Source organism: Lacerta agilis, chromosome 1 (assembly GCF_009819535.1).
Source record: "Lacerta agilis isolate rLacAgi1 chromosome 1, rLacAgi1.pri, whole genome shotgun sequence".
Lineage (NCBI taxonomy): Eukaryota > Metazoa > Chordata > Lepidosauria > Squamata > Lacertidae > Lacerta > Lacerta agilis.
This window is the reverse complement of record NC_046312.1, coordinates 45,907,494-46,038,571: the sequence shown is the minus strand read 5'-3', so window position 1 is coordinate 46,038,571 and position 131,078 is coordinate 45,907,494. Positions and strand designations below refer to the sequence as shown.

Below are 131,078 nucleotides of genomic sequence, written 5' to 3'. Positions count from 1 at the left end.
TAAGTCCACAGCCTATCAAGAAATTGGTCATATTCACTGAAGTGCATGCATAATGGATCTTCATCCTATATATGTATCTTTAGAAGTTAAGTCCACTGGTTTCACTCAACTCAGATCAAACTACGGGAGTGTATAACTGTAGCCTGGCAGTGCCTTTTGAAAAAGTAAAGCTGCTTGGAAGATAGGAACACAAGAAACTAACTACCTTATATAAGACTGTCAATCTAACCCAATATTGTTTCCTCTGATACAACAGTGGCTCTCTAGAATAGGGGTGGGGAACTATGTTCCACTCAAGGGTTGCATTCCCTCATGGGGGGGCGGGACGGGGCGCACATGCCAGTAGTAGATGGAGTAGGAGTCAAAAGTGGCCAACTCTTACCTTTGTACAATAGGCTACAATCCTGCCACACAAAAACCACATTGTGGGAATTCTTGCCGATGCCTCCCGTGTAGCCTCACACGGGGCACCGGTTGTTTGGGCAGCCTGCGGACGGGATGGCCGGTAATTCTGGAGCCTGCTCCCACCGTGCCGTGAATGAAGAGATCCGCCGGCTGCAATCTGAAGGTTTGAGTTCTGTGAGTCCGTGAAGATTGCCTCGTAGAAGGTTGCAAGCGTCTGTCTGGTCCAAAAAGCTCTGAAGAGTAAAATAAAGCTAAGAGTGGCCAAAACTAAACGGCCAAATAAAAGGTTTTTAAAGTAAAAGTGAAAATAAAACAACTGAGACTGCAGTCTGGAGGAAAACAGCTTTGCTGCCCTGCGTGGATGGTTTCGCTTTCGCTTTGCCTAGCCTTGTCACGCAACGTTCTTTTCACTGGGCTTTTCCGCGCGTTCTCCACACCACAAACAGGGAGCGACAGCTATTTATTGAGTAAATAACCAACGTCATAATCAATACAACAACCAATCACAACTCTGTTGCTGCCCTAAAAAAGGTGGGAAGCAGATCAACTGACCGTTGCCTAATTTAAAGTTTGGAGCCACTAAAACCCCATGGAGGGATCCCAGCAGTAAATCGCCTGCCGGATCCTGCTGTTACCTTTCCTTCCAGGTGGAAGGATACAGTAAAATTAAGCACAAGTAATTACAAATAAACACAAACAGCCACAGGTGCAAGCGCACCTGCAAGGTATATTCCCACACCACATGATTCTACACACACACACACACAAACCAAACTAAACTCTTCACCAGGGGTCAACAAACCTTTTTAGCAGGGGGCCGGTCCACAGTCCCTCAGACCTTGTGGGGGGCCGGACTATAAATTCCTATGCCCCACAAATAACGCAGAGATGCATTTTAAATAAAAGCACACATTCTACTCATGTAAAAACACCAGGCAGGCCCCATAAATAACCCAGAGATGCATTTTAAATAAAATGACACATTCTACTCATGTAAAAACACGCTGATTCCCTGACCATCCGCGGGCCGCATTTAGAAGGCAATTGGGCCGCATCTGGCCCCCGGGCCTTAGTTTGGGGAACCCTGCTCTTCATTCTCCATGCAGGTAAGCAAGAGGCACTATCACAGCTCAATGACACATTCCAGCAAGGCAAATGCACTTGAGGAGGGTTCAAAGCAGGCCAGTGAGAAGGGTGGCCTGGGAGGGGGCATAGCCTGCTGAATTTCAAGGGCCGGAGAGCCACATTGCACCCCCTGGCTCAGGACCGGCCCAATACATTTTGTCACCTGAGGCAGATCCCAAAATGGACACACACACCCTGCTCCCAACCAAGGAAGAAAGGGTGACAGAAGATCTAAATCAGGAACGAGGGTGAAGAAAGATTGGCATCGGAATCTGCTGCCCAAGTGGATTCTGCCACCTGAGGCAGTCAGCAGCCTTACCCTGGTTTGAGTTTCCCCAACCCTGCTCAAGAGTCTTACAGTCAAATGCTACTAACCATGATGGCTATGCTCTGCCACAATGGTCCAAAGCAACATCCTTCTAGACATCAGTTGCTGGAAACCACAGGAGGGGAGAGTGCTCTTGTGCTCCGGTCCCGCTTGTAGGTTTCCCACAGGCATTAGGTTGGCTACTGTAAGAACAGGACCCAGCAGACTCTTCTTACACCCTTAGATGTCTTTCACATCAGCTTCTAGCTGAACCTCGCACTGGACTTGCAGGGCATTGAATCTGGGACCTTCTGCATGCAAAGCCCAGGCTCTTTTCCTGAGGTAGGGCCGAAAAGCATGTCTGCATTCTCCTCTGGTTTGCAGGGTTGCTAGGGGACAGGGAGGATGTATGATCCTTTGGATCCCAGCCATGCCCCAGCACAAATCAGTAATTATTTTAAAAAGAAACAACTATCAGTGCTCCAAACCTTCCTGGAAATCTCACTGTCTGTTCCTGAAATCCCCTTTCCCCATCCTTAGTTGCACTGAGACTGCTAAACCCCAGCTAAATTCCTGGAACTAGGAAACATTCGATACTAACATTACAATGGGCATGGAAAAAGCTGCAATAGGCATGATAATAATTTACCTAGGGCACTGGAACAAACCTAACACACCTCTGCTCTTGTAATAATTGAACCTGAACAAAATTCTTAACAAGCAGAATGAGTTATGTATCCACAAGAAGAAACATGCACTCTAATTACGACAATATCTACCCACTTCCTCCTTGAAAAACAAGCTGGTTCCTGCAATCTTACCACTTGCAAGTGAGATACATATAAAAGTGTGCTGCTCGCTCACCACACAAAGTGGTGTGGTTTGCCATTGCTCCTTGATAAACATTTGCTCACTTTTCTAGCACCTTTGCTGCTAGGTTTGGGTCAGAGGATTGTCTTGTGCTCCCTAATTATTGAGTTCATCTGCTGCCTGCAAAGGGATAGATATACTTGGCCTTTTAAATGTAACATTGCATCAACTGGAATATTGGAAGAGAACTCTATGATCCCTGACTCAGGGTTTGAAAAAGCTTTGCCAAGTTCTTGGGAAATTACACGTTATGTTGTCTTCCAATATTGTTATGAGTTTGGGGTGAGCGCAGACCCCCACCCCGGCCATCTCTACATTCAGAACAGTGTTTCCCAAAGTTATTTGGCTTACCGCCCCCTTTTCAGGAAAAAAAAACTCAGTGCCCCCCTGGAATCTACCTTCTTTAAGCAAAGGGGCAGGGCCAGCGTCACAGCCTGCCTGCCCTTGGTCAAATAGGCAGGCAACCTGTGATCCACTTCCCAGGCCTGAGTGAAGCTGAAAAGCATTCACCCAAGCATGGGAAAATCCCTTGCCAGATCCAGGGGAGGCGTTGTTGCATCCTGCAACAGCGTCTGACCTGGCAGTAAGCGTCATTACACAACAGATGAAACATGCATTAACAGTTTTCCAATTTCTTCTTCTTTCTTTATGCTTCCACTGCCCCCCTTATTTTTATTTAATGTCCCCTAACTGTACCCGAGGCTACTACTACCGCACCCCTGGACCTTTCCAGCGCTCCCCAGGGGATGGTATTGCCCACTTTGAGAAACACTGGCTAAGAATTTGACCAAACTCATAGATTCATGAATTTAGCAAGGGCTGGAAATAATCACAGGATAGTTTCCTCATGAGGCCACCCTGGCAACTGGGCTCGCTGGGGTCATTGAAGAAACAAAAAGCCGATCGTGGCCTGGTTTGCTTGATAATGGTAAGACATCAGCAAAATCTAAGACTCTCTGCCCAGCAGCTTTTGGGGTAGCGATTACCATTGGTCTGGTGTAAGCAACAATAAAAAGTGCCTTTTGCTGTGGGCTTGGTATGTAAAATATGTGTAAAGAAACCTTATTTCATAAAGACACTGCAGACTCTGCTGTGCCTCATTTTTCCCAAAGGAAACACAAACCTTGGTTAAGTGCCAAAACCCCTGGAATCCTTCGCACTGCTAGGCATCTGCAGCTGAGGTGCAGAGGTATCAGTTCTGCGTACCTCTGGAGGGTGGCAACACGAGAACAAGCCTTTTCTCCCTGTTTGCGGAGTGCTCTCTCCAGGAAGGCTCACCTGGCACCTTTGTTCCATAGCTTTAGGCACAAGGCCTTTGGCTAACCTATGGCCGTTTAAACTGTGGAGGGGATTACTGTTTCTGCTTGTTATTATGCTATGCATTTTTGTGTTTTAATATTGTATGCTGCCCTGCAATCTTTGCATAAAGGGCACTATAGATATTTAACAAACAAACAAACAAAAGTATGAATCTGAAGTACTGTTGTGTTATGAGTCAATACAGTGGTGCCCCGCTAGACGAATGCCTCGCTAGACGAAAAACTCGCTAGATGAAAGGCATTCGCTAGTGGAAGGCTGCCCCGCAAGACGAAAAAGTCTATGGGGCTGCCTCGCAAGATGAATTTTTTGGGGGGGCGCGCGAAAACCTCTGCGATCCATTGCCGCTTCCCTAGACGAAAAATTCGCTCTACGAAGACACTCGTAGAACGAATGATTTTCGTCTAGCGGGGCACCACTGTACTTACTTACTTACTTACTTTTGTATTTTTACTCCCAATAAGAGGCACATTTGGATTTTCTGCCTCAAGTACCAAAATACTGTACATGGCACCCAAGTCTTGAAGTTGTGTAGAATTTAATATTTGGCACCATTGATGGGCGATTCATAGTGAACTGTGTTTTTATAGCCTAGTTGAGAGTTTTCATGCATTATGCTCATAGTAAAGCGGTACATGATGAAGCATCACTTAGTAAAATGTTTAAAAAGGGAGATAATTTGTTAAATAATGCCTGTAGATCAGGGGTAGGGAACATGTGACCCTCCAGATGGTGTTTGACTCCAAGCCCCATTATCTCTAATCATTGGCAATGCTCCCTGGGGCTGATGGGAGTTATAGTTCAACAACTGGTGGAGACCCACAGGTTCCACATCCCTGATCCAGACTTTGCAAATAATATCAGGATTTTTGTTCATTTATTTTTTTTCCTCCACCAGTGCCACTTCTGAATCAAGCCTAACCACTGGTTTTCAGCTGGTGGTTCTTCATCTATTTTTATCCATGGATACCACCACAACAATTTCAATTGTTGTTTAATTAGTTTTTAATAACAGGAAAGAAAGAAGAGAGCTGAGAAAGAGGGAAAAGCCAGAAAGAAGAGAAATAAAAGTAGGTCTCATAGTATAGTTTTGTGTCCAAGGTGGTACATTGCCTATAAAGGTTGAATGACGATCACATCTGCAAAGGATTAAGGATGGTAAGACATTTTGCACATAAGAATTTAAAAGTCTGTTGTTGTTTTAAAAAGTGATTGCCCCCTTTAAGAAATAATTCCATTTTTATCCCTGTTCTGGTAAATTATGTACACTTTTAGTATGTCCTTCAACAACCAGTGTGTGGTGCACTGCTTAAAATATGCCAACAGCACAAAGACATGAAATTATTGAGGTATGTACATGCAGTGGCGGAGCTTCATGCTCCAGCACCAGGGGGCGGAGAGCAGGCAGGGGTGGGGCTGGCGTGCGTCCCAGGGGCGTGGTGCCCAGTGCGGGTGGGGGAGCGGCCACGATGGCACCCCACCAGGATCGCGCTGCCGGGGGCAGTGCGCCCCCCGCACTCCTCTTCCTCCGCCAGTGTGTACATGGCAGCAACAGAGTTGGTGCCAAGGAATGGTGATAATGGTAGGTGTTGAAGAGAAGGCAACCAAAAAAAATCCAAATTGCAGAAGAATTCTTCAAGCCTGTTTATTTTAATAATGTTCAACTATTTCTTTTTCTTACAGTACTTTCAAATAACCAGGTTTTAGAATGTTAAATGCAGTTGTGACCCATTTGCTGTGGGCCATCTAGACACTTTCCCTTCAGGCTCTGCTTCTGTTGCCTCATTTTCTCAAAGGCGTTTGTGATTTTCCACTAGAGAAAATGCCGTTGTTTCCTTAACTAGTGCAGTGATTGCTATTGGGTTGCAGCACAGAATGTGGTTGTGTGAGGCAGGGATGGGCAATCTTTGGTCTTCCAGATGTTGCTGAATCCCAACTCTCTGTGGGGCTTCCCTTGCACGTGAGTCTGGAAACTGTTGTTAGTGCAGAATGCTACAGCTTCATTGCTGACAGGAGTCGGACCCTGAGAGCATATAACACCCCTGCTCAGATTCTGGCACTGGCTGATGATTTGTTACCAGGCCAGACAATCAGTTACAATCTGTACATAAAAGCTTGTATCTGCTTGCTTGCAGGATCACCTAACCAGGTATGTGCCACTTGACCACTTCAATCTGCAGAACTGGCACTTTTACTAGTTCCACAAGTTCATTCTACACTTATAAGGAATCAAGCCTTTAGTGTGACAGCTCCTACACTTTGGAATTCCCTACTCGTTGCTATTAAGCAGGTGTCTTTACCATATTCTTGTTGATGCCCTGCTTGTAGTCTTGCCATTTTTGCTTAGGCAAGACTTTGTTGTTGTTGTTGTTGTTGTTCAGTCGTTCAGTCGTGTCCCCATGGACCAGAGCACGCCAGGCACGCCTATCCTTCACTGCCTCTCGCAGTTTGGCCAAACTCATGTTAGTAGCTTCGAGAACACTGTCCAACCATCTCATCCTCTGTCGTCCCCTTCTCCTTGTGCCCTCCATCTTTCCCAACATCAGGGTCTTTTCTAGGGAGTCTTCTCTTCTCATGAGGTGGCCAAAGTACTGGAGCCTCAACTTCAGGATCTGTCCTTCCAGTGAGTAGGCTACTCAGGGCTGATTTCTTTGAGAATGGATAGGTTTGATCTTCTTGCAATCCATGGGACTCTCAAGAGTCTCCTCCAGCACCGTAATTCAAAAGCATCAATTCTTCGGCGATCAGCCTTCTTTATGGTCCAGCTCTCACTTCCGTACAAGACCACCTAGACATGTAAAACTTATATGTATTTTAAGCTCTAATTTTAGCTTCTAATGTACTTATTTTATAATGCATAAAGCTTATAATGTATGTATATTTGAGAGAGAGTGTGTGTAGTGAACTACTTAAGAGGTTTTATTTACAATTAAGTGGTATGCAAATTCTGTTAAATAAAATAAAGCAAACTCTCATCAGCCCCAAATATGACCAATGGTTAGGGATGGTGGGAGTTAGAGTCAAGAAACATCTGGAAGCTCTCAGGCTCCTCATTGCTGCTATATAGAAATATCACTACAACAATTCGCTATTTCATGTTATGAACTTAACTGCTGTAAACAGCCTAGGGCAGCGCCAGTGGGGGAGAAATATCTTAAAGTGTGCTGGTGCCAGTTTTTTAAAAATAAAATAAAATAAAGCAAGCAGCAAGGGTGCCCTTATAATTCCTTCATGATGATAACTATTTCAGGAAATTGAAAAACTTTTTATAAAAAATATTTGCTGTTTAAAGCCAGTTCTCGATTAGATATCATGCAAGTGGTGCTAGCTAGCGTGAGGTCATTGCCAACATTTTTTCCACTTTTTTCCTCACTGTCCCTTCTTTTGTATTGTTTACTTCATTCTTTCCTTCACCCTCATTCCCTCTAAGGGGTTTCTGCAAACTGTTCTTTGCTAATGATTACTACACACAAAAATGTTTAAGAAAGAGACGGCTGCAAAGAAACAACTCAGATGTAGAAAGAGTCAGAACTAATATTTTATGTACGCTATTAACCATCTCATCTGTCCCCCTACTTTACTTACAGGAATCGATGTCAGGAACCATGAAGCGCTACCAGGACCAGGATGCTGGGAAATAACTGGTGAATACCAATTATTCCTGAAGTTCCACATTTGTCTGCAGCTCACCATCTGAATTTAAAAAAGGGGGGGGGCTTCACTCACTCCTTAGCCAAAACAGCCCCCAGTAGAGCTTAAAACACAAATCTATGCAGTGTTTACAAAGTGCGGGAAATATAAGTTGTTAAACCTTTAAATATCCCAGAGTTAAGTGCTTACAGTTTTCCCCTGCCTCTACCCTTCTCAGAGTGAAGACCACAAACTTTCCTAAGTTTCAATGCTTGACTTACAGTAATCACAGGCCTCACTCAAGCATTGCTCAACACAGCAGAAACATCACAGGTAAAAAGCCTCTTCAGTACAAAATACAAAAAGTACTGTATCTTCAAGCATGGAGTCTGAGCTAGGGAGCTCCAGCCTCATGCATGTGGTCAGTTACAGTACATAGTTCAAACAGAAGAGTGAGAGAGGAACAGGAAACAGACAGTACTTCTTCCATCCCCAAAGGTGAGGGGGCGTGGCCTAGCCATTTCTTCTCTCTAGCATTTTACAGCTCTGTGGCCCTTAACCCTTTCATTTACTAACTAGCATAAATATGCATTGTTAGGTTTGACAGCAAAAAATCTCCCACATAGGATTGAGTCAGCAGCCCCAAGGCAGGAGGAGGAAGAAAAAAACAGAGGAGAGGCTGATTGGGGGGAACTGGAGTTGGAGCGGGGCTCTGCCCGCTGTGCCTCAACTACGGTATGTGGAAACTGTTGGGACCCCTTTGATGCTTCTGTCCAGTTCTGAATGCCTTGCTTGATTCCCGGATTGTGACTCTTGAACTCTTATGTCTGCTGCCAAATCCTGTACTGTTACTTGCATGCATAAAGATGTTTGTCTTATACTTGCACACAAGAGCCTCTATCTGCATGTGCTGGGCATGAGGCAGGACAATCACCTGCAAAATCTCTGGGAGCCACACATCTAGCCTGAAGGTCCTTACCAAAAAAAGGGCATACTGTTTCCCTTTTTCCCCAGCCTCATTTACCAAGCCCCTGCTGGTTTCAGATAAAAGATCAGCAGCAGCATGCTTGTGCAGGTGAAAAGTTGCCCACCAGACATGTATGGTGGCCTGTCAGAGGTTCAGTCAATATTTTTGCAGATAGCCTGAAGCTGCAGGGGGGTGGGGTGGGGAGAGAATCTATATCATATATACCAGATCAAATAAGTATACTGGTTATCAGCCTGTTCGTGGATCAAATGCACATTATTTTGAAACGCTCAGTTTACATGGGGCTGATAGCCCTGGAGACTTGGGTGTGTCTACCTACAGTTTATCTATGAGGGGTGTTTGCTTTGTCATTGCCCTTGTAGTACCTGTTTTGCTTCTTTCCTGATCACTTGATAGTGCACAAGGTGTATATCAGGTAGCAGAGAATCTGCTATTTTGGTCTGAAATGTGCAAGATACACTTAATGCCCAAGAAAAGGAATACCGGTACCTCATATGTGGGATAATGCCTAGCTAAGGGAGGTTATGCTAATAGGCCATCAAGAGGGGGAAAGGGATATATTCCTGCATAATACATACATAACATTTATATAGTGATTTTTGAGAGCTCAGTATCCTTCACATAATTATCTCAGTAATCTACGATAACACTGTAAAATAGACTACCATTATCTCATTGCGGATGGGGGCCTATGAATAAGTTGGTATTTGAGCTAGTCACTATGCTAAAGCTCCCTTCAAAAAATTTCTGTCATGTGATCATAATCAGAATTTAGGGGTTTTGTTATTGTTAGCATCACTTCACACTTACTGTGTTTGCATTTGCCATTTTATTACCTGTTCTCCCTTTTTTGAGAGATCCAGTGGTAAGATTGGTTACCTCCTACAGGACAAACTCCCTCTGTCTTCAGTTGCAAGTATTGGCCACTCCATACACTAAGTACTGGTATGTTGAGCTTGGATTGTGGGCACTCCATTTGTAACTATTGGTGATCTGGAGTAGGAACTGAAGTCATTCATAAGCTATTGCATAGAGGGAAGCAATTTTGGATTACACTCAAAAAGAAGAGGAAGTCTGGATCAGAGTCCTTTTTCTTATTTTGAAAATGATGCACATAGTTGAACTTATTTGTTTCACATTCCAGACTCTGTCTACATAATTCTATAAAGTTTACAGTGGTGAATATTTCAACACTTACTGCTGCTATCTTAATACTTAAGTTTCCCACCTTCTGCAATGTGTGATGTCAGTCTGCTAACCTCTTTGAGCTATATGCTGCAGAAGATGTGAAACTGTAGGCAATGAATCAGCAACAGCACTACCACCCTCTTGCTGGGTATGGTAGATAGGTGCAACTCCCTAATTTTCCTCAGACCATGGATTAGAATATCAGAAGAAGCAGTAGGAAAACTATAGACAACAAGTGTATCATACAACAAATATTATTCCTTAGAAAGCAAGTTCTTTGTTAGTAAAATGACATGGGGAATGAAGTCTGATGTTCCTTTTAATTTGCTGGAGTTATTTTATACACAGATCTTTTTCCAGATGCAAAATTATTTGGTTTTTGAGTCTTATTTTTTAAATGTTGTTTTTTAGCTGTATGGTACAGAACAACTGAAAAAGCTGTGGCTTTTGAGGGTGGGTTGTGTGATTGTTGGGCTAGGGATGGAACTGGTTGGAAGAGTTACTGTAAGTCATCTGTGGAGACTTCTGAGTTCAAGCCCAGCTTAGAATAACAAAACCGGTAAATAGCTTTGACCGATTAACAGTGGTCACATTGAAATGATCATATCTCAGATTAATAAGACACAATATGAACAAGTCTTCTGCCTGTTCACAAAGCCACTTTTGCTCTTCTGTTTACAGTGCAATCAATCAAAAGCAGGAAGTCTGTTCTTAGTCATAGTTTCTCTTTTCATCCAAACTCAGAAACTATAGTTACCAGCTCTGGAAATGAGGTTGCATGCACTAGTGAAAACAGGGCCTTTTTTTCAGCCGGAACTCACCGGAACTCCATTCCAGCCCCTCTCAGGTGGGCACCATTGCCATTATAAGAGAACAAGGGAAGCGTTCATGGTGAGTTCCGGCACCTCTTTTTCTGGAAAAATAGGACTGAGCAAAAGAATCATGGTCATCTGTACCTGGCCAATATCCAAATGGAAGGCAAAATGGACTGCTGAATCTGATTAGCATAAGATGGATGATGTCAATTCTTCTCCCCAAGGAACACTGGAAATTGTAGTTCTGTGAAGGGAATAGGGCTGTTCTAACAACTATCAGCACCCTTAACAATCTACAGTTCCCAGGATTCTTTTTTTTGGGGGGGAGCCATGACTTTAATATGATACTGCTTTACATGTACGGTCCAGATGGGGCCTTACAAAGCTTAAGCAGAGCTTTGAACTGATTGCAATGACAAGCCAAATATACAAAGGACAGTTCAGTTATGAGGAACTTCAATTATTACATGGTGATCTTGAAAAGCTGAATAGGTCTACTATTTGAGTCAATAAGTAGCGACTTCATCTGATTCCAAGGATGCCAGCATCAGTGCACAGGGCTGGACCAAGACATTTTGCTGTCTGACGTACCCCTTTTACAAATCAAGCTGTATAGTTACCTAAGCAAACTAAGTTGTTTTGGTACTGAGGCAGAAACTCGTGCAAATCCCTCATCCTGGAAGGAAGAACACAGTCATTAAAAATTAAATCACTAACAATTCGCCATACTTTTATGGCACTCAAAGTCAGCGGTCAGAAGTGGTTGCCTCACTCTACCAATAGTAGAGCCAGCCCTGATTATTACAAGGTACATACCATTGCGAAGGGCACAGACATTGTCTTTGGACAAGGGATTAGTTAATTTACTGCTAAGTATTGCTATAAGGAGGGAAGCGCACATTTCTAGGTCATCTTAACCTAGTTACAATTTTCCTACAACCAAAGTTGCAATTAACTATAATAAACTTTGCATAATATATTCTTTTTCTCCTCGGGCTAAATAATTGTTTTCTTTCCCTTTTCCATAAAACAACATTGCACAACTGGGAATTTCTCTCCTGGAAGCCAACAGCCTTATTCCCATAGGCTGCTACTAGGGTAACGCAATGGGCTACAGGGACTTTGAGTTTGGCCTGGCATGCCTCTTATCAGTAAAGTTTTGTACTGGGACAGCTGCAGCTTGGGTTAGAAGCAGGGGAAACAACAGTAGTTTTGTGTGTGTGTGTGTGTGTGTGTGTGTGCGCGCGCGCGCGCACTGAAGCAGCACTCTGCCTGAAGTGGTGTGTTTAGTCAGTGCCACAAACCCCACGCTCTCATCCACCAGTCAAGCCTCAGCTCCAGTATAGGAACAAAATAAACCAATAAGAGGAAGTGCGTGGTTAAAAACACCCAGGAGAACATACAGTTCTCTGTGGCTTTATGAGGGGGGGCCTTCTGATTCTGCCTTGCATGGCAAGGAGGGTGAGCTTAACCTGTGGGAACAGGGCATGCTAGAGCAGGCAAATATTTGTGCCATGTGGTGACATGCCCCACCTGGTGTTAATATCCAGGAAACAGATCAGATCCAATATAGATTATGATTGGCTGAATGTAGGACATACTTCTCAGGACTACCACCTTCCACCTTCCCACCTCCTCCCATTTTCATATCTCTCTTTCTCACGCCAACCCTTCCTCCTCAGGTCACATTTGCTAGGTAGAAGGCGGCTTCTGCTATATGATTGTCATCAGTATTCAAGACAGACTGGGGGGAAATATGAATACTTGAAACATTAGTCGTGGTTAGGGTAAGGAATATATCTACAAGGTTATATAAAGTCCTTTATCTGTCCTCATAACAAGGGCTGACTCACATATTTGTCATTTGATAGCTCAACACTCAATAAAGAGTCTTGTGGCACCTTAAGGACTAGCAGATTTATTATAGTATAGGCTTTTAAGAACGGTGCCGTTTCTCAGATGTGTGGAGTGTTGGCAGACATATACAGATATGCATAGGGGGGTGGGGTGGACACAAATGGTAAATACTGGGATTAAAAGGCCATGAAATGTAAGGGATAGCAGTTTGTCTGGGCTGTGTCATTTCCATGTGAAACTCAAATGTGCACAACAGGAGTGGGGAACCAGTAGCCCAAGGGCCAGATATAACTTGCTGATCTATCTGCTGCCTCCCCTACATAGCAACTTGGGTTGAAAATAAGCTCATACTGAAGAGAGGTGAGAGTCTACACATTTGTGTACATCTGCAGGCTATGCATGTGTGCCTGTTTTGGCCCTGCCCACAAGCAGTATGCAGCCCCACAGAGAGTTGGCCACAAGGGAAAAGGTGATGAAATGAAAAGGGAGCCCATCCCTGCTGTACCAGAAATGAACAGAGACACCAACTTACAGCAGCAGCCACTGGTTTGAATACTGTCTCTCCATCTATGCAGTGCTGATTGAACACCTATGGTGGTATGGAGAGAAACCCACGTTTCTGATTTAGACTTAACACAATAGAATATGCTATAATTTATAGTTCTGTAATTTCATACTAAATGCTTCTTTGGATGTTGGTTGTCGATGAAGTCTGGTGATTGAGGTGAGCAGCAGTGTGGCCTCTAGTCCACAAAAGCTCATGCCACAATAAACTTGTTAGTCTGTAAGTCACTAAAGGATTCTGTTGCTGCTGCTGCATCAGTCTACTGTGGAATTCATCATCCAAATGACTCATAACTGAATGTGCGAATTACTTCAACTTTTTTTTGTCTGATGTGGTATGAGCATTGCCTTTCTGGTGTTTGGCCAGTGGTAGGTGTTTCACACCTGTAAGAGATTTCTTGATGTCTTGCAGTTGCAGATGCCCTTCAGCAAACAAACCTACCCAGAATCGAACACCCCCTGTGTTACTCTGGGTGATGATGAAAGGCAAGAGAGTCAAAGGGAATGGGGAAATCCGTTTTGATTTTCCTGCTAAGAAGAGAAGGGAGTGTGGTGTGAAATGGCAAGGTTAGTTCTGGGGCAGTAGGAGTGAGGTGCAGTATTTGATTTCCCCACTGCTCAGATTTTTTAGCACTGAGCATAGGAAGTTTGGAAGCTGGAGAGTTCGTGTCCAGTTTGGACTCGCATCTGAATCCAAGCAAGACTTGAACAGACTCCTATGCCGTTCTGAGTTGCAACCATGAACACTTGACAGCGATCTTCTAAACGATGTAGACAAAAAACAATGACACATTTTACACAGGCCTCTGAATGATCTTCATTGCATTGCATTTCCTGGTTAAAATCTTATCTTATATCTATATTAAATTACCCAGACTAGCATTACCTCATTATTCAAAACTGGTTGAGAGGAAACAAAGGAAGAGTAATAAAGTCCATTATCAGAAGGGCAAGCATTTTGCTACACATAAAAGAGGCAGTAAATTATTTGTCATACATATTGAACACTTGTTTCCAGTATTAAGAAATCTGTCAAGAACTTGTCGTCGCAATTCACTGTAAAATCAATTTTATTCCTCTGGCAAGCAGAAGGCCTGGTGGTTCATCCATACCATAAGAACACAACACAGGGCCAAAGGAGAATAATATTTATGTGAAACTGACTATTAGCAGATCCACACCTTTAGAAAAAGTCAGTGGTGCACCATCCTATGATTATGGCTGTGTCTGCACCATACATTTAAAACACATGACTTCCCCCAAAGAATAGGGGGATAACTGTAGTTTACCCCTCACAGTGCTAGAATTATCAGCACCTTTAACAAATTACCAATGTCAGGAGTCTTCGGGGAAAGTCATGTGCTTTGAATACATAGTGTCTGTACAGTCTGTGCCACCTTCAGGATGCCAGTAGGGAGGAAAAATATCATGCCTAGTGAGATTCATGGAGCAGGATCCCATGAATGGGCTTTCTTGGTGGTGGTTCCCTCACCTATGGAATGAGCTTCCCTCTGAGGTGTGTATCCTTTTAGTTTCTTATGCTTCATTTGCACTTGCATTTTAATTGTTTTATTCCTTCTCGTAAACTCCTTTGAGCGTTTGATTAAAGGGAGGCATAAAAATACCCAATAGCCAAAAAATATTATAACAATATGATTATATATTTTCCACTAAGTCCTTCACGTACATTATTTCACCATTTCTTACAACTGCCCTTTTAAAGCAGAGACGAAGAACCTGCCGGCCTTGCAGGTATTTCTGAACTACAGCTCCGAGTACCCATGACCTGGCTGCGGCTGGTGGGAGTTGTGATCCAAAATACCTGGAGAGCACCAGGTTGGCAAAGGCTGGACTAGATTATTTCCAGCATCCCTGTTGCAAAAAATATATATATATATACTGTGGTTTTGTACTGCATTTTAAAGAACCCTATGAAGTGGTGCTACATGGTAGGAGCATGAACAAATCAACATTTGCAGAGCCAGTGTGGTGTAGTGGTTAAGAGCGGTAGACTCGTTATCTGGGGAACCGGGTTCGCGTCTCCACTCCTCCACATGCAGCTGCTGGGTGACCTTGGGCTAGTCACGCTTCTCTGAAGTCTCTCAGCCTCACTCACCTCACAGAGTGTTTGTTGTGGGGGAGGAAGGGAAAGGAGAATGTTAGCCGCTTTGAGACTCCTTCGGGTAGTGAAAAGCGGGATATCAAATCCAAACTCTTCTTCTTCTTCTTCTTCTTCTTCTTCTTCTTCTTCTTCTTCTTCTTCTTCTTCTTCTTCTTCTTCTTCTTCTTCTTCTTCTTCTTTCCTGTGCTCCTGAAACTGTAGCATATAGGAGCTGCTGTTAAACCTGCCAAAGTACTTCTCTGAGATGCAGTCAAGACTATGGTACGCCTCTGTCTTGTTCTTAAAGCCTTTTTTCTGGTTGAAGGGCAAAGCAGACTGTGCGAGAGAAGCAGTGCAACCCAGCAGAGAAAATATTAAGCTTTGACCTGCATTAAATTCCCAGCGGGAAGTAATGGAGATTGCTCTCAGAGCATGGCTAAAGAATGCCGAAGGTGATAGACTGCGGCTCTTTGAAAATTAAAACTGCTATGGAAACAAACAGACAAACCCAAGAATGTGCTCACGTCATAAAGCACTCGCCCCTGTGTCGGTACCACATCATGCTAGTTTTTTTTTATATTAAAAAAGGAATGACTTTACTGCAAGGATGTGAAACATGGCCCTCCAGATGTTAGTGGACTCCAACACCCATCAGCCTCAGTCAGCATGGCCAATGCTTAGGGATGATGGGTAGTTCAGCAGCATCTGGGGGGCTACAGATTTCCCAACGACGGTTTTTCTGGTTCCAATTATTTTAGAAAGTGAGGAAATGCCAATTGCTATGGCACACTTTGATTGCTGTGGGGGTGAAGATGGCAGCCAGATGTTAAGCAGACAGTTGAAAAAAAATCTTAAGACAGTTAAGTGCAGGTTTCACTTCTGTGTATTGAGCAAGAAGGGGTGTGTGGTAGGGGATATAAGATGAAACTATTTTCTAAAAGGCTGATTTGTAGCAGGTATTGAAGGGGCAAGAGCTGTCATGTTCTTCTGAGTGTTCATATGAAGTAGTCGTTTAGAGTGAAACTGCTTCAAGACAGATTGGCAGGTAATAATACTTCCAAGAATCAAGAAGTGGAGGTCGGGGGGTGGAGGAAGGAACCTGAGAACGAAGTGGTGGAATTCAAAAGATCTGCGGTGCAAACAACCCAGCGCAACCCAGACTGCCCCATAAAACAGCAACAGCAAATAGGAGTTCTGTTATACCCATGAGGAAACGTCATAAAACCACATCATGCCTGGCAGCAACCGACCCACAGTCCCGTTTCCTCTGTTGTTATTGCAGAACTGTGTTCAACGCCTTTGGCTCTGTTTAAACGCTGCAGTGGGTTCCTTTAGAACCCCCATGGTTTAGTGGGGGAGGCCATAAATCAACAGCCGTTCTTGCCCTTAGCGTTCAGTCTGAGCACAGCAGGTATTCATTTAGGATGTTTTAAAGACCTATTTAAAACAAAGGTTGTCTAGGGAATAAGTGTAGCCTTTGGTAGAGACCAGACATAGTTTAGTCAACCAAGCGGTTGTAAGATCAAGCCTGTGCTGCTTTACACACTTGCATACCCTCCAACATGCTGCAGAAGAAAATCAGGAAACACAACTTTTGGGGCCACGCTCCCAAGCGGATCATGTAACTCACACGAGAGTGCCCCCCCAAAGTGCATCTTGCACTGAAATGCCTTCTGCACGTGCTCAGATAATACTGTTGCCTATTCCAGTACCCCCTTCCTCTCCCTGACCATGTCTGTAGCTGCACTAAGAGAATAATACAGTAGACTCATAGAAGCACATCTTCCAAGGGCCACCAAGGCCAGAATCTCCAACTCACCTTGGCAGGCAGGTTTCCTTGAGGCTGAGATTGGATACTCTCTCCTTCAAGCCAGCTGCTGGTGGGGAACGCAGCCAGTCAGCAGCAAGGAGGTGTGGAGAGAGCCAGATCTGGATCCTGCCTTCTTCTCTTCCAACGTTGCACAGAGGTAGCAGCTCTCAAGGCAGTGCTGTTGCCACTCGGGGCCTGTGGGCACCCGCTCAGCTCCCAGCCACGACGGGGTGCATGTCACAGCAGAGTGCCATTTGTGCTGCTGGGAAGCATTCCTCTCCACTCACTGCCTCATCCTTGGTGCTTCCTCACCACCATGTTGAGGCGGCTGGCGCACTGAGCTCACAGGGGCGCAGGGGGACATAGGCACCCGGCTGCATCCTGTGGAGTCTGGCGGCTCCTCCCTTCTTCCCTGCCTCACTTGGCACATCTGCAGTGTCCTGCGCACCATGAGGAGGCACACCTGAGTGTGCTGAGGGCAAGGGCTGCTGGGTCAAGGAGCCCTCCTGTGCCCCCGATGCTGCAACTGGCTCTACAAATCCCCCCAAAACGTGCATCTTTGGGGGCTGCAATCTCACAGGAGCCAAAATGGGACCTTCCAGGATCCCATCAGAAGCCAGGGTGGCCTCTGTAAGTCTGGGATGTCCCACTTACAAAGGGACAGTTGAGGGGTATGCTCTTGGGTAATGCAATCCCCTAATGATCTGGTTTAGAGCAGGCCTTTTAAGACACTGAAAGGCAGTGCAAGTAAATACCTTTCTCCATTGCAATCTGCAGCAGCAAACGCCAACAAAGTCCCAGGATCTGCCTTTTTTGTTGTCATGCATGGGGTGAACAGCACTCCTCCTTAATGAAGGGAACAGCACAATCTTAACAGAACTTCTTCTTCCCTCTTACATGGAACCTGCAGCCAGCATTTCAAGTTTGAAGGGAAGAAATGAGAAATGTGTTTCCCCCCAAACAGACTCTCTAACTTATTTCAAGCAAGATTCTCTTGCTAATCCAATTCCTACATATACACCACTAGCTACTTTTGGAAGTTCATGTGCTATGGCTTCTCACATGCAGAGAAATGGTGGCCCCTTCCCTATTTGATCCAAATTGCTTCTAAAAGGCTGCATTTGTTCTATCTTGCCTTGATAGAAAGGACTTATCAGAATCAGCTTTGTCCCCTTTCCTTTTAAGCTTCTTATACATATCAGCTGTAATTTTTGGAAATCCAAGTTTATTGCAGCACACATCCCTTCTTGTATTGGAAGACAACCACAGTGGGAAGATCATCATGTTATGTTATGATACCAGGCAAGTCAAAGGCCCGTTTACTAAAATTTCCTCAAGACACTGGTTTCGCTCGAATTCAACCTAAACCTTTTCACTTACCTTTTAAATGTGAAACACTTTGTATTAGAAGCAGAATACTAGAAGTCTTACTGTTTAGTTCAGCCTATAGGTGAAATCCAGTTCACAGCATCACCTCTCAGTACCTCTCCAAATGTCCCTATTTTCCAGGGACAGTCCTGGAATTACAAAAGCTGTCCCAGTTTCTGATTTGATCCAATAATGTCCTGTTTTCCCTTAGGACAACCCTATTTTCATCGGAAAAACGTTGGAGCGTATAGAGTTAAGCAACCTGAGCCAAGGAGTTAAGTACCAGTAACTATACTACCTTTAGAAGACATCTGAAGGCACTCCTGTATAGGGAAGTGACTGGGGCCACCCAGTCAGATGCGTGGGGAATAATAATAATAATAATAATAATAATAATAATAATAATAATAGACTAGGATGGTCCTCTTTTTCATCAGATAAATGTTGGAGGGCATGTGCTTCTGCTTCCTAAATGCCACCAGGCCACTGTATTGTAGTAACTGTAGAAGTCACAGCTAGCATGTCTCTTCTTGCTATGCAACTCTGCAAAAGTAGCCTGATGTCCCTTGACTCAAAGACCCACAAAGGCCTGTTTGCTTCCTGGACGCTTTCCTCTCTTTAGGCACAATGTAAGCTCTACTTTCTTCAGCTCTGGACATCCATTATCTTTTAATCAGATCTTTACTTTTCAACCTACAGTCCATCTTCTAAATCCTTTCACATTAGTCATTCAGGGAGATTCAGACTCTTTAGCCCATCTACTAATAGCAGCACACATTCTTTGTCCTTTTTAGGTGCGGGGCGGGGGGTCTTGATGTTTCACAGCACCCTTTCTAACAAGCCCTTCTTTTTCATAATCAGCTGTCTTGGTCATCCTTCTCCTCTGGCCCCTTTCGAGCTGGACCATAACTGGGAAGACTCAACTTCAAATCCTTACTTGACCATGAAACTTCCTGGGTGACTAACAGTCAGTCACTTGCCATTACTGTATCACAAAATTGTCAAGAAGCCATGAAATGCAAGAGGTGCGCTTAAGTCTATGACAGGCATGAGTCCTACTGTGCCTCTTAAATTTTTTTACCCTCCCCTAGCCAATAGTGGGCAACACTTCTTGCAACTGAAAAAATGAGCTCTGCATAGCTCAGCTGGTTTTGGTGTGGTGCTGATAATGCCAAGGTTGCAGGTTCGATCTCCATATGGGACAGCTGCATTGCAGGGACTTGGACTAGATGATCCTTAGGGTACATTCCAACTTTACAATTCTGATTCTTATGAAAGCCTGTGCAATTTACCTGTGTTTTTTATGTTGCCACAGTAATATTTTTTTCTGCAAAGATGCAACATTGCTGCCCCCCCTCTAGAAGTTGTTTTGTTTCCTAGTTGAACCAAAATTTTCATGTATCTAGTGGAGTTGGTGCTAATCCACAATACTGTATGCTGTAGGCTCATCTTTACATGCCACAAGACTGTTATTTTTGCAAGATAATAAAGACAATTCAGACAAGCAGCATCTTCTTCCACACCCTACTGTTGAAGGGTTGAGTGCAGGAGCACCATGTTTGGTTTGTGTTCCTGTCACTTTCATGTCCCATTAACATTTTTTGAAGCAGTTCCCACCCTCACCCTGTTCTTTAGTTCTGAATCGTCCCTTTGTTATTGCACAGTGACACTGGGAATTCTAAATCCCAGAGGCTTGCAAGACAAATCCAGCAGTTTGGAAGAATGTGTGTGCACACGTTACAGTAAGAAACCCCTTCTTCTTGCCTGAGACATTTGAGAAATTGTCACAAGGTGCCAATAAGCTTGGTACTCCTATTTAGCAAAATGAACAAATAATGGAGTTGTGTTTGTGTAGAGGTATAGAGGCAGAGGTTCTTAGGGGCTCTTGAACATTTGGCACATAAAGGAAGTGTATGAGGTAAATGACATGCTTTCAACAATTCCTGGAAGCTCAAGATAAAGTACAGATTAGAAGGCAAACCACCCAATGCGTTCACTCTGCTATTTGATGAACTATTTGGCATTTTGACAATACTTTTCTGTTTTCTTCTGGCCAACACAATATGCTCTCAAAGCAGGAGTTAAACATGTTTGAATCCCTGAAGCAGTATTTATTTAATAACTTACTATATATAAATAGATATAGGTGGGTAGCCGTGTTGGTCTGCCGTAGTAGAAACAAAATAAAAAAATTCCTTCCAGTAGCACCTTAGAGACCAACTAAGTTTGTTATTGGTATGAGCTTTCGTGTGTTTGCACACTTCTTAAGATACCACTTCTGAAGAAGTGTGCATGCACACGAAAGCCCATACCAAGAACAAACTTAGTTGGTCTCTAAGGTGCTACTGGAAGGATTTTTTATATATATATATATAAAAATAGCCCATCTAAGAAGAGCAGAAGTGCAAGCCAAAGATAAGATGCATAAATATTAGCCCAGCCTAATCACGTATAGATCATAAGAAAGTCAGGAGTTCTTGTGCAAATTAACTTCTATTCTGGTGCAAGAGGATTTGGCAAGACAGGACCTCGTTCTGAAGAGTTATTGAACTTTTCTGCAAGGAAAACCAATTTCACTATCAAATTCTTGAAAAAACACTTGGGGTTTATTGATTTAAACTGCAAACAGTCGTTACAAAAGATTCTTTAAATAAACTCACACAAAGGAAGAAAGAAAAAAGGCAATGTAGTGAACAGTAATGGGAAAAATTACATTCAATGTGTTCTTTGTGCCAGTAAAGTTTACCTTAAATGAGGAAACACTCCATTCTTGGAATACAGAAATGCAAAAACAAACTGCATTTGGAATGTCTTTTGATAGGCACTTGAAACCAAAGGGTAGACTTTTTTTCCCTTTAAGTACTTACAAAAAAGGAAGCAAGCAGTCTTCCATTTTATCGTCTCACAGCACAGCTTGTGCGCATACATTCTAGAGGCCAGAAGTGAAATTGTGACCCTACCGAAGTCATTGACGAAGCCTTCAATGACAGCAATGTGGTCAGAATTTCATCCCATCCAGGAAAGGCCTTGTTGGGGCATAGAGGCAAAGAAGCACATTAAACTCAATTTGCAGTCTGACACAAAAAGGGGAACGATCTAAAATAAATAATCCAAACACAGCTGTTGCATTTTTTTTAAATTAATTTTTCATTTTTTAAAAATAAAATAACCAAAAAAGTGTAAAGTTACAAAAAATGTCATTGTAGTATAATATATTAAACTGTGGGGAAGGGGGAAAGAAAAAGACTTCACAATCTTAAGATTAATATGGAAGATCATAATTTAAACATAAAAGAATATATTCTATGAATTCATCCAGATAAATATGAACAAAATTAACAAAAAAGCATAGGTTTCAGCAATAAATACGTTTTGATAAGTTAAATAAGCTTTATATTGTTGTGCAGTGACAAGCAAAATTTGCTCTCCAATTTCTGAAAAGTTATACAAAATTAAAAACCCAGGAAAATAAAAATAAAAAGCTTGGCGTGAGTGCTCTATGGATAGGTCTATTGTAATCTAGAGCAAAACCATTAAAGCTATGACTACTGGAACTTTGTTTACACAGAACTTGCATGTGTGGAATGAACACCGTTAGACACCCCCCCTCCCCCATTTATTTTTTTGTTTCGTTTTTGAAGGTGTCACATGTACACACTGGGAACTTGTAGCACCAAAAGCAAGTCTTTCATTGTCCATCTGGCTTCCCTCTCCAGTCACCAAGTCCCATGCATGTGACAGCTACTGTCCATTCTCAGCTGTTCTTCTGGCTGACCTGAGTAGATTCAGGCAAGGTTAGTCTTTAAAAGGTGGTAAGGGTTGGATGTTAACAGGCGTCCACATGCCTTATGTCTACAAAACAATGGCTAGAGAAAGGGGGCGGGAAGAAAAGAAGATTCTGCATCATGGCCAGTGATAAGAGCTGCTGGTTCCGGATATTCCCTGCACATCTGGAAATGCACAGAGCTCTGTGGAGGCTGCTGGTGCCCTCTGCAGCTGGAGAGGTAATATAGTCACAGTGAACATGTTAAAAAAAGGCACTACATTTGTAAACGATTATCACTTTTTGCTGTAATTTTGGCACTTGTGGTTTCAGCCAGTGAGTGGACTTTAGGCAAGTGGACTATCTTTGCATTAACATCTAACCCAGAGATGTTAAGAAGATTTGGGGGTGGGGGCTGAGGTGGGAAGGAGAGATTACAAGCTTAAAAATTGTAAGAAGAGAGGCTAGAAGAGGCCGAGAGGCAACACCAGGTTACTCGTCAGAGATGGAGAGTCTGCTGAAGATGGGAAGGCGTCTCGAGGTGTCCAGGATGGGCGAGTCAGAGCCGCTGTGGCTGCTGCTTGAGCTGCTCAGGTAGCCTTCCTGGTCGGAGAGAGAGTCCTGAGGACTTGGAGGCGAGTCAAACATGTTGGGGGACTCCGACATGGGTCTGAGGAGAAAAGCGGTGGGCGAAACCCCACCAGGCATCTGCACCCCCATGCTGGGAGCAAAGAGATTGGTCAGCTCCTGGCTGGAGAAGGTGAAGGGGTTGCTGGCACAGTCAGGCAGAGTAGGAGAGCCCAGGAGGTCGTCAGCACTCATGATGGGCGGAGGGGTTATGGAAGTAGGGCTGTCCAGCAGCCCATTGGCAGCAATGGCACTTGGGAAGCCTGCGAAGCTGAAGCTGTGCTGGAGGCGGGGTCTTTCAGCCATGGCAGGATCTCGGCCGCTGGCTACAGCGCGGCGCTCCTCAGCATTGTGGATGAAATGGCAGCGAGGCCCGTAAGGACAGAAGCCAATGGTGTGGAAAGTGCGGCAGAGCTCCGTCTTGTACTTGGGGTGGCGCGTCAGGCTTCGCAGCTCGTGGATGCCGTGGGCGAACTGGCACTTGTCTCCGTATTTGCAGGCCCCGTTCTCCTCGAAGGGGCGGCATAGCTCCGTCTTGTAGCGACTCGAGTTGACTTGTCCGCTGGGCTGCTTCTGCTGCAGCAAGCGCTCGCCACCTTCAGAGAAGGAGCGGTCCCGGAAGCGATTCTCCCTGGGCCCAAGAGTTGGGGCTGGCTCCCCCTTGAGGCTGCTGAGAAGATGGGCCTGGTGGAACTTGGAGTTGGGCAAGGTGACCGAGTGCCTCCTGGGGAAACCCCCACCAGCTGGGGTTCCCACTGCCTTTCTGTCCAAGAGACACCCTCCGACACCAGAAGGGCTGTAGTTCAGCATCTTGTTACTCTATATCAGGGGGAAAAGGAGAGGCCAGTCAACAACCCAACTTTCTCAAGAACCTTTCAGCAAGATGCATCCTAAAACCTGGAATCTATACCCCCCCCTCCCAGTTTCCTTATGTGCATAATAGGCTCTCCCCAAACCCCCAGACTCTGTTCTGCGCCACAGTTTGGGTCAAGGAAAATGAAAGGCACAATCCAAAAGATGAGCCTCTTTCTATCAGGGAACGGCTATATGTCAAAATACCTCCAAAGCAGCACAGTAAACAATGCTGCTATACAACAGCTTTTGCTTCAGGTTCATTTGTTCCATCCAAGAATAATGCCACAATGAAATACATGTTGTTTCACTGCCCTTGGCAAAGGCCTAGCCAACTATTCCTTAAGCGGCCACAACCCCCAAGCACGTTCCTTTTCCTAGCTAGGCATGGATTCAATACTTCCACCAGGCAATTTATGCCCAAAGGCCTAACCTAGTTACTCCAAAATTTCTGAGCACATTCTTCAACCCCTACTCCCATGCCCCTTCCAGTATGAAAGGAAAGGATGGAGGAGGAGGGAGAAGCGAAGGCAGGCAAATAAATATAATAATATTAATAATAATAATAATAATAATAATAATAATGCTATATAGAACAGATCCCACTCTGGAGTCCAAAAAAAAATCTGTGGTGGGGGAAGTGTCTATGACTCAAACTAAAAGGAGGCGTGAGACTTTGGGAAACATGCTAGTTACTAATCTAAATTAATCCCATCCCTCTTGCTCCACCTCCTGCACAGGAATTGCATTTCATGTGATCCATGGCAAAATTCACCCATAACCACAAGAGGATTCATTTGCAATTAGCCATTTGGCAGCAAAGAAGAGTCTGCAGCTTCAGTTTTAAACTGCTTAAAAGCATCAGGGAAGGAGACATGCTTGGTAAAAGGCAAGACTCGGGGCTTGGTCCGGTTTATGTTTACTCTATGAGACTTTTTTAAAAAGTCATTGTTGTGCATCCATATTCAACACACTTAATGGTAAGTGGAAAACCAACACCCAGGTTTGCTCCGTTTTGGAAGTTATGAGGGGTCCATGAAAAAGCACAATCAGCTGTGCAACTTCAGAATTTAAACTACTAGTTCCGATGTGACATTGTTCTCAATAAAGTAGTGCTTTAGTTATAGTTGTTAACTTTCCCACAACACTGTGATCTCACCCATCGGCAAGTTCTCCAATTTGGTTATAGAAATGGTAGTAGAAATGCACACAGGCAAACACTTCGGCTATGCAAAGATAAGGCCGCTTGAAAGAGAAAAACGCAGCCGCGTGAGTGGAATGAGAGATAAGACTGGTAAACTGTTGGCTGTAAGAAGCAGCAAACTGCAGAACTAGAGGCGGGAAAGGGCCGGGTGACTTGCCCGCAAACGTTCTTTTGCAGAAGCCCCAGTTCCACATCTCCATCCAGTCACGCGCACACCCGATTCCTCCTTTCCAACCAAGGAGAAGCCAGTAGACGTGAAAAACAGCAACAGATCCCACTTGCGGGGAAAAGTGGCCACAGCCATCCTTCCCCACCCCGAGTAAGCAATTAGACGTGCGGCTGAGCAAGTCATTGCAAGCAATAAACTTTCCAAGACACGCGTTAAGAGTTCCAGTGAACCCCGGAGGTTGGTTTTGCCATCTGAAATGCAATAAGGCCCTTCGGCTCCCTATGCGTAAGTTGCTAAAATTTCACATTCCACAACATGAGCAAAAGCCTAAACTGAACCACGGCACGCCTTAGTTCAAAGTACAGAATCTAGGATGAAGGGCAACTCCCACAAGAAAAGGGGCTGCCGTCTTAAACACACTTTCCGATTCACGAAAATAAGAGGGCCAGTCACTCCTGCACACGTTAAAAACAAGCTTTCATACATTTGAATGGCTTTCAATCTTCAATATGGAATAAGGAGCAGCCGTCGTAAACTTGAGCCGAAGAGGAAGAGGGCAAACTGCATGGCAACCATTTCGGAATGCAATCCCAGCAAGTCACTGAAAACATCTAACAAGTTTCTTCGAGAAGGCACCCAAATTTGAAACTCTTGAAAAAACGGAAGAAAAGCCAGAGAGAGTCCAACAAAGTCAAAAACACGGGAAGCGAAGAAGGCTAGTTTGTGACAGTACTCTAAACAGCATTTTGGCGCAATAACCTACCTTAACTTCTTCCTGGGCAAATCTCCCTAACAAAGCAATCTAAAGTATGCCTACTTAGAAGTAAGCCCAATTAAGTTTAATGAAGCTTACCCCCAGGTAAGCGTGCTCAGGATTGCAGCCTAAATAACTCTTCCAAGGCTCCAGACCAACTCCCAAACAAAACTTTGCGTTGTTTAAAAACACGCAACACCCAACAAAACTTTAGGCTCCTAAAACGCTGAATATTGGGGCAAAAACGGGACGTGGGGGGCTGGTGACAGATGCAGAATGAGAGACCATTCCCTTAAGAAGTTTTAAGAGATAATAGGAGCTACAACTTACTTTGCATAAAACTTCACTCAGCTCGAAGATGGTTGGAGACACGAGGGCTGTAGACATCTTCAGCTACCAAAAGGAGGGGCGAAGACGTGGAATAAGTATATTAGAATAGAAAAATAAAATGAATCACAGTGTTGTAAGGCACAGCCTCCAGTTTCCCTGGGTACTCCTCTAGCCCCCTCCAGCTCCAGCAATTCTCCCTTCTCTCTCCTTCCAGAAGAGTTTTGCGTAAAGCTCAATTTATAAAGTTTCAGACCTTACCCCGTGGGAGGAGCTCCAAATTCATTTAAATGAGGAAGAAGGCGGAGGGAAGATGACTGACGTAAAGTCTGAATCACCCATGCGGTCAAACCTATAAAAACTTTCAAGGAGGGCGAAAAACTTTCAAGAAGGGCGAAAAGGGGGAGGAGGGTCTTTTTAAAGGCGATCTCTGTTATTTTTAAAAGGGGGGTTTTTATTTTTTTTAGAAGTACAGTGTTTGTGCAAGTTACCTCTAATTAGAAAACGGGGGAGGACTCGATAAGACTCTTTTGTCAGGACTTGAATGCAACATGTGACGCTATTCACTTCAACCACTCCGGCCTGCCCTCCCTTCTCCTTCCTTAAAGGCGGGATCAAACTGTTTCCTTGCAAAATTTCCTTGCTCTCAGCCCCATTTCTTTTTGTCTTTCTTTGAAGCAGCTTTCTGGGGCGCCGTTACATTGCCCGTCTTCGCTATTTCATTTCCTCCTCCATGTTGTTTAGAGGGAAACAAAAGCAAAAACTTGGGAGTCAACTTTAGACTTTCTTTTCACACCGAGCGTGCACAAGTGAAGGGAAGTATATTTGATGTCTCGGGCAGTTGAAACCTTATGACTACGTTACTCGGAAGGAAGTCCGAGTGAACTCGAGCAGGGCTCACTTCTGTGTAAGCTGAGTAGGGCAAGGCTGTGTGATCTGAGGCACATTTACTTGGAAGTGAGTTCTGTTAAAATCAAAAGGACTGACTTCCGCGTAAGCGCGCGTAAGACGAGTATAAAATTGAGAACTTGCAAAAGTTGTTCCTTGTGGAGAATGAATTTAAAACTAAAGCATCGGTAAGGGACAGGGAGTGCGCGCCCTACTTCTTTTTACAACACTTGATTTAGAATAGTGAATTAGTGGTATTTGCTCAGCTCAAGAGATTTCTGTTCGACAGAATCCTCGTTTTTGTTCTTTTTACAGACCCGATTGCGGTAGTTTTCAGCTACTGATTTTGATCCCAACACTGGCGAATTGTTTCTGCAAGGGCGACCGGCTTTTCAGAAAGGTCTTATAAAAGGCTCTTTCTGGGTCTTGCACGCTTGAGAAACTACAAATTGGGGGAGGGGATGTTTTGAACGACGGGCCTTTCTACAGTGGTGCCGCTTTCATCTTTCTGCCTTTGTTCCCGCCCCCATTTCTTTTAATTATTTAGCAGATGGTTTCCCAATTCACTCAAATGCTAGTGCCCTCCGTTTTTTTTTTTTTTTTGCGGGATTCCGCTTAGGAAAAAGACACATGCATTGGAACGTGACTCTCAGCCGAACTCTACGATTTGCATCTGCAAAGGAAAGGCGATTAAAGTTTAAATCAGTTCTCTTGCTGCCCTTAAGTTGTGGAACAGAGGGTTAGAGTGAAGTGGAAATACCACTATTTCCTCCCCCCCCTTCCTATTTCCATGTGCTCATGTTACATCGAAGGGTCACCCACACAAGCCCTCAGATGTTTATGGCACCATAGTTCGAAATGCAGGGGCTGTTATGAAAGAGTGCGCCTCCAGTACATTTTCCAGTGCGACGCAACGAGGCCACTTGCTCTCGGAGCGAGACTTTGCAGATCTCCCCCCCCCCTCCGTTTTCCTTCCTCTCTTCTCCCCCCTCCCCCCCAACCTCCCCGGGAACATTTGAAGCTTAGATTGTACGGGCTGTAGCTGCAATTTCTAGCCTTCCAGTGGGCACGCTCGCAGCTGCCTGCTTTTGATTTAAATTGATTGCCTCCATTTTTAACAGCGCCCTGCTGCTGATGCTGCTTCCACCGCCTTTGCATTTTTACAAGCTGAGTCGCTTCGTGTTGACTTGCAGTCCCTCCCTCCCTCCCCGCGTTACTCCTTTTTTCCGTTTTGTGGAAAACTGGCAAGACTCTGCTGTAGGAAATAACCCGCGCTCGCTCTCACATAAATAACTCGAAACGTGTTACTAGTTAGCAAGAGGATGTTTGCTCATTTTGGCGTTTGCGCGCTGCCCCGCTTTCCCCCTAGCGAAACGGGACTCTTTCCGAAACTCTTAACTCCCTCCCAATAACACCCGGTTGCCAGATGACCAGGGAGCGAGGCGGGAAGGAGGAAGAAACTGTGTGGGTGGTGTTAACAATGGCCACTGCTGCATAGCTCCCACCTTTCACCCCCGCGCTTTAAGCCTTTTGTCCAGCAAAGCTCGCAAGCGATGGAAACTGCTCGAATGGGGAGGGAAGGAGACGAGCGGAGAAGGACGCGGAAGTGGCTCCTCCCTTTCGGTGAGCGCAATGGGAAACTCCCTCTCGCCATGGCCGCCTCCGGAAGTGAGGAGGGCCGCCCCCTGTCTTCGGCTCGAGAGGCGGAAGGATCTTTCCACGTGTGGCGCGTAAATCCCGAAAAGAAGAGCAGCCGTTCCCGCGCCTGCAGCTTTCAATGTGAAGCCTACGTGTTCACAGAATCATACAGTTGGAAGGAAGGGATCCCGAAGGGACATCTAGTCCAACCCAGGAAACTCGACTAAAGAATCCATGACAGATGGCCACCCAACTCTGTTTTACAAACTTGCAGCTCTCTCCCCTGTGTTAATGTTTATTTCCAAAATTAAAGCTCAAACCTTAATAAAGTTTACTCAGAAGTAAATCGGAATGAATGCTATGGATTTTCCTTGTGAGTTAGCTCTGGCTTGCAACATGTGCTAAACTTCCAAGAGGCCTCAGTTGCGGTAATTGTACAGATTTGAAATTAAGCAAATAGGGATTCCAACAAATGTGCCTTGGTCAAAATCGACACACACACACACACACACACCTGCCTGCAGTTTATTTTTGCAATTGTTTGTGGTTCCACACAAGGCTTCCTTGGATGCTTCATATTTTCTTGTGGCCCCCATAGGATAAGTAGTAGGGGGAGGGGCTCCCATACTCATAGCTTGGCTGAATTAATGCAGGTGTAAGCAATCAAAGCTGTATAATCACAATACAGTGGTACCTTGGTACTCAAATGGCTTGGCTCTGGAACAAATCAGTTCCCGAACACCGCAAACCCGGAAGTGAGTGTTCTGGTTTGCAAATGTTTTTCAGAAGTCAGGCATCTGACGTGGCTTCCGATTGAGTGCAAGAAGCTCCTGCAGCCTCGGTTTTCAAACAGTTTTGGGAGTCAAACGGACTCCTGGGATGGGTTAAGTTCAAGAAGCAAGGTTCCACTGTATCTGAAAAATTGCTGCCACTGCTGCACAAACAATGGCAGGAACATAGATGCTACTGTTTACATAAACCACAGATGGAGGAACTCTGTGGTTGGATTACAACTCTCATCATCCCTGATCATCGAACGTTGGCTTGGGCTGATGGGAGTTGTAGTCTAACAACATCTAACAGGCCACTGGTCGATCTGACATAAACAGTTACTTATGTGAACACAGCCTTGCACGTTTCTGAAGTGTGCTCACAATCTCCTTCCACTTGTACTACAACCATAGTGGGATTTGGTTGGCCACACTGAAAACAGGATACTGGGCTAGATGGGCCATTGGCCTGACCCAGCAGTCTCCTTTTATGTTCTTATGCCAACTCATGTGAACTGGCATTGGCACTGCACTGCTTACACGAGTAGACAGCCAACATGAGTCACTGTTTGTATATGTATATTCATTGTCGCCTGTGCTACTTCGGAAACACGGCTTGGAACTCATCTTCCCTTTCCCTTAATCTCGCTGATCAACCAAAGATAACCAAAAGATGAGAGAGAGAGCAAAGTATGTAAGCAACACACGTTTCCTGTATTTAAAGAGACAACCAGTTTTCTTCTTGTTTTTTTTTTTTTAAAGTTGCTGTATTCTGTTGCCGAAAGTGGGAGTAAATGGAACAACTGGAGCAGGTTCTCTTCTGCCATTGTTTTGTGGATCTGTGCCCCATGCTTGTTCCTTGGGCTCAGAGCCTTTTAAATATATAATTAAAAGCCATTTTAATCATTAGTTTAGAGCTATCGTTGCAGGGACTTTCCAACAGTTGCTAAATTCAAAGGAGGAAGCTAGAACTGATCATTACTTCACCACTAAAATGATTTGAGCCTGGGTTTTTTATTGGCCTATCTCTGCCTGTGAAGATCAGTTTAGAATAAGAGGGCAGGGCAACAAAAAAGGCAAAGCTGCTTGCTGGCAGAGCTCCCAGAGTCTTGCATCTAGGATGTCCCAGGTTCTTTGCCTTAGGTCTGCAGTTAAAATGATATAAAGTGGCAGAAGATTTGAAAAGACCTCTGCCTGGAAAACCATTGCCAGGACTCTGAGGAGATAATAATAAACTAGATGGACAAATTACCTGACCAGGTATAATGTGGCTGACTAAATCTCACTAAAATGGATATTGTGTGTAAACACAAGAATGACGAACCGGTCACATTTGATCTTAATAGGTTAGTCAAATTGTATTTACTATTTTTAAAACATTACGTATGATTTGCTGCAATGATTTCCCAGGGATACATCTGTAGTTCCACAAGGCTTTGTGTCTAGGTACTAGCAGGCTGATCTGACCAGGCATATCTTAATGGAACAGGAATACAATACACACGAGGGCACAACCCCTCACCATAAGGGACACCCACAGTCAGGATAGTGTGTGTGTGTGTGTGTGTGTGTGTGTGTGTGTGTGTGTGTGTGTGTAACCACTGGAGGGGGAGAAACTGGACTGGGACCACAGTACACTGTTTTCCCAATTAAAATCAACACACCCAGCTGCTGTTTACCCCACAGGTGGAAACATGTGGATACCTTAGTTTAATGCATCACTTGGGCCCAGCATAGTGGCTTTTAATGTATTCTATGTCACAATAGAACTTGTAGGGCTTTTTCAGACCACCTGTTTACTGAGCATTCACCCTGATTTGTTTCCAGGGAGGTTACATGACATGGGGCTCATCTATACATCTGCTTGTCCCACTGCATTCCCCTGGAAAAGCCCACTGTTTACTGCTGAATCGAAACAAATGTCAAGCAGTTTTTCTGCAGATTGACGTTTGTTCCGATTCAGCAGTAAACAGTAGGTTTTTCCCAGGGGAAAGCAGTTGATTGAATGAAAAACTGCTCGGACCCATACCTTGAAAGTATGGGACAAGCGGAAAACCTCTTGGACCCGTACTTTCTAGGCAGGGGACAAGAGGATGTGTGGACAAATCTTTTGTGTCAAGGAAACATTATCCCACACTTTCCAGTGCATTTCCCCTTTACTTTCCTTATTGCAAAAAACTTGATTTTTGTGGGAAGTGAGTTTATTTTGGAAGACCTCCCAACCAACTACAATTGCACAACCTGAATTTGCCAGTATGCAACTGAATCCCACTGTTGATTTAAAATAGCAATGGTCTGGAAGTCCCCTCTTGTTTCCTTTTTGTTTTTCAGGGTTAGGTAAATATTGCTTCATTTATCCCTAGCCAATCAGGTTCCCTCTTTTTTCCATGCCACTACCCATCAACTTTGTAAGGTGGCCAATTGCCTTCAAAAGGGTATGTGCCCTAAAGAAAAACAAACATTGCCTCTTATGTTAGCTGTACTTCCGTTGTGTCACAACAGTATGAATTTACCAGCAGGTACGCATGAGTCAAACTGGAACTCGTTACTTTTTTACATGCACTGTTGGTAAAGCTAGTAGACGTGAAATAAAAGTATTGAAGGAGCAGGGCGGTGGAGGAAAGATTATTGGCAGCTTAGTGCGCAAACAGTTATAGGAGGGAGGGAGGGAGTACCTGTACATATTGTTAGCAGGAAGCCTGAGTAGGCAATAGCATTACTTTGCAGGAATCCTTAGACAGCACCAGACAAGCATTATGAGCTGTAATCTCTTGACTTTATACCTATGAGTAATACAAGAGTAACGAGAATGAGATAAGATTACATAACTTCATAACAAGTTGTGCTCTTGAGCCAGCTGCTTACAAGAGGGTCAAACAGTTTCTCAGAAGCTGTAAGGCCCTAGCTCATATACTTCTATTTAATTTTTTTCTACATTGCTTCTCAGGAATGAAATTCTCCCCAAGAAGGTTCACATAAAGCACAGCAATAAAATAAATATATAACAGTTTAAAACAGTCCCACATTACTCAACCTAGCAATCCGACAGCATAGTAATGTACAGTCACCAAAAACCAGGACACACACACACACACACACAAAACCAGATCCCCTTCTCCAGACTAGGCCATACAACCATATTCTATAATGTAGGCTCTGACTTAGCACAGGGAGCATGAAACTCCTTGTTCTAATCTCGCCTAAATTGTGAAGGCAAGCCACAGTTCCTTCAATCTCAGCACCCACCTCTCCATAGAATGTGAACAATTACACTGGCTTCTCTTACAGGGTTGTTGTAATGATTACAAAGATATTTATCCCAATCTAACAGGAAGTAAAAGGTTTACAAATAAGCAGTGCATGAAAATTTCCTGGACATGAAAGTACTTGGGCAATGCATATGCAGCCCCTGTCACTTTGTCATCCGTAGCATCATTCATTCTACGAAAGAGGGAAGTGAATCTGATTGACTGCTTGTACCTCAAACAGACTGTGTCGACCACAGCAAACTATGGCAAGTTCTTAAAGAAATGGGAGTGCCGGATCACCTCATTTGTCTCCTGAGAAATGTCTATGTGGGACAAGAAGCTACAGTTAGAACTGGATATGGAACAACTGATTGGTTCAAAATTGGGAAAGGAGTACGACAAGGCTGTATATTGTCTCCCTGCTTATTTAACTTATATGCAGAATTCATCAAGCGAAAGGCTGGACTGGATGAATCCCCAACCAGAATTAAGATTGCCAGAAAAAATATCAACAACCTCAGATATGCTGATGATACTACCTTGATGGCAGAAAGTGAGGAAGAATTAAAGAACCTTTTAATGAGGGTGAAAGAAGAGAGCGCAAAATATGGTCTGAAGCTCAACATCAAAAAAACTAAGATCATGGCCACTGGTCCCATCATCTCCTGGCAAATAGAAGGGGAAGAAATGGAGGCAGTGATCCATGATCACTGCAGATGGTGACAGCAGTCATGAAATTAGAAGACACCTGCTTCTTGGGAGAAAAGCAATGACAAACCTAGACAGCATCTTAAAAAGCAAAGACATCACCTTGCCGACAAAGGTCCGTATAGTTAAAGCTATGGTTTTCCCAGTAGTAATGTACGGAAGTGAGAGCTGGACCATAAAGAAGGCTGATCGCCGCAGAATTGATGCTTTTGAATTATGGTGCTGGAGGAGACTCTTGAGAGTCCCATGGACTGCAAGAAGATCAAACCTATCCATTCTCAAAGAAATCAGCCCTGAGTACTCACTAGAAGGACAGATCCTGAAGTTGAGGCTCCAGTACTTTGGCCACCTCATGAGAAGAGAAGACTCCCTAGAAAAGACCCTGATGTTGGGAAAGATGGAGGGCACAAGGAGAAGGGGACGACAGAGGATGAGATGGTTGGACAGTGTTCTCGAAGCTACTAACAAGAGTTTGGCCAAACTGCGAGAGGCAGTGAAGGATAGGCGTGCCTGGCGTGCTCTGGTCCATGGGGTCACGAAGAGTCGGACACGACTGAACGACTGAACAACAACAACAACAACCTCAAACAGATAGTTGATCTCCTTAGCCTGGAAGAAATGACATGTAGCACCAGTTTGTGTCTCCTCCGTCACCTCCTGTTGGATCAAGGCAAATGTAAATGAAGCATTTTGGGTTCAGTTATTTTGTGAAACACTGTGATGGTTGCTGAATACTTTGATTTCCTGGGCAGGGGTAATATAGCAGTATTGTGAAACACACTATGGTGGTGGCAGTTTCAATATAACTGGAAAATACGGCAGTGTCATTTTGACATGCTGTCCTGTACATAAACAGAACGTAAATGGCACGTTAAGGTTTCCACTGGAAATATAAATGCAAGTAATGTGCCTACAGAGTAGGATGTTGAACTAACTTTTCAACTTGTTTTTACCAATAACCACTTCTTTGGCTGCTGAAGAGGAAGTAGGTTGATGTAGCATCAAAGAAGTCTGTTTTGCAGTGCTTACCGTATATACCTTCCACCATCCTCTCTCTTGCAAATAGCACAGAAGAGCCTCTCATTTTCTGTATCAAAATGCTTCCTAAGCCAGTTTTCTTTGGATATTAACTCAATATTTTAACAATCCACACTAATTTCTACAATTCAGTCCCTCAGACCCCACTTCTACTGTGTCTTTCCCATATACCGGTATATCTCCATTAATTCTCACCCTGTTTCTTCAGTTAGCAAATCACTGATGGAAAGTACCTATGAGAACGTTTCCAGTTTCATTTTAGCTTCATCCTGCAAAAGCCAAACCCACAGTAATTACCAGTTAGGCTACTTCTCCTCCTGTAACCAGTGAACTCAACGGATTGCAATACAGTCTTACATCTAACTGCACATGTTGCATCTATCAGTATTTCCCAATGGCATGTGTGTTCCCAAGAGAATGCTGTTTTTATTTCAAAAGGGAGACGCTTAGAGCTTTCCTGTCATCTTGAGAGTCTTGTATCTGGGACCAACTAGAAACTAATAAGAGTTTGGATTTGGATTTGATATCCCGCTTTTCACTACCCGAAGGAGTCTCGGGTTAAGCGGTTAACATTCTCCTTTCCCTTCCTCCCCCACAACAAACACTCTGTGAGGTGAGTGGGGCTGAGAGACTTCAAAGAAGTGTGACTAGCCCAAGGTCATCCAGCAGCTGCATGTGGAGGAGTGGAGATACGAACCCGGTTCCCCAGATTACGAGTCTACCGCTCTTAACCACTACACCACATTTCACACGTTCCACTTAAAGCACATTTTAGTCTCTCTCTCACTTTTGGTATGTATGCATAAAAGGCAGAAATGCTGTTTTAATAACATTTGCATTGATGGATGCTGATGTAGAAAAGTGGATTTATAAGTGCATTTTTTTGTATCACCTGTGAGCAGATGCATTCTGTCTGAAGGACAGTTCTCCACCACTCATTTCTTTCCCATAGATTTCCACACAGTTGGTAGTGGATTCCCCCCTCCTCATTTTACCTTTCTTACCAGATGTTTGGGAGGGAACCCTGTCAGTAACTTGCATGCAAGTTTGCTTCACCCCCCTCCTCAGTTTGAGGAGAAAGTCTAATGGTGGGAAAAAATCCATCCATCAATTCATCCTATTTCGCTGTTGCTATTGCTGCTCTGCGGACACTGTGTGCGTGTCTTGTTTTCAAAGGGACATGTATATGCACAGCATTTTATTTTATTTTTTAAAGAAATGGCATCAGTCTAACCAGAAGGCTTAAATTGCATGGCTAGGGGATGGAGCAGTGCAATCCTATAGTAACTGTTCATGTCACCCCAATCTCTGAGCGGTGTGAGATTCCAGGGCTACCCAGGGTTTGTGTTTCCTTTGGGAAATGAGACACAGTGGAGACTCTGGTGTCTTTATGATATATGGTTTATTTACACATATATACAACCTAAGCCTATGATGGAGGAGTTCACAGCATTAACATCCCCCAAAGGTCTTGTTTCTCCCATAGCCACAGCTTTGGATTCAAGCAGACATCAAACATTGCTCTGTCTCTCTGTCTTCTTTCCAGTTTTCTGCTGTTCACATCACTCTGACTCTCTGCCTTCAACTCTGACTTTTTCTGTTGAGGGAGGAGCATCCCACTCATTTGCCATCTCAATCCCCTGTCACCTAACCAGTAAGATATCTTGGCTATTCCAGGAATTTGAAGGCTTGATTAGTTTTTAACACTTGCTGGATCCAAGGATTAGTGGGGTTTGGCATACAACGTAACACCCCAAGCTCATGATATTACTTTTTGCTGGGTCCAGGGATACACTGCTGCTGTGCTGATGGAATGACCACCAAATCATGTATGGCCTAGGCCTGAGAAGAGAGGGGGGAAGGACATGCATACAGACCAATCCCTCCCACCTGGCTCACATGCCCAAGACATGCAACTGGTCCTATACATTTCTGGTTGCCTTTGTCATATGCACCTTTCACATTTGTCTTCCCGGCTGTCAAAATTAGGCTGTAATTTGGGGTGCAAAGGCCTATCTCTTTCTTTACCTGTGGATTTCTGTGAAGTGTTATATACTAAATAAAGTGTTGCGCTTTCCCAACTCTGAAGTGCTTATGCATTTTTACACCCACTCCATTGAGCATAAGACAGACAATTCCGAGGAATCCTGCTCTGTGCCTCCTGCAGTTCATAAAATTATAGAATTGTAGGGTTGTTGGGACCTCAAGGCTCATGTAGACCAACCCCCTGCAATGCAGGAATCTCAACATGCAGTCTCCCATCCAATTTGAAATCATACCGGACACTGCTGAGCTTTGCAAATGTGTCAGTAGCTGTATAGCTGCGCCACTAGTTCTGATATCTTCATCTCATAGCCGCCCCCTCTCCAGTTCTCTCCTCAAAACACACCCTTTCCCTCTCTGCTAATAATCCTTACACCCTGCTCTGCCAGTGTTGTTGTCCCCATGTGTTATCTTGTGTTTGTCTTGCTCTTACTTAAACCATAAAAACTTCAGGGCAGGGAGCTTGTCTTATCTGTTTGTCAAGCCCTACACAAGTTCACAGGGCTGCGTAAGTGCTTTTGATAATCCACAACAACAATAAAATAGGTCATCTTAGAAAAAGAAACAGATTGAAGGTGTGGCACAAGCTCAGTTCCTCCAGCGCCACCTTCTGTTTTTTGCTTTTCAACAAGTACACTTTGGAGTGTTGAGATCATCTCAGTATGGCGAGTGAGGAGGAATTATTAGGGGACACAGAGCTGTTGTCAATGAACTTACTCTCCTACTTTTGTAGGTCCCACTATGATTCTGCAGCAGGCAGGGTGAGGGGATAAATTCACACTTCCTGAAACAATAAACAAACTAAAAATGCATGTACCTTTTGAAATTTGTGCTTCTCCAGATGTCATAATGCATTCCTCCAGCAGCAACAACAAAAAGTCTTCAGAAAGCATATATTCAGGGCAAGTGTGCATAAAAATGCAAATATTACTGGAAATAAACAATAAAATGAATTATATTGTGCAAAATTGTTTGCAAAAATGTGTTCATTAGGAGAAATATATACTAAAATGCTGATGAACCTTTTTGATTACCCTTTTTAAAACTGCAAACCGATGCAGAAATATAGCAAACTGAACCTACGTTTTGAAAAATGAGAAACTCAGAGGGATGCTGAAAATGACAACTCCATCCATGCTTCACACAGCTGCATGACCATCTGCTTGGGTGTTTTGCCAACATGGCTATACAGCAAGCTATTTGTAGGTTACTCTACAGCTTATGTATGGAAGGGCTCTCACTCAGGTCCCCAAACTCAGTGAAAAATACCAAGCAACACAAGTGTCAGGATAGCCTTTCCAGACGTATGGGGTGGCCTGAGGTCTTACATTAACATCACTTCTGTTTACATCATGGGGACCATATCATATAAAAATTAGCATGTTTTGTTTGGCCTTGAATAGCCCTTGTGTGTTGTGGTAGATGCTTGGAAGGAGCCAGGTCCCAAATTTTCCCTTGTCATCCTGTCAGAACTGGTTCTTTTGAGCCTTTCCAGTGGAAGGAAATCTCTAAATGGGCTGTGGCGAGCAACATGGCAGTTATATCTTTATGTATAAAGGGAGGGTTTAGATTGGTGCCTCATGACAAAAGAACCAGAGTTGGGTTTGAGTTCCGAGGGTAACTAGCAATATTGGAAACAACATTATTAAAAATGCTTTGCCCAAACCCAGAAAGTTTATCATACTCAGGCCCCAAAATTCACTGCAAAACTCCAAGCGAGCTAACAATGTCTGTTAAATCAAGCTGTGCAGTTGTGTTAGAAATAGAAAAGCCAGTAAGAGAGTTGTAGTAATTTTGAGCTCTTCCACTCATTTATCACTTGATGACTCGTTACTCCATGTAATACAACTGAGCATGTAGGCTTCATCCAGTGCAAAAATTATAAAAAGGATGAAGTCGTCATGAGGACGAAATAGGATTATTCCAAATATGCTAACCTGAGTTCCTTGGAGAAGAGGCAGGGTATAAATGTTAGCCTATATTCATAAACCTATAATGCAGCGGTGGCTTTATGGTGCCATAGGACATTCCATCCTGACAAAATTGTATCCTGCTTGTGCCGAAATTTTCCACACTAGATCTCCTTGGCAGCAAGAGGCGTTCTTCAAAACATCAGCAAGAACACTGCAGCAATTTCCAAGAAGGCAAGTGAAAGAACTTGTCAGTTTTGCCAATGTTTAAATATTTTCAAACCATATATATTTTACTAGGTCTAGAACTGCCTCCAGGATTTGGAGCAGGATTTTGATATTTGGCAGTGAGGAAGCTGTGAGGTCAGAAAGGAGCCTTATGAAACCCTGTCCAAATTAAACCAAATTTACTCTGTTTAGAAAGAGAACTACTTGCAGATGCATAGAACTTGGGTTTGTACTACTCCTTCGTAATTTATTTATTGTATGCGTGCCCTCTTCTCAATATGAAACCTTGGTACACTATTTCAAGAGAGACAGATTAAGGAAATGCTTATGGCTTAATAGAGTCTATGCAGTCATTTTCTTCACTGCATGCATGCATGAATGGATGGATGGATGGAGAGTGGCTTAATGGTATCTTTCAATGTGCTATGAGCACAATTCACCCATCATGATCTCTGATGTTTCACCAGGTGTTGCTCACATGCACCGAAACCTGTTTTTGCGGCTTTAAGGATCCTTGAATCATAGAATCGTAGAGTTGGAAGAGACCACAAGGGCCATCCAGTCCAACCCCCTGCCAAGCAGGAAACACCATCAAAGCATTCCTGACAGATGGCTGTCAAGCCTCCGCTTGAAGACCTCCAAAGAAGGAGACTCCACCACACTCCTTGACAGCAAATTCCACTGTCGAACAGCTCTTACTGTCAGGAAGTTCTTCCTAATGTTTAGGTGGAATCTTCTTTCTTGTAGTTTGAATCCATTGCCCCGTGTCCGCTTCTCTTGAGACTCCCTTCTAAATTTTCGTTAATAACAAAAGCCGTAATTCTCAGGATGCTCCATTCTGTACCCACATTTGTGCAATGCCATTACCGAATAGGCACATGGCATGGCCAATGCCCACAAACAAGTTGCTTCATGCCCATTCAATTTACTCGGGGTGAAAATGTCTGCACGCACTGGAAAAAAGCCAATATCTCCATCTCCATCTCCATCTTCTTCTTCTTCTTTTTTTTTACAGCAAGAACCTTTATTGAACTAACAGAACTCCTCCATCTTCATTTTAATATTTGGCTACGGATGGGTTGCCCCGATACCTAGCCCATGTTTATTCTGTTTGTGTAGCCCATGGCACAAGTGGGTGACTAAGCCAGACATAAGCCACATTAAAATGATGGAGACATATGATGTAAGAGATGTGTTATCTGTACCTCTTACTTTAAAGTAGCTGCAACTTTCAAGAGAACACATACAATTAGTCCTGGGACATTGAGAAAGACTCCTAAGTGACTCATGGGAGCTCTGCAAAGCTACTAATGTGTGGGAAAAAAGCTACCTGTACCAGTGCATAATAACAAGGGAGTATGTAATAATAATTATTGTTATTGTAATAAGGGTTGGGTGGCTATATGAGAAAAAGGTGTCTGACAATAACCTTGGCTTGGTTTGTTTCCATCGGAGAGTAAAATAGTACTTATGTACGCAAGGCACTAATACCCACGGCCCAGAACAAAACATTGGCAGTGTACCAGAAATGCACCGTTTTGTGCAGGCGTATGTAGGTTAGGCTAAACAACTCGTGGAAGCTGGCATACGCCCTGGCATTATCCTCTGCTGGTAGCCTGCAGCAGAGTGTGGAATCCAGCACAAGGCCCCCAGAACAGCCACCAGGCCTTCGCTTCAGGATCATTTCCTTCCTCCAAAGCTGGAAAGCAGCCCTGAACCCTACAGCAACAGCATGGCAGCGAGATGCCAGGTCGAAAGCCTTTAAGTGGCACAATAGCATCCCTCAATGGGCTTTTCGGGGTAGAAAGGGGAAGGGGCTTGAGAAGGTGGCAAGGGTGCCTATGACCCTGTCTGACACATAGGAAGGGTCACTGGAGAAGCTGCATGTGACAGACAGAACTCTGTACACTTGATTAGTGGGTACATATCAACAGTTGCTTGCAGTGCACTGACAGCAAAAGCCTAGGTTGTCACTTCCCTGCCTGATGACTACTTAACTCCCAAAAACTGAGCAGAGAGAGGTGGCAACAGAGCTCACACCTGCCCTGGCAATTCATGGTCTGCTTTACATTTTAAGACGCATACGGTAGTTTGAGATGTATAACCTCAAGCATGGTGCACATTAGATACAGGGCATCATGGTATCTGGGTGGGTTAAAATAGGATTTTGTTCTAATGCAAGAACTGGCTTTCAGATTTTACTCAGCCAAACAACCCTATGATTATTATCTGTTGTCACGGTAGATCAGCAAAGAATTGAAAAAGTGTGTAACACACTTTGTAACATATGTAAGAAGATGAACTCCATGATGGCAGTCAAATATTGGCAAACACAAATTATAAGTAATGTTACAGGGAATGTGTGTTATAGGTGTTTTTTTTTTTTTTTAAACACAACTGCTTTTGAATGCTTGTATGTTGTCAGGACCTCTTCATTTGAATGTACATTTGTGATTATTCAGCAAGAATGCTGTAGGCACAGAATTTAGATAAAGAAATGGAAGTAGTTAAGAGTTGTAATACAACATGCTCTATCTAAAGCGATACAATCTGCTGATGTGCTTAAAATGAACGTTCTCATTTTACACCGACAGAGGCCTGTTGTTGTGCAAAAGTGACTGCAAACATTGAGAACATTTTGCATTTTCAGTTTTGCAGTGTAAAATAGATTAACCTGGCTCTGCCTTGCAAGGTAAGGCATACAGAAGAAGATGAAAGGAACTGATGAAAGCCAGAAGAAGAAAAACATTGAAAGAGGAAACGCAAGGCCTGTGATTCAACAATGAGCCAAGGTACTGTGATCTGCCCTTTACTCCTTCTTTGTTTTCACAGTCCCAGGCAGGCAGCAACAGCATGATGTTACTCAAGAGAGTGGGCTGCATTTGGTTTGCTGCATTGCAATGCTGCAGCTTTTACAGAAGCTGTGTCTAGTGGGATTTATTCTTTTTACCCAGCTCATAAAAGCAAAGTAGCCCTCTCGTAGTCTGGCTAGAGAGCAGGTGAGTCTGTTGAAGGTGAATCACCTTTTTCTAAGGCATAATTTTCATGGATCACTTAAGAGAAGCTGGAAGACAGCCTGCCATAGGGTGGCAGCTCGTAAACTGGAGGTCTGGCTTTGGTTTTAAAGATTTCGATGCAGCAGAAGAGGATGCAGCTGCCGTACCACCCCTCCCTGCTGTGAGGTAAAACCAGAGTCGTCCTCGCTCTAGTTGCAGGTAGGAGGATGCGCAGTGGCACTTTGGGAGGGGAAGCTGCAGCTGCATCCTCTTTTTGTGACTGCTGAGTTGTTAAAGAGGCAGGTGGGATTTCTGGGTTGCAACCTTGTAAGCCACAGGCAGGAAGACCAAGCTGTGTGACCGGCCAGCTTGACTTCCTCATCACCAAAAGGTTACAGATTCACCTTCATGTTCAGCCCAGACCATTGGTTTGGCTGACCCCTTGAGGAAGCAGGGGAGTGCCTAAGTGGTGTATCAAGAGAGTTCGGCATTTTCTAAACCAGCTAATTAAAATTATCAGGTGTACTTCAATCCACAGAGAAGTGTTAGTCAGGGAGGGCATATTTTCTTTGCTGGGAAACAGTTGCTAGGTGAGACCACTGATAAGGCATCTTGCAGACCTATGTTAAGAAAGCTGAATCAAGTCAATTAAATGGAGGCTGAACTTCTGGCGGTATAACTGATAACCAGGACAAAATGAGCTCATGATAAGTGAGAGCAGAGAAGATGGTGTGTTATGCTGCTTTCCTTCCCCTTCTTGGTTGTTCATTATTAGATGTTAAGAGTCTTTTGAAGCAGACTAATAAGATTTACAAGAATGACTCACAGATCACATAAGATAGACCAGGTTGGACCTGTTTTGTCTCTTTCTTTATGGCACGCTGAAAACCCAGTGACAAGAGCTCTCTCTTAAAGCTTGAGAAGACGCTGAATGACTTCAGATTCACAGAGTTCATTTCAAATAGTTCACCTGTACAATGGGCAATTGTTTGCAGTGGAGTTTTTGGCTTAGACTTCCTCCTGCAGCCCTGTTTGAGTACGTATTTCCTGCACACATTTGCACAGAAATAAACTCAAGTCCCCTGTGAATAGTAGTACTTTTCAAGTTAAGTTTCCATGTGGGACAGAGACTTTCTCTTCTTGAAACTCAACCATGTGTTTATTGAGAAAGTAACCAAGCTTTCACAGGGATCTGAAGCCATCAAGCTTTTGATTCAATGGTGCAATTTTCTCATCAAGGCCTGAGCAAAACGATGATGAAGAGCTCATTAATTTCTTTATATTTCTTAGAATCGATCTACTCCTCATTCCTTTAGATGTTTCAAAATGTAGGATGAAGAGGGTGGGAAGCACTGGTACCCATAACTGTTATCCAATGTTGTGTGAGTGGACGTCTCCTTCCCCTCCTCTCCTTTGTAGCTCTGCCACCCCCCCAAATCTGCTCTAGAGGATCCCCTAACCCAGGCATAGGGAACCTTCGGCTCTCCAGATGTTTTGGCCTACAACTCCCATGATCCCTAGCTAACAGGACCAGTGGTCAGGGATGATGGGAATTGTAGTCCAAAACATCTGGAGAGCCAAAGGTTCCCTATGCCTGCCCTAACCCGTGACCAGATTTTGTAAATGTGGCGGGGCTAGAGAACCCCCAGAACAGCATGTGGGGTTGGAGCGCAATTCCAATGCTTGCCCCAATGGAATGATCACCTTAACATAATGTTGAATTCCACCCTATATGTTGATATTATTATTGGGTGGTATTCAGCCAAATTTTACTCAGAGTAAAATTAATAGACTTAAATGGAACTACTCTGAGTAAAACTGAGCTGAATCCTGTTCATTGAATGGAATTCAATGTCATGCTAATACAATCAGTGTAAGCATTTATTATATTTGTGGAGTGGGTGGCGCTGTGGTCTAAACCACTAAGCTTCTTGGGCTTGCTAATTGGAAGGTCGGCGGTTCGAATCCACATGGCAGGGTGAGCTCCTGTTGCTCTGTCCCAGCTCCTGCCAACCTAGCAGTTTGAAAGCATGTCAGTGCAAGCAGATAAATAGGTACCGCTGTGGCAGGAAGGTAAATGGTGTTTCTGTGCGCTCTGGCACTCGTCACAGTGTCCCGTTGCACCAGAAGCGGTTTAGTCATGCTGGCCACATGACTCAGAAAGCTGACTGTGGACAAACGCCGTCTCCCTTGGCATGAAGCAAGATGATCGCCGCACCCCATAGTCATCTTTGACTGGACTTAACCGTCCAGGGGTCCTTTACCTTTACTGAACAATTACCACTCTTCTCCCACCCCTAGCTGCTCTTCTGGGGGTTCTCCTGACCCTCCTGAGAATATTATTTGGGGGGGTGCTGGAAGGGGAGGAGAGATGGGGAAGGGAAAGTTTGTTTGTGTTGCTTTCGCTAGTGCAACAACTTAGTTGAATCTGGCCCATGATCAGTTCCTATTCCTGAAGCCACAGCTGCTCAAATGCCAAGCCCAGGAATTAAGTGTCTGTTTCTCTTTTCATCCCTGGCTGAAGGTCTGCATAGGTAGTTGCAACATCCGGAGGTTTGCCATTTGCTACTGACACTGTGGAAGGCCAGTGGTGTGCTGATCCCCCTCTGAGAAGTCTTAAACTGCCAAATTGATTCCCTCCTAAATTGAATGTTGATCTGTATTATCAGTGGAATCACTACTTATGTGCCTTTACTCCACTGTCAGTTTCATTAGAGAATTTAGACATGGAAACCGCTGAGCTACTTTCAGAAAGTGGGCCCTTATATTAAACGCCAGAGAGCTGGCAACTCCTCCGATTTTACCACATGTCAGTTTTCAGAATTTCTTTAAAATATGCAACTGAGTGATTTTTTGGTAAGATATTTAATAACAATAATAATACTGTACTCCTGTTTTTAAACCATTGGCCTATACCCAAGTGTGCTTCTGTGTCATAAAATTCTATACATTCTTGGAGCTCTTATTTACTACCAGCTGGATCTATAGCAACATGTGTTTTGTATATTATAGTGTCTCCTGTGTGTCAATGTGACATATGATTTATGCAAAAAGAACGACGGACCAAGTGAGAAATCGTATTACCTTTCTGTTTAAAACCCTGTGACTCTGGATAAGAAGAACAACCAGGAAGGAGGGATAAGGAATGTCAGTTATTGATGTTGCAAAACTAATAACGCTTGGGTTATGTCAGTGGGAGGTTAATTTTAGAGGGACTTTCACCGGTTATAAACAGCATGACCAGTCAGGATGTGGCTACAACTCTACTCCTCCCATCATAAGCCTGTGTTTTATTTCAAAAGTCTTCACTTCTGTATTTGGTTTCTCTTTTAGGAAGCGAAACCTGAGCTTATGGTGCCATGTTTAAATTTTTCGGTCAGTGTTCATTAAATAGCTTTTTGTGTTTTTCTGCAGGGAGAATGCCTTGGATTATATTACCATATAATATATTCTTGCTTTCAAACACTGTAAAAAGTTTGTCCCAGAATCCCCCTCGGCTCCAGTACTCAGTATAACATGAACATGCCTAATTCATAGAACATAATATGCTTAACTTCGGGCTAGTAACTACAATCAGTTCAGTATGTGGGGATTTGGCAAAGTGGGTTTATTTTTCAAATGCTTATTATGGTTTTTCAATGTGCAGGTATAGTCATGACCAGACATCTGCATATGATGTCTAAGCATGTGCCCCATTCAAATCAGTCCCTAATGGATGTCTTTCCAAGGGGTGACAGTGTGGGGAAACAAATTCAATTCAATTCATATACCTAATCTGTACTTTCCAAAACAATGCACAAACAGAAACACAGCTATTTAAATTCACTTATCCGAATTTTGCAAAGCAGTTCTCTAGCCAAGTAACGTGTCCAAAAATGCACGTACTGGAATGAAGTGTGTATAAAGATGCATAGTGAAAATTGCTTTGCCAAAATGTGTATAGTAGGCAGAATTGCACAAATATGTGTATATGTGTATGTGTGTGTGTATATAGTAATTCACGCTAAAACTCTGAATTTTCATTAGGGCTTATTTCTTACTAAATTTCAAGCTGATGTGGAACTGAACTTAAGAATGGAAAAATGAAAAACTAAGAGAAACCAAATTGACAGATTTGCCCATTCCTATGTGTGGAAGATTCTACCTCGGTTGCTATTGGATGCCAATGAGATAAGAATGTAAAAGAGACAATTCTACCCTGAAGTTTCCATAGTCTCCTGACTACATTGCTATATATATTTGAACCTGTTGTGAGCTCTCATCTAACCAAAACAGCACCTATAGAAACTTGAGTTGGCCTTACTACTCTTTGCAAACAAGCCTAATTTCTACAAGAAAAGTCAGAATAATGGATTCTATAGTTGTCAGAGGAGACACATAGTTGCTTCTGCATCTGCTGGGCGAAGACCACCATGTACTGAACTGGCCTTCTGTTTTAATTTTAAATATATATATTAGATTTAATGAATTGTGAGCAGTGTTCAATGAAACAGTTGTGTGCTTCATTGGTTTACTATTAGTGGAACAGGAAGTTCCTTCTCTTCTCCAGCTGCATACCCACACCCCCAAATCTGCTCTGGAGGGTTGGAGGACCCCTACAAACAGATTTAGGGGGTGAATGGGGGAAGAGAGGTGTGTTTTTATGTTGTGAACCACCCTGTGGTCTTCAGATGAAGGGCAGATGATGATGATAATAATAATAATAATAATAATAATAATAATAATAATAATAATAATGGAGAAAGTTCCATTACGCAAGGAGAAATCTCAGAGATTTAGTGCTATGTTGAACACTATCCACAATATACAAAAGGGTTGATAACAGAATGGGAACTTTGATCCTGCACAGAATCCCATATCAAGCAAAATTAGAAAGTAGCTGGCACCCAGATCTTACAACATTATGACATGGAAGTAAATCCTGTTGATGTAACTGGTACTTGCTGGAGGCAAATGTTGTGTAAAGATGTAAGTAAGCAGGTGAGGTAGCCCAACAAAGAGTTCTGGATATCTTGGAAGCTTAAATGAACAGAAGAGGGACCTACCCTGATATTGCCTTACCTACTTTTAAGATCTTGTTCTCAAGAAACTTAACACAGCAGCCATCTCACGTCTTGTTTAGGCCTAGTGTTTTGTTTTGTTTTTAATTTTTCACACACTAAGTCCTTTTTTATTGATTCAAATAACTTTATTGAACACCTTCTTCACTTTCCCCAGCTCTGTCTGCTTTCTCATTTTGACTCACAGTGTGAGTGAAACAGTTCCATTTTAAGAAGCCATTCTCTTTCATTGTTAGGTTCTCATGTATTTGCTGCTGTAAGCAGATTTCCAACATAGCGGGGAAGTTTTACATACTCTGAAAACACCTCTGGAAATCCATAGTTGTTCTGTTTCAAATATGAGACCCATGTGTTTCTACAGTCATACTTTTAACATGCTTGCGTCTGGTTGATGTATGCAGGCTAGAATCAAAACCCTCCTTGTTATCAGTGAGATAATCAAGTCAGTGTTTGAGAGATGATATTGTGTAGTGGCTTTGAGTGTCAACTGGGAAGTCCCCAGTTCAAATCTAACTTCAGTCATAAAGATATTAGGCAGCTTTGGTCAAGCCACTGTTCTAAGCAGAGATGAGGATGAATTGGCATCCATGAGACCTTTATACCCAGTGCAAATAGCAGGCTCAGGAGGATATTTTTGTTGGTATTTGGTGGCATAAGGAACTTCCATCCACCCCAGCCAACTGTGTTCCCAGTTCAGCTTGCCTCCTGGTTGCTACACCTGTCTGTTTTTGTTTTTTTAAAACCTGCACCTTAAATGATTTTTTAAAAATCTTTTACAGTCATGATTATTACTGACACTTTTATTTTGATTTGGAATGCTATGTTAATTTTCTTTTATGCATATATTTTACTGTTTTGTAAGCCACCTGGAGAACATATGGAACATATTAGGACAGGGGCAGCCACAGTGTTGCCCTCCAGATGTTGTTGGACTACAACTCCTATCATCCCTGACTATTGGCCCTGATGGCTTGGGCTGATGAGATGTGGAGTCCAGCTACAACTAGAAGCTACCACGTTGGCTAGCCAGACTTTCCCTCCCAGCAGCCTCTTGTTTTGGAAGGATCTATGAGACCTGGTGTTGTATTGGTAGTATGGTAAAAAGATAAAGGACTCCTGGATGGTTAAGTCCAGTCAAAGGTGACTACGGGGTTGCGCCGCTCATCTCACTTTCAGGCCGAGGGAGACGGTGTTTGCCCTCAGACAGCTTTCCGAGTCATGTGGCCAGCATGACAAAACTGCTTCTGGCGCAATGGAACACCGTGACGGAGGCCAGAGCGCACAGAAGCGCCATTTACCTTCCCGCCACAGCAGTACCTATTTATCTACTTGCACTGGTATACTTTTGAACTGCTAGGTTGGCAGAAGCTGGGACAGAGCAACGGGAGCTCACCCCGTCGTGGGGATTCAAACCACTGACCTTCTGATCGGCAAGCCCAAGAGGCTCAGTGGGAAAGGTGAGGAGAGAGAATGGTCTAAAGCAGTGTGCAGTGCCTCTAGCTCATCTTCCCTCAATCCCTGCAGTGATTCCTGGAATAAGAAAGGGGAAAGCCAACAAGCTATACAACAGCAACAACAACAAACAACTAGAGTTCTTTCTAAACAGGGAGGAGAAAAGAGGGAAGAAAGTTGTTCCTCTTTACTAAGATGGGTATCTTAAAAGAGGAGGAGACAAGAGTATAATTCTTGAGTGATATGCAAATGAGTGATTTGCAGCACAGTTCTATACATTTATGCTCAAAACTAAGTCACATCTAGTTAAATAGAGCTTAACCCAAATCTGAACCCGAATCCACCCTTATTTTCTCATATCTGGCTCTGGCTTTACAGCCCTGGGCCAGGATGAGCTGTAAGCTTCAGTCTCAGTCATTTCCTTGTCTCTGGAGCTGCTGCATGCATGGCTGTCCACAGCACTTTTTCCAGGGGGTGTGTGCAAAGTGAAAGAATGGGGGGAAGCAGGCTAGTTTATCAGTGTAGTGGTTTAGAGCATCAGCTTAGGAGGCATTTGTGGACTTAAAAAAGAGATAGTGAATACCTCTTGTATTTGACGTTACAAATACATGCAAACTGAACATGCAAACTGTGGCAATTTCCACTCTCATTTCCTTTTCTGACAGAATTAACCCAAATCCTTAATATCCACTGACCAAACACTTCAGACTCAAGGGCCAAAAATGGCTGTATTCCAGGCACCCCACAGGGTTATGTTAGCTAAGCCATAAGGGCTGCTGAAAACACTCCAAAATCTGGAGATGAGAAACTTGGTATTGTTTGTATTTTTGTCTTGTGAGGGACAAGTAAGAAATACAAGTTGAGTACAAGGATCTCCAGAGGAAGGGTCATCAAGCAAGGGGAAGAGGTAGGTTGTATCTCGGTCTCTCTTTGGCAGAGCCAACGCTCTTTCAGGTACTGTGGGCTGTGAAGCAGATACTCTGGTCGGCAACTTTGAGCCAAAGAAACAAAAGAGTATTTGTTGTTGAAGTGAAGTAATGCTTGGCCTCCTAGTTAAAGAGTTACTGGATTTTACCTGCTCTTATCCTCTTGCAGTGCAAGGGGCAAAGGGTTTAATAGGTTACCTGGCTTGTGGCCGATTACAATTAAAGGGGCACATTCAAGAAACAGAAATGACATACTTTTTCTTTTAGATCTCCATCCAAAGTCCGTATCACTCTCTTAACTCTAGCAGGATGCTTCAGTGCTCTTTTAATTAAAACAGAAAACAAACCATAAATCCTTCACAGCCAGACTTGTATCAAAGTTACTACATTTAGCACTGCACGTACAAGCTACTCAGAATAACAAATGTCTGGGTTGTCATTCATGAAGGGCCTTGGCTGTAAAAAGCCATTATTCAAGGAAGGCCCATCGCCATTTCTACTGAGACATAATAAACATGGCATGTGGAGGAGGAAATATGTGGAAATACACCATGAAGTCCAACATTTTAAAACCTCATTTTATATTTTTTTAAAAAGAGGAGATGAATAGCCTATTAGAAAATTGGGGAGGTGGAGGGAATGAAGCAAAATGTGAGTGAGTGAGTGATAAAGACATGCTCCACCAGTTCAAAATCTAGTTTAAAAAAACGAAAGAAACAGAGGGAGACTCCTCTTAAATTCTGCCCAACTAGATTTTTCCTCAGACCCCTATAAAAAAATTTGGTAAGGCAATCCTAGACATGGGAATCATACATCTACTTGTTGATATTTTAACTCCTGAATTCAAACTTCTGAATAGAAACATATTGTTGTGAGTTGGGGACAGGGTAGGCTGTATGCCTGAACGCAACTTCTAATTCCTGGAACCAGCAAGGATTCAATTGCTGGAATAGCCAGGCCAGCCTGGTAATGACCCCCTAAGTATGGGTCCTTAAGGGAACAGTGGCTCTGTGGCAGAGGGGAATGGGTGGGCCTCCCTCCCTCAACTGTCTGTTAGTTAGAAAGAAAGACATAAGGCCAGAGTTGAGAGTCGAGTTGTGTGAGGTAGAAACTGGATGCAAAGACTTCAGGCTGGAAACACAGAGCCAGAGCCACACGGGAGTTAATACTGTGAGCCCCTCCATCACAGGCTCAGTTTGTATACATGTGTAAACAAACCATATACCATAAAGAAACCACAGTCTCTGCTGTGCCTCATTCTGAAGGAAACACGAAGCCTGGGTATGCGCCTGGAACCCCTGGAATCTCATACTGCTCACAGATTGGTGTGGTGTGCGACAATATCACTTCCTTCACTTTGATTGTGATAAGAAAATGCTCTTTTAAAAGATTCTCAAAGGCCCAGGGGGTGGGTGGCTTGCATAATCATCTGAAGCCCCCTTCTTGTTACACCCTGGCCCAGTGTCTCAACTGGCAGGGCTGTCTTAAGCATATCTGGCGTCGTGGTGCAAAGCTCCCTCTGGCGCCCTCCCTGTTCCCAGAGTTTTTTTTAGGGAGGACGGCACTGCCAGCGGGGCTGGAGGGTGGCTCCTCCGGCAGGGAAGAGGTGGAGGCTGGATGCGGCGCCTCCCAGCTCAGCTGGTTGCTTCATGCCACGGTGGCCACAACAGATGGAGGCTCCGGGCACGGCACTGCTTCGGCACAGCATGGCGGAGGCAGGTGAGGGCGGTGAGCTGATGCTGGGAGGCGCTGCGTTCAGCCTCTGCCTCTTCCCTGGCGTCCTCCAGAACTTGGCGCCCCAGTGACCCGCGCCACTAGCCTCTATGGGTAAGACACCTGTCAACTGGAGTGTACTTTCAATGTTGGAATGTTCCACCCTTGAGGGTGCGAGGCCCTGGGTACCATTCCTGCCCCTGCACCCCCAACTCCCAGAACGGGAACCACACAATAAATATATGTTTGTATGCGATGTGGGCTACTCTCGTTCCGCGAAAAGATATTAACTCAATTCTAGGATTTGTTGTTGGCATCTGTCTGTCTCGGGAGACAATGGAAGAGTGTGCCTTCGGGGTTAAAATCAAACCATTGGGAGAGTTACAGCGGTGGAGACCAAATCAGGGAGAGACATGTTTTATTGCAGGTGGGGCAGATGAAGGCGTCCGGTTTTGCTGCTACGGGTGCACCATGGGATTTTTGAGATACAGTGCTGATTATTTTAGCAGATATCTCTAGTTAATGTACTCATCCTCTCTTCCTAAGCAGCAAGTTGGAAGCCAGTTGAACAAAATGCATATTCCTTCCTTGCTACCCTCACTCCCTCTGGTCTTCTCCTGTATCAGATCTTAGATTGTAACCCTCCTTGCGGCACAACCGTAGAGCCTGCCCTGATTACTTAGGAAAGAACCACGCACATTTTTGGCACTACATGAATAATATTAATTGTGATCGTAATCTAACTTTATACTCTGCCCAGGTGATAAAACCAGCATTTTCTACAAGCATCTCCTTTGGATCCTTGCTGTAGTTTCTTTTGTTTGTGTGTGTGTGGAGAGGATATTATGACAGGAGAGGAAGGATTGCATTGTTTGATGAGAACCATTAACAGCCTTTTATTGTATTTTATGGTTCTGGTTTGTAAGGAAGGGTAAGGTATAAAATCCTGCACCTGAGGGCATTTCCAACTTCCAAGCTTTTGAAAGACCTTTCCCCTAAGGAGCCTAGCCCTGCCTGCACAAATCTTTGAAGATGTTGCACTGTGCTCAGCAGCTGTTTCCATATTTTCAGTTCTTAACAGTCACTTTCTTTGCAAGCTGTTGCTCTGGAAGCTTCTGTTCGTGTTCCCCTATTCCCCCTCTGCCCTGCACTCCTGCAAATTCCTTCAGTCCACCCACTCTCCATTGCATTGTCAAGCTCAGGAGGAGGAAGACGCGACTCTCACAAACATCGCAGCAGTTTATAATTATGTCCTGGAAACAAGAGAGACAAAAACGGTTTGATTTTCTCCTTTCTCCTGGCACCCTCCTACATCGGTCTTGACTTACCTTTCACATCTGCTTGGATCGCAGCGGCCATGGATATTATTGACTTTTACTGTGACAAGACGCAAATGGGGAGATCTGAATAAGATCCTTCATGAAGGGGCCTGCTTGTTTGGTTGCTGTACAGACTGGTGCGAAGGAGTTTAATTGCATACCAGGCTACTGCTTGCTTGCCTAAAGATAGTGCATCACTGCCACCACCAGGGGTCCTGTTAACATACAGGCCTCTGAGCCTGCGAGACAGTGATTTCCCCAAAACCACTCACATACCCTCCAACATTCCTCAGATGGAAATAAGGACTTTTGTCATGCACACGTAACTGACCTTCCTTGACCCCCTGTTTTTTTTTGTAAAAAGAAGAAGAAAAAGAGCATTTTCACCAGCACAACACCAATGGAACACACACCTTCCACTGTCCTGAAAAAAACCCATTAATCCATATTCTATTCTATTCTATTCTATTCTATTCTATTCTATTCTATGGTAGATTTACAAAAAGAAAATCACACATTAATAAATACATTTTAGAAAGGGGCAAGATTAGACATGGACACACAAATCATTAAAAAAATCAAGACTACTTGCACTCTCCTCTGCTCCCCCTTTCTTCCCACCCAGGACAGCCCCCTGCCCATGTCTGCATCTTGGAGCCATGTGGGGCTGGGCCTCAGTGGTGGCAGCCTTTTCTTCTTCTCCTCCTCCTCACCCACTCTCCAGCAGCTGCTATGAGCTGCCCAATGGAGGAGGCCGAAACCAAAAACAAGCACCACGACGGCCAATAAAAATGGTGTATATTTTTTATATTGTGTATAATAACAGTAAGACAACTGACAGTGATTATTATTGTTATGCATATATATAGTAGATATATTGATCTCATGGATTACTGTGATACATTTCCATGCAGGTTTTTATTTGTTTGTCTATTTATTTTGCAGTCATATGCTGAAGAAGACGTACACGAAACAGTGTTAATACTGGATTGGTGCTTGTTTTTTGTTTCTGCTTGAAGATTGCATCACAGAGGTTCTTTGGATTTTCTAAGCAATGGAGGCCAGCAGTGGTGGCCATGGAGAAGAAATGGGATGCCCCCTCACAGCTGCCGCTGCTGAGGACAAGCACCCACACATCCACCTCGAGCTCAGCACTGGTGGTGGTGAAATAGGACATTGCAGGATCCAATCAGAAGCCGGGATGCTTTTCATAATTCTGGGACTGTCCCTGGAAAATAGGGACACTTGGAGGGTATGCACTCATGATTTCATATTTGAGTAACAACGTGAACTTTGATTTCTGGGTTCAATGCTAAATTCTTTAGCTACTAATCCACGCTGGCAGTGATACTTCTTTCTAACCAATCTCTAAAGGGTGCTTTTTTCTTTTTTCGTGCATTTCAGTCCATTTGTGGAAAACTTATTGGTTGCAGTGCCAGGATCTGCTGGTTCAGCTCTTCCAACACGTCATTCCATCAGGACACCTGGTGACCTGTTTAATCTCCAGCTCTTCGCTTCTGACTTCTTCTTGTAAATGATTTATCAGCTGGCGTGGATCCCTGTTTGCTTAAGGAGGCGTGTAGTGACCTCTAGCATGGCCTGTGTACAAAGATGCAAACAGCATCTTTGATTGTGAACTTTTGTACAACAAGCAGGAGGCCACCTCATGGTAAGGGCTAGAAGTGAAAGCGGACCTCTAAGGAGCTGTGGGCATTGACTATGTGAAGCCTCAAGTGGTATTAGCACTATAAACAGGGAGTTGTTGTACAACACTAGTCTTTGGAATGACTAGTTCATCATTGACAACATCTCAAATGCACCAAGAAAGAAATAACAAGGAATGGTGGAATGCAACAGTGGGAGTGGGGGGGCTGCAATGGAGAGGACAATCTTTGAACAAAATGGACCTGGACATGTATCACATATTTAAATGTCTGTCTACACCAGGTCAGATTTTAAAAACGTTGATCAGAAAGAGACAGGTTTTAACAACTGGCTCTGCATTAGGTGGGCAGCAAGAGTCACAACTCACCCACGACTGGGATCATGGAGGGGGGGGGCGCGCGACCTCCAAATGTTGTTGGACTACAACTCCCATCAGCCTCCCTTCCAACTTCGTGGATTATATGAACATCAGGAGGGCTTCATGTTGGCTACCCCTGGTTTAAGCTGTGGGCTTGGCTATTTTGTTCTCTAAGCCCAGCTGTGCTCAGTTCACCCCAGGCTATCAAAAGGGCATCCTAAGAGCTGTTTAACACATTTTGAGTGATAATATCAAATAGGCTTACCTTGTCTAATCAGTTTCACATTATCACTCTTTCTTTCCTTGATTCCAACATCACAGAAAGAGAGTGAGAGGCTTGCGAACTCAGAAGCTTATGTGGTATGGCATATACGGGTTGGATGAGGGCACATCCGAAAGAAATATTTGTCACATTAAATTGATGAGGTCAAGCAGTCTCCTCCAATCTCCAAGGACCCTCAGTTCTATAATCATGTTTCCTGGACTAATGGGGTGTTGAAGTCCAAAATGTGTACCGTTTAATCTATACTGTTTTATTTTTGTTTAGAACTCTTTTACTTGTATTTACTTGTGTTTATAATTGTATATTGTTGTAATCTACCCTGGGACCTTGTGGTGAGAGACAAGCAATAAATTTATAAAATTATACACATATATATACATTTATTGGTTTGTTTGTGGCTTGTATAGAATAGTTTGTTTATTAATGTTTGATGTTTTGTTGTATTTTTATATATGTTGTAAGCCGCCTAGAGTGGCTGGGGATACCCAGCTAGATGGGCGGGATATAAATAAAAAAAATATTATTAGAGTATTATGATGAGGAATAACAATATCGCGTTAAGTTTATTGCCTCAAAAAGCAATGTCTGGATGGCCTTGACTAAAAGTAAACCCTTCCCCCAGTTGAACTCTGTTCTGCAGAGCACTTTCTGGCCTCTTTCTTGCATGCTAGAATCAGGGGCAGGGGCGTAGCAAGGGGGGGCGGGGGTGGCCTGCCCCAGGTTCCAGGGGAGAGGGGGTGACACTTTGGCCGCCCCCCCTAACCTGCCCCGCCAGGCAGGCCCCAAATGGGGCCATGCCGCCTTTTCCCCCTTCCAGCGGCTTTTTTTCGACGCAAGGGGCGGGCCAGCGAGGAGGGGGCTTCACGCTTGTCGCTGGCATGACACCCCCTCCTCGCTGGCCCACCCCTCGCGCAGAAAAAAAGCCGCTGGAAGGGAGAAAAGGGGAGGCAAAGCAGGCTTTGCTTCCTTTTTTCTCCCCTTTCGGCCGCTTCTTTCGGCGCTGGCTGGGCTGCGGAGTCGCCGAAAGCGGCCGAAAGCGGCGGAAGGAGGAAGGGGGGGGGAAGCAAAATGGGCACCTGAATACATCCACTTTGCTTCCTTTTTTCTCCCCTTTCGGCTGCTTCTTTCGACGCTGGCTGGGCTGCGCCAAAAGAAGCGGGCGAAAGGGAAAGGGGGGGAGCAAAGCGGGTACGCTCAAGCGCTCACTATGCTTCTCTTTTTTCCCCTGGGGGCGTGGCGTCGTGCTGTGAACATGCGTCATGACATCATGACGCACGCACACGTCCCGATGGCCCGCCCCCAGGGGTGCCTCTTGGCTTCTCGCCCCGGGCAGCCAAGGGACTAGGAATGCCCCTGATCAGGGGTACTTCCATACCTAGTGTAGCAGTGCTTTAATGTAGCTGCAAAGCCAAGGGTGGGATTACTAGATCAACAGATTACTGTATATACATTCCACATCTTCATTTCTGGTTGACCAGCATGGCCATAAACATAGGAAGGAACCCAGTCTGCAAAGCAGGGTACCTTGAGTTTCTTATAAGGGCAGGACTTAAATGTGGTTAGAGAATCCCATTGCTCCGGCCATCAGAGATCATTATGAAACTATAACATTGAGATGGGTTTCCATAGCACAGGGGTTGGCAAGGTTTACCTTGCCTGGGCCAGTTCACTCCAGTGGAGTTTAGCACAGCCCACGGGGACTCACCAAGCGGGCGGCTCGGTTCAGGGGAGGCTCATGGGCAGGTTAAACGACCCCTGTGGGCTGCTTGTGGCCCACGGGCCTTAGGTTGCCTACCCCTGCCATAGCATATACAGTATGTAAAAGTTTTCAATTTTTTCCTGCATTTCTAGCCCAAAGGGAAAGCTGTTTTAATATAGGTTTTCCTTCATTTATATTAATGTGATTTAATTTCAGCAGAAATCACTGCTTTTATGAAAGAGGAAGATTGTACTGATATTACTGTTTACATATACCTTGGTAGACTTGGCTTCCTATTCTGCATTGTTATAATAAAATATGCAAATCAGTTTCCCTGCAGCATGGGCTTATAAACCAAAGATACATGTAAACAAATATGCATTGAGGTAAGGGTAAAGTGCCTTGTAAAGTACAAACAGTAAATTCATTCGTGCTTAGAGTTAAGTTGCTTCAAGCAGTTTGCTGCCTTACTCTAAGAAACAAGCAAGCCCGTTACCTGTTGCAGCGAATCTTCAACAGGAGACTTGAAAGAGAAGACCTATTTGGAAAGCAAGGATAAATATCAAGCTTAATGAATGAACAAGATGATTTGAAGGACTTGGGACTGGGTAGAAATACAACATTTCAGCCAGGACAGAGTCGAGTAATTCAATATATGGCTTGCAGGGTCAGGACAAGGTGAGGCAAGAATTGTATTACGAGTCAACCACAGCAGGAAAAGAGGGAACGCTCCAGAGAAAATGTCAAAGCTCATTGCTGTGGGAACTTATGTTTTTGTTGTGATTTTATTGGTGTTAGCTGCCCTGAGCCCGGTTTGGCGGGGAAGGGCGGGGTATAAATAAATAATAATAATAATAATAATAATAATAATAATAATAATTATTATTATTATTATTATTATGGAACCAAATACACAGAGCTTCTGTGACAGAAAGTTCTAGGGAGTAGGTGAGCTACAGATAGGAAGCTGAGCACAATCAAGAGGATGCCGTATTGAAGAAAGCAACAAGTCCCAGTCATCCTAACATCGCACATGCAGAGCTGGATTAAGAAACTTGTTTCTAATACTCTAGCAAATCCTTTATAACCTAGAACAAACCATCAGACAACAACCTTACACTAACCTATGAGGAGTGAAGGTGTGGCAATTCCACCACTGCAGTTCCCACCACTGAATTTCAGATAAGCAACAGCCTTAATTACATTCAAATTGAAGTGCTTCTCTGAGCATCCAAGAGGCAAGGCTCTGACCCAGATCCCAACAGTGTTGTGAGGAGTGCTTTCGTTTGGGAATTGCATTTACACAATTAACGCCATGTCTAATTTAGGTCCAAGATCACAGTCAAACTACATTACATATGCCTTTCTCACAGCGCGTTAGTTGGAAGGGGGCTCTACTGAACTCAGCAGGACTTGGGTCAAAGTACGTTTGTTAGAATCCTATGCACCTCTTACTTAGAAGCAAGTCCCATTGAACTTGGTTACTGATGAACTTTGGAGTCAACACAAATAGAACCAGGCTGTATGTGCACATGTACAAATATATAGTGCAGCAGTCCAGCCAAAGTTAAGCATGTGGCTAATTCTCCTACTGCTATCCATGGGACTTGTCTTTGGGTCATTTTTTAAAGCGCCTGTAACAGAGCTGAACTTTACAGCCTGCATGCTATTTTTAAAGTTATAGCAATAGTGATCAGTCAGCTGCAGCATGAACGCCATCTAGTGACTGAAATGTGCCTTTAGATTTCACCCCCCAAAAATTGATTTTCACTCAGGCCTTTCATATTAATGGTTTATTTGCCACTTACTCCCAAAACAGCTTTCTATAAAAACAATCCACAATTACTTCTTGCATTTTTACCTCCTACTAAATTTTATATATACATATGAGATGCCATAATTCTAAGTGCTTGATATATAGTGGTACCTCAGGTTACATACGCTTCAGGTTACATACTCCGCTAACTCAGAAATGCTTCAGGTTAATAACTTTGCTTCAGGATAAGAACAGAAATTGTGCTCTGGCGGTGCAGCGGCAGGAGGTCCCATTAGCTAAAGTGGTGCTTCAGGTTAAGAATGGACCTCCAGAACGAATTAAGTTCTTAACCCGAGTTACTACTGTACCTGAAACCTAAACCCAACTCTGGATTTATGTACCTAAATCTGGGCCAAAAGAATGAATTGCCTAGAACAGGGGTGGCCAACTCCCAAGAGACTGTGATCTACTCACAGAGTTAAAAACTGGCAGTGATCTACCCCCTTTTGTGGGGTTCAGGTCAAGGTTGAGCTTTTCTTAGGGAGGAGGAAAGCCCAGTTTTTGTTGAGCTTTTTTTAGGGGAACCAAACTTGTTGAGCTTCTTCGGGGGGGGGGGGAGCCAGTGATCTACCAGTGATCCACCACACCCAGTGATCTGCTGGTAGATCATGATCTACCTGTTGGACTTGCCTGGCTAGAAGAAAAAAAATCAAGAGCATCCCCTAGTGGTGTAAATTGTTCAGCACAGCTTCCCCTCAGTGCAAACCTCCCACTCCTACGGTAGGTGGAAAATCAGCCCTATTGCTGTTTTTTTAACAAAATAAGCTGTCAGCTTTGGTAATTAAAATCCACACAATTGCTTTATTGAAAAGAAGTGCAAGGCCTGCACAGATTTACAAAGCAAGCATTTGAACTAAAAGCTGTAGAAGTTTGAAAAAAGTGTGTGTATCATAGGTATGCTGAAAGACGGCCTCAACTCAAGGAAGTTATCCAAAGGGAGAATAAATCTTCAGTGTTCAATATCCTGGTTATATTTGCACGATCAGAAGAAAGCTACCTTTTAAATTCATAATCCAGCAGGTTCTAGGTTCTAAAAAAGCAAATGATGCAACTATTTCCATCTGATTTGCAAAAGGGGCTAAGTGTGGTTTGAAAAAAACTAGCCACCCTGTTAGATATAAAGCATTTTATGCTTCTCTGGAGGGGGAGACCCTGCGCAACATTCAGATACCTTCTCTCTGGCAGTGATATTATCCACAGATGGACTACATCCTATCCACCCCGGATTACTGGCTGGTGCTGATGGAAGGTAGAGTTCAGTGACTTCTAAAGCAGAGCATTCTAAACTTTTCATGTTGGTGACACACTTTTTATACATACATCATTTCACAACACAGCAATTCCGGTTTAACCAGAAGTTAAACTAACCCCTTTCCAACCCCAGGAGGAGCATGGGGAGCATTCACACCACACCCCAAAACACTGCAGCTGACATACTAACATGTGTGGTGGGCCCAGGCCTTATCCACAAATTGAGTGATATATATGAAGGAGCACACATTTGTGTATGTAGATGCGCCATATGACCAGGATCGCTATTTGTGTTCCTTGCATATGTCCTGCTCAACACATGAAAGGGATGGGGGAAGAGTACATACGTGAAAAAGGCTAGAAGGTATCATTGTTCTGAATTAGAAGTTCACTGGGAACAACAATGAATCCTCAAAATGAAGGTATCAGACATTATGAGCAGCTACCATTATGAGCAGTTTTGCAGGTTGGGAATGGGGTTAAACCACCCCCTTGCTGCTCTTAGCTACAGTGGAGAAAAGAGGTACCCACATCTTTTTCCTGTTAATAGTAAAAGTGTGCATAGAAATTTCCAATAGGAAATGACACCAATGAAAACAGTTAACCCACACACAAAGTACTTTTAAAAGGTAAGAGAGAAGTCACGATGCATTCACTAGCTCATGTGTTACATGCAGAAGTCTATAGCCTTAACTGAGATACTGGTAAAAAAATGTGTTTCCTGTAGTGTGTTTAACAAATGGAGCATATATATATATTTAGTTAATTCTGGAGTGTTATGTATATTAAGGCTGGGACTCAATTCTTATAAGCAAGTATTTTTCTTACACAGATAAACACACCTCCCCTAATCTTTCAAAATTATTTAATCCAAGATAATGGAAATAAACACTGGAGAGGAGTAACTCTGGTAATGAGTTTGAACAATGATCAACAAACTAACATTTTATTATGTATCAATTTTATTGAAAATAAAACTGTTGCTAACAAAGAAAAAGGTTTACAAACTTAGCTTTAATGAGCAACACAGAAAGACCGCTGAAGCTGCAGTAAGCAGGGGAGAAACATTTATTGTATTTACTGTATCACATCAATACATTTAAACATTTTAGGGTTCAGTTTACAAATATTTGAAGCAGATTCCCTCATTTAGGTATGTGGAAGCCAGATAGTTTAGTGATCACAAAGTTGTTAAAGATTAACAGAGTACTACTTACTAACAAAAACAAAATCATGTTTTGTAAACCTAAGGAAAATGCCCTTTTACACTTTAGCATTAATAAATTCACATTACATGAAGCTTGACTGGAAATTTGTTTTGACAGTTTGAAAATAACCTTCCCCTATTAAATTTGACAATTTACTGCTTCTGATACTACATGTACCTGCAGTATTTAAGTGTCACACTCTGGTCGCTCTCTTTGTAATATTAAAATAAAAACTTCAGTAAAACTGGTGTATTTTTATTTCACAAAGGGTATCTCTGTAAAACAATGCCTTTGCAAGACTGCCAGGTTAAATACTCTAAGTTGCTGCATTAAAGTATCCATTATGTTTTGATTTTTTATATCATGAAGTGGATTATGAAACTTTGTACCCTGTCCAGATAAAACTTGGTGTGGAAGATGTACTTCTTGACTAGGCCTTACTCTAAAGTAGCATTAAAAATTTCACAGCAGCATCTGCTTAACCAGATAACACATTAAAACACATTCCCTGGCTTGCTACTTTAAATGTAAATACTCGTTAAGAATAAGGAAAAATTATTCCTTCACAATTCAGATACCCACCTGTGCACTACTAAAGGATAACTGTATATTGGAAAGTTGCATGGTACTTTTCAAAACAGCATGTTAATAGTCAGCTGAACTATCCATGGTGATTTACTCAATGTTAACTAGAAGATATTCTATGGGCAAACAAGAAGCACAGCCAAAGGACTCTGAAAAGTGGCACCACAGTCCATGTCTTAAATTTATCATATTCAACAATATGGACAAAACTCCCATATGTGTACTGCTTGAGTCAGTAAGGCTTCACCTACAGAAGTACATAGTACATGTGGGTAATTATAATTTGCCGATTTAAATTGCTTTTATTATTGGTTACAATTTATCTAACTCTATAAAGAGGGCAAGTTTACATACTCTCTTCAGAGGTCTATGCTCACCTGATGAATTATCCCTCCCCCCCCATTTGCATCTTATTCAGGCTTGTAGAAAATTTGACTTAGAAATGAAATATTTATACACCTCTCAAAATACCTTAACTGCGGCTTTCAGCAGAGCTCGACCTAGAGCGAGACCTTTTCTTGGCTGGGGGAGGAGATGGAGAGGAATTTTGCGGGCCAGAGTGGTGGTTTTTCTCTGAGCCCTTCCTTTCAGGTGTGCGGCTTCGAGAGCCCCTCTTTTCAGGGGTACGGCTTCGAGAACGAGACTTGCTTGTCGACTTGGAAGATCTTGCAGATCTAGACTTGCTGCGAGATCTTGAATAACTTCGTGAACGGGATCTGCTTCTGATAAAGATTGAACAGATCTTATGACAGCCTATATCCAGTATTCATATTCATAATTATTTTTTTGTATCCAGTCTTGCATATTCCCACTACACAAGTGGGTAGTCTTTCAAAATGTCATCTATATTGGTATTTCTCCTCTAATGTTAGAGAAACATGGAACTTTTGACTTCTGTTCATGCAACAGGCAATGTTACAGCCCAAAGTAGCTTTTTCAGCCCCACTCCCTCTCATACTTAAAAGTCTACAAAAAATCTTGAGAATTCCAAGGCACCTTTTTGATCCCTCTCTCAGTATCACTGTACATTAAACAAGCTTGTTTGGTGTAGAAAGCAGGCATAATACAGATCCCTGTCTGTACTCCAATTTTTCCTAATTCTAATTTATCTAACTGCATACACTGGGGTCACCAAGGTGGTGTCCTCCATCTCCCTTTCCTGCCAATTGACCATGCTGGCTGGGGCTTATGGGAGTGGGAGTCTAGCACACCTGGGGAGGGCATCCCTCTGGCTATCTACATGAAGCTATAAAATTTAGAAATTATTTGTTTATACCAAGTTTTGTCACCCTGCATTTTTTGTCACTACCTGTGGTTCCCATCATGGAAATACTTAGGCAGAGATCCAGTTCAAACATACCTTGAGAAGGTTTGAGGCAGCAACATTTTCCTAACATCTTGCTTCCCACCCCCTGCCCTGATTGCCATGTTTCTTGCCAAGTCCATCAGATCTTCATATATGGTGACATACCTGCGCCTTTTGCGATCTTCAATTAGCTTAATTCTGCGCCCATTCAACTCGCTGCCATCCAACTTGTCCAATGCACTCTTCATGTCACTGGATGATGCAAACTCCACCACACTGCACAGCCAAAGCAAAATTGACATTTAAGTTAGTGATACTTTGAATTCAAAAATTATAGCTTATTTTCTACTTAGATTACTGAAGAGCAATGATCCTGCCCTCCTTCAATGCTCATATTCAAATTAAGTCTTATAGTAAACAATGGTGTGAATTCCCAAACCCTTAATTCCAGATTGTGACATAAAGCTCCTTGTACTTTCCTTCAAACTTCCACATGATCACTTATTCCTAGCCAAATAGAATGTGGCATGGTTGCCTAGGCAACCAATCTGGAAACAGAAGTGCACAGGAGTATAGTGCTTCATTTTATTCTACTGATCCTGTGTATGTTGCAACAACACTAACACCACTGTCATTGCGTTTGGAACCAATCAAGCTAACTACCTTGGTTACAAAGTTCACATCTTACCCTTCATTTGGATTGTTTCTGTGTGCATCTACAAAGGTAACTTCTCCGGCCTTTCTCATGAAGTCTTTCAAATCCTGCAGTAAAAGTCACAGTTCAGCTTAGAAAATGATGCATAGAACTCAAGAAATCGTGTTTAAACAGGTCTCCTTGTTATGGCTAACAATTATAGTAAACTCCCATATATTACAGCTATAATGAGCAAAATTAAGCTAATCACATTGCTCAGATATGGCAATATAACATACCATTTAAAGGATTACCACATATATTAACTATGTCACAAATGGTGTTATTAAATGCAAGCATTTGATCATAATTGAAGTCTCAGTTTACTTGTATATTAAAAGATTTGCCTGCAAACATTTTTCCTCTTGTCTATACAAATTAAACACAAATGTCTTTATTAAGTTAATGCTAAGATTCTGTCACAAGCTGTCAAAAAGCAGAAGCACAACTTTCCTGCTTTCATCAGTTTGTGTCACAACCTCAGTGTTATTTTAACAGAGACTTGCATTTAATGTAATTGAGATTGAGTCTATGCTGCAACACTACACAACTAAGTGTTAAAGATATTTTAAAATAAGTTGTTTATGACTTATTTCTTAACCTTTACAAAGTGCCCCAAAGAATAGCTGACATTTTATAGCCATAGGCTACTTACCACAATATACCACAAGTGGTCAGATGATATAAGCAGGTACCTTAAGCAAAGAGTCGCTTGTCCAATAATTGCCTAGCAGACCAAGAGGAACTCCCTTACATGGGAGGGACAGAGGAATGGACCATAGCAATGTGCTTCAGGGAGATGTACCAGAGACCCTGAAAGCACTGGACACAGTCTCCGGAAGCGGCTCTAGAACCTGAGGTTGACCTGTGCTAGCCAATCGAGCTGTGGGCCAACCAAGATCTACATCGCCAAGATAGGTGTGTCATGGGTACCAAAGGGAAAACTCAGAACAGGCCAAGCCCTAGAAATTCAGCCACTAGGAACCCCAACCTCTTGGGTTCTTTCTCCTCCACACAAGAGAAACGAGGGCTAACCCAAAGCAAGGCTGTTAAAAGAGGTTCAAAATGAACTTGGTTAGATATATATTTGTGAAAAAAATACAAACAAAAAGCCTAAAACTGAGCTACAGTTTACAGGATGCCTCAATTAATTTAGTGTTTAATAAAGTTAAATTTAGTTTTTACAAACTAACATGTGAATAAAACAATCTGAAAACCTGAGCCTTTAACCTAACATGAAACAAGTTTAATAGCAGACATTTCATGGCAGGGTTCAATTCTACAACATACTGAGCACTCCAGCCCAAATTCTGCTTCATATTTATGCATGCACACCCTCTAACATGTAAAAACTAGTGATGGTGAAATTTCTAATCACACAAGAGTTTTGCACATGCAAGATCAGGGTACTCAGCATCTGTAGGATTGAACTCTCCCCAATACAAAGTTCACAACATACAGTATGTTCACAATACTTCAAACTGATTATATCCACAGTAAATAGGAGACAAAGCCAAAAAACATTTTCAATAATCCTTATGCAATTCAATTAGCTTTGATAGTACAGGTGAATAAACCTATAAAGGCAGGCATCTAAATTTAAAAATACGATACCATGTATTTGAAATTTGATTTCTTGTCTATTGTAAGATTACTTACACTATAAACAAGCAAAATAGTCTGTACTTAGTTAGAAAAAGCTTAGATTAGAAGACTAAAGTAGCTGTATAGAAACACCTTTCCACAGAAAGCCAAGGGGTCTAGTTTCCTAGCTTTAGGCTTATGGAGAACTTGCAGCCGTTAGGGGAAATCAGCAGTAAAAACTATATGCTATTATAGGTTACTGGGATTTTAGATTTTAGAAGTCATAATCAATAAGGAAGAGATTGTGACACTTTTAAACACCAGAATGTGCCTTCAAAAGAAAATGTATGCACCTCATCTTAAAGCTTGCTTGGTTGCATGCTAGGAACATGAGATGCTAGTTAGCAAGTTTTGAACATCAGGACACAATCCAGCTCAACTTCAACCTTGCCTGTGCTACTGCTCCCACAGTTGTACACTTTTGCCACTTTCCCATCTAAATTTAAAGGGCTAGTAAAAAGACACAGGACAGGCACTTATCTGAGGGCAACTGCTACAGTGAGCAGATGAGTATTAGTTTTCAAAATCCCACTATGGTAGACAAGACAACCACAAACTGATTTCAATAGACCTTGAAAACAGTTAGCTTTTCAGTGATATAGGAAAGGATACATTAAGAAGTGTTTCCTGTTACTATTCAAAGCTTATGGAAATGATGAAGCCAGGCATACATTATGTACTGGTTAGTGAAGGCAAAGAAATAGCCATGGAAGCAGCATGGCAAAAATTTTTTGTTTCTGATCACAACATTTGCCAGGATCTCCTCAGGATAAAGTCATGATGTTTTCAGAAAACATGTTTCTGTAAGCACTAAGTAACCTCTGAGATAAACCAATGCCTGCAATAATTTAGTGTTTCTCATACAAATGGTAATCTCACCTATCACAAAAATATATACAACTTTCCCATAAACCAGCAGGTAGTTTGTATCATGGCAGCAAAACAGATTTGAACAGAAAATGTTGCTTTGTGGTGTAACACCCTCAGGGGCAAAGTGATGATTTTATGCTGTTCAGAACAGAAACATACCTTTCTTTGCTCGCCTTGCCTTAATTTGCTCCAAGGCCTGATTCATTCACTTGGATACAGCACCGTAGATGTTCAAAATAGAACCACACAGAAGTTGCTCCACTCAGCAAAATGTTGTGTGAAGTACCTTACTAAATGGTTCTGGCTATTTTTAATTTCACCTCTGCAGAACCAGGCAAGGTTTGAAGTGCCTTCATAGAAGCTGCTTTTCATAAACAGCAGTCTAAAAGCAGCGATGGAAGTGCTATCACATCAGTGACCATCAGTGAATTTTCCATTAAATTAAGAACAGCACCACACCAACACACACACAAACACCAGGCAGCATCAGTATAGCTGTATTAGACATAGCCCACCAGATCACATACATGCTGGTCTCAAATGAACTGATGAGCTTTCCTAATGGCTGCAAATGATAATACAAGTACAGCATTTACCTACACCAGAAACTGTACTGGGAAATTTTGTGACATGGAAGTCTCAGAATGAAGCATCACAAAAGTGACATGCATTTATAACCAATGACAACTGAAACTTGGCTGGGACCAAATAAATAGAAGACTATTCATAGTAGACAGATGGAACCTTCATGTTTAGAGACAGTATACTTTTGATATTGGGAATAAAACAACAGTCTTTGCCTCTGAGAAATATATAAGCAGGGCATGAAGGTATCTGGCTGGCTGCTGTTGGAAACTGAATACTCAACAAGATGGCCTCTAGATACAATTAAGTAGTTCTTAAAATGAAGTGGCAATGGACTTCTACCCAGGATTTTTCCCAGTGGGCCATTCCACACAGCTACTTGTAAAACAAATGCTACATATTGGGACTCAAGTGTGCTCAACTCTCCTCCCTTTAGTTATTTCTTCGCATGTCTCTCTCATACCTGGTTCAAATTTAGGCACTTTAATAATAAATTGCCAGACATCAGACCCACCCAGTTATTTTATAACTTTTCTAAAATGCAAAAAGGGATCTGTAATGCTGATCTATGGAAAAAGTCTGTGTTGGTATCAAAAGACTTCAGGATCAAAAGTCAAATGACTGAAAAACTGGTTCCCTATGCATCTCAAGTTTTATACTGCTCTGTAGGTTTCCCTGAGCAACTTATTGGAAAGGCAGCAATTTTAATCCTGTCAAATTACACAAGTAGTTCAATGTATGTATTTTGTTCTACAGTGGACTCAACTACTGAGTTCTGTATTTCCACACAAATAGAGAACTCCAAATGTATATGCCAGGATTCCCTTCATCACCCATGTGAACCTCTCCATCCTACACTAAGCTCTTCATTATTCTTACAATTCACTACATCAGCTAACAAAGGCTAACTTGCCTCAGGTTTATTTCCTATATTAGTAAGCCCTGTCTCTTTACTTTCAGCTAAGGTTATTGTGCAGTATGCTAAATAGTTTGCTGCAATTATTCTCTTGACAGCTACCTTGCTCCTGAACTGTACAATTATTTACAACCTGTTCCTACCCTTTCCTTCTTCCTTCGGGTTCCAAAGAAAGCCCTGTTTGACGAACGCATGTTTAGAGCACTGTTAAAAAGCTAGGCATTACCCATGTTGAAATTTACGAATTAAAATGAAGACAAAACTGAGGTTAGGTAAAGTGACAAATCATGCACTGATGACAGTAGTGCTAAGATCAAGGTAATAATTGCCCCTCATTTAAGCACAACAGCAACTAGCCAAAAGGAAATTACAAGAAAACTCAGGACACCAGAATCAGCTTAAAAAAAAAAAAAGTCTTCACTGTGGATGCAACCATTATACCCAGAAGTTATTAGGTGATGTCAGGAAACCCCCCTCCCCAACGCTGGTGGCATCCCAGGATTGTTTGCAGTACAGGGAACCACCCCCTTTGTTCAGCAGTTCGTCATCCCCCTCCTCAGGAGGAAGCAACCATTCCTCCAGTGGGGAGGGGGAGTTGGAGGCAGGAAGTTGGTGCAGGGGCTGTGAAGGGATCGCAGAGCCTGAGCACCAAGGGAGAAGCGGGGAACAGGGACAGTTTCCTGCGCCCCGAGTTCGCAGACAGGAAAGACGTGGAAGGGGGAGGCGGCAGTTTAGAATTCCGCGCCTCTTTTGCTGGACCAAGAACCGGAAGGGTTCATTCCCGGACTCTGCGGAGGGATGAGATAGACGTTTGAACTTTTGCTCCACTGTAAATATCTGCACAATAAAGAACTCAGTTTTTAGAAGTTCTGCGTTCAGCTGTTTTCTCATGAGCAACCATTGAACGTCCTGACAGGTGAAATATTGTTCAGGGCCTGAACAAATGTTAGCATACATGCAAGCCAAAGAGCAGAAAAGAAGGTATTAGGTTGCAGATTCCTCCTTTGTAGGAAGTGATATACATAGATATTATTAAAAATGAAGGCTACCATAACCTAATTTAACAATATGCCACTTGCCTAAACCTAATATAAATAAAACTAATAAAAATACATTCTAAATTTAACACTACTTTAGTGGCTCAATGAAATCTCATTTTTTGTTTCACAACTAAATATTTAGAATGAAAGGTATGTGAAGCAACTGAAGATTCAGTGGCTAATGATAACAGAAGCTGGTGTACTTTGAAGGCTTGCTGCCTTGCTAAAGAGTAGAATCAAAATGAACTTCAGGGATTATTTGGTATAGTAAACCTGCCAGACTAAGTGCCACCTAGCAAATGATAGCAAATTTTTTCCAAGTATACACCTGGTAAAATACTTAAATAATCTTCACACAAGATGGTGTACATAGGCTTCTCCCTACCCAAGCACATTCACACTTGCATGGAAAACATGCCAGAAAGCAGAAATATTGCAAGTGAGAATTCATTTATCCAATTTCAGTATAAATATTTTAAACCTGCATGTGAAATTGGTGTTCTAAGACAAGGGTCCTGTGGGCACCTGAAAAGCAAACTAATTTGTGGCATGAAATTTTCAGGTTTATGTTAGTCATATATCCCTTACAGTTAAGGAAGAGTAAAAAAGCATTGTCTTTGCAAGGAAACCAAAAAGTGAAGTTAAATGTGAACCTTAAATGTGAAGTTAAGTATATGTTGAATGTTATTTAACACACACACTAGCTATGCAATGAAAGCTACAAACCTCTTTTAGAATTAAGTAATACATAAAATTTCCTGCATTATGAACACAAGAGTTCTTTTAACCATGCATTCTGTTCATTCTATTGAAGCCAGATACAAACTACAGAACTTCCCACTGAGACATGCCTTTAATTATGAAGATTATGTTTTAAAATGGATTTTTCACAATTCTTATTAGATGAGGATTATAGTTGTCCAAGAAACACTAATCAGCTCTTCAGTTTTAAAAATAAAAGCATGTTGCTTAAATGCTTATTTTTTGGTATGCAAATCAAAGAACTTTAAGCCTGAGTTTTAATAAAAATGTTCTGACTGCCTTAGCTGCCAAGTTAAATTTTATGGTGTCTCCTTCGGGGGGACGGGACTTGTTTTTATGAAGAAAGTAGTATTTAAGGTCAACACCAACTCACCTGCCAGCTAACACGTGAAGATAGATTCTCAACTATAAGCCTATGTTCAGTACGAAGAGGTGGTCCATACTGGCTACAAGAGAAACACGTTTTTCCATTATTTGATCATTTTTACTTCATACACAAAATGAAAGTGCATTATGCTGGGACAGATTGCTTCACATTGCTCAGTAAACCAGAAAATGTTTTAGAAATTTGACTGTTGTCTATTTAAATGGGGGAAAAGGCTACCGGGCAGTTGCTTATTGTCTGTAATAGGGAAGGCAAGTGGAATATATACACAAACTGCAAGACACATGCTAAATGACTATGGGGCAGTTCACGCAAGTGTGTTCATCAGTCAATGACCTCCATGTGTGCAACAGCCAGCATATCAACAGCTTTCAAAGCTATCACCTAACATAACATTTTTCAAAGTCCCTACATTCTGTAAACACACATCAAATGATGAACATACAGGCATGAATCACCCCAGGAGGATGAGGCTGTGGAGACTGTACGCTTACTACAGCACTATAGAACTTCAATAAGCTGTGGGAGCTGATGCACTATCTACCCAATTTTGTATGAATAAAAGATCTGGCTTACTGTCATCAAACCCCAAAATATTATAAAGTGCTAGTATGAACAATTGGAGAACTGTACATTAGTTTGTTCAGGCTAGCTACCAAAATCCACTCCAAATGATGGCTCTTTTATATAATATGAAATTCAACCAACAACAAGTGCATCTTTTGGAAATTTAAGCAGAGGCAACTCCATTTCATTTGCATACCTCTAAATGCCCCACATTTTCAGAATATCCAGATCTTCAGAGCATTTAAAAGAAGTTCCAGAATCCCCCAACTGGCAGGCCGAGTCCCACTTTTCACTACTGGAAATAGTAGTCTCTTCTTGTCTGGCACCATGTGCCTGATGTCATGAACGTAACTACCATGCAAGATGCCCATGAACGTCAGTCACATATCCTACTTTAGTAAAGTTCACTTTTAGCCTCGACCTTGGATCACTCTTACTGCAGCATCATCACTGCACTAAAGAAAAGAGAATCTAAACAGCATACTTCAATATGCAAAATTAGTAGTTTCCAATGTGTTTGGTTTCTGTTTAGCACGAGAACGGCAAGAAGGCTGCCTCTGAATGAAATGCAAAAATGCAAATTTTATTTCAAAGCAATATTTTATATTATCAATACAGGTGTCTAAACAATTTCATGAACAGATGTCTTAACAGCAGCTTGTAGTAGACACAGTGAAATAGTTTAATGTGAGAGAAACATATTTTAAAGTACTATTTCCCCACATATACTGTCCAACATGCATCAAAGAAATACATTCTATAATGACTGTGTATTTCAAACAAATACTGGCCTTATAGTCTTCTATGTAGACGTCATATTTGCTTTGTTGTAGGTTCTACTGACCTTGGAGCACAACTAACTTATACAAGTGGTTCTTGTCCATAGCCCCCTAGGCTCCCAGCCAACGTTTAAGCAGAGGGGCACAGTCCATTAAGCACTAGTCACACAAAACCCATTCCATTCAGTAAGGCTTGTACAGGACCAAAGTACTACAGGCTGAAACCAAACTATAACAAATTCTGGCTGCTGGCATGAGAGTACACTACTTGTGCATCATAATTATATTAATGGGCATGAAAGCTATCAAGTGCTAACCATACACCCACTAGGCAAGTTGCAGCAATAATTAATGACTTGAACAGCACACACCTCTCCTTCTTATAGTTGAAGGTGGTAGTTGGAATTCAGCAATTTCAATGAAAAGATTGTTAGCATAAGATTCCTCGCATTGGTCTTACTAAAAAGGTAATAAAGGGTAGGGAAAATAACCACAGCTCATTAAGAACACCTTAAAATGTCATGCAGCTACCCCTAGAAATGTGAACTGTTAAGAATCCTGAGTGTATGGAGAATGTTCATAGTCTAATATACCGGTAAACTGTTTAACAAGTGACTTTGCAGTAAAAAGAACATATTTCTTACCTAGATCCACCCCCATAGGATTGGTAATAATTGAACCGTTGTGGGTATCTGCCTCTACCCCCTCTTCGGGCTCTGGCATGTTCAATTGTAACCCTTTAATATTAAATGAAAAATAGACATAGTTTCTTTAGCACACAAATCTTTTTCTACTGGAAACATACATAAAGCAAATAGGCATCTTCCTCCAAGCATTTCCATAAATGAAATGTAGCTATTTTGAGGTACTTGAAATCAGAAGCAAGTATTTTTCTACTCAGATGTGTATAACCAAAAAACATTCTCATTTTTGCCAAATCTTAACTTCCTCACATATCCATCTATTGTACACAATTTAAGATAACTGAATATGAGAGAATCTCATATTTCTTTCAGCTTTTTAATTGCATTAGTTTGGGGGTTGACAGAGGTTAGCAAGGGCAAAGCAATAGCTGTGCTTACCACCAACCCTGCATATACAGGGAGCTGGGGGGGGCAGGTGTTTTTCTCATTTCTGCTGCGGAATAAAAATGGTTAAGAAGCAGCAGGAGACACACCTGATTTTTCTTAGCTTACCAAGTCTTTGCACACACAGGCAAGACTCCAACTCCCTCCCAAACTCTAATGCTTGCCTAGTCTGGAGGGAGAAGACATATTGCACATGAAAATATCCCTATTTCTTACCTTCTCCAACCTGTAGTGCAAATAAGTTTAGGAAGAGTATGCACATGCTTGCACACTTCTGGGCATCCTTGCCAGGGACTCTGGAGAAAGAGTTCCTGGCAAGTGAATTATGGATGCCTGTATTTCTTTAGTTTGCAATGTAGCTTTAATACAAATACTAGAAAACTCAGTAAAAACAGAAAAAGCTTAGAATGACTTTATTTCTGAAATTACAATAGTAATTTTAGTCCAGTTGCTTTTGGGAAATTACACATGACCACCAGGAATATAGTTTCATGGGGGAGACAAAGAAGTTGTGCAAATTAAGGCTTGGCATTTCTAATTGCAAGACTCCTCCCTTTTATCAAGAACTGACTCTAGAGGTTATCTGAAGAAGTGTGTATGCACACGAAAGCTCATACCAAGAACAAACTTAGTTGGTCTCTAAGGTGCTACTGGAAGGAATTTTTTTATTTTTTATTTTGTTTTGACTATGGCAGACCAACACGGCTACCTACCTGTAACTGACTCTAGAAGGTATTTGAAGACTGAGTTAAATGAATGAAGCTGCTGGTAGCTGTCAGCCATAAAACAAACCCAAAGATGTGCAGAGGTCAAACTACAACATATGGAAAACCAGTTCCACTCTTGAGAAGCTGAAAAAAGTATTCTATTGAGTGTAAACTTTCCCTTTGCCTCTCTTGAAAAAATGAATTATATAACCTTTTAGTATCTCAGTAAGGCATAGGAGATGGAAAGGGTAAGTTGCCCCTGACAAAACACTGCATATTTGGTAGGTTTACCAACTACACAAATTAGAATGCTCTGATCAATATAGGGAGTCAAATCTAGGATTAACAGATGTTAGTAATCTGCCAAAAACAAAGGAAGCCCTATTTCTTTTGAGGGCTCTTTTGTTCACAGTAGGCACCAGGTTTTCTGCTTTTCAGTTTCAAAGAAAGCAGTTGAAAAAGTAAGGCGGTAATCCTGCATCCTGATCTGCTAACAGCCTTCTGTGCCCATAAGTAGCACACTAGTTATTTTAAAAAATCAAATGCAGCAGAGCATCCAATTTATTTGCAGCAGACATAACTGCAATTTATCTGCAATTAGTTGTGTGCTTTGCAGGGGATTGGACTAGATGGCCCTCAGGGTCCCTTCCAACCCTACAATTCTATGATAATTAAAGATTACCTTTCATTACACAGTTCTTTACCATTCAGTTCATAAACAGCATCATCTGCATCTCTGTGATCCTCAAATTCCTAAGAAGGAAAGAGTCATGTAGTCAGTTCTTTAAGAGTGAAATCTTACTGCCCTAATAGGGGATTTTTTTCCATTCATTTTTCCAGCTTCTTCATAGTCATGACTCTGTAACACAGAGCACAATTAACAATGCTCCTCCAGATGATCTCAGTGAGTGGGCTAGGTTATACATGCTCAGGGCTTTGTATATCAGCACAAGAGTACGGAGTATGCGAGAAAGTTAACAACAATCGTAAACCCTAACTTGAAACTACTTACTTAAAGAATCATAGAATCATAGAGTGTCATCTCGCCCTAAACCAGCCTGCCCACGCTTTAAGATCCGTGGAGTTCATCTTAAGTGTTCCTCTGGCAGGAGATACTTTTCTGTGGCAACATGGCAATGGGTCTTGTCAGGAATGCCTTCCCCCTTGAGGTACGGAAGCTACTGACTCATTTCAATAACAAATTAAAACTTATCTACTTAACCATTAAACTACTAAAACATCTATTTGCTTAGGCATTTGTGGAACATTAGTTCAGCTAGCCTACATGTGTCTGCTCTATAGTTCAAAAGAAAAAATTAAATAAAGGGAAGGGTAGAAATATTTTAAATAAGAAAAATAATATAACATAAAATAGAAGACCACCAACACCCATTACAGTAGAATGCTCGCCTCTACTGTAACATCTCATACCATTGTACAATGCAAGTTCATTATATAGGAAATCTGCCAAACACAGGTGAAATGATGTGCTATCATGAGAATGGACTCATGATACAAGTTGACTGTATCCAGCAGCATGCACACCTATGCTGTCATGTCATGCTGTCAAATCACACAGGATGAGAAGTGGCTAGGTGATGAATTCCTATCAGTGTTCAGACCAAACAGCCACACAATATACTACAGCTGCCTAAGAGAGTGGTCTGGGACTACAAAAACAGCTGGTATTTACCTATGTTTCCCATTTCATCCACCTATGCTTGAAGTTAATTGGCAAGCTTTGGGGAACTGTGCATTCTGCATAATGGCATGCAGGTTGAATAAAGCATTAGTTCTGCTGTGGTTTAGATTTATGGTCAATAGAAAATATGGGCAAATCTAGTGATGAAGATAGTGTAAGTCAAAAGAAAAATTACCACTCACCTGGGGCAAGTAAGTATTGCCTCCAGGCAAGACAACAATGTCAGTGTTCCCACCACAACAAGCCAGATTTGCTTATGATTCATGGTGAGCAAGCAGTGTGGTGGTACATTAAGCCTGACTGCTTCTCCTGATGCGAGTGGAGAAGGAACCCATGAAGCTGTAGTTAAGCTTGGCTTTCTGTGATATTCAACTAAGGACCTTGGTTTGTAGTTCCAAAATAAGTCAGTGATGCTGGCTTGTTTGGGAACAAATCAGGATCCCATATCTGGAAGTCACAACAACTGCAGCTTCCTGGTTTTTCCTTTCTCTCTCATGTCAGGAGATAAGTGAAGTGGGAGACATCAGGCTGCAGGTATCAGCACAATAAACATTCACAGTATACCATTATAATCCATCAACCCTTGCTTATTGTGATGGGTGAATGCAGCCTATGTGTGCAACCTCCATAAGCAGCATTTGAAACTCCCATTGTTCTAGGCATGTTTTGTGACAGGGAATTTCATTAGTGTGAGCAGTTTCTGAGATCTGGGTGCAGTGCTGCACCTAATATTTAAGATTACAACTGCCACTGCTGGAGCTGAGGGCATGGGAAGAGAAATTCCTCCCTGATGGGCTTCCAAGAGATCATTACAGTCAGGCAAGCTGAGAGGTCTGGCCTTACAGAAAGGCAGTGTTTTGCACTCTGTAGCTTCAGATTGATTTAAATAGGTTTGGTTTAAGTGGTGCATGTTAAAGTGTTATCTACCTCAGACTCTCACAGTGATGCTTAAAATTGAAACCAATTTTCGAGTGGGATCATTGAAGGACAATGAAGTCTTAGGTTTGTGAACTGGACATTCAAGGTGGGTGTTTCTGCCATCAGTTGTATAGGCCTGTAATGTGTGTTGATTGTGGTGCCAAAAAGATATATTTATATGAAGGAAAGGGGGTGTAGGAAGAATCCAGGGCTTGTCTGCAAAGTGGAAAGAAAGGAGGACCTTTTTCTGTCTCCCCACATCCAGCCACTCTCTGAAGACTGGGGAAAAAAGCATGCCTAGACATTCTGTTGTGGCACCTATAACCTTAGGCTTAAGGTGCCATTTAACTCCTAGCTTTCATATCTCAGTTTCTAACACTGTTATAAGCTCTGAAGACCCCATCTGTGGGATTCAACTTCCTGCCTTGCAGAAAAGGGGAAATAACTAGATTTCTGCTCAGTTTACCTATCATTCTGGAGGTGGCACATGGAACTACTTCTCTCCCCTCCTGCATGGGAGAAACAGCTGCAAGCTAGGTTGCCTGTCTCCTGCCTGTTGAGTGGGGGAATAAAGTCACACATGCTGCCCCAAAATGGAACTTTATCATCCTCTGTTTGGTAGGATGTGCACTAGTTGGGTGGACTTTTGTTCCCTATCTATCTCAGAGAGAGGAAGAAAGAATCCAAGTATCCTTTACCCCAGCTAGGCAGATGCAAAGGGGCAAGTTGTCTAGCTTGCCTAGCAAGAGAAGAGAAAATGCAAGTCCACATAGCCCCACTGAGTTTGCTTGGATAGGCAAATACAGAAGAAAAGGCTGCTGCTTTTCCTTCTGTGTTCCTCTCTCCTCTTGCTTGATAGCATGCGTCAGGAAGACGACATGAGTCCCACCAAACCTGTTGTGCTTCCCACCTAAGCAGAACAGGCTGGCTTCTTTCTCTTTGAAAGAAGGGTCACCTAATGGTTGCTGGCATTTTTGAATACTGTACTCAGAATCCCTCAAGATATAAGTAATTTGTGTTCAGAGTATGCTCTCTTGCTTTGTACATGTAACAGAGAATTCTAGTACAAAACAGAACCACACAAACCTGGCTAGTTCACCTCTATTAAGAAAGCTGGCAGTTTCCCCCCTCCCTTCCTAACTTAAAACTTTGAGCGTTAACCAACCATCCTGAGTATTTACCTTAAGTTTAAGTTCCATGTTTTTATTTTTTTTAAGAGTTTGAGGGAGGAAGGAAAATGTAATGGCAGCAGAGAGAAATGTTGGGTTGGAGGGAGAGGCTCAGGTGAGGGAATCATGGCATATACAACCTACAGCTATGATTAATTGCAAAGCTGATTTATTTCATTCTTACCTAAAAAGCAGCCTTCCATTTTACCATATTAGCAATTTCAAAGAGGAAGTTTGCACATATTAAGAGCCATTTACAGAAAGATCTAAAAGGTTAAAGAGAAGATGGAAGTTTAACATTTCTGATATTTTGCCTAATCAGATTTCCTGTGATTTGTATGTTACAATGTAACTGCCTACAGTCATCTAGATTGGGAGAAAAATATTTAAATACTCATATACCTACCACAAAACCAAAGCCGTTTTTCAGATTGATTTCACGTATACGGCCATATCCCTTGAAAAATTTCTCCACATCTCGCTCCCGAGCATGTGGACTTAGACGTCCAACGAAGACACGACAGCCACTCATTTTAGCCTAAGCTGCAAAAAAATAAGTTTCGGCATTCACATTAGGTATTTTATTATATCAGTACTAAAATTCAGTCCCACAGATGTTGGACAGAAGAGACAACTGAGGACAGTGTTTAAAACATGCTTCTTAAAACACTGTATCTTGCCACTATAAATGCAAACAACTTAGAGTCTAGTTTTATCACGAATGTACCCAATGCACACTCTGAAAACACGTAGTCAAACATCCACTGCATAGAAATAAATAATTAAGACTATCTCTCACTTGGCGCCAACTCCCACTGGTGTTGGAGCATAGAAACCCTTCAAGCTGAGCTCTTGTGTAACTCAAAAGCCACTACGCTCCACCAAAAGAAGCTGGTAGTAGATAAGGCAACACCTTAGCAGATAACAAGTTTAGGATTCATGATGTTCCTGCATCAGAGGCCCTTCAGCCTCCTTTTCATGACATACCTACCAAAAAAAACAAGCCCCCCCCCCCGGAATAATAAAGACATTTCGCATGCAGACAGAAATATAAATGTCCAGAGAGGGGGATAGTGGGGGGGGGGGTTAAAAACAACAAAAAATGTGCTCCATTATCGTCCGTCTCAATCATTACCTTCCGAGTGAAAATGGATGAAAAGTTCGGCTGCTGAGATGCGCTTGCAAGGCCTGATCTGGAGGGATGCAAAAGCGGTTCGGGAGCAGAAGGCAGGGAGGGGAAAGGGAAGGGAAAAAGAACGAGAGTATTAACGGCAGAGGCTCGAGAGAAGTGGAGACGAAGACGAAGGGGCGCCTGGGGGGGATGGGGAGAGGGAGTCCTCACCCGGTACCCAATGCAGTGAACAGGCGCCGCGCAGGGCCCAGGCAAGGCGGCGCTTCGGCCTCGCAGCCTGGCTCCGCTCCGTTTACCACAGCAGATAAAACGGAGCCCGCTCTCTCTTATCCCCCGACGCTACGGGCCGCCTCGCTCTCCCACCTGTCCCTGCTCCGGCTCGGCCCCTCTCCCGGGTGAGGAAAACCGCGCACTCGCCGGCGGTGCCAGCGTCCAACTAAACTCGCTTACCTCCCGTGCGCGGACGCGACGCTCGCTTCAGTCCGCCAGAGAAAATGGCGGCGCTACTTCCCTTAGGAGGAGCCGCGGAGAAGGCGGCTGCGGCTGCGCAAAGCCCCCTTTCTCTCCAACCGGCTTGCGGACTGCGACTCCCAGAAGGCAACGCGCCACAGGCCGCGGTTTGAAAGCCTATGCTGGACGCGGATGGAGGGCCAGCTGCCCCGCTTGGGAGTTGTAGGCGGCTGCCGTTCCGAAGGGGCCTCGTGGAGAGCGGGGGTTGGTAGAGAGGCAGGCCGGGAGGTGTTGTCCTTCCGAGGGAGAGAGTTAGGCAACCACCTCTCGCGAATGGCGATCGCGCCATTTCAGGACGTCAGTGTGGGCGGGGATACAAAGCATGCTTCTGTGCCAGGCTAATTCATCCAGAGCAGCTGCTGGGCTCTCCTTGTGCACAGTGTTTACGTATGCAAGCTAAGGTCCTTATCCATCACTGCTGTTGGGTGCTTTCAAGCCATAAAATAAAAATGCACACTTTGAATTATTCCCTGCAGAGGCGTCTTTGCCAAAGTGTGAGCTGCGTGTCTTCCTGAAGTGATACAAGGGGCTTTTGTTTATCATAGCTGTTTTAACTACCAGAGGCATGGCAGATTAATAAATATATTGTTACTTGCCCCTGGCTCTTGGGAAAGGGGTGGGGGGTGGGGTTCTATATAACTATATCCTTTTAAAATGTGGCTCTTTGGGGGGGGGTTATTGGGTTCTTGTTGTTATTTTGATTTTATGTATTGTGCTGGAGGAGACTCTTGAGAGTCCCATGGACTGCAAGAAGATCAAACCTATCCATTCTTAAAGAAATCAGCCCTGAGTGCTCACTGGAAGGACAGATCCTGAAGTTGAGGCTCCAGTACTTTGGTCACCTCATGAGAAGAGAAGACTCCCTAGAAAAGACCCTGATGTTGGGAAAGATGGAGGGCACAAGGGGACGACAGAGGATGAGATGGTTGGACAGTGTTCTCGAAACTACTAACATGAGTTTGGCCAAACTGCGAGAGGCAGTGAAGGATAGGCATGCCTGGCGTGCTCTGGTCCATGGGGTCACAAAGAGTCGGACACGACTGAACAACAGCGAACAACAAAATTGTGATCTTTGGTGAACTGCCTTGAGACCTCCAGGTATAGGATGGTACTGTATATAAATTCAATTAATTAATTAATTGATTATAATATAGAGTTGTGCTCATGTTTTGCTTCCTGGTTGCCAACTGTGAGAACAGGATGCTGGGCTAGATGAGCCATGCTTACTGCTATAAGTTTGTGGGTGCTAGACCTCTTTGATCCCTGGATCCAGCGAGTGTTAAAAACCAATCAAGCCAGGCTAGCCTGGGTGATTAGCCATTTAGAGAACAAAGAAAAGGGGGCTCTGTGCAGATGCTAAAAAGGGATAGGGCCTCTCCTCCAGCTCTTAGGAGCTTGAGTTTTAGGACACAGTTTGCAGAGATGTGACCTAGAGGGGACAGGCTAAAAAGGCACAGAGAAAGCCATGGCTGATTTCTGCTTGAATCCAAGACTGTGGTTATGGGAGAAACAAGACCCTTTTGGGGTGTTGATGCAATACTGCACCAGGGAAGACTACCAAAAGTGGTTTCAAAATACCATGGCTTCATTCAGTGGCTAAAACACTGGAAGGTTGGGCCAAACTAGTTTCTCACTCTACACTTTTATGTTTCTCTATTTCTAGGCGTGGGCAGAGTAGTGCATCCACACACCCCACCCTGTATCTTGGGTTCTAAAAGTCCTAGAGACTTTAAAAAGAAAATAAAAGCTGGGAGTCTAGTGATTGTGGTTCATCCCAGGGAGGAGGGAGTGACTGTCCCCCTTGCAGATGCTCACAGACCAATAGCCTAAATCAAAATAAAGGAACTTCATTCAAATGATTATAAGATGACTTTCTCTCTTTCTATTTTGCATTAATGCTTTGAGGGTGGCGCAGCAAGGCAAATGCACGAGGATTGCCACCTGTCTGATATTTTGATCTGGGCTAAATGTTGTGCAAGAAAGATTACGGGGGGGGGGGGAGTAGAAACAAGATGTGCCTCATTACATATTAATGGACACAGTTGGCACACAAGCTTTTCAACATTTCTACATCACTAAAAGCTAAATATGCAACACAGCATTTCAAAATAGGTCAGAATATGTTTTTGCTTTGTTTTAACACGTCTACTTCAGATCTTTCTGAGGTATGTTGCCTCTGAGGAATGGTTTCCTCAGTTTTGGCACAAGGCAAAGACAGTTTTGTTTTCCCGAGCATTTGGGCAATGTCAGTGATATTGTATGATATTGTTACATCTGTTTTTAAATACATTTTTAAATTTTCATCATTGCACTTTTTTTACTTGTAAATCACTTTGGGATTTTTTTTTAGTGGGGAGCAATATACAAATTTAATAAATCTAAACCTTGGCTTTCCAAAACATACCGCATTTTCCTGTCTATAAAATGCCCCCATGTATAAGATGCCCCCTATTTTGGGGGGCTCAGATTTAAGAAAATGAGGGGGGAGAGATGGCCCTGTGTATAAGACGCCCCCTAATTTTTGACATTAATTTTGAGGGGGGAAACCTAGTCTTATACTTGGAAAAATACGGTAACTGGTTGCTACATACATAGCAGGTTGCTCCATAAAAGGAGCTGTTTGTGTGCATTGACTGCCACTATATTGTTTTTCCCAACCCATTGCATAAGCTGAGGGTGGACAGTGACTTTTCATATCACCACCGTGCCAAATGCATGATAAATAATAATAAAACAGTAATAACTGGTGTGTGGTGTAACATTCACTTGGCCCACATGGGTCCTGCCAGTCACAGACTGTACTAATGCAACTAATGCAATGTGATAGTACAACCACAATTATGGTAAGTGGCTTCTTCTCTGCCAAAGCTTATATCAATTGGCTGTGATAATAATCTCTTGTTGATTCCCTGCACACAAATGGCTTCTTTTCTTTTCACCAACATGTGTGCAGCTAAGTACTCTGTGAGTGACAAAGGTGGCCTTGTTTTTATAGGCATTGGGGGATGACCAGACAGTGCTGCTTGTCATGCAGAAGTTCCCAACCTCCAGGCAGGTCTGGGAAGAAGCCTGTCTGAAACCCTGGGGAGTTGTTGCCCTGATAGAGTAGCCGGTGCGGAACTGGGTGGACCAGTGGTCTAATAAGGCAACTCCAAACATTTCTAGGTCTACATGACAAAGAAGAGAAGAAGAAGAAGAAGAAGAGTTTGGATTTGATATCCCGCTGTGAGGTGAGTGGGGCTGAGAGACTTCAAAGAAGTGTGACTAGCCCAAGGTCACCCAGCAGCTGCATGTGGAGGAGTGGAGACACGAACCCGGTTCCCCAGATTACGAGTCTACCACTCTTAACCACTACACCACACTGGCTCTCCAAATACCACAGAAATCTGTTATGCATTTTCACCTAGTCATAATATTGAGGGCATACTTGGAAGCTTGCTTCTTTACTTCCATGCCCCCAAATGACAGGCTGCAGGTGAGCAGAGCACCAATGTGCTGGGATCTTAAGAGAGGATGTGTGCAGTTTCTCTGGCCTCAGAGATACAGACAGACAAGCACTTTATTTATGCCCCGTTGGAGTAAGTGGCAGTTTTATGTATACTGGGAAATGTAAAGGTTTGCATTCTAGCATTGCCAGTTTTTAAATTACAAAATAGCGGCCTATGATTGGTGCCTGGTAAATCATGGGTTGTAAAGACAGAATCTGGTGGGTCAGGAAAGTGTGGAATGAGGAAAGAAATTGCTGGTTTACATAAGCAGAGCCAGGCACCTGGAGCTCACAGTGTGTGTCTCTCTCCCCCCCCCCCGCCCGGTTCACCAAATTTTCACCCCAACTTTACAGATTGTTTTAAAATTCTGCCCAGATGGTAACACCAACATACCTGGGGACACTGTTGTAATAGTCAGTGGCGGAGGAAGCCGCTTGGTCACCTGGGGCGGTAAATCCGGGGCCCCAGTGGCGGTGCTTGGCAGTGCGCATGCGCAGCATAGCTGCATACGTCGCGCATACCAGGGGTCGTACGTGACACGTGTCGTGCGTACCACACACGGTGCACACGCCACTGTGTACGGCGCATGCGTGCCGCGCTGCTCCATAGCAGTGCTGGTGGGCAGGCCCCGAGCAAGCTGTGGAGCGAGACTGCGAGGCCCTGCGGCCCACCTGCTGCCACCGCTATGGAGCAGTGCGACACACATGTGCAGTGTAACGCATGCGCTGTGCGCCGTATGCAGCGATGCATGTGCAGTGCGTACGACATGCGTCATGTAAGGTGTATGTGTCGCATGCGTGCTGTGCCTCTCCATAGCGGAGCTGGCGGGCGGGCCCCGGGGCAGAGCAGCCTCACTCCGCAGCTTGCTCGCAGGCCACCAAGCAGGGTTGCGAGCAGGCTGTGGGCAAGGCTGCCTCACTCCACGACTTGCTCGGGGCCCACCGGCGGGGCTTGGCTTGGGTGGGGCGGGGCGTGCGCCGAGTGTCACCCCCCCCTCCTCTGGAACCTGGGCCGTCCCGCCCCCATCATGCTATGCCACTGGTAATAGTGGCTACTGCTGCCCTCCGTCCAAGAGGCCCCTTTGACTGATACTGCCTAATCCAGTAAGACTATCTGGACATGGTAGGAAATCTTATATCCTGAGCCTCCTGTTCAGCCTGTCAGCAAAGGTGCAACAGGGTCCTCTGCCTCCTGAGGGGCAAGATGGTGGGAGCAGAGAAAAGCTTAAGGCTCTGCTCTGGGCCTGCAAGTTTGTCTGCTTGGAGAACTGGTGTGTGTGTGTGTATTTTTGTTATGTTGTGTATTTTTATACTGTAAGCATCCTGTGATCTTTGGGTGGAGGGCAGCATATAAATTTTATGACTGATAATTAATAACAACAACTATGGAGTCTCACCAAACTCACCTTTCAAAATGGTAGTGGGATGTTAGCATCCCTGTGCTCATCTTCTCAGGAGGTGGGTAAAAATTACATGGCAGCATATGGCATGCAACAGTGCCCACCCAGATGCTCAGTAGAAACAGCTCAGCTAAGATCCTTCTGGCTCTTCCACTGTTAGTTCTAGCAGACAGGTCTGTACTATTCAGCTACCGGGTCACCCAGCAGGACCACAAGCTGCTGCTACTCCCCATCCTGTCCCATAGCTCCTAGAATTCCCTATCAGCAACATCTCAGCTTCTGCTCCTCCCACATGAATAGGCCTCAAACCAGTTCTGGCTACTACTCCTTTTATCCACCCCTCCCCCTTTCTCTGCGGCTGAGGTTTATTCAGACGAGACTCCCAGTTTCCTCTTCTGATGCTCATCCTTAGGGACTGCCGTTCCCTCATTTCCCCCCATCCCCAATCTGCTCCAGAGGGTCCCCCAACCCTCTGGAGTGGACTTTGAGGATGAACACAGGGTGGGGGGCAGGAGAGGAAGAGGAAACTTTGTTTTGCACACATCTATTGTGCCAGTAGAGCTGCAGCACTGAATATATATTTCCCTCCAAAGGGGCTTTTTGATGCTTAGATTTCATAAGGGACAGGTGAAAAAGAGGAGTGTTTCTGAGACCTGTGGGTATATACTGTATACACATATACATACCTGGGTGAAAAAGAGAATTTCAGCAAGGTGCAGGATTACAGATAATAGGAGATTCTCCAGTACTACTAAAGATGTGTGTTGTGCCTTGGAAGAAATTTATATTCAACCTTATAGGCTGCAGACCAAATGCCAATGAGAGAACAGAGTAGAACACATTTTGTTCACCTGAGATACATATAGTATACAAGTAAGGCATCTGAAGTGGGTATGTGCAGAAAGGCAGTGAATTGTCAAGGAGCTAATTTGTCAAAGATGTTTTAAAAAAGGTCTGCTAGAAGCAAAATATTTCAATTTTATTGCTGCTGCTGTATTTGTATACAATATTGTATAAATAATAAACTGATACTATCACAGCAAGATCTATCCAGTTAAATAATAAACTGATACTATCACAGCAAGATCTAAAAGTGAGGGTACTCTGAAGCAAAGTTCTTATTAACCAGCCTTGGTGCTACTTGGATAACACCACAGACAAATATAGGTGTCCCGTGTGAATTTGCAGATTATTGCTCAATAGGGATCTTGTTCTTGGAACAACAATTAAATTACAGTACTGCAGCAAGAATCCCGATCATTTACACAGGCTCAGATACCTTTGGGGAAAAACTGGCAATGGAGAAAAACATTTGTTCCTAACAAAGATGAGAGAGTGTGTGTGTGTCTTTAAACACACACTTCAGCACAGTGCTGCCAGCTTTTCACAGTAGCCGCCTGTGGCACTTTCTCTTGTAAAATCATCATGTTTCTATTCACCGTCATTCAAAGCTTCCCTTTGCCCCTCACCCCTGTGTTTAAGAATATGTTGATACACCCACAGAGATGTGGATACGAGAACAAAAACATACACAAAAGCTAGAAGAAAATCCCAAGACAAACTAAACACACAAAATTTATTGGTTTGGAAAACAATTGCTTTAAAGCCAATTGTACATTGGGGGCAGGGGAAGATGTGGATTTCATATCTTCCAATGCCTAGGATTGGAAATAATGCAATGGCTCATCAAATAAGATGAGGGTATTTATAAAATTAAGGCTGCAATCCTATGCACACTTAACTAAGAGCAAGACACACTGAATACAGTGTGGCTTAACATTTGAGTAAACTTGCATAGGAACATGCTGTAAGACTGCAGTCCTATACCCACTTAGCTGGGAGTAAGTCCCATTGAACTCCATGGACTTCTGAGTAAGACATGTATAAGGCTGTGTTGTCAGTCACTTAAAAACCTTTTTTAAAACAGTAAAATTGACTGCTAATTATTTCACTGCTGGAAAAAAGCTGCAAGTTCCAGCAATGTGCACACATCATGTTTGGTCCAAGTTTATCTTTCGTTATCTTAAGTTTATCTCCATTTGAAGCAGTAATATCAGCCACATAATAAACTTCAATACAATTCCAAAGCAGAGTGGAGGAGGGGAAATCACTTTGGTGTCTTGCATTTAAGAAAACAGGTTAAAAAAAATGAACATCAGAATAATATACAAAAAACCCTCCAAGCTACCAATGCTGAATAGTGTTGGAAAGCCTTTCTGGTTATAGAGAAACAAGTTAACTAGACAAAAGAATGAAGTCTGGATTTGTTATCACAATAAGTTTTCTTTTTAATATGGTCTGTGACAAGCAATATCAAAGATGCCAACTCTCAAGCGCCATGTTTGGAAACCAGACAACTTTCAGCAACAACACAAAGTAGGCATATTGCAATTTTAATTAAATATGAAAACATGAGCTGTGTACATTATTTTTCCCTAAAAAACACAGCAATTTCAAAAAGTTTTATTGTAAAATATTTTCATGAAACAAGTGAACCAGCAATACATGCACTTGTGTGCCTCCGCCTCTTTAAAATAAATGTGATAAGGAAATAGAGACAGGTGTGGGGGGGGAAAGTGGCGCTGGGCTTGGGGTTGTATCTTAGGATGGGACGCAACACTGAACTCCGTTTCCTATGTCTGAATGGCAAGAAGAAGAAAAACAAACCGCATACATCTTGTGTAATACTTTTAACATTTTCTATTTACGCTTCAATCCTGGAGAAAAAATACTTTTTTTTCTGTAATAAAATACGTTTGCCGATATGTAACTTCTTTTTCTGCAGAAAATAATTTCGTAAACCGTCATCTTTTAGGGGCATGATAAACTGTTTCGTTTCAACATTTCCCCCTCTGCTGCCCCCAACCCCCACCCCAAATGGGATCTGGTATCTCAAGTGGAAACAGGAAGGGCAGAGGGGAGGGGAGAGAAAAGGCAGAGCAGAGCCCGCTTTGCAAACAGAAAGAAAAGTGCTCCTTGGATGGGAGAGGGTAAGGATGTGTGGTGGATAGATAGGTAATAGTTAAAGGTCACTTTCGCCATAGAGAGCTGTAGAGAAAGACATGTAGTCCAGGGCACCAGGTACAGAATCCAGCCCGGTATAAGGTGCCATTCTAGCAATGCAATATTCAGCTTGATCAGGAGGCAGTTCCCGCCGCAATTCATCCACAGTGATATAATTCTGTAAGAGAACAGAGGGTTGTCCTTTTTATTTTAACTAGATGAGGCAGACGTGATTCTATTAATGTAAATTGCATTTCTTTCCGTATTAAATACAGTCGTATCTTGGAAGTTGAACAGAATCCGCTCCGGAAGTCCATTCAACTTCCAAAACCAAATCGCGGCTTCTTATTGGCTGCAGGAAGCTTCAGAAGTCGTGGAAGCCCCGTCAGACGTTTGGGTTCCGAAAGAACATTTGCAAACCGGAACAATCACTTCCGGGTTTGCGGCGTTTGGGAGCCAAAACGTCTGAGTTCCAGGGCGTTTGGGATCCAAGGTACGACTGTAGTGGCTTTATTTCATATGCATTTCCTGTGTTTCTGTTGCTTCCCAATTGGGGTGCAGCATCTTTTATAATTTGTAATATTAGGACAGGGATGAGGAACCTTTTTGGCTCCACAGGCAAGGTCCTTATCCATCAACTAATGTCACAAATTATAATGTCACAAGGTGTAGCTAACAGTAAGTCCCCCCCCCTTCATTTCAAAGGAAAAAATCTTCCTGTTGGCAGGACCTTGCTGTCTGCCATGCGGAAAACCTACCCGAGCAGGTTCAGGTGTGTGTGAGAGAGTTCCCTGCAGAGAGTTCTCACATGCACCCAGACCAGTCAGGATCACCCTGCCATCAGCCAATGTGCATATGGAGTTCTGCTTATTACTGGAGGCTACCTTAAATCACTTTGCAAAAACGGTGTTTGCAAATGCTCCTCCTTTTAGCTTGTGGGCAGGCTGTCTCAGTGGGATGGAAAGGGAGACTCCTCTCCCTTATCCTGCTGCCACCACCCCACTGGAGCAAAAGAAGAAGAAGCGTGAGCTGCTTCAAACAGCACGTTTACAAAGAGCTTTAAACTCCACCCATCAGCTAATGAGTGGGGATTAAAGCCTGCTCCCTTGGCTGTATGATCTTGTTCCCTACTGGGAACAGGGCATACAGCCAAATGCAGAATTAAACCCTGTCTTCTGACCCATCAGCTGACGACACTTGTGTTCAGTGGTTGTGTGGGTTGGAGGGAAATGGCCTTGCAGGCCAAATTGGGCCAAATTACCATAAGCAAAAACAGGTTGTGTTAATGTTTCAGCCAACACATGCCTAAAATCTTTATTTGAAAAACCCAGGTTATATTTTTACATTTCAGCTGTCACATGGAAGCGCTGACATGTAGCACAGCTCAGCGAAGAGCAGAGAGACAAGGTCAGACAGGAAACTTGCAGCTAGCAGTTTTATTAAGAATCAGAACAGAAACATATGGAGACTCATGACATATGCTCCCTCAGCATAAGCTGTTGCTCAGGGTGTCTTCCTGCTCCCCATCTAGTCTATTTTCTATGTGTCATATCCTTCCCTCTGCCTACAGTGAGTCCCGAGGGACCTTCTCTGTGTCTGCCTCATTTTCTGCTCTATTACATGAAGTAAGTGCCTTGTTTTGGGAGTGGGAGAAGGAGCTGGCAAGTTTTCAACTCCAGTATCTCCCAGTTGTTGTTGTTCTCCTCCTCTGGGGTGTGTTTGGTCATCCAACATCAAGATCCTGGGTTTAAATTGTCTTCCTTGGCACTCTCCCTGGGGAGCTCTTGGTCAGGCTGTTTCCACCACTCCTCATCTAGCCAGTCCCTGACATCACCAATCCTAAAACCATGTAGTGCACAAAAGTCTGAACTCACTTTATCTCCAGCCAGGATCTTGAAAGAGGCCATAACTTGGTCAGCTGTGTCGGTATCTGCAGTTTCCCGGGACATGAAATCAATGAAGGCTTGGAACGTTACTACTCCGATGCGGTTGGGGTCTACAATGCTCATAATTCGAGCAAACTCTGCTTCGCCCTGGACAATGATACAAGAGTTAGCAACAATTCAATCTACTGGTGACAGGAAAGGATGAAATAGGCATTTGTTATGGAAACACACCATAGCCTAGAGCAGTCTTTCCCAAACTGGCCACCCCCCAGTGATGTTTTGGACTACAACCCCCATCTTCTTCAACAATTGCTGCTCTGGTTGGGCCTGATGGGAGTTGTAGTCCAAACCATCTGGAGGGCACGAAGTTCAGGAAGCCTGTTCTAGAATGTAGCACTTGAAGAATTAATTGAAGTAGTTTGACTGCATTTGAAGTTATAAGGAAGACAAGCTCATAAATGTTTGGCACCGAGTAGTATTCTCATGACACCCACAGAATGGGGCTGCTACACTTTATCACAGGTCTGATAAGACAGCAACCAATGGAAGCCAATGACATAACTGCTTCAGGTAGAGACATTCCTCAAGCTCCAACCAAACATTGCCCAAGTGCCTTATTATTGTGATGCTGCTGCTGTTGTGTGTGGGCACTGCATGGCACCAAGTCCGCAATAAGCTGTTGGGTAGAAACACCCTTTTTATAGGAAGGGAAACACAATAAAAGTACCCGTGATGGTTTCATGGCTAGGAAACAGGGTTAACAAAAGCTGATCTCACTGGAGATTAAGATTCACCATATTTCACACATTAGAACTGGGTGCTTGAGAACTGTAACATGTTCATTAGCAACTTCCTTTTCCCTCTTTATAATTTTTTTGGCAAGAATAAGCCTAGGGGCTGATTTGCATGTTATTGCTGAATTCCACCCCCTCCTTTTTTCTAGCCCATGCAACTGGGCTATGCACATGAGCAGTGTAACATGTGGGGTAGCAAAATTCACAGAATTCAGTTGCAGCAGCTTGCATGAATGGTGCAAGCTCCAGACCAAAGATTTGAGATCACAGAGTCTGATGAAGATAAACTCAGTGGCCCTGTGACAGCTAAAACTAGTAGTACTGCCAGATATGAGATTATATTACGAGGCATCCTATCTCTGCTCGTTGAAAGAATGGATAACTTTGGAAAATACACTTCTTTGGAAAATAGCACTGCACTCTTAGTACTACTAATTTTAGCTGCCATGGGGCCACTGGGACTTATGGGTGGAATGTAGGCAGTATGGGAAGGCATAGACCACTACCATATCCTGTACCCCTTCAATTGATGGCTACAACTAATTTCCCTTCCAACGACTTCCACCAGCATAGCTTCTGTTCCAGAAAAATGTGAGTATACAGTTGCCCTGTGGGATTGCAGTTCTGTGTACACTTTCCGTGGAATAAGCCCCACTAACTACCATAGGAGTTTCTTCTGAGTAAAGATGGTGTGCCTTACAGGGGCGTAGGAAGGGGGGCAGTGGGGGCGGTCTGCCCCAGGTGTCATCACCGAGGAGGGTGACATTTGGTGTGCCGCCCGCCCACGACTCCCTTTTTACAGCAGACGGACAAGAGCGAAGGGTTGTTGTGTGAGCTGCTCACAATGAATCAGCAACAAATGCATAATTACAATGCAAAAACAAAGCAAAATGGCCATGGGAGGACAAGGCTTATATATTGTTTTGTTCTACTTATTCAGAGGTCAACCAGGAATCAGTTTGGATTATATTCTGATTCCTCTTCCAAAAATAAAGTATCAAGTCAATCTAGTTTGTGAATAAATATGCCACTGATGCCACAGATTTTATTCACAAGTCACGGGGCTGACAAAGCTTTACCTGGTTTCACTAGCAGTATGCCCTTTTCTCGTTTAAGGGTCAAATATACCATTGTGAATAGAAGGGGCAGGTGCTTCTACATTACCATATTGTAACCAATGGAGATAAGGCAGGTGCGGAAATCTTCAGCATCCATCATGCCAGTCTTCTTCTACACAGTCATAAAGGGATGGAAAAATGAAAGGGAAAAGAGAGGAATGGAAAGTAGAGATGAACTCACGGAAGGTGTTAAAAGAATGGATTTGCATGAAGGAAAAATGGAAGATGAGATATATTGAACAACAAAAGAAAATATGAAAATAATTTGAAGGGGGAAAAAAGAGATGGATTCATTCCATTGAAAATAAAGAAGCAGATGAAAGTTTAAGGATTGCCAAGAAGAAGAAAAAGGTACCGATAGGAAGATAATTTTTTTTTAAACGGAGAAGGGAAAGGAAGGCAAGAAGAGTTTTAGGGAATCAAGCAAATGGAATGTGTAACCGAGAAGAGAAAAAATGATTTGACAGTGCATAAAGAAAAGAATGGAATTATGACAGAACATACAATAGTATGCAGAAATATGCACAATAAAATATAAGAACATTGACAAGACGGATTAAAACAAAAAAGAAGAGAAGGGAGAAATATGTTATTCCCTTATGGTTTGATATTTGCCTGAGTTCCTTGCTAGCATTCAGTACCTGTGCATCGTTTCCAATATCGTAACCCAAGCTGATGAGGCAGGCTTTGAATTCCTCAGGGCCAAGTGTGCCGGAGTGGTCCTGGTTAGGCAGTGCGCCAGCCAGCAGGGCATGCAGTGCCAGTGGGGTGGTGGTATAAGATGAAGAAGAGAAGGAGAACAAGAAAGGGGCAAGGAGAGGAGGAGGAGGAGGGGGGTGCACCATGCAGCAGGTGGAGAGAGATTCGGGGGAGAACGGCATGCAGAGAAATAAAACAGGGGAAGAAATAAAAAGTGCACAAGGTTAGATACCGTGTTCACATTTCGTATTGTGCTAATGCTGCCTTTTCTTTTTTTCTCTTGCACTTCTTTCTCACAAAACATGACCATGCCAGGGATAAATGTTTGCTTTGAAGACTGCTCTTCATTAGAAACAATTACATTTTCTTCAACAAGTTTAGAAGCAAAACATTTATTGAGCCACCCGGACTGCAGGGAAGCATTGGGCACATTTGGAATATCCTGTTGTTTGAAGCATCTTTGCGCTTAGAAGAGCCGTGGATTTAGAAGAACATGTGAGTTCATGTAGTTTAGAGTGGCCAGAACTCTGCAGCCATTTTTAGTCCAAAAGTTTACTGCTGCAACAGAACTCGGACCAAGTCTCCTGGTTGATGTTCCCTGCACTGAAAACTAGACCTTTGTCTTTAACTTAGACGTTTACCCAGAGATATGACGCAATATTAACTTGCCTTTGTATTTTCTAAATTGTAAAAAAACAAACAAAAAAACAACAACTCACATAGTGAATATAGGCTACCGGTACATTAAAATGCAAGTGAGATAGAGCACACCTAAAAGCTACACACTATTAGCGCATGAAGTGACTACATTTTTTACAGCCATTCAGTGCAGCCAGCTGTCTTCCTTTGTGCTGTTGCTGACATACAGTGTTTTGTCTGGATTCAGTGGCTTTATCTGAATATTGTTCCATGCAAGGTTAGCCTCGGTCTTTCTGAGGCAAAAACCCTAAGAACAATCCAGAAGGAAGAACGTGAAGCACAGACAGTGTGGACTGAATAAGAGGTGTACTGGCAGTGATACCTGACCTGTGAGCTCACACATGTAGAATATTTGTACTGCAATGAGTTATCACTGTACATTTTCTAATGCATTGATAACATACAAGAGCTTTGCTAGGAAGTGGCATGTAATCAAATTAAACAAACAAACAAACAAACAACCCCACGACCATTAGCTACTCTCACGGAGGCTCATTAGGTTAATGTAGCCATTTCTATTAAATTTGAGAAGGGTTTGAGAATCAAGGAGATACGTTTGTGTTAGCATTTCCTTTGAGCCCCCAAACACTTTAATGTTAATGGATTCTGCCACATTTTTAAATTTTTTACTTGAGCTGTGGTTTCACAAGGAGAATCTGAGCCTTGGTTTCCATTCACTTCTATGGAGAAACTCTCTGAAGTTACAGGCACTACTAATCTCCACCATCCCAACCACTTACCCTGTCAAAGTGGTTGAAGGAGGCGCGGAATTCATTCATCTGCTCCTGGCTGATTCCTTTGGCATCCCGAGTCAGAATCTGGTTTTCCACTTCATTGGTAGTCCTAGCAATTGTTGTGAGGAGCTGCTCCCAGCCCACTCTGATGTGCTGGAGGAGAAAAAACGATTTCCCGCCTACATTTTAAGTTGAGAAGCAGCATCAAAATGCAGTAAAGAGATTGTAGACTTGGAAAATGTGCTGCTCAGTAGGAAGAGGAAGCACATGGTGATGCTGGTTGCAGATAATGGGAGTTGTAGTCCAAAACATCTGGAGGGCTCCAGGTTGGGGAAAGCTGACTTAGGTTTTCATTTAAATCAAGGGTAGGCCTAACCCAGCCCACTAGACCTCTCTATGCAATCCACAGCACTCCCTCAGCTTCTCCAGGTGTGCGCACATTGATGTGAACCATCAGAGAAGTGGGGAGAACATAATTTTCATCCACCGAGTGGTACTATGGGTGGAAGGTTTTCCCTCCACATGGGGATGAAAATTGCCTATTCCTCCTCAGCACTCCAGTCATCTGTTCCTCCTGATCAGGTATCATGGGTAAAGAGGTTTAAACTGCCTGGCACCCTGTGATGGAGAAGAAAACCACCATGTGTGCACTAGCCAAGGAGTTGTAGGGAATTTTCATCTCTATTGCCATGCACTGAAGGTTTAAACCTCCCCACCCAGCCGGCTGCAACGGGGATGAAATTGGACCCTCCATGCTCCTCAGATGGTCTGTGCCAATCAGCTGAGAAGTGAAAAAAGTGATTCTCGTTCCCATCCTGGCACTGCAGTGGGTATGGAAATATCCTCCTTCCTAGCTGATCTACATCGATGAGTTCAGGAGCTGGGGGTGGTGATGAGCTTTCCACTGGAGCAATGTAGCCCCTGGCCCCAGTTCCTACCCCACATTTAGACAATGCTGATAAGAAATTGCTTCTAACACAGAATACCTCTTTTGTTTGATTGATCGATTGATTTAAATTATATACAATCATACCTTGGGTTCCGGCCACTTCAGGTTGTGCGATTTCAGGTTGCGCACCGCGCCGAACCCAGAAGTACCCAGAACCCAGAAGAACGGGTTATTTCCAGGTTCTGGCGCTCACGCATGCACAGAAACGCTCAATTGTGACCCGTGCGTGCGCAGATGCGGTGCTGTGGGTTGTGAACGTGCCTCCCGCACGGATTACGTTCGCAACCTGAGCATCCACTGTACTGCCCTATACCTGGAGGTCTCAGGGCAGTTCACAGAAAAGATCACAATATTTAAAATATATTGTCATTATATCCACTTTAATAGGTAATTATTTCCAATTAAACAGCTGGCAAGCTCCAGCTACTGCCCACTCACACTTGCATGGACTCCTTCGACTTGTCTGCAGTGTTGTTCCTACACGTTTAAGGTTGCTGCCTCAAACCTGTAATCCCTTATGTGCCGGCCAGTCCACATTATGTGAGGACCTTATTCCTCACAGTCATAACATTCTATCTTGGCTGCAAACTATGGGCCTTAGGCAAAGGTGAATCCAGTGGGGTCCCAGACTGTGCTACTGAACGTTAAATCAGTCACCCTCTCTGATTTAATTTGCACAAGTTAAGGCTTTAGCTAGAAGTGTTGTATGTCAATATCTGTTCACATCCTCATGGCTAGTCAGTGCTGCTAGTTTAGCACCCTTTCCACCAACATCAGTTTAATCAAGAGCAGGGTTGGGTGGCTCAGAGTATTACTCCTTGCATGCCTGGGCTATACCAGGACAGACTTCCCCTGGCCTTTACCTCCATAGTGTAGTTGGTGTGCTTGTTGTCAAAGATGAGTGCCTCTTGAATCTGTTGGTGATCTCCCTCCAGCTGATCAATCTTTGGTTTGTAATTCACAATGCTCTTCTCGTATTGCCGCAGGTGATTGAGCTGGTCCTCCAGAGTCCCGTGCATCTCGATGGAGATGCGGCCAATCTCCTGCACGAGCCCAAAGGAAATGAGCAGATGAGTGACAAGTTTCAACATGTAAAGCATTTGTCTGCAACTGTTCCCTAAATGGACTAAAACATGCTTTAACCACAGGCCTTGACATCTCAAGGGGGAAAGAGCTTTGCTTGCAGGTTTTTCAGAGAACAGGTAAACAAAACTGAGTCGCTGGAATAATTCACTGCAGCTCTACCGAGTTAAATATTTAACACCAACTGAAGACCTGCCCAGCTGTGTTAAGGGCTTTCGGAAGATAAATTTGTTTCCTTTTTAGCACAGTTACAAAACTATCCAAATCCCTTGCTCAGTGTTGCTGGTGGAGGGGTGGGTTTAGATGGAGGTGTCCCTCCACTGGCTGGGGCCATTGCACAAATCTTCAATATGGCTAAAGCACAGGCTGTTGGGAAGCTATCATTGGTGGTATAAGGCTCTGAAATGAGGCATTAGAGGTGGGGTGGAGGCAGAGCCTGGGGGGGGGTGTAGGTAGGGATAGATCCATTCCAAAGAGGGGAGATGATCTGGCCCAGGAAGAAAACCTCAAAGTCACCCACTGTGCAAAGAAACGTGGCTCAAAAGGAACTCCGGAGAAGCCCAAAGTTAGGGCTTCATTTATTGGGTACGTATTACAGATCAGTTATACCTGAACCTAGCGGATCATTCTGGAGCTACACATTGTTTTAAAACCATGTGTACTATGGTTGTTAGCAGATGCCCCTGCATGTACCCAGACTGTAGGGAAGTTTAAAAACAACAACAGCCAAACAAATATGCACAGTTGCATGTACAATGTGGTGTGAAGCTTCAGTCAGTTGTGGTGTATGTGTTTTAAAACCAATCTGTAGCTAATTCATATGGAGCAAGTCTGGAACGTGCACATGCAGACGAAAAATACAAAGCACAAAGTATTCCTAAGGCACATCTCAGTTAATTTAGTACCTACTTAATTTAGCATTTTATTATGGAAAGACACCCTCAATAATTTCTTGTATAAGAATGGTTTTTAAATAAGAAGTAACCATTGGCCATTGAGTATCTTAAACAAAGAACATGTGTATTTATGAAGATTAGTAAGGAGAGAGGAAGAAAGGCCACTTTGCAGGTAAAGCTTAGCGCAGATATACTGGCCCAGGGGAGCGGGGGGGAGATTGCAGCCGCTTTGTTCTTCCCCAGTCCTTTAGCTCAGCACAGTGTTGCAGCTAAGCCAAGATCATGGTTACGCTCTCTCCTCCTCAACCACCGTCTGTAGCCAAGGTTTGCTCTGGAAACTAGCATGTTTGCAAAGTCCCCGTAAGTAAACCATGGTTTGGGTTTTCATGCTGTGCAAACCAGGCCAAAGAGAGTGGTGACTCCTCTCAGCACAAATCCTTTTCACTGAAAGGATGAGAAGACAATGCCCAACTAGGAGGCTCTTCAACAGAAAAATGGCGGTTTTAAGTATTAGTTTTTACCTCCATCTTGGTTTGGATCCAGGGCCCAATGACATTGGCCTGAGCCCCAAACTGCTTGCGAAGTCTCTCATTATGCTGCTGGCGTGCATGTTCTTCCATCAAAGCCTGGTCCCGCCTGGGAACTAGTTGTCTCACCTTCAGCAAATATGAAAAAAGCTTAGAAAAATTGAGCTTACTGCTGTTAAGCCTTAATAAACACGAAGCGTTCTGAAGTCAGAGAAGCCAAGTTATGTGCACTGTTAATCAAAAGGATAAATCCAGCCCTCTTCTGAACAAGTAGGTATTAAAATAAAAAAAATTCCATTTACACGGATTAATGTCCACAAAGAAAATTAACACCTCCATATCTATTACTGGTGAGACGTAACATCAGAAATGTCAGCAGATCAACCAAAAGTCAAGATGGAATATTTCTGTAAGTGCTCCAAATAAATTATTTCTACTTGGTGGGAGTGTTGGTGACTTAAGTCATCAGGCCGCTCAATAAATATATATTTCACAGGCGAAAATTATTTCCTACAGCACAAGAATAAAACTGAGTTCAGAATTGCCTTTTATAATCTGCACTGTGGATTACTTGCCTGCAAACCAAGAGTCAAGTGGTGCTTGCACAAAATATTATATTGCACATCTAAGAGAATTTCAACTAAGGCTGCAATCCTATGTACCCTTTGCTTGGGAGAAGGTTCATTGAATTCAGTGGGATTTACTCCCAAGTAAAAACGTCTGGGATTGAGCTGCTTGCCAGAATTCCAAAAGCAGGCTTCCAACCTTGAAGAATAATTGCCAAGCCTAGAAAGCAACTCACGTGGTCCCATTTGCCATTGATTTCCTGTGGGGTGATGGTGGTGTAGGGGTTGGTTCCTGCCATGTTGACATGGTAGGTCTGAACGATTTTTGACACTTCATTGTGGATTCCTAGAATGGCTTGTCGCTCCTTGTCTGCATCTGGCAAGGTAGCTTTGAACTGTTCATGGGCTGTGGTCAATCCCTGAGGAAACAGAAAACACAAAAAACAATTTTTAAAAAGAACAAGCCCATTCCCCATAATGGTGCGTTATAAAACACCAGCACAGGATGGAAGAATCTGTGTGTGCAACAGGACATTGGAATAATTTAAACAGTGCGCTGGATGTCAGTGAAAGATTCTCTTTTCCACAAATGAGAATTATAAAGGCAGGGGACTGCACTGGAGCAGCAGAAAATTAAATTGTGCAGCAAATAAAACTATCTACTGCATGACCACTGAAGGACATGCTGGAAAGATTTTAAGGCAAGAGTGCCAAAAGCACATTTCCTTTTTAGTATTTTTGGAGGCCATTTTCTTACATCAGTTAGGGGTTGGGCTCTAGCATTTCTGGGTTGCAGGCAGGGATGGGGGGAAAGCTCCCCTTTGGTAGTAGATGGTTTAGCATAGGAGAAGATCTATTCAGAAGCAAGCCCTGCTGAGTTCAACAGGGCTTCCTGTTACATATGTTGGTGTCAGACTGCAGGCTTAAGGCATTACTTACTTAAGAATACATGTTTTCCAAAGAGAAAGATGTCTAAACCCCAAGAGATGGCAAACTGTGGCTCTCAAGATGTTGTTGGACTACAACTCCCATCAAGCCTGACCACTGGCCATGTTGGCTGGGGCTGATGGGAGCTGGAGTCCCACAACCCCTGGAGGGCAAAGGTTCCCTACTCCTGCAGTATCTGATCTTCAAAGCCTATTATTTTATTACTTTTTAAAAATATTTATTAAATTTTATAAAAACAACAATCAACAAAAACAAACAAATATTACTTTTATTTTATTAACCCTGAAAAACTGTCTGCGGAAGCAGACAAATACCGGCTCCCTCGGCCTGTAAAGCCCAGAGTCATTTGCGACTGGACTTAATTGTCAGGGGTCCCTTTACCTTCACCTTTAAAGTTGTTGAAGGACGACAGGGCAGTTTCTCAATCCTTAGCATAGGGAATGGCTATGACTAACCAGAAGTGAGAAAAGCACTTTTTATGTGTTCAGGAGGCACTTTTTGCTGCACATTACTAAACATATGCCAGGTGTTGTTGTTGTTGTTTTTTTTTTTGCCATGCTGCAGAAAACAGAATAAGTTGTTGAGACCTGGAATTAACGTAGCCCTGATCACTGAATCAAAAGGGTTAGGTGAGTGTTTATTTTCGGAACAAGACACATACCATAATAGATATAGGCTTGGGAAATGGGACTATATGGGAAATTTTAATTTTTTTGTAATAATTTCCAGAGGCGTAGTTGTGCTATTGCAGCAAAAGTATCGAAGAATCATGTTGCACCTTAAAAACTAACACATTTATTATGGTCCGTGAAAGCTTATTGCCATAATACATTTGTTAGTTTTTAGCCATAAGACTCTTTGCTACTTTTGATTTTTGTGTTTCCTTTTCTCTTTTCCTCACTTCATTTGCTTCGGTTTGTATATCTAACAGGCAGAGGGAACCATCGAATCTTTCCCACCAATTTACAGGCAGTTGCTGTTACCTGCCTGAGCTGTTGAGAGAAGGTGATTTATTTCCATTGCTAGGGTTTGGCAAGAAACATTAGTATCAGCTGATATTTTGTACCCTATGAACAAGAGCCGAAGATGAATATGGCTTATCCAGTGAGAGAGGGTACATACCTGGATCTCCTCAATGGTATGGACTATGAAGGTGTCCTGAAGATCTTCCATGGCCCCCTCCATCCAGTTATTGAAAGGGGCAGCTCTTTTGGCATATTCTAGATACAGCTGGTCAATTGTCTCCAGCAATTTTTCTGTTCTCTAGGAAATCCACCCAGATAAAGAAGTTAGGCACCTTGAATTCCCCCCCCACACACACACACTCCCCCTGTCCTAATGACATTCCCTCTTTTGTTACTCCTCGCAGTCCTTTCTCCTAGTTTTCTTTTTTCTTTTTAAAGAAGAAGCTGTAATTTACGTATGTATTTATTTAATTTATATGCCACCATTCTTCCCAAAGCAATCCAAGCAAAAGACTTAACATTATTGGTGTCTAAAACAGTACACCTGCCCTTTCCCCACAGCCCACAGAACCAGTTAGGAAGCAGTTTCAAGTTACAGGTTTTTTTCTCCAAGCTTTTTTATTATTATCAAAGAATTGTTCGCAAAGCAGTTCCCAACCATCAAAACAACAGGAAAATTGATTTAAAAAATATCATTTGATTTATGATACAGCATTTAAAAGCAATGAATAAACCACTGTAAAACACCATAAAATCTAAAACTAGAACATCATAAAATCTAAAACTAGGCCTTCTTGGTAGTGGTGCCAGGCATAAAACAAATATATTGCATCCTCATGCAGAAAGCAACACTCACCATGGGAACAACAAGAAGGACCCCCTCTGCTAATGTCAAAACCTGGGCAGGTTGGATATTGGGAGTAGGCCTGGGCGATATATCAATATATCGCCCAGGACTGGTATGAGGAGCAGACTGCAATGTCAGCTTCACTCAGCAGTATATTGCTGGTGAAACCGCCACTGCTCCCGAGTCCCTCTGCTAGCAGTGTTCGTGGAAAGGAGTCAAGAGTTCCTTCCTCCATCGGGTGCTGGTAGCAGAGAGACTCGGGAGTGGCGGCAGTTTCACCAGCGATATATTGCTGAGGGAAAACGCCACCCCACTCTGCCCTCATACGACACAGAGGGAGAAACAAGCTGTATATGAAACATATGAAGAAATTTTTACCTCCAGGGCTTCTCGTCGTTTCTGGGTCAGGGCCCCAAGGTTATCCCACTGGTCACATATTTTCTGGCACCTGGCATTGACACTTGGGGAATCATAATAATCCAGCTCACTAGCAAAAAAAAGTTGAAAAAGTAGTTTACCAAACACATTGATAAAAGTTGGTATCTATTCATTTTTTATGTTAAAACTGAATAACCTGCTAATGCTGTTACAAAGATGAAGAATAGAGCCCTGGCTGGATCAGATCAAAGGCCCATCTAGTTCAGTATACTGATTCTAAAAGTGGTCTCCCACACTTGTCCCCCCACACACACCTTGACCTAGCAACTTGTCTTCAGAGGCCTCTGCACATGGATGACAACTCTTACAGGCTCAGGTAAAGCCCCTGTTTGAGCTTGCAGGCAAAATGAACATAGAGATGCAGGTATTTAAATATGCACCAATGAAATCTATGCACATCAGTTGTTTAAACTCCTATCGCATTTTGTTAGGTGTCATAATGAAGAGGTCCCTTTCTCCCCTCACCAACGTACACCCCTCTTTTTGTGCTGTAATCCTTGTCAAGGTTTTCTTTCAAATAAGGGTGTTTCCCTATAGTCTTGCGTCTAAAAAGAACTAGATTTGTCTTTGAGCTCAACAGGTTCCCCAGGCTTGCTGACTGTTGAAAAGGCCACTGTTTGGTTATGTGGTTATGTGTCAAAAGGTGAAGCCCATTCGCTAGGTGAAAGCCATACTTGAGTTCTTGAGCAATAGCAGCAATCTGTTCCACACGGTCCTGATGAGCAGCAAGATCACTTTCAAATGCCTCGTGCTTCTTTAACAGGGCCTTGATCTCTGAGAGGGTGGCAGTTTCATAATCCTTCTGCTGCAACATTGCTTCTTTACCTGAAGGGGGTGCCAAAACACAGGAAAAATGAGCAAAAGACCAACAAGGAAGGAGTTTCGAGGAAGTTTTGACAGGGCAGCATATTCTTTCCCCCTCTTTTCCTTCCTTCCTTTTAAGATAGTTTTATTAACTTCCAATATATAACAATTACAAAAAGGGGGGGGAGAGGAGAATTTCAACTTGCTCTCCTCCCCACTTGAGGAAGGATCAATCTAGTTAAATTTGCCCAAATCCAATCTGTGATTTTGGTAATTGCCATTCTTCAGGGTTCTTGCCAAAGTATTTTATAAAAGGGTGCCATATTTCAACAAAATAGTCTACATCATTTATATTAGTCTTTGTGTTCGTCCTCCATGAGAGGACCGGAGGGTGGCAACATGAGAACGGGCATTTTTTGTGGTAGCTCCCCACTTTTGCAATGCTCTCCCAAGGAAATTTTATAAATAGAAAGTAATAATACTTAATAATAATTTAATCAAGCCCAATCCTCAAGGTAACATGAATAAATTTTACCATTACCAGAGATTTGTTGCAGGCTGCCTTTATTTTGACCCATGGGGAAAGCCTTGGATTAAGAACAGGCAATTTGGGGACTGCATAAATTATCTGAGAATTGTAAGCTTCCATATTTTTGCAAGGATGTTCATTTAAAAAATATCTGTCTGCAATTGGGTGCTGTTTTAGGCATTTGGGCATTGATGTGCACCCTACAATTTAACACATACACAGAAAAGAAACACAGTATGTGCTAGTGGACACAAAATACAGCTGAGAATCTTAGTTTTAATTCTTTAAAAATAAAAACAAAAACAGATCCCTAATGACTAGAAAGACAGGCTTGAAACACCAAGTGAATCTTAGAAGCCTAGAGATCAGCCAAACAAGATTTCCAGGAGTCCCAATATCAGTAACCCACATGGGGAGCAGAAGTGGTTTGCCAGGTGGGTCAGAGGTGCTGTACTAGCTTCCTGGAAGATGGGTTGCTATTGCCTACCAGGAAGGAGAGGGCCAAGGTGGCAGGGAGGTTGATGCAGCGCAAACTCACTGACAGAAACACCAGGTTAGCACTGCTGGTGCATCTGCACCACACCTGCTTCCTGGCTGCCTCAGTCCTTTCCCTCTCCCTCCTCCTGGTAAGCGATAATGATTCCCCTGCAGGGAAGCTAACACAGTGGCTGTGCCACCACTCAGCAAGCTGCTTCTGGTGAGAAGTATTGCTCTTTGGCATAGGCAGATTCCCAGCTTGCAGGTTCTACCTCTCTCTCTCTCTCTCACACACACACACAAGCATTTCTGGTTTCTTTATTCATTGCTATTGAGAAACAACTAAAATTCAGTGCTGCCCAGAGATCTACTCATCATCAATTCTGCCTTCTACCTGCCCCAATAATAAAGTATGGAGAGCATGCTAATTTACTAATATAGATGAGAATTTAGGCTACCTTGGCACGGATCATCATTATAATTGATAATAATGACGATGCGTGAATTTATTGTTACACAGTGCACACAAAGCCCTGGCAATAGGACACATTTAGGATCTGTTTTACCGTCTGTCCAGGATTCATGAATGCAAGCTTTTTGCCGGAACTTCTCAGCCAGGTGATCCAGCCGTTCCAATCTTCGGATTTCGTTCAAAAGCCACTCCTCGTAGCCTTTCTCAGCCTGTTCTAGGCAACCCCATGCATTATTTATATCCTGTAGCGATCAAAGCAGAAGCACAAACACGGTCAACGGAGGATGGGAACGTCCTCAGATAGTTTCCCCAAGCTGGCTTGTGAATAGCCTGTGCTAACTGAAGGTCAGCATCACACCAGAAAGAGACGTGAAAAGGCAGTTCCAAGTGGACAAATAATTTGACAGAATGGCATCTGCTTGGCAGCATGATTACACTAGAGCACAATGGCATTTTAACAGAAAAACCATGCAAACCACTGGACTGTCCACAAGCAATTTAGAAAGCAAGTGTATATACAGAAGCCTGCTACTAATCCATTGAGGGCTAAGGCTCTGGAGCACCAGCAGTCCTGGGCATGGATGGGCTGCAGAGTATGGCAGACTGATAGGCAGACAGTTTCAGAAGCAGGGACAGTAGGAACTAGAGGCAAGGCTTAAGTTAACTAAACAACATCTGGGGAGAGCAGTTGACCTGGACAGTTGCTGCTGCACTGATCTGCCAACTACCAATGGCAGCAATGCCATTGGTAGGTCTGTTTTCTAGTCGCTACCTCCCTGTCCTCAGCTAAAAAGCCACCTCTCTGATACTAAGATGTGCAATCCTGCAAAAGTAGTGTACTTCCTACTGCCTCTGGGACCAGTGGTGAAAGATGTACGGAGTTGAATAAGTTTCGGGATCTGAGAATATCAGCAAGGAAATATGATCAGGAATAGGAGCAAGAAAGCGCAGCCTACTGGGACTCTTCTGCCTCTATCGAAACATGTCAATGACCAACTGAGATGATCAAGTGGAAGGATTTCCACTGCTTTCAGGGTCCTTGATGCCCTAATGTTTCTGTGTTGACGCAAGGGTGAGTGGATCCTGAGCAGCAGCAACATGTGACACCCTTAATAATCATTTTGCATCCATGTTCTATAGTGGTTGACTAGAAAAGAACATGCTGTCAACTTGCAAGAGCTATACCATTCACGAATGGTTATCTCTGTGGACCACAGACTGTGATGAGAAAGTCCATTTAATACCAGGATGGGATATCACTGGCCACTTGAAAGTGTCAGCAGCCATACAGCATGTACCTAGAAAACTTGTATTTTGCACAGAACTCGGCCAAACACACTCACCGATACCATTTTCCCTTCAGAAGGCATGAAGGCGGGCCTGTTGCTAAGTCGCAGCTTAGTCTGCAACGTATTGAAGTTGATTTCCAGTTGGCACTTTTCTTGGACTTTGGGAGGCTTGTGAAGGCGGCGGTAATCTCGGAAATCCTCCAGTTTCTGCTGCATGGCCTGCATGGTGTTCTCTGGAGCCCGATTCTCCAGCCAAGGTATGGTGCGGCGGATCCACTCCAGCAACTGAACAAAGGAAGCAAGTCAAAAAAGAAAGAGGGGTCACTGCTAAGATTAGAAACCCATCAGTGCTGACATTTAACAGGGACAAGGGTTTGACTTTTTTATTTTTTATTTTTGGTTATTTGTGGTTTTAGTCCTACGATCATCTTGCCTTTCATGATTGTAATTTTATTTGCCAGCAAGGTTCAGCAACTGGCAGAAATCTAGTTTAACAGACTTATATGTTTGTGTGTGTTTGAACACTTTGCATCTCTAGACTTTACACTTACAAGCATATTTAAGGACCTGAAACCTCAAGTAAGATAAGCACGCAATCCAGCTTTTAATTTTCAACAGGGCTAATGAGAATTTCTACATCATGCTTTTGAGTTTATTTCCACTGATTTTTGGTGAGGGACCAATTCTGAGGATATTCTTCCCGGGCTGCATATATTCCTAGTCCTTGTGGCATTTGAGTTCATTTTGTAGTGATATTACTACTACTGCTATTACTATTACTACAACTACATTTGGGGTGATTATAGGCTTCCTTTGGCCATTTCTGCAGCAGCATTGGACTTAATTTAACATTTTTGTTTTGCCCATGCCTGCTGCCACCACCTGTAGGCCACTATTCCATTCACATGCCAGGAGTAACTACAAACTATCAGTTAATGCGCTCTTTCCTATAGCCTATGTCATCCGTTTCTTTACCCTTTTAGTGTTTAGTTGCTTGGCTCCAGCATTATACAGTGCTATTTGGGTTTTGAAATAGATAGATGATAGACAGATAAAGATCGTTAAAGGAGCTTTACTTACATGATCTTGAAGGTCATACCAGAATGAATTTAACATGACTATAGACTCCTGCAACTGCATACTTAAAATATATATATTGCTTTGATAGCTGGGATCCAAAACTGAGAAATATATAGGTCCCATAGCAGTCATCCTCAATCTGTTGCCCTCCAGATGTTTTAGACCATAGTGCACATCCCTGACTGGGGTTGATGGGAGTTTATAATCCAAAGCATTTTGAGAACCAGGTTGCAGAAGGATGTTCTATGGAATATCTATCTTTCCATTTCCACTGTCAAGAAATTGAAATCAGGAATACCTACATCACTGGCCAACTTCTCATAGTCTTCCATTAACTGTTCATTCTCTTGATTAACTGCCAGCACCTTGCAGATACGATTGGCTGCTGTTTCCGCCTACCGAAATTTAGAAAGACAGAAAGAAAAATACATTGTTAACAAAGATGTTTCCTTTAGCTTCTTGATGCTTGCACAGTCCGCTCTGTGTCTAAGAGGTCCAAATTTATCTCCACACTATGAAGATTTTGAAGTGCTCCTGCTGTTATTTCTCTTCTGAGAGTTTTGATGTGAATGTACACTTGCAATGCCTAAGAGGTTTTTTACTCTCGACACTTGCCCATATCCATTTAGGTGCACATCCATATCTATGCACATCAATGTATGGTATGAGATAGAATGCATAAAGTGGAAAATTATTCTTGGAACAAGTAAGTGCCTATCCAAACCTTCTCCAAGACCATCCTATAAAACTAAATGAGGTAAAAATCTAACCCCATTTGTCTCGATGGATCAATGTTTTCCATTTTGCTTGTAGAATAACATTCTTCCACCTCAAATGATCAATGTTTTCCATTTTGCTTGTAGTTATTCTTCCACCTCTGTTTTGAGGTGCTACAAGGAATCACTTCTCACCAAAACTAACTTGCTCCTGAAGAAAGTGTGAAGCCACAGGTCTACTGTTGATATCTATTCCATACATATCCAAATGTTCAAAGCTATCAAAGTGCTCTCATATGAAACTGTAGCTCTGCTGTGATCGTCTCACAACCTCAGGTTTTGGAAGAAACATGAACTTCCCTTAATCTTACAAGAGTTCTCATTATTACATATACTGTACTAGATTTTTAAAAATAGAATAACTGATGTATATTTTTAGGAATTACCGCCAAAGGTTGTCTTGGGTTTGAGTAGTCTACAGACTCATCCCACCCTGCCAATTCAGCCTCAAAGTTACATGAGGGCAGAGGGCCTCAATGAAAGAGCAGACTGGAGTCAGCAGGAAGAGAAATGAAGCCTGAAGTACAAAGCTGTACAGTCCTAAGAGGCTACAAAACTGTCCCTTGTATCTTTCACTTGAACTGGGACACCAATGCAACAATATATACCCACTGAATTATTTTTCAGATCTTCAGAGGGTAGTAACATAATTTCATTTTTTTTTTAAAAAAAAAGCTGAGCCATTACTTGTTAAAAGTTTGAAACCCTTTTTTCTATTTTCCTTTTAGACTTCGCTGGAACTAGCAAAAACAAAAACAAAATCAACACTCCAGTTGATTTGGACAAAAACAGGGGAGGGAAACCTTTTTCATCCCAAGGGCTGTTTCTTCTTCTGGAGGCAACATGCCAGCAGTGACAGGGACATTCAAAACTAGGTAGAACAATTTTACCTTTGTACAGTAGACTTAGTTTCTACATCCACTTAACATCCTCCTCTCTGTCTTCCAGCCACGCCAACAAGTCATTATCAGAATCCAACACCATTTCTCAGTCAAGCAAGAACTCTCAAGGAGGTCATGAAGTAAGGCCAAAGAAGTGGTTTGGCCTTGGGAAAGAGGATGTGCTTGAGGAGGGGCGTGTGCCTTGAGGAGAATCCTTTATTTCACCCCCAGGTCTAAAGTTCCTCGCCCCTGGACAATGCTGGCTCTGGGCTTATGGGAGCTATAGTCTAAAACATTTTGAGAGCACCTGGTTAGAGAAGGCCCAACATATATGAGAAGCCATCTCATCCTACATGCCTCATCACAATCCCCCAAGAGGGATGAAACCATCTACCTGCCAACCAACCCAGGACATCTACAGCATGGAGACATTTCCTCCCCCCAAGCAGCTTCCTTGCTGAGTTCTTGTAGTGAAAGTCTTAGTATATTTCAAAATCATTCTAAGAATTCCTTTACTTTGTGAGAGAATTGAGCATTCTGAACATCTTGATATACCGGTAGCTATCTTGGGCAGATTTAGGGATGAAGCAGAATAAAAATATTTATAATAAATAAGTAAATAGCTTTTAAAAAACCCCACTAGGCTATCCCATCTGAAGACAGGGAGCTTCCATATCAAAACTGAGAGGACACCGAAGCAGTTTCCTACAATGCTGATGCTCACATTCAACACTAAGCTTTTGGCTCCAGAGAAGATAAACCAAAATGACAACATTTACCTTTTGTTTTGTTTTGTTTAGGGATGTGTGGTAATCAATTTTTGTATGGCAAGGCAAGCTGAATTCTGAAACATTATGAAAATTAACTGAACGTGCATTAACTTTACTTGCTCATTTTGCATATTCTTTTGTATTGACAAATCACAGAACTAGAAAGGGCACTGAAGCACCATTCTCTAGAAATCCTAAGATTTTGGGCTTGCACAGAATTCTGGAGCAGAAACAACCTGCTTTTTATCCACCATTGAAAGGACTATGCAAGCTTTCAAAACCAAACAGGCCTCTTTTAACAAATGGGGCACTTTTAGCCACTTCCGGTTGGCAGCACTTTAACATTCTCAATATAAATTGTTCTCTTCTGGTGCTGTAATTAAATGTATTATATTATACATGTGAATTGCAGAGGGGAAAGGTTGTATTATGCCACCACTATCTGACATCCCTAAAGTATTGATATTAAAGTACTGGTAAGTTCGCTCTACTAAGAATCTTGCTATTTTCCCTAAAAACTTGCAAGTACAGAGACTTCTAACTTATTTGGGTAACTTGTTCCACTGTCCAGTAACAAAAGGAGTATACTTTCATTAATGGGTCCAAGATGTATCTTGAGCAAATATATGCCCACAGTATTTTCCTACAGGTGACTAGACCGTTAATCCCAGATGCTACCCACAGAACAGGTAAGGCTAGATAGTGCCAATAATGCCTCGCCTCTTTGTCTCAACATTAAGAAATAACAGCATAGATATGGCTCCCTACCTCCCCTGGTGTCTAAATGAATGAGTGTAGGCTTAACATAGTAGGTATATAAAACAATGTGGACATTTGTCTTTTCATCACAGATTAATGATGGGATCCTGAAATGCTACCTATCAAACGGAAGCTTAATCAAAAGACTTGCCTATAATTATTTCCAGGAATCTCCTTTGACAGTGCATTAAAAACACATTATTTAAAACCATCTAGTAATAAAAACACTCATGCAGTTCAGTGTTATTAAAGTTAGAAGCAGTTAGGGTAGGGGGGGGGGAGAAAGCAAATGGACCAAAGCAAGTATATGTGTAGAAATACATAGACACACACACACACACAAAAATCATATGAAGGAAAAGCAGCCAGTCACATACACGTCATGGCAGGCTGGGGCCCCTGTACCTTTAAAGACTCAGTATAAGAGAATGAAAGAAGCAGAAAGTTGATCATGTGACCTCCCCTTCAGGGCTGGTAGCAGTAATGAGAAATCTGAATGAGAAATGGAGCGACATCACAGTAAGTCACCTTGTCAAGTAAGAGGGCAGAGCTTGAAAAGACACTCTGTGCTCCTGGGCCAAGGCCGAAATGCATGCTTGCTAATCACTCTGCAATAGCCCCAGATTTGGACTGCTACAAAGGGAAAGAGACCCTAACTCTTTCCTCCAGGTCATGAATTCATTGTTGGGCTGATTGGCTAGCTGACGGTGCATTCAATTTTTTTTAATTTTTAAAAAATAAAACTTTGGATTCTGCTAAACTCGAGATTATATATTGATCTTCCGACAACTATCCAGATGTTGTGCAACTGATGTTCTCATTTGTATCTTATCAGCCGTTTCAAGGCATCAGGCAATAGGCCCCACCACTGAACAAAGCTCTTGTGCCCCATTCTAGAACACTACAGCACTGAGATCCATAGTCCATGCTGTCTTCTAGATATATATTAAATCCAGAGCAGTGTTACGCAATTTCAGGGTAAAAACAAAACAAAACTGGAAACATGGCCTTTGAGCAAAGTTTGAATGCTCCCTGAAGAAACACTCATGTCCCAGATTTTCTATAAGCTTGTGCTGAAAGGGTAATTAGTGAATTAAATGTATTCTTTAAAAAATACATATTTCGAAGGTCTGCTGTCACTACGTATTTTAAAAACTACAAAATATGTCATTTAGTACTTTCAGAGAAGATGCTTTTAAATATTGGTGACATCTGATGTTGTCTGCCTGCTTAAGCAACAGAAATTTGCTTGTGGAGAAGAGAGGAAAGAGAAGCCCCATAGCACAAGTGGATATCTTTTCACACTATGTTGCATCTCATTCAGTCCCAAGGTGACAAGGGAGCAGGCCACAAAGAAGTCAGTTTTTCAGCAGCTAACATGGCATGTCAGTATCATATGAATTAGGCCCCAGAACGAACATTTTCAACTTGTTGTTGTTGTTTAGTTGTTTGTCGTGTCCGACTCTTTGTGACCCCATGGACCAGAGCACGCCTAGTTTGCAATATTTCAGTTCAGCTTAGAGTTACACCTGTGCCTGAGAACCTCTATGAATCTACCAACAAATATGGGATAGGAAAAAGTTATAATGTGACTGCAGAATGGAGAATAGGGTCCAAGAAAGAGAACTTTGTGGAATGGTTGTCTGGTTCAGTCTGGTCTTGTTACATTATCAGCTATCCTTATCAGTGTTTAATTGCCCAATGTGTGCCCAAGGAGCCTGGACTAAGGTCTGTTTTCCCCTTGGCATCTTTTACTCAGGTATAAATGCACTTTGTCAGTGCCACCGCTGAAAGACACACGTGTGTTTGAATCAAAGCTTTTCCACAATATGCATCTAAGCAGTGATACAGAACCAACAGAAGCCAAATATTTTGCAGACGAGTACAAAATGTCAAGGGAGGAGAAATCCACTGAGAGATGATTACATAGATAAAAAAGCCATAAGGGGACACCATAAATGGTACAAGGAGGGAAAGCACCAGAACTACCGGCAGAGGAAGGACACAGATGGATGGAAGCAAAGAGAAGCAACATGGGGCAGAGAAAAAGTTAAAAGGTGTATGCAGAGACTGTGATAATCAATTCTGGCATCAAAGGCTGGCTGTGTGAAAAACATGTAAGAGAACAGCCATCCCAGCTTACACAAATCACTAGAGTTTGGCCTTGAAACAGTAAGTAAACCGAGCAGGAATTCCATGAGCATGGCATCTACAGAACGAGACCTTCTGAGGTCTCCCATTGGGAGAACACCTGTCAAAGCAGAAGTGGCCATTTATATATATCCACGTAGACATGACCAGATTCCACTGATGGTAAAGCAGCAGCAACAGCAGCAGCAGAGGGTTTTGTTTTTATGGCCACATAAAGGCTGAATGGCAATTTTCTGACTTCACTTGGAAAAGTAGCTGCTCGGAAATTAACGACCACTGTTGGTATACTGCCAATAATAATGGAGACCTCTTGCTTATAAAATAAACCCTGCTGAACAATTGGTTTTAGGTTGCATGAATGGGGAGTAATCTATGCATGATGCTCAATCATGCATAGCTTTTTTTGAACATGTTCTTAAGTAAATCCAGCTGCAGAAATTACAGTCTGGAGCAAAAGATTAGCATGGAGGAAAATATCAGAGAACTTCTGCAACTGAGCATCATGTGGAGTTTTGACCTCAGTCATTTAGCCCTATAGTAATTATTACTGATGGCTAAAAGCTACTCTAGAGCTGGGTCTTTAAAACACTCCCAACAGGCTTAGCATTGCCAATGGTGGACCAGTGTTGTATCAGCCACCAAAAATGACTGAGAACAGAGCACTCTAAGGAAACCAGCACCCAGCTGAAACTAGCAATGCGCTTTCCAATAGGCAGCCATCCGATCTGTCAGCAAAGTACTGAATATATTCTACAATATTAATTTGAACCAGTAGGCTGCAACTTGGGTGTTCTAGGCCAGAAATATTGTCTGGGAAAAAGCAGAGAGACCCACTACATTGAAAAAAAATCCACTGAGTTCTCAACAAAGCTAAAGAGTGTTTTTTTAAAAAATCACCCAAGATGCTAAGGAAGTTGTGACAATATTAGATAGCTCAATATGACAGCCAGCACTGGATTCCATACCTCTAACGGTTTAGGGTATCTTCCTCTAAATTTGGTGGGCAGGAAACAGAAGGAAGAGGAGGGGGTTTGTTAGGAGTAAAGTCTCACCTTCTGCGCACCTGAGAAGGCGTGGTAGTAACATGAAACATAGGTCATAATGGCCTTCTCATCCGGCCTTAGCGTGCCTATAATATCTGTGCAAAGAAGGAGAAGAGGTTGAAAGGATAAAGTAAGAAGCAGCACACAGAATAAAATAAAACAGTCATGGGTGGTAAGAGAGGGGAAAATTTCCCATCATGCATTGCAGGACAGGCCAAACAGATTTCCATGCGGAGAGCTGGGAATTCGGATCAGAACGTGACCGGCAGGGTTGGCTTTGTGGACTCCTGTGGCACTCGTTCCCACCTCCCGTTTTCAGCTTTGGTTTCCAAGCAACCAGCCTAGTCCACATTGCAATGACACAACTCCACAGTCAGTAGGCTCAACTAACTTGCAGATGGGCAAATCTAGCTTTTTCTGGGGGAGTAAAGAGCCAGTTCCGTGTGCCCGTTCTACACAAGCAGTAAAGTAGCTAAATTTGATGAAGACATTATATAGAAATTAAAAAGCATGACAAAACCCAGATGCAAGGCAGAGAAGATTTGTTCTTGCAGTGCCAGTGCTTGACATCTTACTAGGGCTGTCCCATGTGCATTTTCTGAGCATACAGCTCTTCCCCTTATGCTGTGGGCACAGCAACCAGATATTCCATCTATAAAACTGCAGATTAAAAACAGACGATTTTTTTTTTTAACTTCAGCTGTGTGCATTGGAAAAAGATGTGGAGTAACCCCTTGCCTGGTACAGTTGATTTTAAGGTGACTGCATTGTGCAATTGCAGTAAAATGACAGAACGCCAATGGCATGTCACAGGGGAATTCTAGAAATGCAGTTTACATCTGAAGTATTATCATACTGCTCCCTGTTTCACTTTAGAAGACACAGACATACATATCTGTCCATTTAGGCAAGGCTTCAGTATTGAATGGTCTACTTTCTATCAGAACCCTTGTGGCCCACAAAGCAAGAGTGCATGCTCAGGATCTCTTAACAATTAAGGCATAATCTGATAACGCACAATTGTAGGTGGTCCACAACTTCCATCCACCACTGTCTTAAGCTGTAGTTAGTGAAAGGTTAGCATTTAGTCTACTTTAGCATGACATGACTTCTGGATCCACTTTCAAGCTTCGGCCTACTTACACACTTACTTGGGAGAACACCTTACTGAACTGAGTGTCACTTAACTTCTGAGTGAACAAGCACGGACTTGTACTGCACAACCCATTTGCTCTACGATGAGTTCTCAGATACCAAAGAACAGTTGATTCATCAAACTGCAATGCTCTGTGGAAACTTCCTGTTTGGGACATCCTGTCAGTAATGTTTTCAGAGTATTTGGCAAACGGAATGCACATTTTCTGTTCTGTGGCATCCAGGTCTTATTTCTTAAAATTATGCTCTTTTGCAAAGTAAGGAGGCTCAATCGCACAGCACTGTTGCTGCTCAGCAAAGCAATTCATCATGGATTAGCTGGCATGTAGAATGTTATGTTGCTGGATCACTATGCATGACAAATTACTATGCAAAATACTTTCTCTGCCCCCCCTCCCTGAGATTCACCTCAAGAGAGATCTTTGTGTCCTGTGGATAAAAGCAGAGCTCCCGATGCCATGAGAGTGACCTGCTAACTTGCACCCAAGTACAGATCTGCACTACATCACTGACTGTAGGATTGTGTTTGACCCCATCTGCACCCCCAAAATGATAAATACACAGAGAGCCATTTGGAGCCAACAAGCCAACTCTGCCAAAAATAATAATAAAGATGCCCGTAGCTAGATAGGAGAGAGAGAGAAAGAAAAAAAGGTTTGGACATTAGCAAGAGGACCAGGTGCGCTGTGTGGAGGGAGCTTGGAATCCTGCGATACCTTCTGGGCTCCTGAGAAGGCGTGGTAGAAGCTAGAAACATAGGTCATGATGGCCTTCTCGTCAGGACGGGCTGTTCCAACAATGTCTGTCAAAGAAAACCTGAAGTTAAAGAGCATATCAACTCATGGGATGTGAGCAAAGCGAGATGGATCACCAAAAGGTTATGGGTGTGACTATTAGAACCTACACATTCTCTACATATAGGTCTTTTAGATACTTTCTTGGAAGACGATTTCCCCTCTTGGTTAGGGCAATTGTCCCTGTCCTCTTCTCCTTACCACAAAAAAATACATGTTCTTGATGCAAGCGCCCAGTAGGACACAGAAGAATTGTGTGTGCTAAATTGGGAAGATGAAAGACGATTTTAAGCTGCTGTTTCAGTGAATGAAAGCAAATGGCCACCTTCTGCACCGTTCTCAATAGGCTGTTGGTCTGAGTTTTCCAAGCGTCTAAGGAAAGCAGGTGCTCATCACCTTTCAAGCTCAGGCCATGTAATGTTTTCATAGTGTTTCCTTGCTGCTTTGAGGATGATAATGGTGATGGAGAACACAAAAAGAGAACCATATTGCCATGCACCTAACCAGCTGCTTTTCTGTGAGCTTCCATGGGACCTACATCTGTCTCAGTGACCTGTGATAGTTCAGTTTGGTGGCAAATCCCAAAGGATAAGAAATGCTCTTAGTCAAATTCAGAGCCAGCAACTTTGGGACTCCATCTGAGGCTACCCGCTGGGATGAATTAGGTATCATTACCTACGTTAGCTGCATCTAACACCATACTACGCAAATGAAAGAAGTCCTGATAAAGATGATTTTTTTTATTTAAAATATCAGTCGAATACACTAGTCGAATACACTGTCCTCTTTGGTCACAAAAGCTCCCTGGATAGAGGTAATGAGGAATGGACAGAGCATAGCCAGTACAAAATGTTCTCCCAAATTTTAAGGGGAAAAAAAGAAAATGTCACGAAAGGGAACCGAGCAACAAAGGCAACTTGAAAACTGTGGATTTCAGAGCCAGTGTAGATTTTCAAAACGCAAAAGCGACAACATGGCAAAAGGGGAAATTTAACACATGTTTCCAGGAATCTAGCTGCTGAGAACTGAAGGTTATAATGGTCACATGCTAGATCCCTTGATTAACAAGTGTGGTGGCTCAGGAAATAAAATGCCCGGGGAAATATAACTAGTATGTGAGAGACAATGCAGGATGATCTGCTTTTGTTTCCACCTCTCCTTATGTACTGTAGAGATACCATGTCATTTGCTGTTTGTTGAGAATTCAGCTTGTTTGTTCATGGTGGAGTCCCAGCCCAGTCAGAAACAGGTGTCCTATTACTACTGAATTTACAAACGAGCTCCACAAGCTACGGAGCAGTTTTGGGAAGTACAGAGAATTCTAGGGAAATTTGGGAGAAAGTATAAATGCAACCATGCTGTTATTCATCTTAGGCCTGGTTTATACATTTCTGGTGATGCATGGAGACTACTTCATCAAGATCAGATCTCACGTCAGAATTACGTGGCAGATCATGTTAGAAGGTTCCGTTATCCATGCTGCTGCTCCCTAGGGGCCCTGACATAGAACCTTCCATTATCCACACTTCTTGTGCAGTTATTCAAATGTTATCAGGATAGGATCCAGCCAATAGGGAAAAAAATTGCAGTTATTCTAGTCTAGGTACCTGATAAGAAGGGTGGGGAACTTTTGGAAGAACTAGTTAAGTAGAGGTAGAAAGTTTGTGGAACTTCTTGGGTGTGAGTGTGTGTGTGGGGAAATAAATCGAATTTTGATTCTACTTTACCTTCTGCATCCAACATCTTGGGGATATCTAGGTATCTTTCAGCCACATCAAAAGCTGTGTTCAGGTTAGTGAGAGGATCATCCTAGGAAATGAATAGTTTAAGTTAGCAATATGTAAAAACATGGCAGAAGAAACTATTTATATACCATACTAGGCCATTGATAAGTGAGATCATTAGAGTCATATTCTAGACTAACTGATAACTACAACATTAATATGAGTTGCACATGCCACAAAAATATGCATTTAACACTCCCAGGTCGGATTGTTTCTACTAGTGAACTAGGAGGTGGAGTGTTGACATGACCTCCACTTCCCACCACCACAAATGCAGTAAAGGGCAACTATGAGGGCTATGTGCATTTTCCAAAAGGCCTCTCTGTAACATCTTCTTTAAGGACTTTGAAAGGACGCCACAGATTCCGTCATCTCCCCTTTCCACTAGTCTGCCTACTTACTGGACCAGTACTGAGCATGAGAGTTGTCAGCTTAAGACGTTTGTCCTTGATTTGTCTAAGTTGCAACGAGAGAAGGTGCAAAATCTTTTTAATGCCCTGACTTGGTAAGGTGCAGTATGAGAAGCCACCCTCTACACGTATAGAATCTCTACTCTGGGAGCAGGCCAGCTGCAAACCCAATTGAACTGTCTGACTGAAAAACTGTCTATTGAAGCAAATTTATATTTCATAGGGTTTTTGTTCCAGTGGGCTCTCTTGCACTGAATGTTAAACAGGTTAGAGGATGAGGCCCACCCCAGTTTTCCTTTGTCTGTCTTCTCCTATCCAAAATTGTTAGATATATTAGTTGAAATATCTGCCTTTGTTTTGTTGAAATTTGAGGATACAAAAACATTTTTTTCATGACTTGCAGCCTGTTGAACTGAGCTAAATGAGGTCTATACCAAGGTAAGGGTGCAAATAATTGCACCAAAAGGGAGGACAGCTTGAGATTGTCTGTCTGAGACAAGTATACTTGTTGATGTATCTTTCTCAGAGTACCATACAGCATACACTATAGTTATTAGGAAGTTTAGGTATATATAGACCCATGAACACAGAGCCAGGCTGTGCTCAGGTATAGTCACAAGAGAGGTCTCTGTGTGTGGAACCGTAGTTACTATAAGGATCATTTCACTTGCTAACAATATTATCACAAGCATGCTGATTTTGCTGACATAAGAAATGAATGCTAGAGTCTCTTACTGCATCTCGCCTACCTCAGCATAAAAATGCTGACTCGCACAGACATCTTCCCCTCCTAGCAACTTCCTATGATATTGCCATGGCAATAATTACAATGTCACCAATCACCACCTTTCTATCAACAGCGAATCAGCAAAAACTGTTGAAGCAGGGTAGGAGGAACGAGCAACCACTGTTAGCTATGTCTGTCTGGGATGCAAGGAACCTCACCTAGTAAAATATATGGTTTTGGTTACTGTTAAAATAATCAGGGCTGGAGGTGTCAGTCACAAAAAAGATGCTATTTTTACTGACCAAGATGACATGCTTCTTAGGTTACTAGAGAAAAAAATGTTACACTTTTTATCCAGTTTCCTTAATGAACAAGAATATCAGATTCATGGCTTACCATTGGACTATATCAACTTAATAGCTTCTACAAGATAGTGGGAATGAATATCTGATGCCTCTTTGGGCAACCACATTCCCAAATCTGCCCAGCAGCAGAATTTTGTTTTCCTGTTTCCTCTGCCTATCATGGTTTAAGCTGGGCAAGCAAATTTATTTGATCTATGCCCTACCTTATTGCATGGCTCAGAGCAGCTTACAACAGTATTTCTGAAAGTTATAAACCCAAGAGGCTTACAATTGTAGCTTAAAGAAGAGGTAATGTGGACAACCATGCAGTTTTGTACAAACAACAGATGACTCCACTAACTATGCATTCCACTATGGAATTGGAGCCATGCTTTCCACTACAGCTTCCCAAAAGACACTGCTGGGCTTGATAAGCTCAGTCAGCCTAAGAAAATATTAGTCTCTAATATGTCCTGGCTGAATGTGCCAGTCTAACTTTGGGAATTACCTGAGTTGTGTTTCCAAAGTCCAAAGACTTTCTTACCTGCTGCTAGTCTAAATCTCCACCAGGAACTAACAGACAGAAATCAAGTAAACCAAAACATCTGAGCTCTTCAGAGACCTCCTTTCTCTCATCCATTTCTCTCATCTTATGGGCAAGTTAGTTATCCAAGTTTGCCAGCACAGGTTTCCATCCTCCCAAGACATCTGAACTAGGAACATCCCAAAACATAACCAGGTACCTTTCTTAGTTTTCCATAGTCAATGAGTTCTGGACGATGTCTGTGAATCAAGGCACAGAAACCAAGGCCATCCTTCCAGCTGTGAGACAGATAGGACACCATTAACTATACTCATCCAGGAATGGGGTTTGTTTTTTGTCCTATACTCCGTAAGAATCAGAGCATGAGTAAGTTTCACCTCTGCTTCAGTTGAAGCCTTTCCACATTGCCAACTACAAAACGTTTCAGTATGTAAAAAAAGTTCTGAGGTTTCTAGTGCCAAGTGAATAATAAAAATAAATAATATATATTCTTTTACTGATCGCTATTGGATTGACTCAATAAATCATCCTCTGCTAATGACAGGCCAAAGGAGATTATGTGTAGAAGAACAGGATTACATGTCATTACATATTTATACAGCCACAATACATCCCCAGCTTGCTAAACCATCGTTTAGCTGAAACTACAGTTAGCTTAAATGATGGTTCCGCATCTGAACATGGTCTAAAATCCTGGTTAGTAAATCAGCATTAAGCCACCATCCCTTGTTACAGACATCAATGTTTGGTGCATCAATATAGGAATGAGGTGATATGCAGGGGCGGTATATGGGGTGGGGTGGACGGGCAACACTCATTCCTGGCTTGTTAGACTATGGTTTAAGAAGCCAGGAATGCAGTAATGTTTGAACTGGGCTATGTATCCACAAACTTGGAAGTACAAAAGTAAACAGCACAAGCACTTTAATTTACATCAGATAGGAGGATAATAAAGGCATTATTGTGTGCCGAGTATAGTGTGGGAAGAAGCCTTTCCTGGCCTCAGCCCTTTCCCCTGAGTTGGTAGGGCAGCTTTCAGAGTACAATTGCCACACACACACACACACACACACACACACAGCCTTTAATGGACTGTGATGGCAAGTCCACTGCAAATGGTCTTAATATTGCTGCTAAAAACAGTTGAGCTAAGGACCAGGCAGCATTCAAATCCTCTAGACCATGAAAAGATTACAAGTCACAGGCTGCTCCCCATCACCTTTACGTTACCTAATATGGAAGTTTTGGATGTTCACATTTTTGTATGGGGCTGTCTTCCTCTGACACCACAACAAAAGCCCTTCTTTAGCAGATGTCTCTAGGGAACAAAAGATACAAGTATTAGCCAACCTTTGTGAGGCTCTTTCACTAGGGTTTTAAAGCTGCCTCTTCATCCTGACCATTAAAATGTCAGAAGCCACTGAGGAGGATTTGAGCAACTCTTTCCATTTACACTGTAGCACAGGCTGTGCAACTCAAAAAGTCTGGGGGGACCTTTTCTTCCAGTTGTTGATGACCAAGTGCTGCACAGAGTTTAAAAAAACAACAACAACAAAATTTAGGATGACATAGGCTCCAAATCATAGAACTGTAGAGTTGGAAGGGACCCTGAGGATCGTCTAGTCCAATCCCCTGCAATGCAGGAATATGCAGCTGCCCCATACAGGGATCAAACCTGCAACCTTGGCGTCTTCAGCACCATGCTCTAACCAACTGAGCTAAGCAGGCTGCACAGAAAGTCCACACAGGACTTAAGGGATGTGCTGGCATAACATGTTATTCAGCACTAACATTACATTTGCAAAGGGTAAACAGTTCCCTAAAATCCCTATGCTAGAACTATTGCTTTTCAAATCTAGCCCAGAGGGTCGTTTAATCAGTCAAAATAGCTCCTTCCACAAAATAAGTAATTTTGCCCATCAAATTCTGCATTATGTGTGAGGGAAGGGTGTATCAATGCAAAAGAAAATGAGAGGTTTTGCATTGTAGGCTAACAGCAACATAATTATCTCAGTCGTTCTCAGGAACCCCTTGAGCTCAATTCATGACCTCACATTTCTGCCTTCAGGACACTAGTCAATATGGCCTTCCAGATCAGGGAAATGGTCTGCAGTGAACTGAACTCAATGAAATGGAGGACTCTGAGCCCTGGATTTTGTCACTGTAAATATAGTCGGCATCGTAGTAACACCGCCAAGCAAGCAGAAGTACCACCTGCTATTTCCTGGATCATGCTCTGGGGGCAATATTTCCCTTTCCGTAGATGATAGCCAGCTATGACAGGAGTTTTGTATGCTATCTATTTTGGAAATACACAACACACAAAATATTCCACAAGTGCTTTTGTGAGAGATGGTGGCCCGTTAGGATGTACCTTCCACTGAGATATCCTGAATAGCGAAACGGAGGATGATGGTCCAGATCATTCCAAGGGTCATTTTCGCATTCCCATCAACAATTTCTGCAAAAGAGAAATACAGCCTCTCAGCAGCTGCTACCGGAGCTCAAAACATCTTTGGAACTTTGGTAGACAAGAGTCACAAGTGAGCATGTTTCAGAATTAGGAAAACAAGTGGGGCCTGCAAACAAAATGTTGCAGAGTGGACTGCTCCTTTTCCAGGATCCCAGACACTCCATTATAATCCCACTTCCCATTAAGTTTCTATCCCCTCACACACCAAAATAAAAAAATCCATGCCCACTTCTCATTACATTGTTTTGGGAGGTTGCCCATGGCCCCCTGAAAAGTTTTTTCCCCAACAGATTTGTGTGTGTGTGTGTGTGTGTGTGTGTGTGTGTGTGTACTTCTCCAGTTCTTAGGATTTCCTCAGGTCTACTGATAACATTTTCTTATATGTGGTTGGTGCCGATTTAGTTGGATGGGGACCAGCGCTAGGCACATTGAGATGGCTATCAGTATATCCAGGTGGAACCTGCAACAAAATTCTACAATGTGGAGTTTTTCTATTTATAGAGATCCAGCCGCTCCACTCCATATAAACTTCTGAAAACCTCAGGGTTCCCCAGGGTCTGCTTATAACATCCTTGTGCTTTTAGGCGAGACTATTTTGGTTGCTATTTGGATTGGCACTGGGAGAATTGAGACTACTATTGGTTCAGGATAACAATCAAACACAATGATTATTTTTGGCAAGCGTAGCTGGGCAACAGCCATTCCAAAAGTGCCTTCACATTCACAAGAGGACAAGTGCCAGGTATGTGATGCAAGTTAAACCGCAAATAGATAATGCTGTTACACTGAATTACAAACTATAGCAAATACCCTCATTGAGATCAAGATCTGCAATCATTAAGTTGGGAAGGAAAACATCAAAGGGCTCAACTGTATATTACTAGTTCTGTTGCAATGTGGTTCCTTTGTCCATTTGAATTTTCCCCCTCTTTGTGACAGCCTTAATGACTGTTTCCTGTTCTCAGAGCATTAACTGCTAGAAAGACTTTCTACGGTCATTATATATTCTACGGTCATTATATATTTGTACTTGCTGCTTGCTAATTGATGCCATCCCATGCCTCTGTACAAAACTGCACTTAATAAGCAGTTCAGCAGATACTATTAATGAGCTCATTATTGCTTGTGGAAAGCTTTCTGAGGATATTGGGAGAAGTGGAGGCCAGAGAAGGTTGTGTGCACTGTCTTTCCCAATCTGCTACTCAGGGATTCCCACTAGTTCCTGCCCCCTTGAATAAACTCAAGACACCGCCCACCAACCTACTGTCTGTTCAGAGGTGGTCTTCAAATTACCAGTGGCAGCAAATATAATCTGCATTAGCAGCATGATAAAACTTAGCAAGCAATTCTGTGCCAATGCAGCGGGGGGGGGGGGGGGGTTCATGCTAATGATCCCTAAATGCTTCTGGTGTACCTGTTGCCAAAGCCAGCCAATCAGTATCACACCACCATGTGAATTGTTGGGAGAGCAGTATATATAGACCCACACTGCAACCCCTTAAGAAAAGAGGGTCTAGTGTGTTGGGGGAAAGGGGAAGGAGTTTGTTTCTCCTAACAAACATTTGCTAGAGTGCAACCCCTTTCCAATTTAAGTGATATTAGAAGGGGTGGGGTCTAAAACAAAAGCATTCCCCATCCTTCAGAAAGTTCAAGACCCCTATTTACAGGAAAATATATTTTAGTCTTGCCTCAGAAACATATATCTATATATATTTCAATAATCGCTTCTTCGCTAGTAAACCAAGGCTGTTTTTTTTGCAGCACTATTAGCAAGCAGAGATTCTTAGTGAAATGCACATTCAGTGAAGGAGGGAGAGTTGTTTAAAGAAACAGAACAGACACACAGGAAACAAAAAAATTGCTTTGCTCAAGTGAATTTGTTTCCATCCCATTGCTTTTATTACAACTATTCTCTGCTAACAGGCTATGCAAATAAAGACAGTATTTTCATGTCTTTGGTGAGCAGCTGGAGGAGCAATAAATATTGAATATTTTAGAATTAAACTTGGTGGCTGGAAAGAACAGGGTTCTGAAATGCCACCACATTCACAATCTAGTAATCCTAACCCTCTGGAGTGTAAAATAGTCTCCTTCCTCTGTTCTAGTCTTAAATGACAAGCTAAAAATTCACTGTTAAGATCTATATGAGTTCTTGACTGTTTGAATGTATTTTTAGAGGCAGTCCAACCACTAGCCATGCAGAAGTGGAGAAAGGAGGTTGATTCTACGAAAACAGGTGTCAGGAGGACTAAATGGTGGTTAAGAAAGCAGAGTTTTTCTGACAACTGAACATGTGTTCAATATTCATTCAACATCTTTAGCATATTTAAACTGCCGTGTATTAACCCCACTTTCAATTCCAAAGGAAGGCAAACATTAATGCATATACCTCCCAGCCGAAGGAAAATTCTCAAGAAGCATATTAAAAGGCAAAAAGCACTGGTTAACCAGAAACAATAAGATAATAATAATTTATTATTTATACCCTGCCCATCTGGCTGGGTTTCCAAAACCTAAGGGCAGTGAAAACCACAAGATCATTAAGACAAAATAACTGGTAGCTTCATTCCACTGGTGTCAATGGGACAAGGACTTCCAGGAACCCAGCCTATAGGACTGCTGCACAAGCTCCTTCTTCTCATTCTTATGGGTAGGGATCTACTGAGCACCACCATTCACTTGTCCAGTCTCTGCCATGTCCCCCTTCATTCATCTCAAAATCTGTGCAAGGACTTTCTCATCTCAGCACTGTTGTGCCATCCCTGTTTGCTGTTGCAGCAATGCAACAACATGGCTCTCAATACTGCACGAGCGCAGCCTTCACTAACCTGATGCCTTCCAGATGTTTTGAACCACAACTCCCAACAGCCCTGATGTGAGGCTATAATAGGAGTTGTAGTCCAAAAGCATTTGGAGGACCAACAGGATACCGAAGGGTGCATTAGCATAAGGCCTTTGTACCTAGTCTTATCCCACTCATTGCCTTGCACATTGCAACATCCCACTGCATTGGGATGCTAACTATCCAGTGGCTGCTTTAAACGGTTCATGGACTGCAGCTGAAATAAAGAGCACCCTTCTAGCCTGAGAACTAAATGAAACATGAGAGATAGAGCTTAAAAACATCATATATAAGCTTATGTAAGCTGGAACATGTGTTTGTTATGGCTTCAATTTTAATAGGCTTGGCTGATGTATAGAATGGAGGTAAAACAGACCATGGCCCTGTCAGTCACTTCCGCACTTCACCAGTTATGAGTGGGAAGAAGACAGAAACAAACAGTTGCCTGTTTTTAATGCTGCAAGCAGTATGTGTCTTCTGCCCAATAACAGCCAGCCCTGCATGTTTGCATAGCTCTCTATGCTGGTAAGAGGTTGTGATCAACCAACACTGTTTTCTCCTTGCTGACATACAGTAGTTGGATTTCAGATCAGTGTTATACCATGGAAGCAGGGCTCAAGAGTCTGAAAACCTGGTAGCTATCTGATATGTTGGAAATGCATGAATGGGAGAATAAAAATGCTTATCTCAATAATTATCCCAATAGTATCTAATTCTAACTGTATGTTGCAATCAAATGTGAACTTCTGGTGTGCAGCTAATCGGGATCAAGGAAGGATGAAAAGCTCATTAGCTGGTAGAAAATAGTTGTGAACTACACCAGCAAAGAGCTTCTTTTAACCCAATTTGCACAGGGGGCCTTGGCTGTGTAAATAATTATTTTCATAGCCATTTTTAATGCTCAGTAGCCATTTCCTTGTTCACCACACAGAAAGCCATTTTGATGTTGCCATTACTGGATCAATTCTGCATTCCTGTTTTTTCAATGATGCTGCTGTTTCAGGGTTAAGATGATATACAGCAGCCTGGTGCTGAAACCTTTCAGTAGGCTGAATGACACTGGAGAGCTTTGGACCAAAAAAATTACAGCTAAGGGTGATTTAAAACAACAACCCCGAACTGGTACTAACTCAAGATGATTTTCTCATTAAGTACTACCTGCCTGATGTGGCATTTCCTGCCTGAGTCACATTAAATACATTCTGCCTGCCTCATTAATTTTTACTTTCTAGTTTACAACAGTGACAGCTATTTAAAGCCTTAATTTAAATCCTTTTAAAATTCACAGTCTGGAAAACTTTATAAGCCTTTTCATTGGGCAGTCCTCGCACCAGAAAGCTGTCAGTCAACCCCAGATGCCCACTGAACTGCTATGATGACATCTTCATGCAAAACAAAATGCCTACAGTAGGGTGGGGTAGGAATCCACACACCAGGCATGCATTTATTTTGACATGTAGATTGATTCTGTCATTCATATCTATAGGCAGAAGTCAGGAGAAAACAAAGCAGATTCATGAAACACATTGACCAGGGTACAGCCCGCACTCTTGCAATACCTCATGCTGAAGTTAAGGACTAACGTATGAACTCCTCAAACTCAGAGAGAAGAAACGCCATGGTGCATCTGCAGCAGCACAACCAGATGCTTTTATCTGCCCCAACTGCAACAAAACATGTCTCTCCTGCATCGGTCTCTACAGTCACAGCAGCTACTGCAACCGTCCAACAGCTTGACCTCATCCCCAAAGGTGCACTCCTCCATTGTCTCCAGAGAAATGGATGGTAACGTATTTTAACCTTAAAGTACCCCTTAACCCTACACACAACCCTCGTTATATTCCCCCATTCCTAGACCCTAGACCATTCCATAGAGATGAGAGCCATCCCACTTCATGCTACATAAGCAAATGAGTTTGTAATAACATATATCATTAATGCTTTCACTGGAGTTTTAGTTTTGAAAAGCTGCATGATCTGTAAGCCAACGTCCAGATGCAAAATGTGGACGTCGTTCACCATGATTGTGAATTTGTGGATTATGGCATAATGTGAACAATTTCTCTTTAGAACTGGACAAAAGCACACCCCCTTATCTGAATTCCTAGCCCACAACCTCAAGTACAATCAGGCAGAATAATTATCCAGGAAGTGTATGGAAATGTCAGAAGGAGCATGGAGAACACAACTCTTTCCGAAGCTTTACAGGTATAATTTCCAGGCAATCTCACCCTGTGTTCTGCAAGTTTCTAGCCAACATAATCACAAAGGGATTCAAAATAGATGATCTACCTGTTGTGCACTGCATCAAATATCCAGTGCAGTTTTATTCCACACACTTTCTGGACTTTGGCAGACATTACTTGCTGGGGAGCCTGGTAGAACCCAGACTTGCAATTGGGCTCAAGGTGTAATATGGTTATCTGCAGTCCCCTACAGGACTCAGAGTCTTTGCTTGCTAAACACATATGTTGAACTTAGGGGGTTCCATAACAATCACCACCACAGTGGTACAACCATCACCTTGTAGTGCAAAAGTTGGCCAGTTCCTGTAATCATTTTAGTAGTTTTGTGACCCACTGATATTCTCCCTCCCACTGGAGCGGGTTCCGACTTACCTTCTGCTCCGATGGATACCAACTTGACTCCTTTGCTAGCAATGAAATCCAGGGCTTTGTTGACATTCGAGATTTTGTGCACTCGCATTTTGCCTCTTTCCGGCTTTGCCAAACGTTCACCTAGTCAGAAAGGGAAGAGTTATGTTCCACTTTTTCAATCAACTTCTTCATTCTCCTTCAGTAAACAACTGATATACAACTGAAAGAACACAGTCTATCTTGGGAAACTTTCCGTTTGTCTTTTATTGCAATACCACAACTGCAATCTACAGAGCTGTGTTCACAGTTGAGATGCTATGCACTCGCAAAGACCATATCATTTCAGAAAGCAATCAAGGAATCACATGTCTGAACGCTTCTTCACATGAACACCCTGCTCATAAGAAACTGAGAGAACGCTAACCTAAAATCTTCATAGAGAACCCGCACAAGCAACGCTGACATCAAACCCTACATATATTAAGTAAAGTAGAAGCATAGTCATCCGATCCCACCCCCACCCATCCTCCCACCCCTGTCCATCTCTTTCCCCCTTTTTCTTCCCAATGTCTGAACAAATGAAACTGATTTGTAATAATGATACATGTAAAAAATACGAGAGAGATACATTGCACATACTTTTGTAAATCAAGAAATCTTTAATAAAAATACTTCGGGGGGAAATATTCATTCATAGTAGGAGGGAGCTTTTCAGCAAAGAAAGATTTAAATACAGTGGTACCTCGCAAGACAAATGCCTCGCTAGACGAAAAACTCGCTAGACGAAAGGCATTCGCTAACGAAAGGGTGACTCACAAGACAAATTTTCCTATGGCTGTGACTCGCAAAACGAAACGTTTATGGGTTTTTTCTTCTTCGTAAAACCACGCTTCCTCCGACCGTGCTTTGCAAGTAGAAATTTCCGCTATACAACAACACTCGTAGAATGAATTAATTTCATCTTGCGAGGCACCACTTTATGCAGTCAGCACACATGTACCCTCAAGTGGTATAGTTCCAGGAGGACAGTATCACATGTTTTCCCTCAGTGCAAGGTGGCTAATCTGTCTCTGTATTTTGCTGGACTGTGAATCCCTTCATTGCTATGCCAGCATCTAGAAGACCACAGGTTGGCTACCACGGCTCTAATATGTAGATTCACCCTAAATATGCCTCAAAAGTGGCAATGTTTTATTTTCCAGTAAAATTAAAGAGCAATTCTCTCATGTTGGACAGTTATAGGAACCCAGCCAAATGAAAACCAAGTGCTTTAAATATTGCACTCAGTTGTCTTCATACAGAGCACACTTCTAACTAAATGCAAGATTAACACTAGTACATGAGGGCTTGGCACCACATGATTATTATTATTATTTGTATGAAGTGTATGCGCATATTTTCACCAAGACCACTTTTAATATGTCCCAGGACAAATGGCCATCAGTAAAAAATCTCGTAGAATGGTATGAACCCACCTGCACTGCAAAGGATTCAGGGCACCATCAGCCTTGCTTTCCTGCTGTTACTTACCCTTTCGTTTTAAATTACTGCATGCCCAGCCTTTATACTTAGTGTTTACTTTGAACTGCAGCCAAGAGCAATGAAAACTGAAGCTGAGAGAGACAGAACAACAGCCCCATTTTCTTCTGACAAGACCCTATTGACTTCTTCTGTGGCCATGGCATTTTTTACCACACGATGCCACAACAAAGTGAGCGCTTGTCCTACACTTTCAAAGGGGATCACCGACACTTGACAAGGGTCTATGTGTGATCCTCTTTTTGCTAAATGGAAAAAAGGGTTTCCAAGCTGGGTTTTTTCCCTACAGGAAAAGAGGAGTCATTGTGGCCTTGAAGAGATCAAGAATGCCCTGATCCTAGCTACAAGACTGAATATGCCACAGTGCCAGGCATGCAGCAAGGGACTTTCCTTAAGTATGTTGGCTGGGTTCAAAAAGACTGCATGTTTAAAAAAATAAAAAGCACAGAAAGACAAATGAATGTCAGGAGACAAGAGATGTGTGCTGGGGAGGCACATGCCGCTTCCGAACAGAAAAGCACCCAGACATTCTCCCTTCAGTCATTTGTGTCCCTCCTATCATGCTCTTCGCACTGCTTCCTCTCAGCTTTCACCGCCTTCCCTATGCATGAGTGAGCATTTCACTAACAAGATAAACAAGACAAAAATAAATAATGCGAGGGACTCGACTCAGCTGGTTTCTGGCAAACATCGAAAGAAGCCACGGCTCATGGATTCCCTTCTCAGTACCTCGCTTCAGCATTCTGCAGCCTTTCGAACCCTGACCCATTTGTATCAGGCATGGGAAGGAGGAACATTCTGCATTTCCCCAAGGATATAAACAAGGACAGGAACAAACACACCTGGGAACCCCTATAGGACTATATAACGAAGTTTGAGAACGGGAACTGCTACGGTGGTGCAATGTGGGGAAACGAAAGTTACTGTGCTAATTAATGGCACTGCATGCCCTAGATGCCCATCTTTTGTATCTTTGAGGTTATTTTGCCCCTTCCAGCTGAAATTTCAAACCATGTCCTAAGTCCATGATGCCAGCACACAAGATGGTCACACTTGCTTTTTCTTCCTTACCTTTGTGCAAACTTGAACTATTAGTCCCTGTACTTTAGCAGACTCACTAGACTGGAGAACTTAAACTTTGCATAATGGCTGTCTTACCTGATATGACTTCCAGGAGTAACATAAGTTTAAGGCCATCCCTGAAATCTTCTTCTATGTTCTCAATCTGCGTGCCAGCCTTGCGGAGGTGAGAGTTACACCAGGCTGTAAATGTCTGGAAGAGAGAAGAAAAGGGAATAATTAATCTCCAAAGAGAACATACCGGGCTGCTGAAAAGAACCCCATATTTCAATAGCACCAGTGCTGTGATTTATTTGGTGAGTGTCAGGGAATAATTATATCGAAGTTCTGCAGAGCAGAAAAGTCCTGTAGATAAAAAGGATGTGAGTGAGAATGAGTGCTGGCAAGAAAAAGAAAATTCAAGGCAATTTGGGCCATGCAGCCTGAATGTACTCTACAGATCTGAATGCAAGAATACCCTCCCAACAGGGTTTCTTCATTTACTGTTTTCCAATAGGCTTCTGATCAAAAACAGAGAGCACACTCATTTTTCCAGAACAAGGCTATGATTTCCAAGCCACAGCAGACGCTGTAACCCTCCAGTGGTTTGACTTCACCCTCAAAGGCGCACTTCCTCCATTGTCTCCTGAGACAGACGGATGCCAACAACAACAAGACTGCAAGAAAACCGCCAGTGTCTTAAGTGGCTGAATGGCAGGATGACAGCTAACAAGTGTGCCTTTTGCCACCATACTGCTTCTGTAGAAATGAGAAATCTTCTCCATGGTGTTTGCTTTCAAGGGTTCTGGGGCTCCCTTCCTGGCCAGAGGTTTGCAAGCTTGGCTCTTTATCAAAGCTATGAACAGGTAGGTCCCCTCTGCAACTCTTGCATGCTATCCATTGTATTCTACAGCAGTTGTTCTCAGAGTATAAGGCAAGCCCTCTTGGACTGTGTGGATCACCTAGAAGGGGGAATAGGATCCTGACATAGTAGAACCTCTCCCCTTACCAAGCAAGTCACATTTGGGCTGAATGCTCTTTAGCAACAGATATTATTGATTCACACTGGACTGGGGGCAAGGACTATTGCCCCACTTACCCAATCACCTCAACTTTGTTACAGCATAACAACTGCTTAGTTTGTATGGGACATTCCTGCGTGGTTTTAGGATGTGTGTGGGGTGGGGGTTAGGGTAATATCACTCCGTTCCCCTTTCTAATGCCATAGTTGGATTAGTTCCCCAAACCACAGAGTTCATGTGCATGAATGCATGCAAGGATCTATGCATGTTCTGTGATGGAACAGACAGCTGGTGCTGGGATGGATGGAAAACTTAGAATGCGGACATGTAGGAGGGAAGGTCAGGGTCAGAAGGATGGGGAATAGCTGCTGTTTTCCAAAAAGCAAACAAACCCAGAAGCTAGAATCGTGGCAAACTTCTTGTCCTTTGAAGAGGACAGGCAGGTTGGCTTTAAGTGTTGTCTCAGTCATTTCGGCTGGCTTATTTGCAAGAGAAGGGATTTACCTATTCCCAATTGTCCCTCTTTATCAGTGAGGGCAAACCTCAGGGCAATGCTGTTCTCCAGACAGCTGCGTGGGCCACTGTGTTAGGATGCACAACCCACCCTCTTCACAGATGGCCAGGCTTTCTAATGAAGTCAGCACCATTTGGCAGTCATGGTTTCAAAGTAACGGAGGGAATGCATTTGAGAATGTCTCTCTCACACATGTGAATTTGGGAAGAGTTTTCTTTTCCTTACAGGTGCAATGTTGGGCAACCCATTCACTTAAAAAACAACAACCTTGATTTAAAAAAGAAATCAGGTGTGCTTCTGCCAGGGCAGGGAAGCAGATAAAAGTTGCTTTAAGAGCCACATTTTGCACCGGGCAGCTGGCTTTACATATTTATTTATTTCTATTTTTAAAAATATCCCATACCTTCAGTGCCAATCGGATGGCTCACAATCAAAAGCAAAAATTCAAAATTCCAAAGAAGAACAATGCCACTCACAATAAAAGAACAAAGAGGGAAGCAATAGAGAAATACAGCCCCAACAAAATAATCTCGCAAGAACTTAAAAGCCGCCTGAAAACAAAAGGACACCCTTAACGGATAGCTTCAGTTGTGCGGCTCAATCAATTTATTGAACCAGTCAACAGACTTCGCAGTAGGACTCAAGACATTTGTTAACATATAAAAATGAGATACAATATCAAATGGCTCTATTGACAGGTAGGGGACCCACGGTTACATTTACTTGGGAAAAGATTTCAGCCAGTGTCCTCCTTGCACTCAACATAATTTTAGCTACAGTTTCTGTTTGTAACAGAGAAGAAATGAGAAGTGCAATACACAAGCCATTTCCTGGGATCCAAAATGGCTATTATTGGGGCAATCAGCTCTGGAGATCTCTATAAAAGTTACAAAGCAACAAGATGTATTTCATTTTCTTCTGAGCCACAGAGACATCATCTACCAGGTTCAACATGTTGACTCTTCTATATATGAAGCTCTGAGATGGCTACTGAAGGACAGTGTCACACACACATAACACACAAGACTAGGAATTATTGTGTGCTCCATCCACCTTATCTCTTATTCACAGCGGTTGCAAGACACTGGCTACAATTTACCATCCTGTGAGCAAGCAAAACTGTTGTTTCAATGGCAGAGCCAGTGATTTCTAACCAAGTGGGCGGAGAGGAATTACGCCCGTAGTAGCTAGAAATAAGACAGTTATGCTGCATTGTAGAATAGCCATCAATCTGAAGCTAATCATCAAGTAAAGGTTCATACAGAGAATGGATTGGAAAACAGTAAGAGACTTATTATTGCTTCATAGGAAGCAGGTGTAAGCCTGTCTCAGCCTATGCAGCTTTAAGGAGAGGAAAGCATCACGAAATGAAAATAAAGCATTTGAGCTGGCAACTCATTAGCTGGCTCTTAATTAGGAGAATGATGAATGGACTAAATTAGAGATTTGTGCCTCTGACTAGCATTAATTTGAGAGCGTGATATGAGATCTGAAACAGGACCATGTAACTGAAACCTAGGATTTTTCCCTTAGAAAAAAGGAAAACACGTTTGCTTTACCTGCTGATACAAGGTAAGAAAAAAAGGGCTGCATCCCAATCAATAAAAAGATGAAATTGTGGGAAACCACCCAGGTGAAGAATTAGTATTTTTATAATCTTAAACCAAAATGTCTAAGGGAAATATGGAATGAGATACAATACCTAAGAAATGCAGTAAAATAATCTCAACATGTTTTATGGACCGCTGTTCTTCAAGCTACTGCTTAAAACAAAATAAAGAAGAGACAAACTTTCTTTTCAAAGGCTAAGAGAAGAATGGCAATATACATGCTGATAGCAAGGTGTTTTTATGAAGTTACAGTTACAGTCTAACCACACAATGCAAGGGTGATGGTTTAGCCACAGTCCGATCAAAAATAGGAAAAAGCTCCATTAAAAAACGAAGTGAAGGTTGCAAACAGGAACATGCTATTGTGCTCTTCGTTCTCTGAGCAATGTGAGTGTTGGGATAGCCTTTGTACTGTCTATTTCCTTTACAGAAGAGAGGCCAATAGTGTCACTGAAGAAAAAACTGACAGCATAGGTAATGGTCCTGCCCCAAGGCAAAACTGTGCATGTTCCGTAAGTCGCCAGTGTGTGTTATTGCTCCTATTTTTGTAGTGCGATCCCCTATGCTCTGGTTTGCATGACTCAGGAAGCCAAACCATACATTATTTGTTCACTGTATGAAGAAGTGTCTTCCACCTTAACTCCGCTGCCACTCATTTCATCAGATGACCCCTGGTTCTAGTACTTTGAGAGAAAGGGGGGTATATTTGCTAAAGCTATACAGTACATAGAATGAAGAAAGTGAACAATCTCAGTAATGTCTCCCCTTATTCGCCCCCCCCCCAAACTAGAAAGTCCCAATCATTGTAGCCTTTCCTTGTAGGGAAAGTGCTCCCCCCCCCAATAATTTCTATTGCCCTTTCCTACACTTTTCCTAGCTGTTCTTCTGGAGATATGGTGACCCAAATTTGCACAGTATCTCAAATGTGACGCCACAATAGATTTGTATATAGAGCACTGCAATACTGGCAATTTTATTTCTTTTATCCCTTTCCTAGTTATTCCTAGCTGTTTTAGTCTAAGCCAGATTTTTCACTAAGCTATCAACCATGACTCCAATATAATTTTCCTGGTCAGTAACTGCCAGTTAAGACCCAGCCATTTTGCACTGTAAAGACAGGATTTTTTTGTCCCATGAGCCGCGCTTTACTCACCTTGAACTACCTTTGCCATTTTGTTGCCCATTCACCTGGTTTGGAGAGTTCCTTTTGGAGCTCCTGGCAGAAGCCTTCCATTTTTACCATCTTAGTTTACTTTATGTCATCCACAAAGGCCAGTATGGTATAGGAACTGGAGGACCAAGGCCCACCCAAGAACCTCACAGAATAATCCTGGGCCACCATAGACTACAGTGATCTACCTCACAGGGTTGTTGTAACATGGAGACCGGGGAACCATGTGCGCCACTCTGAGCTCTTTGGAGGAAAAGTGGGTCTATAGATTAAATAAATAAATAAGCAAGCAGCCAAATGGTTGATTGGAGGCCAACTGCATTAGAACTTATGGTTTCTAAGACAAAGTGGTCGATCGACACCGTTTAACATTCAATTGACCTCAGTCAACAATGTCAAATATATCACAGCAATCCAATAGTACATGCTCACAATTCTACTTGATTTTGAACAGTAGCTTTGTCTCCTCATTTGGTTAATGTTGCCATGTGTCAGAAAGGGCAGGAGCCATTGCCCTTTCCATGTGAGTGTGCACTTGCTTCTATATCTGTGGACTCGCAATCAGTGGCGAAGCTGCATGCTCCAGCACCGGGGGTGGAGAGCAGGTGGGGGCATGGCTGATGTGCATCCCGGGGATGTGGCATGCCGCTGTGGGGGTGTGGCATGCGTCCTGGGGGCGTGGTGTCCGGCACGGGGGGGGTGAGCGGCGCGTGTCTGGAGGGCGGCCATGATGGTACCCCCTCCCCAATGGAGTCGGGTGGTGTGTGCTCCCCCCCTTTCCTCCGCCAGTGCTCACAATGCAGCTC

General features: G+C 42.8%; 3 protein-coding genes and 1 non-coding gene across 5 annotated transcripts; all 4 read right to left on the bottom strand.

Moving 5' to 3' along the window:
* Positions 1 to 20,929: 20,929 nt before the first annotated feature.
* On the bottom strand, positions 20,930 to 26,281 carry ZFP36L1 (ZFP36 ring finger protein like 1). The gene is made up of 2 exons (XM_033147094.1): positions 26,045 to 26,281; positions 20,930 to 23,554 (listed from the first exon to the last, which is right to left on the bottom strand). The coding sequence occupies exons 1-2, from the start codon at positions 26,099 to 26,101 to the stop codon at positions 22,601 to 22,603; spliced, it is 1,011 nt and encodes a 336-aa protein (XP_033002985.1). The 5' UTR covers positions 26,102 to 26,281; the 3' UTR covers positions 20,930 to 22,600.
* Positions 26,282 to 60,095: 33,814 nt separating this feature from the next.
* On the bottom strand, positions 60,096 to 77,680 carry LOC117045736 (serine/arginine-rich splicing factor 5-like). Its single transcript, XM_033147080.1, has 9 exons — positions 77,558 to 77,680; positions 77,111 to 77,168; positions 76,382 to 76,518; positions 72,869 to 72,939; positions 71,036 to 71,128; positions 69,034 to 69,106; positions 62,838 to 62,911; positions 62,315 to 62,425; positions 60,096 to 61,565 (listed from the first exon to the last, which is right to left on the bottom strand). Exons 3-9 carry the CDS (start codon positions 76,505 to 76,507, stop codon positions 61,316 to 61,318), a joined length of 798 nt encoding a protein of 265 aa, XP_033002971.1. The 5' UTR covers positions 76,508 to 76,518; positions 77,111 to 77,168; positions 77,558 to 77,680; the 3' UTR covers positions 60,096 to 61,315.
* Positions 77,681 to 85,526: 7,846 nt separating this feature from the next.
* On the bottom strand, positions 85,527 to 126,207 carry LOC117045722 (alpha-actinin-1-like). 2 transcript variants are annotated; one of them, XM_033147061.1, is made up of 20 exons: positions 126,055 to 126,207; positions 123,379 to 123,498; positions 117,820 to 117,906; positions 116,676 to 116,763; positions 115,645 to 115,723; positions 113,364 to 113,445; positions 111,559 to 111,644; positions 103,610 to 103,702; positions 102,282 to 102,512; positions 101,033 to 101,180; positions 99,331 to 99,481; positions 98,597 to 98,705; positions 97,529 to 97,669; positions 95,695 to 95,877; positions 94,887 to 95,021; positions 93,250 to 93,429; positions 91,444 to 91,590; positions 89,352 to 89,417; positions 87,382 to 87,540; positions 85,527 to 85,685 (listed from the first exon to the last, which is right to left on the bottom strand). In XM_033147061.1, exons 1-20 carry the CDS (start codon positions 126,077 to 126,079, stop codon positions 85,527 to 85,529), a joined length of 2,469 nt encoding a protein of 822 aa, XP_033002952.1. In that variant the 5' UTR covers positions 126,080 to 126,207. The 2 variants fall into 2 exon arrangements, with proteins under 2 accessions (XP_033002952.1, XP_033002962.1); XM_033147071.1 differs by lacking the exon at positions 111,559 to 111,644 and adding an exon at positions 109,697 to 109,782.
* On the bottom strand, positions 117,100 to 117,173 carry TRNAF-GAA. The gene has a single exon. It is a non-coding gene; the product is annotated as a tRNA-Phe (tRNA).
* Positions 126,208 to 131,078: the final 4,871 nt, after the last annotated feature.

Excerpts from the sequence above, each read along its gene's own strand:
- ZFP36L1 (XM_033147094.1), bottom strand. The coding sequence starts at position 26,101 with ATGTCTACAGCCCTCGTGTCTCCAACCATCTTCGAGCTGAGTGAAGTT. Across the intron at positions 23,555-26,044 it reads TGAGTGAAGTTTTATGCAAA|AGTAACAAGATGCTGAACTA; the intron begins GTAAGTTGTAGC and ends CCCCTGATATAG.
- LOC117045736 (XM_033147080.1), bottom strand. The coding sequence starts at position 76,507 with ATGAGTGGCTGTCGTGTCTTCGTTGGACGTCTAAGTCCACATGCTCGG. Across the intron at positions 62,912-69,033 it reads CTTCACGTGTTAGCTGGCAG|GATTTGAAAGACTTCATGAG; the intron begins GTGAGTTGGTGT and ends CTTTTACTGCAG. Across the intron at positions 62,426-62,837 it reads AGAAACAATCCAAATGAAGG|TGTGGTGGAGTTTGCATCAT; the intron begins GTAAGATGTGAA and ends TTGGCTGTGCAG.
- LOC117045722 (XM_033147061.1), bottom strand. The coding sequence starts at position 126,079 with ATGTTACTCCTGGAAGTCATATCAG. Across the intron at positions 95,878-97,528 it reads ATACCATTGAGGAGATCCAG|GGATTGACCACAGCCCATGA; the intron begins GTATGTACCCTC and ends CTGTTTCCTCAG. Across the intron at positions 89,418-91,443 it reads CCTTCAACCACTTTGACAGG|AAGAAGACTGGCATGATGGA; the intron begins GTAAGTGGTTGG and ends ATGACTGTGTAG.